At 41.9% G+C, this 109,756-nt stretch overlaps 1 protein-coding gene and 1 pseudogene across 1 annotated transcript; one reads left to right on the top strand and one right to left on the bottom strand.

Moving 5' to 3' along the window:
* Positions 1-9,546: 9,546 nt before the first annotated feature.
* LOC127193302 (sperm-associated antigen 6) lies at positions 9,547-77,411 on the top strand. The gene is made up of 11 exons (XM_051150595.1): positions 9,547-9,591; positions 9,671-9,766; positions 34,496-34,662; positions 40,464-40,647; positions 46,377-46,582; positions 47,918-48,091; positions 49,493-49,645; positions 51,764-51,955; positions 58,988-59,104; positions 63,014-63,159; positions 76,951-77,411. Exons 1-11 carry the CDS (start codon positions 9,567-9,569, stop codon positions 77,018-77,020), a joined length of 1,530 nt encoding a protein of 509 aa, XP_051006552.1. The 5' UTR covers positions 9,547-9,566; the 3' UTR covers positions 77,021-77,411.
* Positions 39,423-39,764, bottom strand: LOC127193303 (60S ribosomal protein L36-like; annotated as a pseudogene).
* Positions 77,412-109,756: the final 32,345 nt, after the last annotated feature.

Here is a 109,756-nt window from a genome sequence, read left to right as displayed (position 1 = left end):
TGATCTATAAAAGCCAAAATGTTCACCAACTGGTGAATTCATAATAAAAATGATGTACATTTTTGTAATAAAATATCATTCAGCTGTTTAAAAAATGAAAATCTCAGGTAAACGGAGCCATAAACACTCATCCTGAGTGAGATAAAGCAGACCCTAAGAGACAAACATGGCATCTTTTTTTCTTATATGTGAATGTGAGTCCTTTAACCTTAGATGTGTGTGCTTCATTTAATGTAGCCTTTAATCCCAGCACTTGGGAGGCAGAGGCAGGTGGATTTCTGTGAGTTCAAGACCAGCCTGATCTACAGAGCAAGTCCAGAACAGCCACAGCTACACAGAGAAACCCTGTCTAAAAAAAAAAAAAAAAAAAAAGCCATAGAGTTTAGGTAGATAGTAAGGTACCAAAGGGGAGGGGGCTAAAAAAAAAAAAATGAGTGTATTAATTAGCCTAATTAGTCACCCACAATATATGCATGTGTAACAAAGCCACACTATATAACAAAATATGTCAACTAAAAAGAATTTTAAGGGCTGGAGAGATGGTTCAGTGGTTAAGAGCACTTTCTGCTCTCCCAGAGGTCCGGAGTTCAATGCCCAGCAACCACGTGGTGGCTCACAAACATCTATGATGGGATCTGGTGCCCTCTTCTGTCATGTGGGTGTACATGCAGATAGATCATTCGTACGTTAAATAAACAAAAAAAATATTTTTAAAAAGAATTTTAAAATAAAATAACAAAGAAATAAAGAATTTTAAAAGTAAATTAACAGCTACTTTTTCAATAGAAAGGTGTTCCCTTTATCACTACACACACACAGTCCTGACACAGGCAGGACTCCTGTCCTCAGGCCTGAGTCTGAGACTCACCATTGGCAAAAATGAGGTCTGAAGACTAGGAATATCTGTGTCCCTGACCAGGGTCTCCTCCAAGGGTGCCCTGACAGCCTGTGGGATGCGCCCAGCCCCACCTTCCCTCCAGTTACAGAACAGACCACCTGGCCTGCTCAGTCCCATAAAAATTTGAGATGAGAACTGCTGCTTTATTGAAATAGCCTTGAGCCAAATTCCTCCTTAATCGTCCCCTGGACACCTGGTTGTGGTGTTTACACTTTAAGAAGCGCCTGCTCTCTCTCCCTGGGGCCTGCAGTTTCAGCTCCCAAGGCAGCTGCAAGCGCTTCCCCATGGCGAGTAAAGTTGCTTACTGGTTCACTTTGACCTCAGTGATCTTACCCTCATTATTTGTGTGAACCCAGACCCAAAAGAGTTTACACTTCCTCATTGCTGTTCATCACTGAAGGAAGATGTCAGGACAGGACCTCAAACAGGGCAGGATCCTGGAGGCAGAGGCCGTGGAGGGGTGCTGCATACTGGCTTGCTCAGCCACCTTTCATACAGAACCCAGGGCTGCTAGGCCAGGGATGGCCCCACCCACCATGGGCTGGGCCTCCCCCACTGATCACTAACTGGGAAAAAGCCTTGCAGCTGGACCACCCGAAGGCATTTTCTCCACGCCTCCTCTCTAATGACCTTGACTCTGGCTTGTGTCAAAGTTGACGCACAAAACCAGCCATTTCAGCTGACATGATTGATTGATGAAATAAATGGAAGGAGCTGTAATATGTAAATGCACTCTCTAGAGTGTTCTGTGGGAGCTTGGAAGACAGTGTTGCGAGTACCGCAGAAAGTGGAGGCCTGTGAAGTTCTGAGGGAAATTTGGGGAGTCCCTTAAGGACTCTATCAGGGCTGTTTATGTGATATTTTGAATTAAGAACTACTAAAGTGAAAACTCTGCTTTCCTGGGACAATCAATACTGGTCAGTTGGGGCTGAAAATCGGCTGTGATTCAGAAGAGAGCAGCATTAATGAGGCAGAGTCTTCAGGGAAGCGTTGCCTCGTGGTCAGCACAGAGGAGCTGTGCTCCACACAGGGCCAAAGCTGTACCTCATGCGGAAGGCAAGCCTGGTGCTGTGTAAGCTTCCCAGGTCGTGCTGGTTGTGAGGCATGCGGGAGTCATGGAGAGGGGCCGAGTCTTGGCACCACGAGACACAGGGAGCGCCCATTGATAAGCATGCAGCCTAGGCTGAAACAAGCGTTGGAAGGGAAGTTGGTCCTTAGCAACACATCGCAGGGTCAGAGTCCCTAAAGATGGCCCAGGAGACTGCAGTGTTGTGGAGATGCCGGTGCCGTGGCGTCACCACCAAGAACAGCTGTAGCGTGGAGCTAGCCTGCCTCTGAGGTGTGCGTCATGTGCTCAGCAAGCGCTGTGGGGAAGTCCCAGAGGCCTGACACTGAGCTTTGTGCTGTTTGACTTTGCTTTTGCTTTGATTGTGACAGTGCCTGGTTCTACCCTCTTGGAATAAGAAAATATTTAACTTATTTTTGCGTTTTACAGGAGCCCACACTTTAAGAAGCTTCAGAATTTTGCAGATAATTGGAATTACAGAAAGACTTTGGATATTTTTAAAGAGACTGAACTTTTAAAGTGTTGAAATTTTTAAGGACCGTGGGAGCCTTGAAAATTGGAATATTTGATAGTGTGATGTTGATATTAATATGAAATCATAGGGACAAAAAAAGAGGAAAGGTTATGGCTTGACACTGATGTGTTTGTGTGTCAAATTGACAAAAGTTCGGTTGCCCTTGCTAGTTTCATGTCAACTTGACACGAATGAACAAGAGTCATTTGGGAATAGGGAACCTCAATTGAAAATAAATAAATAAATACCCTGCCTGTGGGCAAGCCTACGCTGCACCTCCTTGATTGATGGCTGATGTAGGATGGCCAAGTCACCGTGGATGGTACCACCGTGTAATGAGCATGTCAGAGCAATGTCAACTGCTCAGTGTAGAAAACCATAATAAGTGTGTTATGAAGTGATAAGGACAGCTGTAGCCAGGTGAGCTAGTAAACATGAGTGACGTATAGTAATAGATAAGCAGACCTGAGTGTGTGATGTGATAAAGAGTAAACAAACTCGGTGAAAAGTATATAAACCGCGGTCGAAAGCCATTCAGTATCTCGCTTCCACCATGGCCGCATAAATCCCGACTGCCCGGAACGAGATCCACTGAACAGACCGAGACTCTGCCCAAATACCCAAACACGAATGACGGCTCAAGCTCCTAGCACCCTACTGCTGTAACCAGAAGTCGCAGCTCTGGACCTGTCGTCGCTGACACGACTCTCCATCAGGTCGTATAACCCTGATTAAGAATGTTAGATGCTACTCCTATTAGAATTAAGATAGTTATGAATGCTTGAGTATAAGATAGAATAGTATGGAATGGTATTATTATATGATTTTGGCCATTTGTGTTTTTGGACTGATTTGGTGTTGTTTTTGTGTAGTGGGGACTGATATTCTTGAACCCGTTTATGTTAATAAACTTAGTAACTGCAAAACCACTGATCAGTCTCAGATTGAGTTCATTCGGGATCCTGAGTGCGAAGTACTCAGTGCTCGCGACACACCGCTAGCCAGTGGGCCTGGGCGCTGAGCAGGACTCGAGGAAAGTCACCGGGCATGACTTCCTACCTTGAGCTCCTGTTCTAACTACTCTGGATGATGGATTGCAAAGTGTGGGCTGAAGTATCTCCTCAAAAGTTGTGTTTGATCGTAGTTTGTTTTTTGTTTTTGTTTTTTGTTTTAATCACAGCCTAATTAAGACAGAACCCAACCACATACATGGAGCCACTGTGTCACCACCCAAGATGTGGAAAGCAGCTGGCAGGAAATACCAGGCAAAGGAGTCAAAGGAGGAGGTAGTGACAGACCATAAAGTTCAGTCATCTGAGAAAGCACAAAAGATCCCTGGATGCAGGAGCCTGTAAACAAAGCTGAGAGGGACAGTGTGCCCTGAGATGTCACAGAATCTAAATTAGGCCATATAGAGGAGAGGGCTTGGAACCTGTCACTTCCCCCAGTGCCAGGAGCCCTGGCTGTAATTAGTGTGTAGCAATTTCCTCTAAACTGAAATAGTGCATGCAAGAGGGAAGGCTTCTTAAGACTTAGGAAAGGGCTGGTGAGAAGGCTGTGTTTAAGAACACTTTGCTCTTGCAGAGAACCACAGCTTGGTTCCCAACGTCCACATAACGTTACACAGCCATCTGTAACTCCAGTTTGTGGGGATTTACTGCCCCTTCTGGCTTCCTGGGACATTAGGCACATTTCATACATACAGACGAGATGCTCCCACACATAAAATAAACATAAATAAACCTTTGTTTTGTTGTTTTGGTTTTTCCTAGACAGGTTTCTCTGTGTAGCCTTGGCTGTCCTAGAACTCACAAAGATGCACTTGCCTCTGCCTCCCCAAGTGCTGGAATTAAAGCACATCCCTACCACTGGCCAGCAATAAACTTTTTTTTTTTTTTTTTTGGTTTTTCAAGACAGGGTTTCTCTGTGTAGCCTTGGCGATCCTGGACTCACTTTGTAGACCAGGCTGGCCTCGAACTCACAGCAATCCGCCTGCCTCTGCCTCCCCAGTGCTGGGATTAAAGGCGTGTGCCACCACACCCGGCTGAGTTTGTAATCTTAAGAGGTCCCTTTACTTTTCTTTTTTCAAACTGAAGTTGGAGAGTTAAAGAATGTTACATTTTAGCCTTGAACAGTAAAACTATCTTCTGAGCAGGGAGGGCACAAGTTCTTCCTATATGCTGCCCCCTAGCTTGAATCCCGCACAGAGCAGGCAAGCATCGTCTGGAAAATTGGAAGAGCCAGACAATGCTTACTCTGACCAGAGAATGGCTCTGCTGACAGGTAGGACCCAGAGCCTGTGTCTGTACAGCACGAGGACTTCCATCGTCTCCTGTGCTGTGCCTGGAGACTGGGGGCTGACACGAAGCAGAAGATTGCCACCTTTCCCTCAGGGTGGCCATTTTTCTTTTATTCAGAAACTAGCAACCGTTGTCAGATACTAAATATTCAAGTTGGAAGGGCCAGCCTGAGGGCAGATGGCACTTTGCCTGGTTAGCTCTAGTCTGTGTTGGACCTATCACCAATCAAAGCAAAACCAAACCAAACCTCTGAACAAATAGTGAGTTCCTGTCAGTCACCCAAGGGGACGAAGGGAGTACCAGGCCACATTTAGATGATCACAGTGTATCTTTTTTTTTCTTTTTTTTTATTTAACAATAAGAAATAAGGCAATAAGATAATAAGATGCCAAGCAGCATATATTAGAATATATGAGGTTTATTAAATGAGCATGAGGGAGAAGGATAGGGGGAAGGGTACCCCAGAGAGAAAGAGAGGAAATAGAAATAGAGGAAAAGAGAGAAGGAGTGAGTTGGGGGGGGGGGCAAGGTAGGTCTGTCCTTTTTTTTAAAAATTAATTTATTCTTGTTACATCTCAATGTTTATCCCATCCCTTGTATCCTCCCATTCTTCCCTCCCTCCCATTTTCCCCTTATTCCCCCTCCCCTATGACTGTGACTGAGGGGGATTACCTCCCCCTGTATATGCTCATAGGGTATCAAGTCTCTTCTTGGCAACCCTGCTGTCCTTCCTCTGAGTGCCACCAGGTCTCCCCCTCCAGGGGACATAGTCAAATGTGAGGCACCAGAGTACGTGAGAAAGTCATATCCTACTCTCCACGCAACTGTGGAGAATGTTCTGAGGTCTGTCCTTTTATATGGCCCTGGGCAGGGCCACGCCCCTGCGGCAGGTAGGCAATGACATCACAGATAGGTGCACTGAAGCAGAATCCTAACAGTATTAGACAGGGTTCTCTAGAGTAACAGAACTTATAGAATGAATATCTCTCTCTCTCTCTCTCTCTCTCTCTCTCTCTTTCTCTCTCTCTCTCTTTCTCTCTCTCTTTCTCTCTCTCTCTCTCTCTCCTCTCAGAGGGCACATAAGTGCTAGAGCCCCAAGAAGCAGGGTCAGTAGTTATTTCTCATCCAGGTCCATTGGTTGCAGTTTGTTAGTAGTCTTAGTCAAAGAAGAAACAAAAGGAAAGAAATTAGATTCAGGGATTTTCCTAATTCCTCTCTCCCCTCTCTCCCTGTTTCTCTTACATCTAGTAGCAGGGGCTGAAACTGCAGTATAAAGGGTAGGGGAAAAGGTCACCCACACAATGACATGGTCAGGATCTGAAATGTAAGACCATTTGCATACCATTTGAGCTCTCTAGCCACAAGTAGACTGTATTATGTTTGTGGTATTAGAATTCTGCCTCCCCCCACAAATGGCAGGGATGGCAGTTTAGAAGAACAGCTTATTTAAAGACAAAAATGAAATTATAGGAGCTCTTTGGCTTCTTCTTCTTCTTCTTCTTCTTCTTCTTCTTCTTCTTCTTCTTCTTCTTCTTCTTCTTGTTCTTCTTCTTCCTCCTCCTCCTCCTCTTCCCTCCTCTTCTTCTTCCTCTTCCTCCTTGTTTTTCTCCAAGACAGGGTTTCTTTGTGTAATAGCCTTGGCTGTCCTGGAACTCGCTTTGTAGGCCAGGCTGGCTTCGAACTCACAGAGATTGGCCTGCATCTGATTAAAGGCCCGCACCACCACGCCCACCCAAGGACCTTTTAGATCTAAGTGGATTTATTTTTCTCATAATGCAACAAGAAACTGAAAATAAAACTATAAAGACTCATTTGCAATTTTAACTCTTTACTTCTACGTCTTAAAATGGGGCCATTTTATTTTAAATGACCTGGTGGGGGAATGTAGAGGTCATTGTGAAACCTTTTCCTTAGCAAATGTACAGTGCAATAGGCGTCTGAACTGCAGAGTTGAAAGATGAGGACAATTTTAGAGGGGGAGAGGAGGGACGGGGGTGGGCGGGGTTAACACTGCGTCCTCTCCAAATCTAGCCCCTAACTACCCTGGAGCACCATCAAAAATCAGCACTTCAAGAGAGCTCAGATATGGGCGCGATTTCAAAAATTAGTGTAGAGGATTCCAAAGATGAGAACCAGATAAACAGGCGCACTCCCTCTGCTGGATGAGGCAGCTGGGGGTTTCCTGTCTTGCCGCCACTCTGCGGCAGTGGGCGCTGTCTGCTCGCTTCACGTCTGCTGGGGCTGTAGTTTCAGACACAGATTACTGAGATATTTGGTACAGTTTCCAAAAAGGAAGCTAGAAACCAAGCATCGGTAGACTAAGTGTAGTGCATAAACTTTGTTAAAAGAAACTGGAGACTTTCTCAGTTAAGAATTGTTCTGCTTAGCTGGGCGTGGTAACAATCGGGAGGCAGGGGCAGGGCCAGGGGCAGGGGCAGGGGCAGGGACAGGGGTGGGGCAGGGGCAGGAGCAGGGGCAGGGGCAGGGGCAGGAGCAGGGGCAGGGGCAGGGGCAGGAGCAGGAGTAGGGGCAGGAGCAGGGGCAGGACCAGGGCAGGGGCAGGGGCAGGGACAGGGGCAAGGGCAGGGGCTGGAGCAGGGGCAGGGGCAGGGGCAGGGGCAGGAGCAGGGGCAGGAGCAGGGGCAGGAGCAGGGGCAGGGGTAGGGGCAGGAACAGGGGCAGGGGCAGGAGCAGGGGCAGGGGCAGGAGCAGGGGCAGAGGCAGGGGCAGGGGCAGGGACAGGGGCAGGAGCAGGGGCAGGAGCAGGGATAGGGGCAGGAGCAGGGGTAGGACAGGGGCAGGGGCAGGGGCAGGAGCAGGGGCAGGAGCAGGGACAGGGGCAGGGGCAGGAGCAGGGGCAGAGGCAGGAGCAGGGGCAGGGGCAGGGACAGGGGCAGGAGCAGGGGCAGGAGCAGGGATAGGGGCAGGGGCAGGGGCAGGAGCAGGGGCAGGGGCAGGGACAGGGAGCAGGAGCAGGGGCAGTGGCAGGGACAGGAGCAGGAGCAGGGGCGGGGGCAGGGGCAGGGACAGGAGCAGGGGCAGGGGCAGGGACAGGAGCAGGGGCAGGGGCAGGGACAGGGGCAGGGGCAGGGACAAGGGCAGGGACAGGAGCAGGGGCAGGGGCAGGGACAAGGGCAGGGGCAGGGACAAGGGCAGGGGCAGGGACAGGAGCAGGGGTAGGGGCAGGGGCAGGGCAGGGACAGGAGCAGGGGCAGGGACAGGGGCAGGAGCAGGGCAGCGGCAGGAGCAGGAGCAGGGGCAGGGGCAGGGGCAGGGGTAGGGGCAGGAGCAGGGACAGGGGCAGGGCCAGGAGCAGGGGCAGGAGCAGGGACAGGGACAGGAGCAGGGGCAGGGTAGGGACAGGGGCAGGAGCAGGGGTAGGGGCAGGAGCAGGAGCAGGGGCAGGGGCAGGGACAGGAGCAGGGGCAGGGACAGAGCAGGGACAGGGGCAGGAGCAGGGGCAGGGGCAGAGGTGTGGGCAGGGACAGGAGCAGGGGCAGGAGCAGGGGCAGGGGCAGAGGTGTGGGCAGGGGCAGGGACAGGAGCAGGGGCAGGGGCAGGGACAGGAGCAGGAGCAGGGGCAGGGACAGGGGCAGGGGCAGGGGCAGGGACAGGAGCAGGGGCAGGGGCAGGGGCAGGGGCAGGGCAGGAGCAGGGGCAGGGACAGGGGCAGGAGCAGGGGCAGGGACAGGGGCAGGAGCAAGGGTAGGGGTAGGGGCAGGGGCAGGGGCAGGGGCAGAGTCAGGCCCACCTCTGTGAGTTCAGAGCCAGCCTGACCTACGTAATCAACTGTATAGGGCATCCAGGACTATACTGTGGAGATACTGTCTCAACCACCCCCTCCCCAGTTGTTCTACTGTATGAGAATGCCAACAACATCAAACAACCCTTCTGTTTAAACATTTAACTTGATATATATCTGGAATTAGATATCATTCCTACAGGACGTTTAAGACACTGGTATGAGAGAATACTGTATATAACTTAAAATTTGTTATGTTTTTAAAAATCGTTACATTTTGTACATGTATGAAACTTTCAAAACATATTTTTTTTTAAATGGTAAGAAAAAGAAAATGGGTTTCTTTGAGCTCAAGATATATTCTCCCACCCTATTTTTGAAATGTCACTCAGCCACAAAATGAAGCTCGACTTTAAAACAAAATGTCCCATGGAATGCAGATAACAAAATTGTTATTAAGAATAACAAAATTGTTATTAAGAATAACCCTGGACTGCAGCATAGTAATTACATTATTAGCTCGTCTGCTTTCCCCACGAAATCTCTTGGACCGCTTAGTTGGCTGTCTTAAGTTTAATTAGGCATACAGTTGTTGTGAGCCTTCGGAGATCCAATAAGTAAAAAATGTCATGTGTATCAGGGATACACCAGAAAGAAAATACTGTATCGATCTGATTATCCTTCTTGATGCTTATGTTTGGTTGGTCTTGACAGCCCAGCTACAGTTTACTTCTGAAACTCCAGCGCCCGCAACTACAGGCGCCACATTAGCCACAATGGATCGGGGTGTAGAGGACCGTGTCCTCCCGACAGTCGCGCGCCCGAAAGACACCCCAACTCCCCCAGGTTGGTGTGACGATGTGTGCAGGTGGTACTGTATACTCGCCTTCAGCAACCTGGCTGTGACGTCACGACCCCCGCTGGCGGTTGCATCCGGTTTTGGTCGGTTGCCCTGGAGACGGATACACAGAGGAACGGATCCTAGTGCAGTCCCAGGGGTGGCGGACGTTCCTGGTATCTGCTCCTGTCCCAGAGAGTGCGGCGCCATGAGCCAGCGGCAGGTGCTGCAAGGTACGGCCGGGCCGGGCGGGCGCCCGGGAGGGCTGGCGCTGCGGGCCGCAGGGCGCCTCCATCGGGTCTCTCTCCTCAGTGTTCGAGCAGTACCAGAAAGCGCGGACTCAGTTTGTGCAGATGGTGGCGGAACTGGCGACCAGACCCCAAAACATCGAGACGCTGCAGAATGCAGGTGAGTCTCCTGCACTCTGCACTCCACGCGTTGCCTGCCTGCCTCAGCACATTCCCTGCTGGCTCGGACTGCCGCTTTGGCTTCTCCTAGCACGCGGGGCCCCTAATTTCCCACGCCCACAGACCACCCACCCTCCCCTAATTCACCCTGATCTCTTATCCCCTGGGCCCTGGCCTCTCAGTCCCTGCCTGCTCTCCTCCCCTGTACCTCTGCCCCTCAGCCGCTGTCCTCCCGGGTTCCTTCCCTGCTGAGGTTTTTTGTTTGTTACTGTTTTTGTTATTTTGTTTGCCTGGGGAACCAGAGGAGACTTCTCCAAGTTCCTCCTGTACAATCTCCAGTACCCTCAGGGGCTCTTTAGTGGGTGAGGCCAAGAGGGTGAAAGGGTTTGGTGTCTATTTCCATTTTTACCGAAATCAGGCAGGTTGTCAGGATGATTCGAAGCAGTTTGAATTGCCAGGAAGTCGTTTTGCATAGATGTTACTCTGCGTAATCAGATCCATTTTATCCAGGAGCTGTGCACGGGTGGTGTGTGTGTGTGTGTGTGTGTGTGTGTGTGTGTGTGTGTGTGTGTGTGTGTGTGTGTGTGTGTGTGTGTGTGTGTGTGTGTGTGTGTGTGACTGGCTGTTAGCAAACCCACAGCCCGCAGGATTACAGGCATCTGCCACCATGCCCTGCTTTTGTGGGGTGCTGAGGATCCAAACCAGGGTCCTAAAGCTTGCTTAGCAAGCACCCTACTCACCAAGCCATCTTCTCTCTCGATGCCCTTTGACCGTCTTAGGCTTCCTTACAATAGGGAAATTCAAGACAAGTTTCGTAGTACTTAGGGAAAACGGAATGTTACGCTTTAGATTGTAAGTAGGTAAAGACCTGGTTTTGTAAAATCCTTTTGATGCTTTAAATCCATCCCTTAGAGTGAGAAAGCGGGACATGATGTAGAGAGAGGGAGAGAGGGAGAAGGAAGAGAGGGAAGAGGGAAGGAGGAGGAGGAGGGAGGACAGAACTGGAGGGGGAAGGAAAGAGGGAAAGGGGTGTGAGCAGAGGGGGAGGCAGGAGGAAGCGCCCAGATCAATCATGAGCTAGGAAACCCGACGTCGTTATCACTATTTTGTCTAAAAAGCCTTCAGTTTGTAGGATATATGTGGCTGTCCTAGAACTCTCTCTGCAGACCAGGCTGACCTCAAACTCACAGAGATCCTCCTGCCTCTGCCTCCTGACTGCTGGGATTAAAGGTGTGCACCACCACCACCAGCATATTATAGGATAACTTTAAAACTAATGTACGTACCCTGTACCTTTTTGATAAGTTGCTTTGTCCTTTGGATTTTAATGTTTGTTTTCTTTTTAAAAATTTATTTTTATTCCTCTGGCATACATTACTTCCTGATATGGGAAGCATTTAGAATTGAGAAAGAAATTTTTACCTTTAATTTTAAAGTTAATCTTTACCTTCCTCCAGTAACATATTTCAAAAGTTTATTGCTACTACAATTGTAATGCTTATAGTGACAGAAATTTATTAATTTAATTCATTTCCCAAGTCATATTGTCTTCTGTGTATTTCATTCTGTGTAATTTTGTCCCATGATTACTCACCATCCTTATACTCAGGACACTTAGGTCAGTGTACGGGACACTTGCACTGTCCTCTTATAACCCCACCTACCTCCTAGCAAGCACTAAACTGGTGCCCGTCGCTAAGGTGCCATCATTAAAGGATTGACTGTTTTGGGCCTGGAGAGATGGCTCGTACTTCTCCTCCTGAGAATTGGAGCTTGGTTTCCAGCACTCAGATCAAAGTGGCCACAAACCTCCTATAACTCGAGCTCCAGGGATCCAACGCCTTGAGCTTTTTTTTTTTTTTTTTTTCTTCAAGACAGGGTTTCTCTGTGTAGCCTTGGCTGTCCTGGACTCACTTTGTAGACCAGGCTGGCCTCGAACTCACAGCGATCCGCCTGCCTCTGCCTCCCGAGTGCTGGGATTAAGGCGTGCGCCACCACGCCCGGCTCACCTCGAGCTTCTATGGGCACCTGTACTCATCACACACATGTACACGCGCACGTGCGCGGACACACATACACACACACACACACACACATATCACACGGAGTTAAAAAACTTAAAAAATTTATTTTGTGTTGCTGGTGTTTTATGCAGATGCATTTTCTTTGTTCTTGGTGTGTTTGTGTATACGTATTCACAATACTCAAAGTGTCCATAGTACAAGTGTCTAGTTTATTAGTTATTTTTTACTTTTTATTTATTTTTTATTTTTTTGGTTTTCTCCATGTAGCCCTGGCTATCCTGGACTTGCTTTGTAGACCAGCCTGGCCTTGAACTCACAGCGATCCTTCTGCCTCTGACTCCCAAGTGCTGGGATTAAAGGTGTGCGCCACCATGCCGGGCCTACTTTTTACATTTTAATTACATCACTTTCCCTGATCATCTCCTCCCATTTCTGTCTCCCCTGCCTCCTAAATTCATGTCTGCTCTTACTTAACCATTGTTGCTACATATACATATAAACACATAAACACAACCCGATGAGTGTCTGCTTCTAGGCCTGGTGGCTTGGAATTGGGTCACCAATCAGGGGACTCATCCCTGGGGAAGACTAATTCTTTCTCTCTTAGCAGTTGTTAATTGCTCATAGCTTTTCATCTAGGGATGGGAGGGACCCCAAGAGATCTTACCCATCTTAAGTTGGATGTCAACTGCTGTTGGATTGTTCAAGTCTTGTCTCGGCAGCCGTGTTGCTGAGACTTCATGAGTGTATCTTTCCTGTCATGGCTAGATGGCACATCCTCACAGCAGCTCTCTTCATCCTCTGGCTCTGGCGTCTTCCCACCCTCCAAAGCTTTGAGCCTTAGGTGTAGGAGCTGTGCTGTAGATGCATCAGTTGGGTCTGGGCACCCCCACGGTCAGTTGCTCTCTGCATTTTGACAGTTGTGGCTTTCCGTAATGAGCATCTACTGCAAAAAGACGCTTCTTTGATGGGGCATGGATGAGCTTTATACTTATCTGTGGGTGTAAGGATAAGAATTTAGAGTGTAGTTAGGGAGGATATGAACTTAGGAAAGGCGGTAGGTTCTCTTCTAGATCCATGACGTCATTAGCCCGGGGCAGTCACAATTTCTCCCCTGTTAAGTGGGCTTTGAGTTCAAGTAGACAGCTGTTGGTTACCAGCAAGAAATGGCTGCCACCATTGCACCTTTAGAAATATCTTGCTGTGCTGGTGTTGCTGTGGTTCACAGGTATCGCAGCTGGGTCAGACCTTTGCATGTTTTCCTCCCTCAGCAGCCTGCACAGCACCTTCAGCTCTTCCCCCATGGAGGAGGCTTTCAGGTCGGTTCCAGCTCAGATCTCTGAGTTCTGTGTCCCAAGTGCATGCTGTCTTCAGAAATAGGTATTTACCCTCAACTCCTGAAAGGCAACCCAGGAAATAACAGTAGCCTGTATTGCTGTCTTATGTGTGCTGAGGATAGGACCCAAACAGCAACTAGAGTTCTTGTTAGTCTATAGCTCTTGAGGGGAGGATTATCACTGCAAGTGGTATAACTGCCTTATATTACACACACACACACACACACACACACACACACACACACAGACACACACAGACACACACACACACACACAGACACACAGACAGACACACACACACAGACACACATACACACAGACACACACACACAGACACACACACACACACACACACACACACACAGACACACACACGCACAGCAGTGATTCCCTGATTCCCTGTGCCTTTTTAAGGCATCCTTAGTCATTTACCCTTCCTCGACTGTAATGACCTCACTTTGCAGCCGCGGATGACTTTAGAAATCTGATTACAGCCGGGCGTGGTGGCGCATGCCTTTAATCCCAGCACTTGGGAGGCAGAGGCAGGTGGATCGCTGTGAGTTCGAGGCCAGCCTGGTCTACAAAGTGAGTCCAGGATGGCCAAGGCTACACAGAGAAACCCTGTCTCGAAAAACCAAAAAAAAAAAAAAAAAAAAAGAAAAAAGAAATCTGATTACAGGTGTGTCTCACCACCTCTCACTCTCAACATACATTAAAAAATAGCTGAAGACACTTTAAAAACTAGGTTTTCCCATAGCTGCTTTAAAGCTACCAGTGAAGACATGAGTTATCATGTCACAATATTTATAGGAAGAAATGTCTATTTACTCTTTAGGCATTTATTAACATCTCATGTAAAGCTAGATGATGGGAATAAAATCCTAGTAAAAAAGCTCCTGCTTTATTCTATTTCATAAGTTTATATTCACCTTTTCTTTTTTTTTCTTTATTTTTTTTTTTTAAGATTTATTTATTTCATTTATTGCATATGAGTGCTTTATCAGATTACATTATAGATGGTTGTGAACCACCATGTGGTTGCTGGGAATTGAACTCAGGACCTCTGGAAGAGCAGGCAGCGCTCTTAACCACTGAGCCATCTCTCCAGCCCAATTTTTTTCTTTATTTTTATATTCACCTTTTCTTTGCTGCCATGAAGCTCATGTTCAGAACTTAACTGCACTGTAAATCCAGCCTGTATTTCTGATACAGTTATCATCAGCCCCCCTCCTCAACTCCTGACTATTTGTTGCTATATATAACATATATTTACATATATGCATATTTACTATATATGACATACATTTATGTGTGCTGAGGGTTGAACCCAGGACCTCTATTATTTTAAGCATGTCCTATGTCTTACATACATGCCTCTTAAACTAGACAATCTTTAACTTGTACATATAATTGATTTTGTGTGATGTTGGATATTGAATTTAAGCCTGAGCCATGCTAACCAAGTACTCTACCCATGAGCTGCTTCCTAACCTCAGACGGATTTTTGAATTAACTGTCTTACAAATATTTCTTCTTCAAGTGTTACCCATAAAGCCTCTTGCAGAAGGCTAGCCTTTCTGTCCCTGTTACTCACTAGGTGGTCTCTTTCGCAATATTCTACTTTCTGCTTACAGGCGACTGCAGTAGGGATGCGTTACAGAAGGGAAGACACATTAGTGCAAATAGGCGAGGCATGGCCAGTTGTGGGCTTCCTAGGAGATCTTCAAATTAAAACAGTATTGTCTGTGTGGGATGTTTTATGTGAGGGAACAGTGGTCTCTGCCGTATCTTCTCACCCCTTCACACCCAGCAATCACAAACCGGACATGGCGGTCCCTGGAGGGTTAGATTATATTTGGACATCGTGGCATGGATGTCAGGCATGGCCAAAGATGGCTAACTGGGTATCCAGGAGATTATGAGTCAGTGTAAAATGGCCGAATGCTGGATGTCTGGGAAACCCAACCGTAAGGAGTGTTGTAATTTTGTGTAGTTATTTCTTGGCTCTGCTTCCTTAACGATTCTACTTTATTAGGAATTTATTAAATATATGCACTTCCCTTACAACCTGACTACCCTAAATAGGAGGGAACGGAGATTAAGGAGAACAAGAATGGAACCTTCTGGGTATCAGTTCTGAGGGGTGAATCCCCTGGCGTAATTGTCAGGAGTCCAGCAGATCATCTACCAGACAGAAGAAACCGCGTGTCTGTGGACCGAACCCGAAGGAATCCACCGAGCTCGCCCCCACCGCGAAATCCTCCAATTCCCGCGTTGTGGGCAGGAACCTCTGCTCTCTCACTCCGATCCCCCCCCCATGTCCTTCTCCTTCTCTCCCGCTCGCTCCTCCCGGCTTCCTCCTCCTAAGCAACAAATCCTTTCTGCAGTTCAATAACCCCCCCCCCCCCCCCCCCCCCCCCCCCCCCCCGCACAGAGTCGCTGGAGCCTGTCCTCTGTCTTGGGCTGAAACTTCCTCTCTCTCTGAGACTATTTAAGATCTTTTATCAGTTTGTCTTTAATCCCAGCACTCGAGAGGCAGAGGCAGGTGGATCGCTGTGAGTTCGAGGCCAGCCTGGTCTACAAAGCGAATCCAGGACAGCCAGGGCTACACAGAGAGAACCTGTCTAAAAAAAAAAAAAAAAACAAGATCTTTATCAGTTTGTAGAGACAAGGTCTCAGTGGGGTCTAGCCACCCAAGACTGCTTTCACCTTGGGCCCAGCCTGCGTTCTCTTTACAATTATTCCTTGTAAAATGTGGTAAATATGGCCTTGTGGCCTGTCTATCTGTAGTTCTGTGGGTGTCTACTCCACTGTGGTCTATATCCTGTTCTCTGTCTGTGTGCGCTTTTGGCCATCTTGATGAAGGCCATGGGTGTTGGCACTTGCCTGGGTACCTGCTGCCATCTGCCTGCCTAGGGGTCTGTGCAGTAAATAAAGTTTGATTCATGCATCTGTGGACCCTTGCAGTTCCTCCAACGTCCCAGCATGCCATGGCCTTTCTCATTTCCTGGTGCTGGAACTGAAGCCTCATGGGAATCCACTCATACCTGAATTAATATTAAAGTACTAATCAAAACTCAGAGGGTAGGAAAGCTAACGAGAATACATTTAAAAGGAGAAAACAAACAATTCTTGCTCATAACAGGACTTTGGTTTATTTGACACTACTGTTGAATTCTGTGTGAAAACTATTTGTCTTGTGATTCTTTCTGACTGAGTAAAGTACAAGGCTTTGTGTTATAAGAGACATAACATCTTAGATCATAATTGACTTTATAATCATGACAGTGGAAATTGCTTCCCGGGAAATAAGGCGAGTAGATATGTTAGACCAAAATGTTTGCTTGTGAGCTTTGACAAGTCCCTTCCAGCTGAATACTCTCCAGACCTTTCCCTCTTCATGCCACCCATTTTCCCCCAGGGGACAGCTTCCTAAGAGCCCTTGATCTCAACTTAAATGTCCCTTTGGCTGCAAGCTCCTCCGTGACAACCCCGCCCCAGCCTGCTTTGCTGCAATGTGAGCAGAGAGGCCCCTCCCCCACCCGCTTCTAGTTGTATACATTACAATGTATTGACTCGTCCTTCAAAACCCTTTGGAAGTTCTTTGAGGACATTTTTTCCAGTACCTTGCATATTTATATTTTATGTATTTTATATATTTCTTGAGAAAGCTGAGTGTGATGGTGTACACCTGTAATCACAGCCCTTGGGAGGCAGGGCCAGGCGAATCACCATTTTGAAGCTATCCTGAGCTACATAGCATGAATTTGTCTAACAAAACAAAACACACAATAACAATTAAAATACCAAGAAAAAACAAACAAAAATAAATCTTCCTATGGTAATTATAAAACATATGGCAAATGGCAGCCAGGTTCTAAATATTTGCTCATTATCATGGAATATATTAATGAGTTATTCATTAATAATAAATGTACTGATGAAAACTTAGTAGACTGGTTCCTTTGACACCAATTTGTTGGTATTTACTGAGAATTTGGTAGTTTTTATTTTGTCTCAACTAATGTTCTAGCACTTTAGGAATTTTATCTATTACTACAACTTTATGTGAAATATTAGTGTTCACCACCATTTTACCTATGAGGAAACCAAAGCTCACATGTTAGGCAGTGTTGTCCAGGCTTCATACTGGGAAGTGGCAGAGGCCAGATTTGAACACTCAGTCTCCTTTTGGATTTAGCCCTTTCCCCTGTTGTCTCTCAACTAGGCAATCAGGTAGAAGGCAGGACCAGAGAGCCCATTTCTAAAGCCTGACATTCCTGTCATATTTTTTTTTAAAGATTTATTTATTTATTTATTATGTATACAGTGCTCTGCCCGCATGCACACCTTCAGGCCAGAAGAGAGCATCACATCACATTACATTATAGATGGTTGTGAGCCACCATGTGGTTGCTGGGGACCGAACCCGGGACCTTTGGAAGAGCAGGTGGCGCTGTTACCCACTGAGCCATCTCTCCAGCCCTCCTGTCATATTTTTATTGTGCCCTAAACAGAGATCTTGAGTCAGATGGCAAAACTACAGCCAAAAGTGGATCCTTTGTTTAGTGACTGTGTAGTCACATGTAAATATCACTTGGTCAAGAATGGACTGATCTGTAGCAGTAGCAGGTTTATAGTAAATGGGCACATTTTAAAATAAAATGTGTTGCCGGGCGTGGTGGCGCACGCCTTTAATCCCAGCACTCGGGAGGCAGACGCAGGCGGATCGCTGTGAGTTCGAGGCCAGCCTGGTCTACAAAGTGAGTCCAGGATGGCCAAGGCTACACAAGAGAAACCCTGTCTCGAAAAACCAAAAAAAAAAAAAAAAAAAAAAATGTTTTAGGATTTGAATTTTTAAAGCTTTTAAAACATAAAGTAAATATTGAATGCATTTTATAAGTCAAAGTAAAGATTAATTTTGAATTGAAAAATTGAAAGAAAAAACTGGTCAAAAATCAGTTTAAATCCAAAACCAAACAGAAATCAAAGGAAATCAAAGGACACTATTCAGAGAGCATAAAGACAACTGACAGGGTAAGGAAAATACATGAAAACACAGAACTGATAAAAGATTAATATCTATAATTAAAATGCAAAGAATCCCTGAATCTCAACAAAAATTATCTAATTAAAAAATTGGCAAACAACTTGAACAGATTCTCTAAGGAAAACATATAGATCTTCATGTGGAGCGAGACTCAGCAGACAGGAAATGCAAATTAAATCCATTTGAGTGATGTCTTCCTATGGTCCAAGCTGTTCAGGAGACTGGGGCAGCCTTGTTGGTCCAGGGTGAGCCTAGGCTACAAAGGGAGACTGTTTGTGATGGCTGATCTTGGCTGTCAACTCTGTTGCCTCTGTAACCTGTGAAGGCTTTGGTGTGTCTGTGAGGATATTTTCAGGATAACAGATGGAGAGAGCACCTCACAGTGGGTGGCACCATCCCCGGGGCGTGGGAAGAGAAGGAAGTGCTCTTACCTGGCTGCCTTCACACCTGCTCTGCTGCTACTGCTGCTGCTGCTGCTGTCAGAGCCCAAATTCGTCTCACTTCTAACATCAACTGGAGGCCAGTGACTCTTCCAGAATCTTTGTTGTTGTTGTTGTGTTTTGTTATTTTGAAACAGGGTCTTCCTGTCTCTGCCTCCCGAGTGCTGAGATTAAAGGCATGCACCACCAAACCAGGCCTCTTCCAGAATCTTCTAAGCCTTCAGCAGAAGATGGGGACTGCTGAGACATCTAGATTCTTATACTGGGTAGCTATTAGATTTGCAGACCCTTGGGCATTCAGACAACTGAAGCTTCTAGCATATGAGCCAATCTCATAAATCCCCTTTATAATACATATTCGTTCAATTTGTTCCGTTCTTCTAGAGACCTGGCTAACATACCCTTTGTTATTCATTTACTTAGTACATGTGTGTGATATGTATGATTGTGTATTTGTATGCATATGTGTGTGTTGGCCCAAAATTGACATGGGTTGATCACTCTTAAAACGTTTTAACTTAGCCAGGTGTGGTGGTACATGCCTTTAATCCCAGCATCCAGGAGGATCTCTGTGAGTTCGAGGCCAGCCTGGTCTACAAAGAGAGTCTAGGCCAGTCAAGGCTGTTACACAGAGAAATCCTGTCTTGAAAAACCTACAAAAAAGTTTTATGATTATTTTGTGGGAATGTGGGGGTGTGTATGAAGTGGTGTGTGTGTGTGTGTGTGTGTGTGTGTGTGTGTGTGTGTGTGCGCACTTGCCGCAGTGTGAGTGTGCCATAGCATACATGTAGAGATCAGAGGACACCTTTTAAGAGTTGTCAATTGCTGTGGCAGGCCCCAACAGCTGTTTTTGGAGGAATGTAAGAAACTTTGAACTAAAAAAGAAGTTGAACTCAGACTCAATGGGCCATCCTAATAGGATCTTGGGAGATCCTAGGACTGAGAACAACATGGGCCAAGAGGTGTCCTAGGGGAACAATATTAGCAACTAGGCTAGAGGTCATTCTTGTGGTATTTTGGCAAGAATATGGCTGCTTTTTGCCTTTTGACCTAAGAATCTGAGACTCTTAGTAGTGGGGGACATGGAGACTAAAGAGGACACCCTCCAACTAGACAAGACTCTTAGTGGAGGAAGGGGAATACTAACCTACACACACACACACACACACACACACACACACACACACAGAGTCAACCCTAAATTTACCATGCTTACAAGATGTTCAGGGATAAAGATAGAACAGAGATGGAGGGAATGTCCAAACCAATGCCTGGCCCAACCTGAGACCTGCCCCATGGGAGAGAGCTAACCTCTGACACTATTAATGCTACTCTGCTATGCTTGCAGACACGAGTCTAGCATAGCTTCCCTCTGAGATGCTCTACCCAGCAGTGGTTTGAAAAAGATGGTGAGACTCACAACCAAACATTGGGTGAAGTGTAGGAAGTCTTGTAGAAAAGTGGGGGGGGGGGGGTGTATGGAAGGAACCGGAAGTGACAAGACTCCATAAGAAGACCAACAGAGCCAACTTTCCAGGGACCAGAGGGCCTTGCCTTGCAGAGACTAAAGTACCAAAGACCTTGCATGGGCTGGGACTAGGCCCTCCACACAGATGTAGCTGATGCGCAATTCAGGCTTCATGTGGGTCCCCTAGTAAAGGGGGTGGGGGCTGTCTCTGACATTGACTCTGTTGCCTACTTTTTGATCACTCTCCCCTGGCAGGGCTGCCTCTCCAGGCTACAGAGGAAGGGGACATGTTCAGTCCTGATGCAATTTGATGAGCTGGGGTGGGTAGATGGGGCCTCCCCTATTCTGAGGAACAGGAGAGGGGGGAAGAGGGAGGGAGGGTAGGACCAGGAGGAGAGGAAGAAAGGGGCTACAGTGGAGGATGTAAAGTGAATAAAGAAATTAGTTAAAAAACAACAACAACAACAAAAACAATCTGCCTAAGCCTAAATTGAAGAGTTTTGGACTTACTTTTTTGGCAGAAGATTTTTCTGTTGTTGTTTTATTTTGTTTTTCAAGACAAAGTTTCTCTGTGTAACAGCTCTAGCTGTCCTGGAACTTGCTCTGTAGACCAGGCTGGCCTGGAACTCACAAAGATCCACCTTCCTCTGCCTCCCAAGTGCTGGGATTAAAGGAAAACCTTCCAAGTAGAACAGAGTAGAACAAGCATAGGTCAGAATATTGGGATGATAGATAAGCCAAACAAAATAAGTAAGGAGTATGAAAAAAATTAAAAAACCCCAGAATGTAAGATACAGGAAATATGGGGCACCATGAAAAAACCCAAACCTTTGAATTATAGACACAGATGAGGGAGTGGAATCCTGAGTGAATGGATTAGAGCAAATCACAGAGGAAAACTGGCTCAAATTCAGGAAGGCCACACCACACAGCTATAAGGAGCACAGAGAATACCAAATAGACAAGACCAGAAAGCTCTCCATGGCATATCACAGTTAAAACACTAAGAGCACATCACAAAGAAAGTGTTGAAAGCTGCTGGAGAAACACACAAGTCACGCGTAAAAGAAAACCCATGAGAATAACAGCTGATTTCTTAGAAACTTTGCAAGTCAGAAGAGCCTGGAGCAACGCATCCCAAGTCCTAAAAGACTATGATGGCCAATCTAGGCTAATATACTCCCGCCCCCATGACAGATGTGTGGTCATTGAAGGAGAAAGAAAAAAACCCTCTCTACTATATAAACAGCCTACATCCAAGAAATCAAACCTGAAGAAAACACAAGAAGCATTATTTCAGGCTGAAGAGAGTAGTGAGCATAGAAGAGACCAGGGAAAGAAACACGAAGCCGTATTTATTAAAGCACAAGGTAACATGGACACCAACACAACAGCGAACACATTGACAGCAGCTAGCACATTTCAGTAATATCTCTAAGTGTCGGTGGCCTCAACTCTCCAATCCAAGACACAAGCTGAACAGATCAAGAGATAAAAATCTATCCACTTTAGCTTTAAAGACTGCACTGCCTTAGCGTAGAATGATAGAGTACTCCTAATGTCTGGCAAAATAGACTCCAAACTAAAACTAATTAGAAGAGATATAGAGGGTCACTTCATTCTATTCAAAGGAACAGTCAACCAATAAAACACTAATATCCTAAATATATATGCCTCCAATATAATAAAAATGCACTACTGGATTTAAAGACACAGATGGACATCCATCCATTAATAGTAGATACTTTGAATATGCTACTTTCTCCAATAGACGGGCCATATGGACAAACAAAACAAAACCAACAAAACAAAATGAAAAACAGAAACATCGGAATTAGTTGACTTTATACATCAAATGGTCTCAACAGATGTCGACAAACACCAATGAATACACATTATACTCAGCAGCACATGGAAGCTTTCGTTTTGTTTTGTTTTTGTTTTTCAAGACAGGGTTTCTCTGTGTAGCCTTGGCTGTCCTGGACTTGCTTTGTAGACCAGGCTGGCCTTGAACTCACAGCGATCCACCTGCCTCTGCCTCCCGAGTGCTGGGATTAAAGGTGTGCACCATCACCACCCCGCTGCACATGGAAGCTTTTAAAAACAGACCCTGTCCTTAGACATAAAATAAATCTTTAAAATTGAAAAAGGTTGAAGTTACTCCTTGTATCCTATCTGATACCAATGCAATAAAACTTAAAGTTGACAGCAAACAAGTCTAGTAAATGCACAAACTCATGCAGATTGAACAACTCATTACTGCATGATGACTGGGTCAAAGAAATCAAGAAAAATATAAATTTGCTGCCATTAAATGAAAATGAAACGAACATGACACAGTAAAACCTCTGGAACACATTGGAAGCGTAAGGAGCTCTATAGCTCTTAGTGCTTGCATCAAAAAATCAGGAAGTTACCCAGATCTAGCCAATGGTCAGAACATTCTCCACAGTTGAGTGTAGAGTGGGATATGACTTTCTCACGTACTCTGGTGCCTCACATTTGACCATGTCCCCTGGAGGGGGAGACCTGGTGGCACTCAGAGGAAAGATAGCAGGTTACCAAGAAGAGACTTGATACCCTATGAACATATACAGGGGGAGGTAATCCCCCTCAGGAACAGTCATAGGGGAGGGGAATAAGGGGAAAATGGGAGGGAGGGAAGAATGGGAGGATACAAGGGATGGGATAACAATTGAGATGTAATAATAATAAATTAAAAAAAATTTTTAAAAAAGAGGAAAAAAATCAGGAAGAACACAAATAAATGATGCCTATACTCCATTAAGCTGGAAAAGCTAAAAGAAATGGCTTAATTTCTAGATTCAGTCAAATTACCAAAATTAAACCAAGAAGTCAACAACCTCATCAGATCTATAACAAATGAGGTCAAAACAGTAATAAACCTTCCAGCTAAATTCACTTCCAGGGCATACTATACTCAAACTTATGGGGCACAAGAAAAGCAGTGCAAAGAGAAAAAAGTTCCTAACACTAAGTGCCTTCATAAGGAAATTGGAGAGATCACATACTAGAAACTTTAAACCTCTGAAAAAGAAAAACTTTAAAGTTATGAAGAAAAAGAGAAAAATACTAGAAAATGCTAAGAAACCTCATGTTCATGGGATACAGAATTAGTATTGTGAAAATGACCATTTTGTCAAACACTATTTACAGAGTCAATGGCATCCCAGTTAAAATCCTCATTTCATTCTTTCAAGAAATTAAAAAGAAATCTTGAAACTTTCATGGAACCACAAAAACTCCTGAAAGCTGAAACAATCCAGAGCAAAAAGAACAGTTCTAGAAGACTTACCATTCCTGAGCTTAAGATATGTTATAGACACATAGTAATAAAAACATTGTAGCGGTACAAAAATAGACACATAGACCAATGGAACAAAGTTGAAGTTCCGAACAATATTTGAGAAAGATGCTAAAAACTGAAGCTCAGAAAAGCGTCTCCAACAAATGATGGGAAAGTGCGTGTCCACGTGCAGAAGGATGAAATCAGACCTGTATCTTTCACTTGCACAACAATTATCTCCAAATGGGCCGAAGAGACAGTAAAACATGAAAGACTGAAGATGCTAGAAGAAAACACGGCTACAGGTGTAGGGAAGGATTTCCCGAGTAGATCTCCACTTGTCTGAGGACTAAGGACTGACAAGTGAGCTCATAAAATAAAAATGCTTCTGCACGGCTAAAGTGACAGTCAACCAACGGAAGGGAAAGCCCTGGAAATGGGAGCATCTTCTTTCGTCACTCACACATCTGGCAGATGTGAATATGTAAAGAACTAAAAAAACAAAGAATCAAGAAAGAATGACCCCTTTGAAAACTGGGCCTGAGACATGAACAGAAAGTTGTCAAAAAGAAGAAAATAATCGCTAAGAAATGTCTTTAAATTTACTCACCAATCCCAGCAATTAGGGAAATGAAAATGATTTTTATAAAAATCATTTCACCCTAGCCAGAATGGCAAAGGTAGACAAAGCAACCAAACTGCCCTTGGGGTTGCATACTGGTGCAGCCACTTTTGGAATCAATGTAGAGAATTCTCAAAAATCTAAAAATCTACTATATGACCCAGGTATACCACTTGCAAATGCCCAGAGGACTCCACATCCTGCCCTACAGACACTTCCTTAGTCATGGTCACTGTTGTTCCACTCATAGTAGCTGGCAAATAGAAACATGCTAGGTGTCCTTCAACATATGAAGAAGAACACACGGCACATTATACACACCATGGGATGCTATAAAGAACACACGGCACATTATACACACCATGGGATGCTATAAAGAACACACGGCACATTATACACACCGTGGGATGCTATAAAGAACACACAGCGCATTATACACACCATGGGATGCTATTCAGCTATACAGGAAAGTGAAATGGGACCATTGCCAGCAAGGAGGGGTTGTGGGCCAATAGGGGAATAGCAGAGTATAAGTGATATGACGCTGAAAATGGGAAAAGAAGGGAGTCGTTCAGGAGGAAGAGGAAGGTAAACACAGAAGGAAGGAAAAATAATAAGGCTGTCTGAAAAAGTCAGTCTATTAACTTTTATCAAAAACCTCCTATAGTAATATAATTCTACACACACACACACACACACACACACACACACACACACACACACACACACACACACATAGTTTAAATGAACTTTACTCTTTTAGGCTGACGGTGCTCCTGCCCAGAGCTGAATACCACCTAACAAACCCCAGTGCCAGACATAAGAAGCTGTGCTTTGACTTGTTGCTCAGGGCGTCCCAAGGGACTCCGGAAGCATACAACCTATAGCTTTCGTCCTTGGTTGCTCCCTTGGTGGAAGGCGAGTCTTTACTGCTGACAGCACCATGTGCTTCAGATACAGGGTCCAGAGGCCTCATGCTGGAACTGACCTGATTGACTCATTCCTGAGGACTAGCGTTCATGGTACCCGAAGGTGACACGCAAACTTCCAAAGGGGGGAGGCCACCAACACTACTACCCAGCTGTGATTCCTATGAACCACACCAATGGCAGGGTAACCCGAAGATGCCACAGTCACACCCATACCTTGTCAGTAACCAAGCGCTCTCAAATTGGACTTAAGTCCTGTTCAATGAGAGCGAAACCATTCCTGGTACTGGAAATCTAGCCAACGCTGTAGTGCTAGTGGAGCCATGGGTATCGGAGGAGAACCTGCGAACACGGCTAAACCAGCACTCCCCTACCGACAACTGATAAGTGTAGTCCTTGCTTCTCTTTAAGGAAACTTCTTTTTCCAACAGCCAGAAAAACAAAACCAGATAAATCCACATGCCTATGGATGCCTGATTTTTTATAAAGCCAGAAATACGCACTAGAGAAAAGATAACATCTTCAGCAAATGGTGCTGCTCGAATGGAATGGCGGCATGTAGGAGAATGCAAATAGATCCATGCTTATCATCCTGCACAAATGGGTCAAAGGCCTCAACCTAAGGCCAGATGCATTTACCCTGGTGGAAGAGAGAGTGAAGAATAGTCTTGAACGCATCGTCACAGTTTTAGAAAAGTCTTTCTGAGCAGGACAAGATAGCACAGGCACACTAAGAACAACAAATAATAAATAGAACCTCACGAAACAGAAATCTTTTGTAAGGCAAAAGACACCATCATTTGAGCAAAGTGTCTGCCTACAAAACAAGAAAAAAAGAAAAGAAAAAATCCCTTTGCCCATTTACGTCTGATAGTGAGTCTCTACTCTAGGATATATAAGAACCAGAAACCCCGAATATCAAGAAACAATTAAATTAAAAATATGGCACACGCCTTTAATCCCAGCACTCAGGAGGCAGAGGCAGGTGGATTGCTGTGAGTTCGAGGCCAGCCTGGTCTACAAAGTGAGTCCAGGACAGCCAAGGCTACACAGAGAAACCTTGTCTAGAAAAACAAAAACAAAAACAAACAAAAAAAGTCTACAGAATTAAACAGAGTTCTCAAAATATGAAATACAAATGGCTGAGGAAACTTAAAACATATTCAACATCCTTACTAACCAGGAAAATGCAAACTAAAACCGCTTTTGAGGTTTCATTCTTATCCCAGCCCGAATGGCCAAGATGCAGAGTGACAGAGAGCGCGTGCTGTTGAGGGTGCAGGGGAGGGGAATGCCTGCTCACTGCCGCTGGAGTGCCTACGGCCCCGTGGAAACGAGTATGGAGAGTCCTCAAAAAGAAAATACATCTACCACGAAATCCAGTGACCCAAAGGAATATCTATGGAGGTATTTGGTCATCCATGTCCAATTCTTATACATAATATCCAGAAAGTGGAAAAAGCCAAGATGTTCCTCAGCTCATGAATGGATAAGAAAATATAGTCTAAAAAGATGCTTAAAATGATGAAATCATGAAATTCCCAGGTAAATGGATGGAGCTAGAAAAAAAAATCCTGAGTGAGGTTACTTCGACCTCAAAAGACAAATATTGCATGTTTTCTGTGATACAGGCGTTAGCTTTTAAGCATTGCCTATGTTTGTTTCAATTTGAATAATCACATAGTTTGGGTAGCTAGTAAGGCACTGAGGGGAGGGGAGAGAGGGATCTTACAAGGAAGAGGAATAGAATATAGTGTTATAAAGAGAAAAATGAAAGTGTATCACAGGAGAATTAAATTGGGAGGGGATATGGGAGTGGAGGGTAAGGGATGGAATGTGGGAGGGACAGCTAACATCACAGCGCTATTGAAACACCATATGAAGACCCACTGTTGTAGAACCTTCTAAAACAAACATATGTATACATATACGAGAGACATTTAAGTGGAGTCAGCATACAATGGTGGAGACAAAGTCCCAACTAGATATTCTATTGTTTGTACAAGTCAAACCTTCAGCACCAGGAATGGGTTTCATATTGTTGAGTCGCTGGCCCAAAGTGGCCCAATGGAAATCCCAAACACCACAGGCTACAGCCGAGGCCATTCTTCCCTCTCCACAAACCCATGGAAAGGTCCTATTGCTGAAGATGACGCTTAGATTTCTCAGTGAAAATGGAGAATTTCAGCTGATGCCTAACAAGTTGCTTCCCCTCTACTGACTAGTGCTTATGTTGATGGAAGGTACTTTGCACATTACCAAAAGAGAACAGTAGCTAACAATTTCACCCAGCTACAAAACCTGGGGTGTGCAACAACGACCTGCCTGTGAGATGTGCTGCTGTAATAATGGCATGAATTTTCTGAGATTAGCCAACTATTTTGTGATTGGATTTAAGGCATGTTTCACGGAATGGAGCTCATGCATGACACCACTAAAGTGGCCAATAACATGAAACTAGTTTTTTTTTCTTCCTTTGAGAAGGGGATTGTGTTAAATCTATAGATACAGAATATTAAGTTGGGTTATTAGGAAGGTGAAGAGGATGTGGGAGGAAAGAATATGATCAAAATATATCATATGAAAAAACTTCTAGGAAAAAAAATAAAAAAAATACACTATATCTTCTCCAATACCTCTTATTGAATGATTTATAAATAATTAAATGGTTGTTGTATTGTGGGTCCTCAATTCTATTCCACTGGTTAATGAGTTCATTTTTGTGGCAAATAGCATCTCATTTTATTATAATAGCTCTGCAATATAACTTGAAATCTAAGATGTTGATACCTCTTGCAGGTTTTTTTTTTTCCTTTTTGTTTGGCTATTCTTGATTGTACTCAGTCATTGAGGCTTGCCTCTGAGGTTTTGTTTGATTTCTTACATTTTTTTCCCAGTTTAATCTTAGTTTGGGATTTCTTTCTTTCTTTTTAAAATGATCTTGTGTTTATTTTCTTTCAGTTTGTTTATATGTTTGATTACATTGATGGATTTCCATATATTGAACCACACCTGCATGCCTGAGATGAAGCCATGAAGTCATGGTGGATGAGATTTTTGAGGTGTTCTTAGATTTGGTTTGTATTTTAGTGAATACTTTTGCATCAATGTTCATAAGGGAGATTGGCCTGAAACTCTCTTTCTTTGTTGGGTATTTGTGTGGCTCAGGTATTAAAGTTATTGTGGCTTTATAGAATGAGTTTGGTAGTGTTCCTTCTCTTTCTATTTTGTGGAATAATTTGAGGAGTATTAGTTCTTTGAAGGTCTGGTAGAATTCTGTGCTGAATTCATCTGACTCTGGTTTTTTTTTTCGGTTGAGAGACTTTTGATGACTGCTTCTATTTCCTTAGGAGATATAAGGTTATTTAATTTGTTTGCCTGATATTGATTCAGCTTTGGTAAGTGGAATTTATAAAGAAAATTGTCCATTTCACTTATATTTTCCATTTTTGTGGCATATAGGCTTTTGAAGTAAGGGTTTTTTGCGTTTCCTCGGTATCCGTTGTTATGTCTCCCTTTTCATTTCTCATTTTGTTGATTTGGATACTCTCCTTTTGCCTTTTGGTTGTTTGGCTAAGGGTTTGTCTATCTTGTTGATATTCTCAGAGAAGCAGCTTTTCGTTTTGTTGATTCTTTGAATTGTTTTCTTTGTTTCTAAGTTATTGATTTCAGTCCTGAGTTTGATTATTTCCAGCCATCTACTCCTCTTGGGTGTGTCTGATTCTTTCTTTTTTTCTAGGGCTTTCAGGTGTTTCATTAGTTGCTTGTATGAGATGTGTCCAATTTCTTTCTGAAGGCACTTAGTGTCATGAACTTTCCTCTTAGCACTGCTTTCATTATGTCCCAAAGCATATGGATATGATGTACTTTCATTTTCATTGAATTCTAGCAAGCCTTTCATTTCTTTCTTTATTTCATCCCTGACTCAGTTGTCATTGAGTAGAAAATTGTTTAGTTTTTTTTTTTTTTTTTTTTTTTTTTGGTGTGAGTGTGTGTAGAATTTTTGTTAATTCCATTGTTGAAGTTTAGCTTTAGACTGGGGTGGTCTGATAAGATGCAGGGGATTATTTCAATGTTTTTCTATCTGTTGAGGCTTGCTTTGTGACTGATTATATGGTAAAATTTGGAGAACGTTTTGTATGTTGCTGAAAAGAGGGTATATTATTTTGTGTTTGGGTGAGAAGTTCTGTGAGTATCTGTTAGATCCATTTGACTAATTACCTCTGTTAGCTTATTTCTCTATTTAGTTTCTGCTTGGATGATGTGTCCGTTAGTGAGAGTGGAGTGTTGAGGTCTCCCACTATTAAACTGTTGGGATTGACATGTGATTTAAGCTTTAAAAGTGCTTCTTTTATGAATTTGGTTGTCCTTGTATTTGGGGCAGAAATATTCAGGATGTCCTCTTGGTGGATTTTTTCCTTTGATGAGAATGAAGTGTCTTTCCCTATCTTTCTTGATTAATTTTAATTGAAAGTCTATTTTATTAGATATTAGAATGGCTACTCCAGCTAGCTTCTTGGGTCCCTTTTCTTGGAAAATATTTTTCTAGCCCTTTATTCTCAGATAATGTCTATCTTTGTTGCTGAGGTGTGTTTCTGGAACACACAGGGTGTTGGGTCTTGTTTCTGCAGCCATTCTGTTAGTCTGTGTCTTTTTATTGAGGAGTTGAGGCCATTGACCTTGAGAGATATTAGTGGCCAATGATTGTTGGATCCTTTTATTGCAGAGTTGGTGGTAATCACGTGTGGCTGTGCCCATTTTAGTTTTGTTGTTGTGAGATTATCTACATCCTGTGATTTCTTGGGTGTAGTTGACCTCACTGTGTTTGGGTTTTCCTTCTAGTATCTTTGTAGGGCTGAGTTGGTGCATAAATATTGTTTAAATTTGGTTTTGTCATGGAATATCTTGTTTTCTCCATCTATGATGATTGAATGTTTTGTTAGATATCGTAGTCTGGGTTGGCATCTGTGGTCTCTTAGTGTCTGCATGACCTCAGCCCAGGCCCTATTGGCTTTCACGGTCTCTGCTGAGACTCAGGTGTGATTCTGATGGGTCTGCCTTTACATATTACTTGGTCTTTTCCCCTTGCTGCTTTTAATATCCTTCCTTTGTTCTTCAGATTTAGTGTTTTGATTATTGTGTGGCAGGGGGAATTTCTTTTCTGGTCTAGTCTATTTGCTGTTCTGTAGGCCTCTTGTATGTTCAAGGGCACCTCTTTCTTTAGGTTGGGGAAAATTTCTTGAACATACTTTTTGGTCCTTGGAACCTGGAATCATCTTTTTCATCTATATCTCTAATCCTGAGGCTATATTGTTTCATGCTGCCCTTGATTTCTGGGATGCTTTGTGTCACAAACTCTACTGCCCCTGAGATTCTCTCCTCCAGCTGTTGAATTCTGTCGATGACGCTTACCTGTTTGAATCCTGATCTCCTCTCTAAGTTTCCCATTTCCTAGATTTTCTCTGTTTGTGTTTTCTTAATTGATTCTAACTCCATTTTCTTTTTAAAAGATTTACTAATTTATTATTCATACAGTATCTGCCTGCACGTGTGCCTGCAGGCCAGAAGAGGGCACCAGAATTTATTATTGATGGTTGTGAGCCACCATGTGGTTGCTGGGAATTGAACTCAGGACTTTCGGAAGAATAGATAGTGCTCTTAACTTCAGAGCCATCTCTCCAGCCCTCTAATTCCATTTTCATATCTTGAGCAGCTTTACTCATTTCCTTCACCTGTTTGATTGTGGTTTCCTGTTTCTCCTTAATGGCCTCTATTCGTTCGTTTGTATTTTTCTATAATTCTTGGATCTATTCATTTACTCTTTATAATTCTCAAATAACTGTAAAAGCATAACTTTAAGGTCATTTTCCCTGAGATTCAGCTGCATTAGAGTGTCCGTTGTTCTCTGGGATTTCTGGTGGAGCCATGCTCTTCTGCTTTGTGTTGCTTGTGTTCTTACCCTTTCCTTTAGCCATCTGCTGAGGGGGCTGGGGTTTTCTAAGCTGGCAGTGGAGGGGGTGAGCTCCTTTGGAAGGCAGCTTCTTTGTTCACTGGCTTGGCAGACACCGTCCTCCTGGAGCTAGATTCGAGTGAGCTCTGCCACCTAGGATCCGGGATTCAGCAGGGCTCCTCTGACTACGTGGTCTCCTCAGAGGGATCAGGCACAGAGTAGAACAGTGGCTTGGGGGCCAGGACGCATCATTGGTTTTGTTGTGCCTGTGTGGATCCTCTGTTGCCCAGGAGCCTACACTCGCTCCAGTATTTGGAGGAGTGCAGGGTTCTCTAAGGGGCTGTCTGTCCACCTGTGATGGAGGCAGGGGACTGGTGCTCCTGGCTGTTCCCTCTGCTCCTTTGCTCTCTAGACACAATACACACCTGGCACTGCCATCTTGGAATCTCCTATTTGGTGTTCTTCATGCGCTAGGACATCTCTTCCATTATGGAAGCTTTCTTCAATGACTTTGTTGAAAATATTTTCTGCGCCTTTGATTTGGATCTCATCTCCTTATTATCTGTAGATTTGGTCTTTTATAGTGTCCTAAAGTTCCTGCATGTTCTGTTCTTTGTTTTTGTTGGATTTAACATTTTCTTTGACTGAATAACCTAATTTTTCTTCCTGGTTGTCGAGCCCTGATTTTCTTTCTTGCACTTGATCCAATCTATTGGTGAGGCTTTCCTCTGAATTTTTAAAATTTGAATTCTGAAATTTTTCATTTCTCTTAATTAAATTCTATTTTCTTATTTTTGAGTTATTTTCATTATATATTCAATTGTTTGTATTTTTGTTTGTTTGTTTGTTTCAAGATAGGGTTTCTATGGGTAGACCTGGCTATCCTGGAACTCACTCTGTAGACCAGGATGGCCTTAAACTCAGAGATTCTTCTGTCTCTGCCCCCAGAGAGCTGCGATTAAAAGGTGTTCACCACCACTACCCAGAGATCTTTATTTAGGCATTTATTCATATTCTCTCTGAGTTCCTGTATCATGTTTATTGCCATTTTGAAATCATTGTCTTGTACACCATCTAAGTCATCTTTCTTGGGGACATTACTATGGGAGTACTAATTTTTGGTGGAGACTTATTGTTTTGGTTATTTTATTTGTGTATTTTTTTTATGGGACCTAGGCATTTTGGGTTAGGTCATTGGGAGTGTTTATTGGTATGGAAATCTTGCTTCTGATTTTTTTTTTTTTTTTTTTTTTTTTTGTAGACAGAGTTTTTCTGTGTAATAGCCATGGGTATTGAGGAGGTTGCTCTGTAGACCAGGCTAGCCTCAAACTCATTGAGATTTACCTGCCCTTGCCTCCTCAGTGCTGGGGTTAAAGGTGTGCACTACCACCACCTGGTCCTGTTTCCAGCTTTTATTTTATTTTTAATTAAAATTTTTTTAAAATTTTCTTTTGTTTCCAGCTTTTAAGGTGGTTAACCACTGTACGGGACTTAAGATTCAGTCTTTTAGCAATTCAGTGTTGATGTTTGAATGAGTAATCAGAAGTATTTTCTGCTCATCTTGGGACAAGTATGGTTTCTAAGCTCAGGACCATTTCTTCTGTAAAGTAAGATGATTTTCACAGTCTGTCTTATGGAGTCTGGAGGGAGGTGATCAGGAGAGCTGTTGCTTGTGGAGTTCTAATGTGAGCCTCGGATTCCACCAGAAGAGGAGGTGTAGGAGAAAGCCACCAGGCAGGCAGGGACCATGGTCCTCAGTCAGGTTGTGGGGATGGGCAAATGGTTGAAGTTACCAGTGTGGTTCAGGTGTCCCTTCCTAAAGAGGGGTGGTGTTTGGCAAGTCATCAACACTCAAAGAAGGAATCCTAAGCCCCATACAGCTGGCCAGCCACCTTGAACGTTGGAAACAGAGTCTGAAACACCTGTTCAACAAATCAGAGGGAAGATTTCCATACCAATAAACACTACCAGTGACCTAACTCCAAATGCCTAGGTCCCATAAAAATACACAAATTTGGTATCGGAGGGTTGTTGGTGGGAATCTAGGTTCTTTTCCTATAGATGGAATGGATGGGTTTAGCAATGTGATTCTGGGGTTCTTCTTGAAACAGGGGTGTGAAGAGGTAGGTACAGGAAGTCAGGTGTGGGACACATGGCCCTCAGGCAGGGGTGGGGTGGTTGGGGTAGCTTGTGTTGGTCTGGAGTCCCTCGCTGTAGAGGGGTGGTCCTTCAGTCAAAGGGGTGGGAGAAGTTTATGGAGCAGGTCTATGGTTTGTGTATGGAGAGAGGGACAGGTGAGCGAAGAAGTCATGCGTGTACTTGGAATGAGTGGGCATGGTTGGAGGATGGCACCTAGGCTTCCCGACCATTGATGAGGGAAGAAGGAGAGGGAATTTGGCAGAGATAAATGAGGCTAATAAGCATGAAGTTGGACATCCTATCTGTTGGGGGAATTCTGGAAGGTTCTGGAAGGAACAAAGACAGCAAGAGATAGACATCTGTTTATGGTGGCTGTATTAATTACTTTTGTATCACTGTGATAAAACAGCCAACTTAGAGGAGAAAGAATTTCTTTGGGCTTGTGGTTCCTGAGGGACAGGAGTCTGTCACAGGGAGAGAGAGGAAGGACAGCAAGCAGCCAGCATGATGGCGGTCACTGGGCTTCACATTTTAAACTACAAACCAGAGGCAGAGAGAAGGAACTGGAAGTGGTGAAGGGGTTCTCACTCCTCACACCTGCCTCCAGTGGTGTGCTTCCCCCAGTAAGGCCACACCTTCTGCACCACTTTACATGGTGCCATCAACTGGGAACTGGGTACACGAGCCTCTGAGGACACGCTCCTCTGGGGACACGCTCCTCTGGGGACATGCTCCTCTGGGCACACGCTCCTCTGGGGACACGCTCCTCTGGGGACACGCTCCTCTGGGGACACGCTCCTCTGGGGACACACTCCTCTGGAGACATGCTCCTCTGGGGACACGCTCCTCTGGGGATACGCTCCTCTGGGGACACGCTCCTCTGGGGACACGCTCCTGTAGATCACCGCGGTGGCACACGCTGTAGGGTGTGCTGAAGATGTGGCAGCAGGCGGACCAGGAACTCACTGATATATTTAAAAGAGTTTGCATGGATTTATATCTTGTCCAACTTAATACCAGTTACATATCTCTGTATTTGGCAGGGTCCTCTTTTGCAATGTAGGCCAGTGTTGAACTTGTAATTACTCTACCTCTGCAGCCCAAATGCTGAGATTACAGGCATGCACTAGGGTATCCGGCTTTTAATTATCTGGTTTTGCTGATTTTTTTTTTACCCTTATATTTTTGTGTGCATATGCCAAATCACATGTTTTTAAAATGTTTTATTTTACGTGTCTGTTTTGCTTGCATGTATGTGTATCATGTGTATGCCTGGTTTCTGAGGAGGCCTGAAGAGGGTGTCAGGGCCCCTGGAACGGAGGTCACAGACAGTGGTTGTTGGGAGCTGCGTGCAGGTCCCCTGCTAGAGCAGCAAGGGCTCTTAATCACTGAGCCACCTCTCCAGGCCCCATGTTCTGTTCTAATAAGAATTTTGATGATTTCTGTTTTTCATATTTAACTCAGGCGTAATGTCTTTACTGAGGCCGCTTCTTCTGGACGTGGTCCCGACAATTCAGCAGACGGCTGCCCTGGCTCTGGGCCGACTGGCCAATTACAATGATGACTTAGCAGAAGCAGTTGTGAAGGGCGACATTCTTCCACAGCTTGTTTATTCACTGGCAGAACAAAATGTAAGAAAAATTTCCAAAATGATTTATGTACTGTTGGTTTTAGATACAAATATGACAAGCTTGGCACGGTTGTGGGTTTGAAGGAATTATAATGATTAGATGCTTTTCATTTGGACTTGGTAGCAGCCTCTTTCCATTTTTGTTAATATATGGAAATTGTTAATATATAATTGTTAATATATAAAAAGAGTTCTTGTGAGTCATACATAAAGAACTGTGTGTCCATGGGAGCTTTTGAGGGAAGAGTATACAGCTCCCAGGCAAAGAAACAGTTTCATTTTGCAAGTTTCATATGAAGGAGGTTAGTGGAAAGAATAATTCTTTTTTTGTTTTGTTTTGTTTTGTTTTTGAGACAGGGTCTCTCTGTGTAGCCTTGACTGTCCTGGACTCACTTTGTAGACCAGGCTGGCCTCGAACTCACAGCGATCCGCCTGCCTCTGGAAAGAATAATTCTTAAAGAGACAGAATGCCTTTAATGAAACGTTTGATAAATAATATTTTTTAATTAGTTAGACAAGCATTTCCAGTCATTTAAATGTACCCTCTGATACTTTCCCAAAGAAAATCTATAAACAGTCAACAAGCTGTAAAAAGAAGCTCAATAACATTAGCAATTAAAAGCTATAAATCTAAACCCGAATGAGATAATACCTCATATCTACTAGGATGGCCATAATAAAAATAATAGAAAATAAAAGAAGTGTTAGTGATGATGAGAAAAAATTGAAACCCTCATGTGCTATTGGTAGGCATATAAGATGGACAGTTTCTATGACAAGCAATTTGGAAAAGTGCAATAATATCGGTATATTTACCATCTGATTAATCACTAATGTCAGGTGCTCACAACTACCTGTAATGCCGGCTCCAGGGAATCTGATGACTCTGTCCTCCATAGGCAGACACACACACACACACACACACACACACACACACCCCACGTGTTCAGACAGGCAGACACACACATACACACACACACACACACATCCATCACATGTTCAGACATACACAAAAAGAACTAAAAAAAGCCAACAACCACTCAAATCTTTAAAAAGAAGAAAGCATTAAAAAAAAAAAAAAGCCAAGTGAAAGGTGTCAGACACCAAATGCTTATGTTATATAATCCCATTTATACAAAATGTCCAGAACACGCAGGTTCACAGAGACAGGAGCAGGTGGGTGGGTTCTGGGCAGGGAGAAGACGGAGACTAGGAAATGACCACTTGACTGCTCAGTCTTAAAGTTTCTGATAGGAACGAAGGTGACTGTGGCGACATGAATATGAGCACTGGTTTGTACATTTTGACATGAAAAAGAATTGTATGACGTATTTTATTAGAGTAAGAATCATAATTGTGCAAATATCGTTTTCTGTATAGATTTGAGACCCATTTGCTAATGTCTCTTGCAAAGACTCAAACATTTTTGTTTTCCTGTTCATGTCTCAGACTTTCCCCATCCAGGCTTCTTGCTCTCATTGGATGGTAGGCTCTGTGGTTTTGAATTCCATTTTAAAGGTTTCAGAATTTTTTTTGAATATGAGTTAATATCTACTAACTATAAAGAGAGAAGTAGTTCTAGGCAGAAAAGTGAGGCGTAGTAAGAGTGCACATCACATCTTTATCTCCCAGCCCGCCTCCTTTCTTGGGAAACCTCACCTTCCTTTTTTTTTGAGGTACAAAGTCTGTGGCTTTGTTTCATTAAAAAAAAAAAAAAAAAAAAGAATTTGTGTTCATTCTTTTTTCTTTTCTTTTTTTATTTAAAATGTTTTACTTGATTAAATTTCACACTGTCAGTTTTGAAGGAAAGCCTCCTCTGTGTCTGCTTCCCAGCATCCTCTCTGCCCTTTGCCCTTCCACCTGACTGCATGGCCTGCCTTCCACATTCATGATACTTGCGCCTGATTGGTCTCACCCCCTTTCTTTTTTCATATCCCATAAGCACAGTTTCTTCAGTGTACACATACATATAAACATTGTAAGCCAGGATCTGCAAGTGAGGCAGAATGTGTGGATTTTCTACATCTTTAAAATATTATTATTAATTCTTTACAAATATAACACAGTGTACTTTGATCACATTCGCCCCTTCCCACATCTCCTCCCATATCCAACCTCTCTACTTCAGCTTCCTAAAAAAACTGTGAGTTTTCTTTAACTTATTCTTCATCAATCCGGTTTGTGTTGCCAACTTCTCTCGGGAGCGGGGCGTGCTCTGGAACATGGCTGGCCATCCAAGTGTCACCTAGAGGAAAACTGATTCTCCTCCTGCCAGCAGCCATCGCATGCCAGTGCTCCTCAGCCGGCCTTTCACTGGGACTTGGTTCTCACTTTCCTTCCTCTCTGCTGAAATTATTGTCGGCCTTGGGCTCGCAAAGGTGTTGTGCACACATGCTTTCACAATCCCCGTGAGTTCACAAGAGCAGCTGCCTCGTGTCTGGAAAACAGATTCCCTGATATTATCTACAACCCCTGGCTCTTGGGCCCTTTCCTTTCCTCCACTTCGTCCATGAAGAACTGTACTACTGGGCGTGGGGTATGATATGTGCATCCTATTTGGAGTTGAACACTCTATAGTCTCCCACTCTCTGCATTGACCAGCTCAGGGTCTCTGTGTTGTCGTTTAAAGAAGAAGTTTCTTTGGTAAGAGCTGAGAGATGCACTGATCTACATATACAGCAGTAAGTTCTTAGGCGTCATTTTAATATGTCCATTCAGCAGAAGCCAGAGTAGCCTGTTAAGCAAAAATTTGTGGTCAAAAGAATAGAGTGCCTGACTTGTGTAGAGACCTAACCTTCGAGCTGGGCCTGCTCAGCCATCTGCAGAGAGCTGCCACTAAGAAGGTTGGCTGCGTTAAGCTGTGCTAAAGTGATAGGCAGAGTAGTTTATTCCTTGTGTTGGGGCCTGACCAGAGGCTCATGGAGAGACACTGTGGTACCAACAGTTGCATTCACAACATTATTACAACAATTTATTGCTACTTTACAGAGAGCGTCACGTCACATGAGTTTCCCAGGTCCTGCCGTCTCAAGTATTCACTCCCATTAGGTGCTGGCTCTAGTGTTGGGGGTACATGGCTAGGCAAAGTAACTCCTCTAAAAACTGGTAAACATCTCATGTAAAACACTTGCCAGGATTAAAAAAAAAAAAAAGCCCCTCCCTGGAGGTCTGGCATTACTTTCTTAGTTCAGTATATAAAATGCAGTGTCCTTATCACTCAAGAGCAGAGACCCCTCTGGCTTCACATGGCCATGGTTGCATTAGGCATCCGGGAAAGTGTTTTAGCACAGATCTGTACATACCTGAAAGCAGAGAAGATCCCATATGTAGACAGCAGTAGTTTAGGTGTCAAGCCGATATCCACTTATTACTAATTATATATTAGAAGCATGGAATGAAATAACACTTTTACATTGTGTAAAGTGATGCCCCTACAGAGGGTGGGCTCTATATGCCTTTAAGAACTACCCCTCTTGCCGATGTCTGATCATTTATCAGACCAAGGGCAAATATAAACATTAAAAACAAACAAACCTACTTAATTAACTATGGTAATTGACTTTTGAAGATTTAAACTTAAGGCTTTTATTAATGTAAGATTTAGAACAGTTTTAATTTTGACCTCAGGAAGACTCTCCTGTTAGGTAACAGGATGCCTAGAAGTACCTCAGAAATAATCTCAAAATGTCAATTGAGTTTGTCCATGTAAGCATGAAGGTTTACATCCTGGTGGTACTGTGAATGAAACAAAACTGTGGCTTCACCGAGGAAGAACTTTCTGGAAGGCTCTAATTTTCATTATGTTCTGTAGACAAGATAGTTTGATTCAACAGATTCCCAGGATGTGCCAAACATAAAGTTAGGTGAAAATTTCCAAATAATCTCATTTTTACTGATTGCATTTTTTGGTTTAATTCATTTTTGGCCTCTAAGGGAATTTGAGAAACATGCAATTATGTTTGTATTCCATGGCCACTGTATTACCCAGCAGAGATCTTAAAAAACAAAACAAAACTTTTTTGATTATAATTTACTCTGATTTTCCTTTTAAATAAATCCCAAGCCTGTTTTTAAAAATTTTATATTCTTTTGTTTTGCACAAAAATACCAAGTTTTAAAAAGTTTTAGTAATCATGAATATAAAGAAATCTGAGTGGGTTGGGTTTTCAGTGCCTAAAAGGCCTGAAATGAGAAAAAACAAAACAAAACAAAACAAAACAAAGCACCTCTACTTTTTGATGTAAAGGATCAGATAAAATTTCTTTCTTTAAAAAAAAAAAAAAAAAAGTTGATTATGTAGGAAGTGCTCTGCCTGCATATGCACTCCCAGCCAGAAGAGGGCATCAGATCATATCATAGATGGTTGTGAGCCACTATGTGGCTGCTGGGAATTGAACTCAGGACCTCTGGAAAAGCAGTCAGTGCTCTTAACCACTGAGCCGTCTCTCCGGCCCCCCAAGATAAAATTTCTTATTTGGTTAATACTGTGAGCACATCACTGAATTGGTGTTTAATTTGACCAGGCAATCATCTATTAAGTATACCTGATCGTAATGAGCTTTATTTGTTTTTAGTTACTTGCTTTGGGCTTAACTTTGACAGCATATATAGAAGGCTAAATAAATCTGGTGTTTGTAAGTGAATTACATGTGTAGTTAGCATGACTACAAGCATAGTTTTGAGCAAATTAAAGAATCTGATCATTTATAAGGTGCCTGACAATTTGTATAGCTAAAAAAAAAATTTTTTTTAACTGTGCACAAACGTTTATTGAGGGAGGGGGCGTCAGTCCTTCTTGTCCTCGGCCTTCCTCATGGCTGCCAGCACGCTGCTAAGCTCCTCCCGCTTCCTCTTGGCCCGGATGTGTGTACCCACCCGCTTCTTGATGAACTTGAGCGCGTGCTTGTCCTTGGACACCTTGAGCAGCTCCATGGCGCAACGCTCATAGGGCGCGAAGCCTCACACCTCCCTGATCATGTCCCGCACGAACTTGGTGTGCTTGGTGAGGCGCCCGCGGCGCCGGCTGTGCCTCGGCTTGCTGACGTTCTTAGTCACTTTGTGGCCCTTGTTGAGGTCCACGGCCTTGGGGTAGTGCAGGGCCATGGTTGCTGCTCTCCGATGGCGGCCGCGACAGGAAGAACGAAGCCGCTCAGAACCGCTGAATTATTTTTAACAGTTTGCAAGTTAGTAGCTTTTACAAGACTAGGATTTTATAGTTTTATCCCTGTAAATAGTCATATATTCTTAACTTTCTCTTGGTAATGCAACTGCACTTCTGTGCCTGAAAAATATATTTCTGAAAGGGCCAAATAACTTATATTCTACTGTTTAGCTTATTTCTTTTTCACCTTATCTGGTGACTGCTCAGAACACCTCGAAACCTGACTTCTATTTCAGAGTAACTTGGAATACCAGAAAAATTAACTGTGGTCATGAAAGTCCTGCTATGCTTAGAGACTGAAGGCAGATAAAGGAAATGCATTGTTGACAGAGTACGGTGACACACTGTCCCCATGAGCCCAACAATACTTTTCAGTGTCATAAATTCTCATTACTTCGTGAAATTATGGAAAGCATTGTGCTTACATTTTATTTTTACAATTTCAAAATGCACACTTAAGGGTAAGATATTTGAAAATGTAAATTTAAACACACCTTAATTTCAGTGTACCAAAGAGGAGCCATGGGGGAATTTCAAAGAACCAAAGTGATTTTCCAGGCTAAATTTTTTTCTTTTGTATTCTAGATCGCTGAGTTTTCCTGAAGGTAATTTTTAAGCTGTTTCTTTCTTTCCCTTGGTAGCGTTTCTACAAGAAAGCGGCTGCCTTCGTGCTGAGAGCAGTTGGCAAACACTCCCCTCAGCTGGCCCAGGCCATAGTTGACTGTGGGGCTCTGGACACACTGGTGATTTGCTTGGAGGACTTTGACCCCGGAGTCAAGGAGGCCGCAGCCTGGGCCCTTGGATATATTGCAAGACATAATACAGGTAACGGAAATGACTTGGAAATAGGGCAACTCTGGATCTATCAGTCCAGGGCCAACTGAACCACTCAGTAAGATTGTGTCTTAAAACCAAAGTAAATAAAACCAACCAAAACAAATATCCCAAATTAACCAATCAAATAAAAATATCCTTGAAACTTTTCTTAAATTAACAAATGTATCTTGGATTGTCACCCCATGAGAACTTGTTGGGTCTTTGTTATAAGTTAGGGTTAAATTGATAAAATTATATATATATTGATACTATGTGTAAGCTTTCATATGGAAAGAAGTTATAATGAACAGTGTGTTTGTATTACAGTTAGTAGTTGCTTCTTCAAAACTTCTAGATTTTTCTCATTGTGTTTATGTATAAAATAGCAGCTACTGTGTACTGAATAATTATGAGCCTGGCTCTGTGCCTGTCATTTCACATGCTGTTGTCTCATTTCGATTGCAGCTACTTTGTTTAGGTGCTTGTCTCCCTACTAAACAGTGTAACTTAGAGAGGGTGCCTGAAGCTATGTGGATTGCAACACCAGAATTTGGGTTTAATTCTGACTTTGAAGACCATGTTAACTACTTGACCATATGACTCCAATATCTACTTCCTGACAATACTGATGACAACCCATAAAACTAGCAACAGTGCCGGGCATGGTGGTGCACGCCTATAATCCCAGCCCTTAGGGAGGCAGAGGCAGGTGGATCTCTGTGAGTTTGAGGCCAGCCTGGTCTACAAAGTGAGTCCAGGACAGCCCAGACTACAAGAGAAACCTATCTCAAAACAAACAAACAAACAAACACTAGCAACACCATTAGAGGCAGAAAAGAAATAGAGCATAAGAAAATTGAGCTGAGAAGCAATATCATTGTCATGCTTAGAAGGATTCAAAATTATTGCATAGCATAGTATCTAGAGTTTGGTTTCCTCCATAAGTTCACGTAAGCCAGTTGTCTAATACTCAATGGGAAAATAAGTAGTACTTTTTTCTTCAAAATTAGCATATGCTAATGATATGCAACAATAGGCTTTGTTATGACATTGTCTCTCTCCATCCATCTCTCTCTCTCTCTCTCTCTCTCCTTTCTTTCTGTAGTTTGAGCTTTCTCACCCTGCACTCTCCAACCTCTACTACCCTCTCTGGTCTGCTTCCCGCTAATCATTTTCCTTTCCCCAGCTCGTCCTCCATCTTCATTAGGGTGACTATTGCTGTGAGGAAACATCATGACAGAAGCACCCTGAGGAGGAAAAAGAGCTTATTCGACTTATATTTCTACATCACAGAGTTCATCGTCAAAGGAAGTCAGGACAGGAACTCAAGCCTGGCAGGAACCTGGAGGCAGGAACCTGGAGGCAGAGGCCACGGAGGGGTGCTGCTGACTGGCTTTTCCCTCGTGGCTTGCACAGCCTGCTTTCTTACAGAACTCAGAATCACCAGTCCAGGGAATGGTCCCACCACATCAATCTCTCTCATCAATCACTAATGAAGAAAGTGCCCTATAGGCTTGCCTGAAGCCTGGTCTTATGGAGACATTCTCTTAAGTGTGTTTCTTCCTCTCAGATGACTTTGGATTGTGTCAAGTTGACATAAAACTATCCAGTACATCCTTTGACTTTTATGTCTTTTTATTTTATTTTATTTTATTTTATTTACCCAGCGAGCTTCACTGGGGTTGAGAATTTGATACATGACTGAGCAGTATTGCATTATTTCTATCCGCCCTCTCTCTCCAAGTCTTCTTGTGTTCCCACTCTCACTTCCTCTCAAATTCACCACCTTGTTTATAAATATTGCTTATGTATGTGTGTGTCTATATATCTGTACACTTATATCTCCTACTGAGTGCACTTAGTATGGCCTGATGTGCATACGTTTAGGCGACTACTTAGGGCTGGGAACTTGTCCTTGAAAACAGCTGCTGGTGACTTTTCATCTAGGGGTTAGGGCCTTGTGAAGCTGTCCTCTCTCCCTGTGGACGTGTCAACTGATGTGACCTTTACACGTCGTACTGAGAGTTCATGGGTGCACATCCCTGTCCTGTCTAGAAGATACTGTCTTGTAGCCACCATCTGCGTCTCAGCTCTTAAAATCCCCACTCATTGGCCATGTTCCCGAGCCCGAGGTGTGTTGTTAACAGATGTCCCACATGTGGCTGAGTGCTGCATGGTCACTTGCTCTCAGCATTTTCACCACCTGTGGATCTCTCTAATAGTCTCAGTCCCAAAAGGAGCTTCTTTGATGAGGGGTGATCGCTGCACTGACCTATGGGTATAAAGACAAACATTTAGAAGACAGGTGGACACTATATTAATTTAGAACATGAGCTAGCAGGTCCTTGTTTGGGGTCTGCCTTCATTCGTGGGTTACTGGCTAGGTTTACAGTAACAGGCATGTGCTTCCAATGTCCTCATTCCAAACTCCCTGTTCTCTTTCAAATTCATGGCCTCTTTTTACATAATTATTGTTTTTTTTTTTCTGAGACAGGGTTTCCCTGTGTAGCCTTGGCTGTCCTGGAGTCACTTTGTAGACCAGGCGGGCCTTGAACTCACAGCCTGCCTCTGCCTCCTGAGTGCTGGGATTTACATAATTATTGTTACCTATATTTATGTATACCCATATATGTCCATAAAACATAAAAATGTCCCGCCTAGTCTGTATAATGTTATTTGTGAGTGTGTTTTCGGATGACCACCAGTTGGTGTGCTCTTCCCTGGGAAAGACTGTTTCTTCTGACGTCAGCATTCCTTAGGGTCCCATACTTCTTTGTGTAGGGTCGAGTCCTCATGAATTTCCCCCTCCACTTTAGCATGTCTGTTGCTTTCCTTAGATTTGGGAAATTTTCTTCTATGATTTTGTTAAGGATATTCTCTGTGGCTTCCACCTGGGTTTCTTCTTCTTCCTATGTACCCTTCATTTGTAGATTTGTTCTTTTCATTAGTGTCCTAGACTTCCTGGCTGTTTTGTGTCTAGATTTTTAGAGATTTAACATTTCCTTTGATTGTCTTATCCGTTTATTCTACCTTGATTTAAAGACCTGACTTCATGTCATTGAGTCTGTTGGTGAGGTTTCCCTCTGGTCTTTTTATTTGACTTCCTGAGTTTTTTTTTTTTTTTTTAAATTTCAGTATGGCTTGACTTTGGTGATTCTATTTCTTTGTTAAAGTCTATTTCTGTATTTTGAATTATTCTTATTATTTAATTAAAATGTATTTTCACAGTCTTTGTTGAAGCATTTATTCATATACTCTTTAGGGTCTTTGAGCATATTCATAATTGCTATTTTGAATTTTTTGTTTTGTGCTTCAGCTAAAAGGACTTTTTTTAAGTCAAGGAATATCACAGTTGGGTCCTGATTTTTGGAGATGTCATATTGTCTTGGTTGTATCCTCCCAGATACCCCGACCCGTCCTTCCACATCCACCAACTTTATATCATATCTCTTCACATATCCACTAAATCCAATTTCTGCTGCTCATATATTCCTGTATGTGTGATCTTTAGCTGGAGCATGGTCAATTCACGAGGAAATACACTCTACAAGACAGCCAGCTCTGCCTGTCCGAACGGCTGTCACTTGCCAAGAGAGTTCCTTGGCTAGGGCTGGGACTTCTTGTCTGCCTCCCCATCCATGCTGGGATGTGGTCTGGCTGAGGCTGCACAGGTCGTGTATATACAGATTGTCATAATTGCTGGGAGTCCATGTATGCAGATACCCCTGCTGTGTAAAGGACAGGACGTGTGGGAGTATAAAGAGAAGTAGTTGTTTTACAAAAGATGATTGTGTTTTTGCTAATGTATGTATGTCTGCATGTATGTCTGCATGTATTTATTTTATGTATTTAGTTATTTATGGAATGGAGCTCAGAGCCTCAGTCATGCTTAGCACGTGCTCTACACTGAACTTCATCTCCGGCCTTAACTGTATTTTAAAGACTTGTTTACTCTTATAAAACATGTATGATGGGACACTACTCAGCTGTTAAAAACAAGGAATTCCCAAAATTTGTGGACAAATGGATTGAGCTAGAAATGCTCATAATGAGTGAGTTAAGCCAGAAGCAGAAAGAGTCAAATGGTATATACTCACTTATATCTGCACTATATCTGCCCAAGGGGCATGTCCTACTGAAAGTCTTCACTTACCAGGAAACTGGGACAGAGTGGAGGACATCCTATTGGGACTCTAGGTGAGAGAAGCATGGGAGAATAGCAAAGTAGAAGGATCCAGAGGGTCCTAGAAACCTACAAGAAGAACATTATGATAGGCAGATTTGGGCCCAGGGGTCCCGCTCAAACTATGGCACCAGCCAAGGACAATACAGGCAGTAAACTTTAAACCCCTACCCAGATCTAGCCAATGGACAGGATATTCTCCACAGTTGAGTGGAGAGTGTGATATGACTTTCTCATGTACTCTGGTGCCTCATATTTGACCATGTCCCCTGGAGGGGGAGACCTGGTGGCACTCAGAGGAAGGATAGCAGGTTGCTAAGAAGAGACTTGATACCCTATGAGCATTTACAGGGGGAGGTAATTCCTCTCAGGATCAGTCATAGGGGAGGGGAGTAAGGGGAAAATGGGAGGGAGGGAGGAATGGGAGGATACAATGGATGGGATAACAATTGAGATGTAATATGAATAAATTAATAAAAAATATATAAATATGTATGAGATTGGAAACATGTGAGTTAGGTGAATGCGGACTATCTTCATGACACAAATGTAAGTTAGGCACATTGCATGCCATTACACACATATTAGGAAGATATTAATTTAAGTCAAATTAATTTTTTGTTGAATTTAACCTTTTTAGTATTTTTAAAAAAGAATTTCACACAAGTCTGTATTTTTATCATTCCCACCTACTTCCCCCACATCTTCTAGCACATACTCACAATTCCCCTCAAAATAATGGCATTTTACAATTATTATTGTTTTACACACACACACACACACACACACACACACACACACACACACACACACACGCACACCAGGACAACCATTGTTGAGGTTTCAGATGTCCAGGATTTCCTTGTTTTTAATAGCTGAGTAGTATTCCATAGTGTAAATGTACCATGGTTTCTTTATCCATTTTTCTAGTTAGGGACATTTAGGCTGTTTTCAGGTTCTGGCTATTATAAATAAGGCTGCTATGAACATGGTTGAGCATATGTCCTTGTGTGCTGGAGCACGTTCTGGGTATATTCCAAGGAGTGGAATAGCTGGGTCTGAGATAGAGCCAAATAGTGATTTCCAAAGTGATTGTACAAATTTGCATTCCCACCAGTAATGAAGGAGTGTTCCCCTTTCTCCACATCCTCGCCAGCATGTGCTGTCACTTGAGTTTTTGATCTTAGCCATTCCGAGAGATGTAAGGTGTAATCTCGGAGTATTTTGATTTGCATTTCTGAGACAGAGCCTCTTGTAGCCCAGGCTAGCCTGAAACTTACTATGCACCTGAGTCTGGCCCTGAACTCCTGATCTCCTTGCCTCACCTTTTTAAGAGACATGTGCCACCATGCCCAGCGGTCAATAACTAACAGAAGATATGAATATCATATAAATGAATTATACCCATCATGCTTGGCATTCTCTTCACTTCCTTCAGGTGGATATGGTGTGTGGGAGATCACTTCCTCCATCCCCTGTGTTAGTCACCGTGAAAGAGAGCTTGCTCAAGAGCCAGTCACCCACCCTCACTCACTAACTTCTCTTGGACCTACAGAATTATCTCAAGCTGTGGTGGATGCAGGAGCAATTCCTCTTTTAGTTCTGTGCATCCAGGAGCCAGAAATTGCTTTGAAAAGGATCGCTGCCTCAGCCCTCAGTGATATCTCAAAGCACTCTCCAGAGTTAGCGCAGACGGTGGTGGACGCAGGAGCTATTGCCCACTTGGCCCAGATGATCCTCAACCCTGATGCAAAACTGAAGGTAAAATAAAAAGACGCGAAGAGGCAGATAAGCCGGTGCTTTTATAGTCTAAGAAAATGGGAACACGCACAAGTCATATACAGTAAAAGAATTAGTACATGTAATTGAAAACATACAAATATATTATGCAGTTTGTCTTCTAATATGTGAAAATAATGCTATTAGGATGATACAGTTAAGATATGACTGGGAAAACTGTTTCATTTGCTCTTCTGCTATGATAAAAACACCAGGAGGCCATCACTGAGGGAAGCCGGGGCAGGAGCTCCAGGCAGGGACCTGGAGGCAGGCACTGAGGCAGAGGCCACAGAGGATGCCGTTCACCGGCCTGCGGTCCTGCCTCGCTTCTTTCTTTCACAGCTCAGGTCTGTCTGCCGAGTGATGGCACTGCCCACACTGAGTTGAAGCCTCCTACATCAAGTAGCAGCTAAGCCACTGCCCCCAGATGTGTCCATAGGCCAATACAATCTGTTAAATTCTTCATTTGATGTTCCCTCTTCCCAGGTGACTGTAGGGTTATGCCGAGTTGAGAACTGAAGCTAACTACAACGTTCCATACCCGTCAACTTTGACATACAAACACATCACTTTAAATGACAACCTTTTCTTTCTTGTTTGTCCCCAAGACCTAACATTAACGTCATAATATAAAATACAGTACAATCTCAAAAGTCCCTTAGGCTTTATAAACTCCAGCACTGTAAAACCTCACTGTCTCTTTAAAAATCCAAAGTCTCTTATTAACTGTGGGCTCATGTAAAAAATATATTACATACTCTTTTTATTCCAAGATGGAAAAACCAGGGTACATCAGATCAAAGTAAAACCAGTGCCCAACAGTATAGCTCAGTGGCTGATATCTGGGACTCACGCACGATATCTGGTCCCCGAAGGCCCCTCTCTACCTCTGCCATCTGTAGCACACACAGCCGGCCTGGTAGGCTTAGGCCAGCTTCACTCCATGCCTGCTGCTCACCTTTGTCGCTCCAATATGGTAGCGTCTCCACTGTAACTGAGTCTGTACTGTCATCAATGAATGGCTTCCCATGGTCTCTTCAGTACCTCTGACCTGCCACCTGGTGCCACGCCTCAGCTTTGCCCAAAGACCCCTGCAGCCCCAGGGATTCCTCTGTAACTGAGGCTGGGTCTTCACCAGGAGCCTGGCCTGGTTGCTGCCACACAGCTCCAAGCCTTAGCTGGTCTCCATAATTTCTTTATGCCTTCACAACCAACACTGCACGGGACTAGCAGAAATCTTTTAAAACTATATCTGAATTATGGGGGGGGGGGGACTGTTGGATTCGGTATAACTTTTGTTTCATTTTTGCTTGACAGCGGCAGGTCCTTTCAGCTCTCAGTCAGATTGCAAAACATTCTGTGGACCTGGCAGAGATGGTCGTTGAAGCAGAGATTTTCCCTGTTGTACTTACCTGCCTGAAGGACAAAGATGAATACGTGAAGAAAAATGCTTGTACTTTAATTAGAGAGATCGCTAAACATACACCGGAGGTAAAAAAAACAAAAACCAACTGAACAGCTTGCTTCAAGGTGCACTTGCTCTTAGTTTTAGTGAACACCAGTATTCCTGGCCTTTGCCCACTAGATAGCTCTATTACCTCTCTCCCAAGTGGTAACAACCAAAAAGTAACTTTGTACATTGCTAAACAAATGTTCTGTAGGGTGTAAAATCCCCTTCAGCTGAGAACTGCTGAATTTTATTAATCTAGCTGGAGTTTAACATCCAGTTTCTAGTCATTTACAGCTTTCTATTTCTAGTTGTAAGGAATGTGGAACTCTGCCATGTTCAACATTTTGTGTCATCTAGGAGCAGTGAGATGATATGTTATGTTTCTGGGTCGGTTCAGAATATAAAGATGCCCTGGCCAAGTATCAGTTGATTTACATACGGGAAAAAAAACCCCATGAAGCAAGCCTGTGTTGATTCTGAAGTTTTATCCTTTTTTTGTGTGTGCATGCTTTGCTTAGCCAGTTTTAACTTTATCATATATTAGTCCCCATGTTTCATATATCTTTATTTGTATGGATTTTTTTTGTGATTGAAGTACAATCAGCTTAGCAGTCATTGCCAGCAAAGAGGCAAGTAGATTAGACTATTCTGAATGTCCGAGCTTTCAGTGATTAATATAAGCTGAGTAATTAGTTAGTTATGAGATCGCTCTGCACTTAGTGTCTTGATGAAGGATTCTAACATCCATGACAGGAGGGATAAAGCTTCTGACACTGATGTGAAGGAAACTGAACTACAGAATAAGGTTCCTCTATCTCTCAACCGCAAGACTTGCATATCTCTTTGGAAGGTACAATAGTTTCTCTAAGTCACAGCTCAATTTTATCAGTTGTTTTTTATTTTATTTTATTTTTTCTTTTCTATTCTTTTTTATTTTTCTTTTTAAAAAATATTTTATTAATTTATTCCTATTACATCTCAATGGTAATCTCATCCCTTGTACCCTCCCATTCTTCCCTCCCTCCCATTCCCCCTTTACTCCCCTCCCCTATGGCTGTGACTGAGGGGGACTTCCTCCCCCTGTATATGCTCATAGGGTATCAAATCTCTTCTTGGTAGCCTGCTATCCTTCCTCTGAGTGCCACCAGGCCTCCCCATCCAGGGGACATGGTCAAATATGGGGCACCAGCGTTCCTGTGAAAGTCAGATCCCACTCTACATTCAACTGTGGAGAATGTCTTGTCCACTGGATAGATCTGGGTAGGGGTTCGAAGTTTACTGCACGTATTGTCCTTGGCTGGTGCCATAGTTGGAGCAGGATATTTTTCTTTTTATTTAATTATATTTTTTTCAGTTGTTTTTTTAAGTCCTAAATAAAGTGTGGTCAAGCTGTATTTAAAGATCATCTTATGTAATCTGGGCTTTTGTTCTCTCTCCCTCAGCTTTCACAGCTGATTGTTAATGCAGGAGGCGTGGCTGCTGTGATTGACTGCATTGGGTCCTGCAAAGGGAACATCCGGTTGCCTGGCATCATGATGCTGGGTTACGTAGCTGCTCATTCTGAGAACCTGGCCATGGCGGTGATCATCTCCAAGGTGTGTGGTTGTTCCACACCTCATGATGCACTAGACTGTTGTAAGGTAGAACCGTAAGGTGATGTTCGCCATCAGAAGAGAAAATATAACTCAACAGAGCAAAAAACAAAGTTACCCATTTTTTTTTTAGTTGTTTTACTGTTGAATTCAGTGCTTGTTGGCATGTTTCCTAGAGTGAACTAGAAAATTGGCTAAGATCACAGAAAAAATTGTTTTATTCAGTGTTTGCTACCAATGATTATTACCGCCTTTAAGTATTACAGTTATATGGAATTTATCTGTTAAGTATATGTATATATTAAACAACTAATTTGCATATTTACAAACATGCCAAGCACACTGTGGTTACAAAAGGTCATAACTGGGTTGTGACCCACGCCATTAATCCTGGCCCTACGGAGCTGAGCAAATCTCATGAATTCCAGTCAGTGGGTATTCATAGTAGACTCTGTCTCAACAATATGAAACCAAACCAAACCAAACCAAACCAAATAAACACATTACAAATGATTTGACCACTAGTCACTTTCTCTGCTCTCAATGGTCTCTATATTCTTCCATTTCCTGTCACGTAGATATGGACACATCTCTCACAAATGGGTTTCTTTCCTCAGGCTGAAGTTGGACGTGTGTACAAACAGCAGATAGCAAGGGTGTGCTCTTGTTTCATTGCTCTGGCGAGATTAAAAATTTTTTATTTGGGTTTATATCAATCTATTTTTGAATAAACTCATTATGTAGTGCAGGTTGGGACCACAGTAGGTGCTCACAGAATGTGTTGGTCCAGACCTATTGATCTCCTGAAGAATGCTTCTGAGGCAGTGTGCTCACAGAGAGCCTCCAGCACAGATGACCTACTGCTGGTCCCCACACAGGACATGAGAGCTTTGCCATTCCTGCCAGTCAGAACGAAGAGCAGCCTGGGATTGTTATCTTCTGCCTGCTCCGCGGGATGCTCTGCCCTTTGATCCCGCCCTTCTGTGTTTGTACTTCTGTTATCGCAGGCTGTGACAGTGACTAGGGCAGTGGTGGTCCTTTTATAAGAGTTGCTGTAAGGATGTCACCAGGGAAAGGACGATGGAAGTTTGGTGGCTGATCACTTCCTGGGCACGCAGCTCAGGCAGCATGGAAGCTTCCCTCCTTTGTGGTGGGTGGCTGTGGTTGCCAGTCCTTCCTTTGGTTTCTCAGTTTCCTGGAGATGGAAGTGGTGTGCTTGGGGTGCTGTGGTTAGTGATGTTTTTATGGTCCTGTTAACATTCGTGCTTAGGAGACAAAATGGAAGCACATACTTCTGGTGTTAGCTGAAGGATTCATTCCTACGTAGGCATCCAGTCACATTAGGATGAGCAAAGCTGGACTTAAGTTGACCAAAATTAATAAAGAAAGAAAGATATTAGTGGGATATATTCCACTTGCTCATATTATTTCAATTTTAGTCTACCATAATAATCTTGTTCTCAGATTTACTGTAATTGGTAAAAATTAAATTTGTGTGTGTGTGTGTGTGTGTGTATTGATGAAGATTGAACCCAGGGTTCCACATATGCCAGGCAAAGACTCTTGGTTCTACCCTCAGTCCTTGGTTAACTTTTTTTGTTTGTTTTCTTGACACAGGGCTTCTCTGTGCAGCTCTGACAACCCTGGAACTCACTGTGTAGACCAGGCTGGTCTTGGACCCAGAGTTTTGCCTGCCTCTGTCTCCTGAGTGCTGGGACTAAAGGTGTGCACCACCATACCTGGCTCCTTGGTTAACTTTTTAAAACAGGGAAAATAAAAGTTTTATGATCCTAATCAGTTTTATTTGGTCACAGTAGCAATTGGTATTGTGTGGTGTGTGGCATCTGCTGTTCCTTTGACCATCCCTCCATTAGTGGAGTAAAAGCTAATAAGGATATAAAGATAGTTAGGTTATCTCATTACAGATGCTTAATGCAGTTTGGATCTAATTTGTTTGTTGACTTGGTCAGTGGTATTCCTTGTGATGTGCCCATTTCTTGAACCATGTAGGAGAAAGGAACAAAGGCCAAAATGTCTTCTTTCGATGTCGGAGAGGCAAGGAAGATTCATGCCGTCTGCTCTGGCTTTCCGTGTAACACTTGCTCTTTGGGTCTCCCACAGGGTGTGCCCCAGTTGTCAATTTGCCTGTCAGAAGAACCGGAAGACCACATTAAAGCTGCTGCTGCCTGGGCCTTAGGGCAGCTGGGAAGACACACTCCAGAGCATGCCAGGGCTGTGGCCGTCACGAACACTCTGCCAGTTCTGCTTTCTTTGTACATGTCACCGGAGAGCTCTGAGGACCTGCAGGTGAAAGTGAGTGCTGGCCTTTATGGTTTGGGAGGATTTGTTAGATAGGACTAGTTTTTTTTTTTTTTAAATATGTGATATAAAGTCTTTTACTTTTTGATGGGCATTATTTTTCTAAACCAAGAAATATAAATGAAAATTAAATTTAAGTATATAAACTTAGACACTAAAGGTAGAATAAGAAGGGTAAAAAGTTTAGTCATCTTTGGCTACCTAGTGATTCCAAAGTCAACTTGAGCTATGTAAGACCCTGTCTTGAAAATAAAGATAGAAAATAATCAGAAAAATTAAGATAACTTTTCTTAGCCAGGCATGGTGGTGCATGCCTTTAGTTCCAGCACTTGGGAGGCAGAGGCAGGCAGATTTCTGTGAGTTTGAGGCCAGCTTGGTCTACAATGAAAGTCCAAGAGAGCCAGGGCTCTGTGTAACAGAGAAACCCTGTCTTAAAAAACTAAAAGAAAAAAACCAATAATTTAGGCATGTGTTTTAAAAAACATTCTCTCCAGATATCAAATTGTTTATAAAAATCAATGTTGTTTTATAAATTCTACATTTCTGTTGATGAAGAATTATTTTCATGATAGTTTTATTAAAGTTATTTGTGTGTGTGTGTGGTGTGTGTGTGTATGTGTGTGCGCACGTGCACCTGCTTGTGCATGCACACACCATGGCATATATACAGAAGCCAGAGAACAGCATGTGGGGTTCATTCTCTCCTTCCGCCGTGTGGGTCCCTGCAGATTGAATCTGTGTTTTCAGACTTGGCAGCAAGTACCTCGACTCACTGAGTCATCTTGTCATCCCTGACTCTCCTTTCTAATATGTTTTAGTTTATCAAATGTGGTTTATTTAACCGAAATTGAGTATTTGCTTCCAGCCGCTTCTCTAGATACTAAACCGAGAAATGAGCAGTTTCCAGTCCCTGATCTTAACAATGTCAAATCAGACTTTAGTTCACCCCAACATCTTTCACTGTAGGAACGCCATCATTCTTTTTCCCCGTTCTCTAAAGTCTCTTGAATTATATTAACTGTTGTTTTACAGATTTAGAACGTAGTTTGGTCAATTCTGCTTGATTTGATAGTACCTCACTGGGGAAAGCTGTATCTGAAAACATCAGGTGTTGTCTTGTGGTATTTTCATTTATCATTCTGTAGCAGCTTTCAGACTATAAGGCCATGTGGATGTTCATTTTGACCCAAAGTCATGTCACCATTTTAGTAAGGTTTTTATTGCTTTGATAAAGTAATGTGACCAAAACCAATTCAGGGTGGAAAGGATTTATTTGACTACTATATTCTGGATTTCAGCCCATTGAAGGAAAGAGTTCAAGGCATAAGCTTAGAGGCAGGAACTGAAGTAGAAGCCATGATAGAACCCTCATTCCTGGCTTGCCCTTCGTGGCTTTCTTATACAACTTAGGTCCATCTGCCTAGGGTTGGCATCATCCACAGCGGGCCGGGCCCTCCGACTTCAGTCATTAATCAAGAAAATGCCTGATGGATTTACCAATCAGCCGGGGCCATTTTCCTTAATCAAGATTCCTTCTTCCCAAAAGACTTTTACTTGTGTTAAGTTGACATGAAAAGAACCAACCAATCTCTTTCTATAAACAGTCCCTAATCCCTAATTGGTTCCAGTCTCGGAAAGCCAGAGAGCAGCCATCAATTAGCATTTCTTCCATTCTGTCACTATCTATCTGCTCCTGTCTTATTCCAAACTCTTCAATAAAAACTAAGGTATTTTATCTGATAAGCTTACCGTTATTTGTTATGAAAATATTTGTCTGCTTTTTATTTGTTTTGATTTAGAGGAATCCATATTAAATGTTTTATCTTAGTACCTATTGTATACTATTTCTAGAATATTTAATATTAATACCTATTGTGTTAGTTATTTCATTTTTAGAAGTTTTACTGAGATAAAATTCATATACCATCCATTTTAGTCATTTAAAGTCCGTAATTAAAATAGTATTCAATATAGTGACAAAATGCAAAAGTATCACCAAAGATTAATGTTTAAACCTCTGTATTTCAATCAATAGACAAAGAGAGCTTAGGTAAAGAGGAAGGATCTGGGGACACACAAGGAGGTAGCAGATTCCATGAGTGGACTAGGGGTGGATACAGGAGAAGGGTAATCATGTTGAGGGGAGATGGGGCAGAGGGAGAGACAGCTGGAAGTAGGGGGCACTTGGGAGGTGGTGTGGAAACCTAATGTAGTGGACTCTTCCTGGAATCTATGAAGGCGACTCTAATGAGGACTCCTAGTAACAGAGTCCCCGCTGGCCATCTCTTACAGCCAGCTGAGGCTGCCAGCGGTGGGACTAGGTTACATTCAATTGAGTTGTTGGCCAAGGAATCCCATACGAGTCCCTAAACAACCTAGGCTGCTGTTAAGACAATGACGGCTCTCCACAAATTTATAGCAGGGTCCTGTTGTTGAGAAAACACCCACACAACTCATTGAACTTGGAGAAGTGGAGCAGGTGCCTGCATGGAGCCCTCATCCCTATGTCCCTCTGCTGTGGGAAGTTACTTTGCAGGCCACCGAACGAGAAATGTGGACACCAAACCAGCCACAAAACCCTTTACTTCCAATCTGTCCTGCCTACAAAATATGCCAGGGCAGTGGTGGCCCAGAACTTGTGGGAGCAGTCATTGCTTGGGTAACCAAGAGCCAGAGACTAGGTAGCCCAGAGAGCTAGCGTCAAACCAAGCAGTACTAGTCTAAAAACATCTGTAAGATGATTTCTAATGAGATTCAGTGCCTTATCCAGTCGCTGCCAGACAGGCTTTCTCCTGCCGCAGACGGGAACAGACGTGAGATGCGCAGCTACACAGTACACAAAGAGCCAATCTGTACTGGAGAGCTCCAGACAGCTCCTCTCTGAGCTCAGGGACCCCCTTGGAAGAGGAGGCAGAAAGACTGCAAGGGCGAGAGGGGACAGAGGATGCTAGGAGAACACAGGCACACAGTTTCAAAAACCACACACTGCTACGGGTAAAGTTATAGCTGAACCTCAGCACAACAGTGGTAGACAGCTCAGTGCCCAACACTGATCAACTGACAGGCCATCTGGGCAAAATACAAACAAGATATTGAAGACATGCACAACAAGCGTTTGCATAAATGTTTGCGGTAGTAAGTTCTCCTCTACAGTCTGTGACCTCACTAGCCCCGGGGAGCCGGCTAGCTTCTCGGCACTAGGCACACTTCCTCTCCTCTTTAGCTGCCCTTAGGTCCAACTAGACAGTTATTATTTACTGCCAAGATATTAGTGCCACTCTTGCGCCTTTAGAGATATTTCATCACGTGGCTACTGGTGTGGTTCCCAGGCATCACAGCTGGGTAAGATGACTGGTTCCTTCCCTCCACTGGCGACTTGTAGAGTACCTCTTGGTATTATGAAAGCTGTACCTCATGAGGGAGCGTGTCATGGCAGATTCATCTCTAGCACTCCACGTTCTGTCTGAGCATTGTGTGGTAGAGACTTGTGTTCAGTCCCTGGGAGGCAACCAAGAGCAACAGCAATAGCCTATATTGGTTTGGTAGTCTCTTGGACTCCCCTGCCCAACAAAGTGGAGGGAATTCTCATGGTTATATCTGGTGCTGGTTTTTTGTTGTTGTTGTTGTTGTTGTTGTTGTTAGGTAGTCTATGGCTTGATGGGGAGGCCTGGTGGCACTCAGAGGAAGGATAGCAGGCTACCAAAAAGAGACTTGATACCCTATGAGCATATACAGGGGGAGAAGGTCCCTCTCAGTCACAGTCATAGGGGAGGGGAGTAGGGGGAAAGCGGGAGGGAGGGAGGAATGGGACGATACATGGGATGGGATAACCATTGAGATGTAATATGAATAAATTAATAAAATATTAAAAAATTTAAAAGTTCTCCAATAGCATATATATATATGTATGTAATTCCTTCTGGCTTTTCAAACATTTTTAGTTCTATTTTCTCTCCTCTCTCCCTGTCCCAATTAAGTCTCTCCTACTTGTCACTTTATGTCATTGGTACCCCGTTAGTCCCCCCTCTAATGCTCTTACAGCCCCCACCACATGCTTGAGGTTTACTTTCCGAGTTTCTGTGGTTACTCCAGGGGACACACCGACCTATGAAGATCTGGGGCAAGAATGTGGATGAGCGAGAACCTGCAGTGCTCATTTTTCTGGGACTGGGCATCTCAATAATATTATATTAATAAAAATACTAATTTTCTAGTTCTTTTTAAGTTTCTTTTGAGTCAGAGTTTCTCTGTGAGGCCTTGGCTGTCTTGGACTCGCTTTTGTAAACCAGGCTGGCCTCAAAATTACAGCGATCCACCTGCCTCTGCCTCCCCGACAGCTGGGATGAAGCTAGGTACCACACCTAGCTTAATTTTCTATTTCTACCCATTTTCCTGACATTTTAATTTTTCTCTATAGCTGAGTTGTGTTGCATTGTGTATACCTACCACATTTACATTATTTATTCGTTTGTCACTTGAAGGGTATTCATATTGCTTTCGTTTCCTAGCTACTGTGAATTGAGCAGCAATGAACATGGCTGAGCAAGGATCTGTGGAGTAGGATGTCAGATCCTTTGGACATATGCCAAGGAGTGGTTTAGCCGAGCCATAGGGCAGATTTAGTTTTAGCTTTTTGAGAATTCTCCACACTGGTTATCAGAGTTGCTGTGCAAAGTTTGTAATCCCATCAATAGTGGATGAAGGTTCCCTTTTTGCCATATCCACTCCAGGATTGGTTGTTGTTTGTTTGTTGGTCTTTGCTATTCTGAGTAGGGTAAGATGAACTCTGAGTGTTATTTTGATTTGCATTTCCCTAAATGATTAAAAAATGATGAATAGTTTCAAAAATATTTTTCAGTTGTTTTATTTCTTTTTTTGAGAACTCTCTGTTCAGGCCTTCTGAACCATCAGAGTCCTATATTCCAAGTGTCCAGTGTCTTCAGCAATAGGGGCTCACCCTTAACCCCTGAGAGGCAAGCAAGGTCTACATCAGTTGTCCATATTGTCTTGGAAGTCACTTAGACTACTTCATCAACCATGGAGAGGAAGTGTGTGTGTGTGTGTGTGTGTGTGTGTGTGTGTGTGTGTGTGTGTGTGTGTACATTGTGCATAGTTTTGGGGAACTATAAAATACGAATTTTTGGCTTTATCAAATAGCCTTGGTTTTGTTGGTCCCTTGTCCCTCCTCTTTCTACTGACCTCACTCCCTTCTCCCCAGTTGAAGATGTCTCACTGTTTTAGCCATTTCCTGCTTCATCTCACCTGTACCCTGCTATTCCCTTCTCAGTCACCCCTCTCTGCTGCCATGGCCGCTATACACTTTCCTGGTTTCTGTGTTACATGCTGGTTTCATGCTATATGCTCATAGCTGAAGATCCGGAACTAGGAACCTCTGGTGAGAGAGAACATACAGATTTTTCTTTCTAGGGTGTCTGCTACTTCACTCAATGTAATTTTTTAGGCCTGACTGTTTATCTGAAAATTTCCATGATTTCATTTTTCTTTACCGCTGAGTAGCATTCCATTGCATATATGTACTGCAATTCTTGCTCAGCAAATTTCATAGCTGCCCTATACTGGAAATGGAATCAACCTAGATGTCCTTCAACAGATGAATGAATTTTCATTTTTAATCTATTCAGTCCACCAGTGTCTTTTGATTGTACAGTTATGGTCATGGTCATTAATATTTACAGTTATAATTGAAGGTTATGCCTTGATTATAGTCACTTGTTGGTTTTTGCTGTTGCTGTCTTTGTTTTTCAGTAGTACGTCTCATTTTAGTAACTGTAGCCTACCTTCTTTCCTCAGCCCCTTGGCTGTGCTTATTTCTCTTTACATTTAAAACATTGCTTCCAGTATTTTGTTTAGGGTTGATCTTCTGGACATGAATTCTGCTAGAGTGTTTGGATCACAGATACATTTTCTTTTTCTTTCAACTATGGCAAACAGCTTTGCTGGGTATGGTAGTTCATATTGGCAGTCCTGTTGTTTTAGAGCTGGGTGTGTATTGCTCTAGTCTCTTCTGGAGGGCAGAGATATACAAGTTATATTTTCAAGAAAAAGGTTGTATTCAAAATGTGAAAGGAGCTTTTAACGGTCTACTCAGTGAGACAATAGGCCAAAACATGATGGCACACGTCACCACGGATAGGCAGATATCCAATCAGCACACACAGTGACATTCAGTGTCACTGGCCACTAGAGAAACCATCCAGTAACTCCACTCCTATGTCTCTACCCAAAGAAATTAAAATATTTTTCTACACCAGCACTTTATATATATTTTGATAGCAGCAATATTCATAGTAGCAAAAATGGAAACAGTTGTTCTTCCATCATCTGGAAGAAGAAAATGTGTTAAACACGTATGTTGGAATTCTAGTATATAATGAAAAGAAACAATATAGTATAGAACATGGTAAAGTACACGGGAAATTTACACATATGATGATTTAATCCACATGAATTACCCAGAAAAATATTTATAGAGACAGAAAGTAGGTTAGTAGATGCCTGGAGATAGGGAAAAGTTTAGATTTTTTCCCCCAAAACCTACTTTATTTAGGGTTCTTAAATGCATTTACCTCCCTTCTCACACACCTACAAGAGGTAGAGGAGAAAGAAGGTTAATTGGAAGGGGAGGTTGTGGACTTGTTCAGAAGTGGCTCCTCCGGGGACTCCGCTCTTCATTGTCAGGACACCAGCAGGCCCGTCAAATAGCAAACACCAAACAGCAACACAAATCAATAGCGTCAGCACAATCCAGCAGAAAACACAAGGCTCTGCTGAATTGGCACATGTCAGCAGAAGTGGCCAGAATTCACTTAATGTTTTAAGGTTTAGCATGAAGATTAATGTCAAAGAATTCTATGATAAAAGCCAGTCAAAATAGTTTTTATACAACTACTTTAAAAAAATGTAACAACTGCAGGTTAGATCAGCAAACTGGTTTCATTTTCAAATCTAGGAATATAGGCTATCTATTAAACTTTCATATGCATTTTTTGCTTTGTATTTCAACAGAGTAAAAAAGCCATAAAGAATATCCTTCAAAAATGCACCTACCTGCCAGCCCTTGAGCCATTCCTGTATGATGCGCCTCCCAATATCCTGAAGCATGTCGTTGGCCAGTTCAGTAAGGTAAGGAACGGAAAGCCGTCTGTCGGCATTTTGCTCTCCCTGTTCTCTTCGTAAGATGGACTGTGGGCTTTAGTATTTAATTCTCACCCCCACCAATATGCATTAACACAGATGCATAGGTGAAAACCCGTAGACAGCTAGAATTCTTCCTCCTTTTCCACGTTTTCCATACAGCGTCCCGGCTGCTTTTTAAAAATTATTCTCATAAAGCATCACAATTGGTCTGGCGAGATGGCTCAGTCCTCTCCACTCAAGCCTGGCAGCCTGACTGGCATCCTTTGGAACCATGGTGGAAGGATGGAACCTGAGAGCCTGTTCTATGGCTTCCACATGTGTTTCCTGACCCACACATGTCCGTGTTCACACACAGTAAAAAAAAAAAAAGTTGTTGATGATGATAAGTTCAAAGAGGCGATTTTCCCCAACACTGCTACTTTAAATTGATAAGTATCTTTTCATCTTTCCCAGTGTCCTTTAATCTTAGACACCTAGGACCACAACAAAGATCTTTATTTAAAAAAAAAAAAAAAAAAGGAAAGAAAAAGAAAAACTTGAGCCCCTGTACTATTTCTCAGAAACTCTATGTACTTTACTACAGATTCTGTCATTTAGCCATATTCATTTGTTTTAAAAATGTTTCAATTCAAACTTACTTTATGTATGTGAGCATTTGTTCACATGTATGTCTGTGCACCGCGTGAAGGTCAGCAGAGGGTACAGCTTACATGAACTGGAGTTGTAGGTGATTGTGGGTCACCGTGTGGGTTCTGGGAATGGAGGCCAGGTCCTCTGAAACAGCCAGTGCTCTTACCTGCTGGGCCATGCCTCTGGATCGGCATAGTCACAGCTTTATGAAAAAAATTAACAAATGTGACTGTCATATTTTGTAGATGATTGCAAGTTCACAGTAAGTAAATGACAGTGAGATAGACACGTTCAGCTGAGAAACGTGGCTACCAGCTGACAAAGGACGACCCTGTGATGGCCATAGTTGGTCAGACACAGTGTTTGGCTCCTGAGAACTAATGAGATGGGCTCTATGTCTTTGATGGAGAAAAAGAGTCCACATAAGTCACCAGCCACAGTGGGTTGTTTTGTTTTTAGAAACAGGATTCCTTGCGTAGTCTTGGCTGTCCTGGATTCACTTTGTAGACCAGGCTGGCCTTGAACTCACAGAGATCCACCTATCTCTGCCTTCTGAGTGCTGGGATCACAGACATGCACCAGCATGTCTGGTGCCACAGTGGTTTTGTGTGGGATTATTGTTATTGGTTTTTGCTTGGCATGGTGCCCAGGGTTTTATGCATGCTAGACAAATGCTTTGCAACTGGAGTGTAACCCCAGCTATATTCTAATTCTTTGTCCAAGTCTTGACCCTTAAAAACCTTAGTCTGGCTAGTTGTAAGGTGGGAATAATAAGTGCTTTTTGTTGTCAATATTAAATGAGATCGTGTATACTAAGAATTTATTTTAGTTCAAGACACATTAAGTAACTTAAAAAAACAGAAATAACCAAATATTATTTTAAATAAATAAAATATTCAGACTCATTATGCTGGTACACACCTTTAACTCCAGCACTTGGGAAGCAGAAGCCTGCCGATTTCTGTGAGTTCAGGCCCAGCCTGGTCTACATAGCAAGTTCCAGGCTAGCCTGACCTACATAGTGAGACCCTGTCTCAAGCAAACAAAAAATTAAAAAAATAAAAATAAAAAAGAAACAAAGATTTCGAGTGGTCGGGGCATTTGCCACTTGGGGCTAATTAATAGAAGAGGACATACTCATTTGAATAGTCTTATGGAGCCACAGCAAGGAGACTGCTGTTTGCATGCTGTTCTGCAACTGACTGGAACCTGTCCTGATCCCTCTGTCCCCACTTCCTAAGTGCCCACCACTGCACCCGGCTTGTCAGCCTAAGTTTTAAAGCAGACTCTGGGGTTTGTTCCTCTGAAAGCCTCGACTTCTCTGCTTAGCTGACCTTTAGGCATCGTTGCTATTGGAAACAAGGTTTCCCTGGACGAAGCCCCCTCTGACTAAGGCTCTGTGTAACAAACGCCCTGCACTCTGCTTTCCTGAGTTCAGGAAAGGGACGGAACGTTCTTTTTTCCTCTTGGCGATGTGACAATCCCAGTAACCACACAGCGCAAATGGAATATTACATTGTTAAATGAAGAAAGCTGATCTGTTTTTCACTTCCATGTTTTCAGCACTACATAAGAAGTGGCTGACCTGGTCACCCCTTGAATGAGCAGTAAGGGCTGAGGGGGCCACCCTCAGAGAGCTGCTCTATGGCAGCTCTGCTCACACTTCCATGTTTTAGTCAGTGATGGAGATACGCCGCTCTTGCCCAGCTGGCACTAACATAAAAACTCACCTCCAATGGTGAAGGTTCATACTGAGCAGAGAAAAGTCACTTTTGTGTTACAGAGAGAGAGACGGAGGATGGGAGGTAGGGAGGGAGGGAGAGAGACAGAGACAGAGAGAGACAGAGACAGAGAGAGACAGAGACAGAGGGAGAGACAGACAGAGACAGAGACAGAGGGAGAGACAGAGAGAGACACACACACAGAGACCGAGAGAGACAGAGGGAGAAACAGAGACAGAGAGACAAGGGAGAGACAGAAAGACACACACACACACACACACACACACACACACACAGAGAGAGAGAGAGAGGAGAGACAGAGACAGAGACAGAGAGACAGAGTTCAGTATTACAATGTTTTTAATTTTCAAATACAGCTTTTATATGGAGTACGTGAAGATGTGAACTTTGAAATTCTACACAAGGCCAATATACAGCTTCCTTCAGACCTCTTTTCCCTTATGGAAAAAAAAATGTGTTTTTTGCAGTTCAGGGACTGAACCCAGGGCCTTATGCTCGCTAAGCAAGAGCACCACCACTGACCGCCCCTACTCAGCTCAGATTAATATTTTAAAAAGTAAAATTCATTTGCAGAGCAGAGAGAAACAAAGTCAGATGGGCAGGGGAATAGGGAGGCTCCGGCAGGAGCGAGGGAAAGGAAAAATTGTCAAAATATATTATATGAAAGTATTAGACAGAAAAGAGAAAAATTAGTAGAATACATGGAAGTTGGACCACCAAAGTCAAGTGAAAGATGCTATGTCATTTATATATGTGTCTTTGAGGATGTTTGCTCCCAGTAGATGCTACAGTTTCTTAAAGGTTCCTCTCCGTGTCCCCCGACCCTTCTCTCTCAGTCTGGGGATCAAACCTAGGAACTTGTTCTGCCACTGGTCTCTACCTCTTAGACCTTGAATTTTTTTAAAATTGGGAGTCACTGTGTAGCCTCAGCTAGCCTCAAATTCCTAGTCATCCCGGCCTGTGCTCCTCTGGCTTGTGTGCAGAGATTACGTGTCTCTGCTACTAGACACAGCAAGTATTTTCTTAAAGGTTAGGCACACAAACACTGCGTAGGACTTAATCAGGCAGGTGGGGAGGTGTCTGTGTGGCGAAGAGGCATTCTGGAGAGACGAGACAGGTGCCACAGCATTTGCCCTCTTAGCTCCTGAGCCACGGCTTCAGCTGATGATTGCCTGGCAAGGAGCCTGGCGAGGTATTCAGGGCACGGGTACAAGGGACCCTTTCTGCCGTCCTAAGGAGCTTGGCTTTCATTTCCTTGAGGGTGGTGAGACTTCGGAGGGCTTAGACTTCATGTGTGAGGGGATAACATTCCCTTTGCTCATGTTCAGTGCCTTAGTCCATTTCTACAACATAAAAAGTTAATATACTTTTCAAAAGAGGGTAGTTTACTTCCAATTACCGGCAAGTTTGGCGTACTATGTTCTAGATACACTGAGAACAGACCCTCTACCAAGTTATTTTCAGCAGTAGAACTCTTACTTGGGAAAGAAGAGGTGATTGGTTTGTTCACTTTCCCTTCAAGGTTCTGCCGCATGACAGCAAAGCCCGGCGGCTTTTCGTGACGAGTGGCGGCCTTAAAAAGGTCCAGGAGATAAAGGCAGAGCCGGGCTCTCTCCTGCAGGAATACATCAACAGCATCAACAACTGCTACCCAGAGGAGATAGTGAGGTGAGAGGGTGGACTGAGGCGTGCACCGTCACAGTGCTCCCAGTCTTCAAACACAGCCTTATGTGGCGTACACAAACATGCGGACATTGAGATGCTACGCGAGGCCAATATACAGCTTTCTTCTAACCTCTTTTCCCTTATGAAAATTATATATATATATATCAGTTCCCAGGGCCTTATGCTTGCTAGGCAAGAGCACATATAGAAACAGAAGAATATCATTAAGGGTAGTTTTATTGCTATGTTTCTTTAGCTGAATAATAGTATTTGCTTTTCCCCAAGGAGCCATGAACTAGCTAGTCTCAGGTTCTTGGCCCCCTTTGGTGTCATCTATGGGTTTTATCTCATGGAGTGGGCCTTGAATCTAATCAGAAAGTGATTGGTCACTCCCATAACATATTGCACCAGTATATCTTACAGGCATCTCTTGTTGTAGGTAGCAGAGTTTGTAGCTGAATGATATTGATGATTGCCTTTCTTCTCTGGTACTGTGCAGAGTACCTTCCAGTACCAGGAATGCTAGCCAGTAAGGGCGAATATCCTAGTTAGCAGATCAATTTCTCTATGTTTGGTGACATATGTTCAGCATTGTCTTCAGCAATAGGACCTTATCATTGGGCTATGGAGGGCAACCAGTAGCCTTGGTAATAGCCTGTGAGGTTTTGGGGGTATCTATGCCCCTACTTTTCCACAAGACTCGGGACTTCATCCAATGTTTGGCACTCAGGTTAAGAAATCAGCTCATTTCTGGCACTGGAGACTTTTTTTGGTGTCATAAAATGTCTAATTGGAGCATTGTCTTCACTATTATTTGGTAACTCTATTTAAATTTCTCTTATATATGTATATATTTTAGGAAGCTTCTACAAAGATAAGTTTTCACATGGGTTTTCAAATGACCCTTAGTATTAGTTGTCCCTCACTACACTCAATCTTCTTATCTTTCTTTTCTCTAGCTTTTCCTATTTAACCCTCCTTTCTTGGGAGATCCTTTCCTCCTCTCTAGTACTTGTGGGGATCTGAATGAAAGTGGCCCCCATAGGGTCCCATGGAGTGGAATAATTAGGAGATAGGACTTTGCTAGTGTAGGTGTGCCCTTGTTAAAGGAAGTGTGTCACTGGTTTGGAATGCTCAAGCCAGGCCCACTGTCTCTCTTCCTGCTGCCTGCCAATTCAGATGTGGAACTCTTGCTCCTCCTTCAGTGCCATGTCTGTAAACCAGGCCCATTGAAATGTTTTCCTTTGTAAGAGTTATTGTGGTCATGGTGTATCTTCACAGCGATAGAAACCCTAACTAAAACAGTCCTTAATAGGTACTTAGCCTCTATGGTTATATGGATTGTAGCACATCCATTAACAGCTCACACGCTAACATCCACATAAGAAAAAAAATCCCATAAAATATTTGTCTTTTGAAGTCTGAGTTATCTCACTCAGGGAGTTTGTATTCTATTCATTTACCTGCAAATTCATTTTTTCAAAATAATTTTTTATTAATTGTTATATCTCAATGGTTATCTCATTCCTTGTATCCTCCCATTCTTCTCTCCCTCCCATTTTCCCCTTACTCCCCTCCATTATGACTGTTCCTGAGGGGGATTTCCTCCTTCTGTATATGCTCATAGGGTATCAAGTCTCTTCTTGGTAGCCTGCTATCCTTCCTGTGAGTGCTACCAGGTCTCCCACTCCAGGGGACATGGTCAAATGTGAGGCACCAGAGTATTGTGAAAATCATACCCCACTCTCCACTCAACTGTGGAGAATGTCCTGTCCATTGGCTAGATCTGGGTAGGGGTTTGAAGTTTACGGCCTGTATTGTCCTTGGCTGGTGCCATAGTTTGAGCGGGACCCCTGGGCCCAAATCTGCCTATCATAATGTTCTTCTTGTAGATTTCTAGGACCCTCTGAATCCTTCTACTTTGCTATTCTCCCATGCTTCTCTCATTTAGAGTTCCAATAGGATGTCTTCCCCTCTGTCCCAGTTTCCTGGTAAGTGAAGACTTTCATGGGACATGCTCCTTGGGCTAGTATGCGGATATAAGTGAGTATATACCATTTGACTCTTTCTGCTTCTGGGTTAACTCACTCATTATGATCATTTCTAGCTCAATCCATTTGTCCACAAATTTCGAGAATTCCTTGTTTTTAATAGCTGAGTAGTATTCCATAGTGTAAGTGTACCACAGTTTCTTTATCCATTCTTCTACTGAGGGACACTTAGGTTGTTTCCATGATCTGGCTATTATGAATAAGGCTGCTATGAACAGGGTTGAGCAAAGTTTCTTGTTGTGTGCTGGAGCATCTTCTGGGTATATTCCAAGGAGTGGAATAGCTTGGTCTTGCGGAAGCCCTATTCCCAATTTTCCGAGATAGCACGAGATAGATTTCCAAAGTGGCTGTACTAGTTTGCATTCCCACCAGCAATGAAGGAGTGTTCCTCTCTCTCCACATCCTCGCCAGCATGTGGTGTTGCTTGAATTTTTGATCTTAACCATTCTGATGGGTGTAAGATGGAATCTCAGAGTTGTTTTGATTTTCATTTCCCTGATGACTAAGGAGGTTGAGCACTTCTTTAAGTGTTTCTCAGCCATTCGATATTCCTCTGTTGATAATTCTCTGTTTAGTTCCAAACCCCATTTCTCAATTGGGTTATTTGGTTTGGTGGCGTTTAATTTCCTGAGTTCTTTATATATTTTGGATATTAGACCTTTGTCAGATGTAGAGTTGGTGAAGATCTTTTCCCAGTCTGTAGGTTGTCACTTTGTTCTCTTGACAGTGTCTCCTGCTTTACAGAAGCTTCTCAGCTTTATGAGGTCCCATTTATTAATTGTTGACCTTAACGCCTGGGCTGTTGGTGTTCTGTTCAGGAAGTTGTCTCCTGTGCCAATATGTTCCAGGCTCTTCCCCACTTTTTCTTCTATCTGACTTAGTGTCTCTGGTTTTATGTTGAGGTCTTTGATCCACTTGGATTTAAGTTTTGTGCAAGGTGACAAATATGAGTCCAGTTGCATTTTTTTTTTACACATAGACATCCAGTTAGACCAGCACCATTTGTTGAAGATGCTATCCTTTTTCCATTGAATGGATTTGGCTTCTTTGTCAAAAATCAAGTGGCCATATGTGTGTGGATTCATTTCTCGGTCTTCGATTCGATTCCACTGATCAACCAGCCTGTTGCTGTGCCAGTACCATGCTGTTTTAATTACTATTGCTTTATAGTACAGTTTGAGATCAGGTATGGAGATTCCTCCAGAGCACCTTTTATTGCACAAGATTGTTTTAGGTATTCTGGGTTTTTTGTTTTTCCATATGAAGTTCAGAATTGAACTTTCAATATTCTTAAAAAATTATGTAGATATTTTGAAAGGGATTGCATTGAATCTGTAGATTGCTTTTGGTAGAATGGCCATTTTTAGTATGTTAATTCTCCTGATCCATGAGCAAGGAAGATCATCCCATCTTCTCATGTCATCTTCAATCTCTTTCTTCAGGGTTTTGAAATTTTTTTCAAACAAGTCCTTCACTTGCTTAGTTAGAGTAACTCCTAAATATTTTATATTGCTTATGGCTAATGTGAAGGGTGTGGCTTTCCTAATTTCTTCCTCTGCAAGCTTGTCATTTTTGTATAGGAAGGCTACAGACATTTTTGAGTTAATTTTGAATCAAGCCAATTTGCTAAAGGTGTTTATCAGCTGTAGGAGTTCTCTGGTAGAATTTTGAGGGTCACTTATGTACACTATCATATCATCTGCAAATAGGGATAATTTGATTTCCTCCTTTCCCACTTGGATACCCTTGATCTCCTTTTGTTGTCTTATTGCTCTGGCTAGAGCTTCGAGTACTATATTGAAGAGATATGGAGAGAGTGGGCAGCCTTGCCTTGTTCCCGATTTTAGAGGAATTTCCTTGAGTATCTCACCATTTACTTTGATTTTGGCTATTGGCTTGCTGTATATAGCCTTTATTATGTTGAGGAAAGTGCCTTGTATCCCTTCTCTCTCTAAAACTTTAATCATGAATGGGTGTTGGATTTTATCAAATGCTTTCTCTGCATGTAAGGAGCTGATCATGTGGTTTTTTTATTTTCAGTTTGTTTATATGGTAGATTACATTGATGGATTTCCATATATTAAACCATCCCTGCATGCCTGGAATGAAGCCTACTTGGTCATGGTGAATGATATCTTTGATGTGTTCTTGTATTCGTTTTGCAAGTATTTTATTTAGTAATTTTGCATCGATGTTCATAGGAGAAATTGGTCTGAAATTCTCTATCTTTGTTGGATCTTTGTGAGGTTTAGGTATCAATGTGACTATGGCCTCATAGAATGAATTTGGTAATGTTCCATCCATTTCTATCTTTTGGAGTAGCTTGAAGACTATCGGTATTAGCTCACTCTTGAAGGTCTGGTAGAATTCTGCACTGAAACCATCTGACCCTGGGCTTTTTTTGGTTGGGAGACTATCAATGATTGCTTCTATTTCTATAGGGGAAATGGGACTACTTAGCTTGATTATCTGTTCTTCACTCAATTTTGGCAAGTGAAATTGATCAAGAAAATCATCCATTTCCCTTAGATTTTCAAATTTTGTGGCATATATGCCTTCGAAGTAGGATCTTATGATTCTTTGTATTTCTTTAGTGTCTATTGTTATGTCTCCCTTTTCATTTCTTCTTTAAAAATTTTTTTATTAATTCATTCTTGTTACATCTCCCTTTTCATTTCTTATTTTGTTGATTTCGATACTGTCTCTCTGCCTTTTAGTTAGTTTGGCTAATGGTTTGTCTATCTTGTTGATTTTCTCAAAGAACCAGCTCTTGGTTTTGTTGATTCTTTGGACTGTTTTATTAGTTTCTAAATTGTTAATTTCAGCCCTGAGTTTGATTATTTCCAGACGTCTACTGTTTTTGGGTGTTTCTGCTTCTTTTTTTCTAGGGCTTCCAGTTGTGTCGTTAAGATGCTTATGTGCAATGTTTCCAATTTCTTTTTAAAGGCACTCAGTGCTATGAATTTTCCTCTTAGCACTGCTTTCAATGTATCCCACAAATTTGGGTATGTTGTTCCTTCATTATCATTGAATTTCAGGAACTCCTTGATTTCTTTCTTTATTTCTTTCCTGACCCAGGTGTCATTTAGCAGAGAGCTGTTTAGTTTCCACGTACGTGTAGGCTTTTTGTTATTTCTGTTGTTGTTGAATTGCAGCCTAAGACCATGGTGATCTGATAGGATACAAGGTATTATTTCAATCCTCTTGTATCTGTTGAGGCTTGCTTTGTGACCTATGATGTGATCTATTTTGGAGAAGGTTCCATGGAGTGCAGAGAAGAAGGTATATTTTTCTTGTTTGGGTGAAAGGTTCTATAGATATCTGTTAGATCCATTTGACCCATAGCATTGGTTAATGTTGTTATTTCTCGGCTTAGTTCTGTTTCAATGACCTATCCTTCAGTGAGAGTGGGATGTTGAAGTCTCCCACTATTATTGTGTGGGTATCGATGTGTGGTTTAAGCTTTTTAAGCAGATCTTTTACAAATGTGGGTGCCTTTGTATTGGGAGCATAGATGTTCAGAATTGTGATGTCGTCTTGGTTGACTTTACCTTTGATGAGTATGAAGTGTCCTTCCTCATTCCTTTTGATTAATTTTGATTGAAAGTCTATTTTGTTTGATACTAAAATGGCTACACCTGCTTGCTTCTTGTGACCATTTGCTTGGAATATTTTTTTCAACCTTTTACCCTGAGGTAATACCTATCGTTATGGGTGAGATGTGTTTCTTGAACGCAGAAGAATGTTGGATCTTGTTTATGCACCCATTCAGTTAGTCTGTGTCTTTATTAGAGAATTGAGACCATTGATGTTGAGAGATATTAATGACCAGTGACTGTTAAGAGTCTTAATTTTGATGTTTGTTCCAGTCGAGCGTTTGTGTAGTTGTGTTTTTGCCATGGTATAGTTATCTATTTCCTGAGTAGTTTTGGTTGTAGCTTGATCCTTTGGGATAGAGTTTTCCTTCTAGTGGCTTCTATAAAGCTGGATTTGTGGATAGGTACTGTTTTAATTTGTTTTTGTCATGGAATAATTTGTTTTCTCCATCAATGGTTATTGATAGTTTTGCTGGATAAAGTAGTCTGGCCTGGCATCTGTGGTCTCTTAGGGTTTGCAGGATCTCTGTCCAGGCCGTTCTGGCTTTTATGGTCTCTGCTGAGAAGTCGGGTGTAATTCTGATAGGTTTGCCATTAAATGTTATTTGGCCCTTTTCCCTTGCAGCTTTCAATATTTTTTCTTTGTTCTGTATGTTTTGTGTTTTGATTACTATGTGATGGGCAGTGTTTCTTTTCTGGTCAATTCTATTTGGTACTCTGTAGGTCTCTTGTATGTTTATAGGCATCTCTTTCTTTAGATTGGGGAAATTTTCTTGAATGATTTTGTTGAGAATAGTTTCTGGGCCTTGGAGTCTGATATCTTCTCTTTCTTCAATGCCTATTGTCCTCCGATTTCTTCTTTTCATGATGTCCTTAATTTCTTGGATGTTTTGTGTCAGGAGCTTTCCAGATTTGGCATTTTCTTTAATGGTTGCTTCAAGATCTGTGATTGTATCTTCTAGACCTGAGATTCGTTCTTCCATCTCTTGGATTCTGTTAGAAAAGCTTGCCTCTGTGTTGCTCGCCTTCTTCTCTGAGGTCTCACGTTCTTGTTTTTCTTCTGTGTGTTTATCATTGAATCCATTTCATCTTCAGATCTTGAATTGATTTTTTTTTATTTCTTTCATCTGATTGTATATTCCTGAGTTTCTTTCATTGCCTCTTCATAGGCCTTCAGAGCTTGAACCATTTTATTGATTTCTTTCATCTGGTTGTTTGTATTTTCCTGAAAAATTTTCAGGTCCACTCTATGGGCTTCTTTCATGTCTCTCGCCTGTTTGGCTGCGTCTTCCTGCATTTGGTTATGAATTTTATCTGTTTCCTGCATTATCATTCTCATTACTAAGGATTTGAGGTCATTTTCTTGTATTTCCATTGTATTTGAGTTCTCTGGGTTGTTTTCTTTGGGATAGCTGGAAACTGGAGACGCCATATTGTTTTGTTTTGTTTTGTTTTTTTTTGCGTATGCTTTTACGCTGTCCTTTAGACATCTTTCCATCTCTGTTTTTGTTGGTTAACTTCCAGAGTTGTGTGGAGGGAGTCTGATGATAGATTCACTTGTTTTCTCACAATTTCCCTAGGCTGGAAGCTCTGATGCTTCACTGGTGTGGATGGCAGGAGGCTGGCCTGGTCATTTTGGACTCTTACAGCTAGTGATCCTCAGCTCCCCTGTACTCTGGGTCTCTGAATGAGCGTTGGGTCAGGCCAAAGTGTCCACAACCTTCAGGGCCTGAGATTCATCTGGGTCTCTGAATGAGCGTTGGGTCAGGCCAAAGTGTCCACCGCCTTCTGGGTCCCCTGCTAAGTCCAACCAGGGACACTGGGTCCAAACCACGCACCGAGCTCAGCTAGATTCTCAGGGCCTGAACCATCTGCTGAGCTCAGCTAGGGACTCTGGACCCAATCCGCACCCTGACCTACCGTAGGGACTCTGGGCCCAACATGCACGCAGAGTCCAGCCAGCGTTTCTAGGCTGGGACTGCATGCCAAGCTCAGCTAGGGGCTTTGGGCCCAAAGCGTGTGCCATGGTCAGTTATAGTCTCAGGGCCCGAACCTTCTGCCAAGCTCAGCCAGGAATTCTGGACGCAAACTGTGCACCAGGTCCAACCAGAGTCTCAGAGGTGGGACTGGGCCAAAAGCTCAGCTAGAATCTCTGGGCCCAACCTGTCCGCCAAGCACAGTTAGGGACTCTGGCCCCAAACTGCACGTTGAGCTCTGCCATAGTCTCATGGGCAGAATTGTGCACAGAGCTCAGCCAAGGACTCTGGACCCACACTGCATGCTGAATTCAGCCCGGGACTCCGGGCCTAAACTGCCCGGAGAGTCCAACCAGAGTCTGAGGGCCATGACTGTGCGCAAAGCTCAGCTAGAGTCTCTGGGCCCAAGCTTCCCAGCAAGTCCAGCTAGGGACTCTGGGCCGAATCTGCATGCTGACCTCAGCCTGCATCACAGCAGCAGAATTGTGTGCTGAGCTGAGCTAGTGTCTCCGTGGCAGAACTGTGCACTGAGCTGAGCTTGGGACTCAGGGGCTGAACTGTCCGCTGAGTCCAGTTTGGGTCTCAGGGCACCGTACGACACAAATCCTGTCCAGAGTCCCCTCTCACAAAGCAACTCCCACCGGCCACCACACCAATCGACTCTGCCGGAGGGCTCTGAGCTGCAAACCTCAGCCTCCGCCGTTGCTGCCGCCGCTGCTGCTCCAATCCAAGAAAATTCGTGCTCCTCCTGTGTGCAGGGGCATGCAGGTCCTCTGCACCCTGGTCCCTTCCAACCATGGAGCACTCCTGCTGTAATGGTGTGGGGACCTCGGTGCTCCTGGTTCAGAATTTTGTGCAATTCCCTGAATTGTTTCCTGGAGCTTCTAAACACAGTCCACACTGCTCACCACCATCTTGGATCTCCTCCATAATTTCATTTTTAAAGCAGCTGAATAACCAGAGATGTATCTCTGGGAGCAAGCCAAGTTGACTGTGGCGTATGACCTTTGTGAAATATATTTGTGTTTGGTTTTCAGAATTTATTTTTGCTGTATTTTATTATCCTCACCAGTTTTGTTTATGGAATGTACTCCTTCAGTTTTGAGTTTTGGGGATAATTTCAAAAGTATTGATTATAAATCTTCTTTGAAAGTCTGGTAGAACTCTACTGTTAATGCATTTTGGCCTGAGATATATGTGGTTGGAAAGATTTTTATTACCTCCTTATATTTGCTACAGATCTGTTTAAATTGCTGATCTTTTCTTGATTTGAACTTGCTGGTTTGGATGAATTTACAAATTATGCATATTATTTCAGATTTAATAGTTTAATGGCACATGAGTCTTTGAAGTGTTCCCTTACAATACTCTGAATTTCTTTGGTGTCTGTTGTTTGGTGTCCCTGTTTTGTTTTGACAAAGCAGCAAATTAAATTATGGTGATGCAAATTACCATATTTTCCAGTGTAAAAGATAACTGTGTGTGTAAGACAACCCCCAACTTTTTCAGTTAAAATATAGAGTTTTAGAATGTACTTGCCATACAGGACTACCCTCTTCCAACACACTCCCTGTGTAGCAGACTTGGGCATATGTCTATTTGCAGGCAGAGCACAGACAGCCAGGCATTAAAAAGTTAAAAAGTCATACTATATGCCTGAAAATATGGTAAAAGAACCACAATTTAAAGTTATTAATTAAGCTTGTTCTTTGACATTTTTGTTCATGTATAAAATGCATTCTTATGATTCTTACATTTTTCCCTTTGGCAAGTCCCCCTCCTCCCTACAAATCTTTTCCTTACATTTATGTCTTTTTATTTTGTTTTATGATATAATGAGTTATATGGGATTTTCTTTAAAAATATAGGTAGGTCTTATTAGAGGGGAGGAGCCTGGGCTTTAGAAGAAACTAAGCTTTAAGTCTGGCCACCAGGTAGGATTTGAACTCCTTCGTCCTATCTCTGCCCACAGTTGGGGACAGGTGAGAATGATAAAAAATAGGCAACTGAGTCCATGTCAGAGACAGCCCTCACTCCCCTTACTAAGAGATCCACATGAAACCTGAGCTGCCCATCTGCCAAATCTGTGTATTGGGTCTGTCCTGGTCCATTTATGGTCGATGGTTGGTGCTTCAGTCTCTGCAAGCCATTCTGGGCCCTGGTTAGTGGCCCTCTTGGCCCTCCTGTTGAGCCCCTGGCACCTCTTGGTCTTCCTGTAGAGGTCCTAGCACCTCCAGGTCCTTCTGTCTATGCCCCTACTTTACCACAAGACTCTGTGCTTCATCCAATGTTTGGCATTCAGCACATTTTTATTAACTGTAATAATCTATAAATTTATTAAATTCTTGTCCTGGCAAGATTTTAGTCAACTTGACACAAATTAGAGTTATCTAGGAGAAGGAAAATGCCTCCATCAGATTGCCTATAAGTCTCCGGACCATTTTCTTGATTAATGGCTAATGTGGGAGGGTTCAGTGCACTGGGGATGTTGACATCCCTGGCCCTGTGGTACTAGATGGCATAAGAAAGCAGGATGACGAACAGGCCAATGGGAACAAGCCGTAACTGTTTCTCTGTGATCTCTGCTTCAATTCTTGCCTTGAGTTCCTGCCCTGACTTCCCTCAGTGATAGAATGTGACCTAAGAGTTGTAAGCGAAAATAAATGCTTTCCTCCACAAGTTGCTTTTAGTCATGATGTTTTATTATAGCAATAGAAACTTTGCCTGAGACAGTAACATAAGAATATAATATACTCGATAGTAACCAAAAGGCTAAAAAACAATACAACAATATAATAATATCCAACATTCTACATGGGCTAGGATAAAGTTAATATACTTATACTCTGAGAGGCCATTTGGTAGGTTAGGATAACAATGATTGATAAGAAAAGGGAAATAATCCTTTGAGATTTACTTTGGTTCTTTGTTAAGAAATATGGCTAAAATTCTCAGGTTATATGTCAAAGAGACATGGGTTCCCACCTCAGTTTCATTTACTTCTGTATGACCTTAGGATAATATTTATCCCTTTCAGCAACAGTATCTGCATCTGTAAGTTTATTTCCTATATCATATCATTAGAGTTAAATTAGAATAGTGCACAGCCACAGTGCTTGCTTTAGTAAAAATTCAGTTTCTTAAGCTGAGTGTGGTGGCACATGCCTGTAATCCCAGCACTTGGGAGGTAGAGGCAGGTGGATCACTGTGAGTTTGAGGCCAGCCTGGTCTACAAAGCGAGTCCAGGACAGCCAAGGCTACACACGGAAACCCTGCCCCGAAAAACCAACGAACCAACCAAAACCCCAAACCAAGCCAAATCAAACCAAAACAAAGAAGTCAGTTTCTTAACTATTTCTTATCCCTTTTTCAGGCACCTCCATCATCTTTTTTTTTTTTTACTTTGAGTTTATTATTAGATAAAGTGTATTTAAAGAAAATTATAGTATTGGAGAAACGATGTAGCATTTCTTGGCTACTCATTTTCATTGTTAAAAAGTACATAACAAGCAAAATTTATGTTTCATGTTTATAAATATAAAAAGAATAAAATAAGATTATTCTCGTGAGATTTAAATTGCCTTTAGTTGCTGATATAGAATTCCATTTTATGCTGAGAAGATAGTTTTTAATTCCTTAGTATCAGATACATTGGGGAGAATGGGGGCTTTCTGGTGGTTGGTAGGCAACTTGGTATATTAATTTATGAGTCAGCATTTTAAGATTCATATATGGTCTGTATGAACTTATAAGGAGCTGAGAATGCGATGCATGTCTCCGCTGATAAGGGTTAGCAAGAGAGTCTGAGTATATTTTATTCTTTGGAAAGCATGGGATCTATAAGGCCTCTGAGGTCTTGGGAGAGGAAGAATAGCAGCAGGAAGTAGCACACACACACACCTGGTCAACGGGAAGTAGCATACACACACACACACACACACACACACACACACACCTGGTCAACGGGAAGTAGCACACACATACACCTGGTCAACAGGAAGTAGCACACACATACACCTGGTCAACAGGAAGTAGCACACACACACACACCTGGTCAACGGGAAGTAGCATACACACACACACACACACACCTGGTCAACGGGAAGTAGCACACACATACACCTGGTCAACAGGAAGTAGCACACACACACACCTGGTCAACGGGAAGTAGCATACACACACACACACACACAGACCTGGTCAACGGGAAGTAGCACACACACACACCTGGTCAACGGGAAGTAGCATACACACACACACACACACACACACACACACACACACCTGGTCAACGGGAAGTAGCACACACACACACACACCTGGTCAACAGGAAGTAGCACACACACACACCTGGTCAACGGGAAGTAGCATACACACACACCTGGTCAACAGGAAGTAGCACACACACACATCTGGTCAACGGGAAGTAGCATACACACACACCTGGTCAACAGGAAGTAGCACACACATAAACCTGGTCAACAAGTCTAAGGAAATGTTTGTTGGGTTAGTTGACTTAGTGGAGACTTTTATTTTGCATTACTGTCTAATAGAATATAATATGAGTCGCATGCATAATTTCAATGTTTTGGTAGCCATGTTTAAGAAAGCAAAATAGAACAGAATAAATAAATTTTAATGATTATTTGTTAACTCTAATATCCAAATATAATTTCAATTTGTATCAATATAAAATTGTTAATTAGTTACTTTATATTTTTATGATATTTTGTTATTTATTTTAAGATGCAATATTGGAAAATTTGACCTGAATTTATATTATGAAATTTACAGTTTAAAAAAGTGACTCATAAGTTATTGTAAGACCCACAATTGGGCTGTGTTTCAAGAGTGAGAGAGTTTGGAGCACTCAGCTGTATTTGGGATGTCTTCACGAAACCTTTCCCCTCAGGCCTCAGGAATGTATAAGGAAGAAGAGGAGGAAAGATTGTTAGAACCAAATAAAAAATGATGGCTAACTCTAAGGAGTTCATGTCTACCAGACACAACTAGGACTGACACACATTGGAGCTGACAGAGACCATGGCAGCACGCAGGGAATCCGCACAGCTTCCAGCCAGCTGGGGTCTGGCTGAGAGGGGGAGCTGGACATGGGCTCCTCCTACTCACAATGAAAATGCTATCTTCAACTGACACTCCCTTTCAAAGGAAAAATTAGTGTTTTCCAAAGGAATCTCATTTGGCTTATTATATACTAGGATACATGCCAAATATTATTTGATATGTTTTTATGTTCATTTCCATGATAGATAAAATGATCCTACAATGTATTTCTAATGTTTAATATTTTATACTAATCTTATTTAAAATGTCCAATTTAGAAATATATTCATATCATTCTGTATGTGTACCCAAGAACCAATAAAGGTGACACACTCTGGTTTATATTGTAATAATTTTTATTAAAAGTATAAAATCTACTAGTTATTCCTTTAAAGTAACATTATGGAGCTGGGGAGCTGACTCAGCAGTTGAGAGCACTGGCTGCTTTTCATGAGGACCTGTGCTCAATTCTTAACGCTCATGTGGTGGCTCACAACCATTTGTAACTCCAGTGCCAGGAGATCTGATGCTCTCTTCAGGCCTCTGAAAACACAAACCTTGAAGGTGGTGTTCATATAAATAAGCAGGTAAAATACACATACACATAAAATTAAAAGAAAAAAGTAACATTATTCACTTGATTAAAAACAGTGCCCATGGATTAAAGGTTTTGCTTAGAAAACATCTCAGTTGTTATTTTTTTATAAATGATATTTATCTCATTTTATGTGCATTGGTGTTTGCCTGCATGTATGTCTGTGTGAAAGTGTTGGATCCTGGAGTTACAGACAATTGTAAGCTGCCATGTGCATGCTGGGAATTGAACTCCAGTCTTCTGGAAGAGCAGTCAGTGCTCTTAACCACTGAACCATCTCTCCAGCTCTGTTGTACATATTTCTTAAGTGTTTTTTTCCTTTTCAAGCACAGCATTGTGAGTTGGTATTCTTCATAGTTTCTGACTATGTGTAAAACATTACTAGAAGAGTGTAATTGCTAAGAACATATATGATGCTTTGCTTATATCATTTCAATAAACTCTTGTGTAGAATTGTTTGAGTCCACATTTGAAAAAAATGTTCCTGTCTAATAGCAAATTTTTGTTTTTAGGTACTATTCACCTGGATACTCGGATACACTTCTACAGAGGGTGGACAGCTACCAGCCAGTTACTAACTGAACAAAGCATATTTTTTTATTTTCCTGTGTCCCAAGAAAGTATGAATAATGATTGTTAAAGTTCTTTGAAAGTATATTCTAGTTTTATTCAGTGTGAAATACCTTTAGATAATGTTTTCTAAATGTATGTAATGGTTTAAGAATTAGTAGCTGGAATGTATGAAGGATTAGTCACAGTCATTTGCAAGCATAGGAGTTCCTCTAAAGATAAGTTTAAAGGCCTTTAAAGGGTTTATAAACTTTGTACTGTCCTGATGAAAACCAAATACAAACAGGACCCACACAGACTCCACCAATGCTGTTTAGCAGCACTTAAGCTATTTTGGCCATTTCCTTATAAGCATTGGCAAGGACAACTTGCCTTTCAAGTTCCACAGAAGCATCTGGAAGGAAAAGAGTTGAAAGATGAATTTGATGACCCGGCATCTAACCCTGGTAAGAGGTTCTGATGCTGAACACAACAAACCAATGCAGAAGCCAATAGCCTGTTAGGGCTTTAAGGAATTTGTGCATGGTCTCCGCATCCTCGCTGGTTTTGAAGCTCTTTCCCTTTACTCTACCTCAAGGGTCCCGAGCATTGCATTATGGTATCTGGGCTCTCTGTTCTTGAGATGGTTCTTATTCATGATCTGCACTCAAGGACATGACAGGGAACTTCTTCCTCCACTGTTCCCTTGTCCCAGGTTCACTTTACCAAACTTCAAGGAGTCATGTTTTCAGACATTTAATTAATGTGAGTGGACTACATCAGACTCAGGCCTTATATACATTTTATATTAGATGTAATAATGGGGTAAGAAAAGGTCTCAATAAAACGTTACAAACAGCATTAGAACTGTCCTTTTGTGTTTTGTATAATTTATTTTTTACATATACATTTATATTATTACACATATCTATGATAAACTACTTACGGCAAGACGAACCATGAAACAATCAGGAATTAGAATCACGAAGCAATCAGGACTTCCTTTTGTGTTTTATATCTAGTGATTTTTCTGGCATTGGGACCTTGTCTTTGGACTTAGTCTTTGATTGCTAGTATGTGTGTGTCTTTGGGCCAAGAGGGAGCTTCCTTAAGGAGGTTTTACCCAGAGGTCAGCAAGTCAGCCTAGGCAGCCTCGGGCCACATTGGAACCAGTCTCAAAAACCTAGTTTCTAGCTTCCTTCTTGTACTCTCTAGCCTTTGATTTTTCATTAAAAGAAGTATTCGTTTAGTCTGAACATTTTTCTGGACTCATCTCTGTCACCAATATTTTTCAACAATGCACATCTTTGTGGAAACTTTTAAAATTTCTTTATGACCAGCGTTCTACAATCTATTTTTTACTTATGTCAAATTAGAATTGCTGTCATTGCCTAGGTAAAGTAATGTGCCATTTTTCTTTTGAGGTTCCCCAACAACGCATGACCACTGCCCTCTTAGGGACCCATACAGCATGTAAGGGGTCAAGGATTTTTATGACCTACTTGAAGACTTTTCCTCCTGAATCGATTAGACACCATTCTTTATATAAAGCTTCATATATATATATATGGGTGGTGACAATGGCTATTTAGAGTCCATGTGTATATTGATACCTGTCCCTGCTGCTGGTTGGAGACCCGTGGTCAGAACCAAGTTCTGCTGTTTGTGCTGAGCGTCACTTCGGCAGAGATTTCAGCTCAGTGGTAGAATCTAGGTCATCATGAAGTATCCCCAAAGGCATTTTCCTTCTTTCATAAAATTATCAGGGGTGAAATACTCATGGCAGAGTCCTTGAGGGCTGGTCTGTTAAGTCTAGTCATGTGGGAAGAGCCTTATGCATAGCTTTAGTGTAGTCATGATCTGGATTCCCTGGTCTAACACGCGGTAGGATTTCCAGGGTGTGTGTCCACACTTCTTAAATAACTATGTGGGTTTCTCACATGGCCTTTATTCCCTGATATCTGACCATCTGGGCATTAGTCAGCCAGTGTTTACCATTAATACCTTAATGTCAATACTGAGAGTGACATTTGGACTGTTAGTTCATATACCAGAGTCAGTTTGTCAGCTTCTGGCACTAAAGGGGCCATGGTCATGCACATCCATAGGCAGGGTGGCTAGCCTTGGGCAATGAAATAGTTTCTAGGAGAGATGTGTCATTGCATCAGGACCTCCTCTGCTATGTCAGTATGCTTATGCACACACAAGAAGGACTCAGATTTATACGAGTCCCAGGCCAGGAGCATCAGTGAGGACCTGCTTTATTTCAAAGACCTTTTATACTCACTTCCATAACAAAGTTCTCTTGCTCTTCCGTCTGTAGACTCATAAAGGGGTTTCACTAAGTCAGAAGAAATCAGAGACCTAGAGTCTACAGAAACATGAGGCTCTGAGGAGTGATTGTTAGGTTGACAGACATGTGCCAGGATCCATGCATGCAGAAAGGGCCTATGGCAAGCCAGTGAGCATCCTGAGGCACTCCACCATTGTTTGAAAGGCTGAACAAAGTGTGAGCTCTGGCTGAGGCATGACCCCAGGGACTTTGTCTCCATGTTTCTTGCTGCTGCTGACATGCCTTTTCACGCTTGTCATTGCTGTATCTCTAATGCATCTGGCGTGTCATAAAGAATCCTCACTGCCTGTGCTCTGGTGTAATTGCTTCACTCTATTGGGCAGATTTCCTGCAGAATCAATATGTAGATAATGTTATAATTCCTGATAATGATTTTATATAAATCTCTTATCTGATTCAAGTAATTCTAAGCTCCCCAACCCTGCAGAATAGCGAAGTTTTGCATAAGGAGTCCATGAACGTTCACACGTCAATAGCACATAAACTGCAACAAGGAGGAGAGCAGGATCAAGACAAATTTATTATCTAAGGTAAATATTTGCTCTAGATTGGAAATGAAGTCATGGGCTTTGGTATGCACCATGATAGACAGCCATGAACAGAAAATAAATTAATTAATTGTGGACTGAAGGACCGATAGAAATATTATTCTGAACTTATAATGAGCTCATGGAACTAAGAGATAGCTGGAAAGGGTCTAATTAAGTGTGAACCTTAGTGGAAAGACATATAAACAATAATCCTGCTGTAACCCCTTGGGCCCCGTTAAACTTAAGCCTTATTACATGAAAAATTGTTGCTCTGAGCTCTCAATGAGCCCATGGGATGATGACATAGATAATAAATGTTTACTTAGATATGAGGCTTACTGAAAAAATATAAATCAACAGTTCTGTTGTGTAATGAATATTGTTTTAATTGCTTTTATGGCCATGAGATAATTTTTCTTCTGACACAGAAGACTTTGCTTTAGAGGATATGAAAGGCACCAAGAAATAATAAACACTATGGTTGATAGAGCTTTGCTTTATGTGCCATATACCAAATATGTTTGTCTTAATGTACGTATGTATGTATGTATGTATGTATATATATATGTATGTATGTATGTATGTATGTATGTGTGTATGTATATTGTTGGTTGAAGTTAGACATTTGCTCTATTCATCATCCACCAAAAATGTTTGTATGATTGTCTGTACATATGTACATCGTTGCTTGGAGCTGTAGCTTCTGCTTAGTCCAACATCCAACAAATATGTGTCTGCCTGATTGTATGTGTGTGTGTGTGTGTATATATATATGTGAGAAAATAAATAGTGTGTGTTAGAGCCTATGTGCAAGAGCCTCACTCAATCCACCAACCAGATGTGTGTATGTGTTTATGAATATATGTATGTGTGCATACGTATGAAACTGTTAGAGCTTGTTTGTCAGGGCTTTGTTTATATGTACGTATGTAGGTATGTAAGATGGTTTGAGCTTTGCTCCATCCAGACATTGTGTAAATAAGTTTGCATGTCTGTATGTTTGTCTCTCTGTTTGCATGCATGCATGTATGTGTATGTGTGAGATGTTGGAGCCTGCTTTGTTTCATCCTTTGAATGTTGTTTTTCCTTTTTCATTTTCTTTCTTGATGGTTCATAAGGAGTTAATGAGCTCCAGATTCCTCGTCTGCTGTCTCAGAGTAAAAGCTTGGAGTCTTTCGGAGTCTTTCACAGGCTTAGGTAATTAAGTTCCTTTTCTTTAAAAAAAAAATTTAAAAATTCATTATAATTTATTCAGTTTATATCCCGATTGTTATTCTTTCGCTTGTATCTTTCTGTTCTCATCCTCCTCCCTTTTCCTCCCTAGTCCCCTCTCATAGGCCTCTGACGGAAGGGGACCTCTTCCTCCACCATCTGACCACAGCCTATCAGGTCTCACCTGGATATCCTGCTTCCCCTTTCCCTGTGTGCCCGCAGGGCCTCCTTGCCAAGGCGAAGTGATCTTCCTGGGTCCAGATCCCCTGGACTTGATGGTCTCCTTGTGGGTCCTGAACCCTCCAGGTCCTTCCATTTCCTCAACTCTTTCACACAGCTCACAGCGCTTCTCTCACAGTCCAATAGCCAGTCTCTGTATCAGTCCAGATGCCCTGCTGGATGGAGTATCTCAGAGGACATCTATGTTGGGCTAATATCCTTTTCTTTACCACCTGCGGCTAATCCAGAGGAGGCCCCAAAAAGCCAGAAAGCTAACAGCTCTGTCAGTCTAAAAGTTAAAAGAGCTTAAAACTATAAACAATGGCTGGCCCCAAGAAGCCAGGAGCAACCAGATCTTTGATTTCTTTCTTCCAAATGCTATGTCCTGCCTCAATTTCCCCTGCATTAAAAACTGGTCTTGTACAGTAATGGGATTGAGAATACATCTTGTTTCCTCACTGGGACAAGTTCCTGCTATTCATGGGATAGGTGAAGCCAATGTGTTTGACTTTCTTGACAGTGGGCCTTTTTTCTTGAAACCTCCTACAAAAGGGTGAGGATCTGTCATGCTCTTCCTCAGACTCCTCCTGTGTCCATCCATCCAGTGACAGGTTATCCATACACTGCCATGTTGGGTCACTGGGGGAGGTTTTTAAACCAGAGTGTGAAAATGTTGGAGAAAATTTGAATCTCCAAGACATTCTGGTTCAGTTCAATTGGCCTTTGTTATCATTTTCAAGGTTTTCCCTCTGTAAGGCAAAAGTTGGTTGACTCTGAAAGACATGGTGGATACAGTAAAAGGTGTCCTTAAGATCCAGACATCTGAAGAAGGAAGAAATCTAGGAGAGGTAGGGGTTAGGGCCAGTTTGTTTTAGGGTAATGGTAGCCTGGCTCACTAATTATGTATCTGTTCCTGGATTCTGAACTGGCAGAAGAGGTACGTTCTTGGACAACTAGCATGGTTGGAGGATTTCATAATTTAAACACCATTCCAAGTGCTCTAGACCCCAGTTGTACCTTGCAAAGGATGAAATATGGTTTTAATGAATTACTTGTTCTCTGGCTTCAGGTCTCTTACTACTGGGGCTTATGTTCTAGGTCAATCTAGGAGGATCGTCTTCAACTCATACTCTGGCAATCCTGAAGTGTAGGTCCCTGCTGTGGTCTCTTATCGAGACTGTAGAGATACCATTCTTCTTGTGGGGGGCATGACAGTCATGAGTTTTGATTCTTTATTCCCTAAGATCATGGCTGCTTGGCCATAGGAGTTGAAAGTTACCTGTGCCTGCAGCTGTCCCAGTAGGTCTTGATTCACTAAGGCCACAGGATAGCTGAGGAGGTGTAGAAATTTAATGATTTTATGGCTGCTTAAATTACCTTTGGCTTCCATAATAGTGGCTTTTCTCTGTGAGAGGGTCCAAGGGTTGAGTAACCACACACTGTTCTACTCTGGAACTACCATGAAGTCAATGGCTTTGTCCCTACAGCTACTTGGACCGAAGGTTCCTGGGAACCTAACAGAATGGAGCTAATTCTATTCTAGTTTTCTTCATAATTTTCTGTGGCAGCCAGAGCACACAAGCTCCATCCCAATGTTGTCTCTGGGTGAGGCAAGTTTTTTATTTATTGATTCCTTCTCTGGGCTTTTGCTTCAGCCTGGTGGGGCACTTTTCTAGGAGTTTCTACCATCCCACCAGGACAGCAGCAAACATCCAACTTTTCAGCTGATGAAGACTTTCATTGTAACCTCTAAGAGCTGACTGGCATTCCTTCTAGCAAAACTTTCTAATTTATGTAATTTGTATTGGATGTATCCTTGGGCATGACTGACAAAGACTGCACTCATCATTTTCTATTCTTGATTGCTTCTGGGTCAAAGGAATAATAATAACAAGGGTGGATGCTTCACCCAGCCTCTGAAGATTTGACTAGGGCTTTCTTCAGGTCCCTGAAGCAGCTCTGAGGGTTTGCTAATGTTCATGGTGCTCTGCCTCCTTCCTTCATGCTGGTTTCATGAGCCTCTTGGTAATACCCAAGCATTTGAAGTCCTTGCGGTCATTAGGGTTCCACTGGAGATCTTCATTAGGGAACTGACTCTAGATGTAAGTCTGGGCATTTACTGTCCCTGTTGGCATGTTTCTGCAACAATTTCAAAGTGGCCTGAGTTAAGTCTGTGGTGTCATTAATTGCTAAACAGAGTCAGGAGAAGCTGGTAGAAGTCAAACCAAATGGACTTTTGGGTCTGGATGATGGATTACAATTAGATCAATGATGGACTGAGGTTTCTTAGTGAATGAGGGAATGTTTTTTCTAGTTCAGAAAATCAGTGGCTTTGGGAAAAAAGGCATCAGAAATATACTGTCCTCCTTTCAGTCTTATTCATAATAGAGGGACCTATGAGCTTCCCTCAGTGTAATATGCAAGACAGCTCAGCACCACGGGGTTGGGTCTGCAAGTAGGGTACTTTTGATGCTTTGTCTATGGAATGTATGGATTTGAGATTAGAGGCTCTGGAGTGGCTAAGGTCAGGGTCATCTTGGGTGACTTTATGGGTGTGGACAGCATCTGATGTGGTGCTGTTTATGGAAGATGCAGAGAGTGTGGGTAGCAGATGAGGATAAAGTGAAACATAAAAACCCATTTCCAGTGACACACCTCTTCCAACAAAACCACACCTCCTAATCCTTCCCAAACAATCCCACTAACTGGGGCCCAAGTATTCAAATATCGGGGCCACTGAGGACCATTCCCAGTCCAAACACCATGATGCTTCTTCTGCAACTAAATTTGCTGTTTAGGAAATGTTAAAATTTTTTTGAATTTCTTATTCTTTATTTTATTAAAATTGGTTTTTATGCAATATATTCTAATTACAGTTTCCCGTCTCTCTACTCTAGTTCTTCCCCTCTCTCCTTTCATTTGGATCTACAACCTTACTGTCTTTCATTAGAAAACAAACAGGTATCTAAGGGATAATAATAAAATATAAGAAGATAAAACAAAAACAAACAAATTGGAACAGGTCAAAAATAAAACAAAAACAAGCAAAAGAGCCCAAGAAAGGGTGCAAAAAACAGATCCAGATGCCAAGATCCACTCTTTCACACACTCAGGAATCCCATAAAGAGCACAAAAACATAAGCTACACTATATATACAAAGAAGCTTTCGGGTAAACAAGATAAAATAAGTTGAGAAATACCCCTGACACATTATAAAATAAGGAACCTCAAAAGATGCAGTTCAGTTCATTTTCTGTTGGACATCTACTTCTGGTCATGTGGCCTACTCTTAAGAATGGTTTGCTTTGGTCTCTGTTCCCCCCCCCCCCTCTCTCTCCTCCTTCCTTCTCCACCCATGCCCATGTAATCAACTTCTCCATATCATAAAAAAAAAAAAGTTTGTTTCCCCAGTGAGACTCACTTGGAAAAACAAAAATTTCATTTGAAAGTGCTTATCAATTGGAGATAGCTTCTGGTTTAGAGATGTGTATGTGTTTGTCCACTTTTCCTTTTATCTCTAGGGCACCATCTGGTGCAGACCCATGTAGGCTCTATGTACGCTGCCACAGTCTCTGTGAGTTAATATGTACATCAGCCCTGCTGTGCTTAGAAGGTCTGATTCCTTGGTGTCCTCCATCTCCTCTGGATCTTACACTCTTTCTACCTCTTCTCCAAAAGGGTTCTCTGAACCCTGAAGGGAAGTGCTTGATGGAGACATCCTATTTAGGCCTGAGTGTTCCAATGTCTTTCACTCTCTGCTGTAGGTCTTTGTATTTGTTCCCATTTGCTGCAGGAGGAAGCTTCTCTGATGATGGATGACCAAGGTACTGATTTATGACTATAGCACAGTGTCATTAGGAGTCATTTTATTGTTATTTTCCCTTAGTATAATAGTAGCATTTGCTTTTACCCTATGTCCTTGGGCTATCTAGCTTTAGTTTCTTGGCCATTCAAGCTGTGTCAGTTGTAAGTTCCATCTTGTGAAGTAGGCATTAAATCAGATATTGATTGGTTATTTCCAGAAGCTTTATCCCATCATTTCACTAGGATATCTTGCATTGGACACTTGTGTAGATTGAAGAGTTTGTGCTGGGTTTGGTGTCTATGGTTTTCCTTTGGTAACATGCAGAGTACCTTCTCGTACCAAGAACACTAGCCTGTTTGTTCTAGCCCATGAAGATCTGTGTTGGCACAAGCTCAACTTCTACATGTTCAGTGAATTGTGTAGCTGTTTTGTTCATCAATGGGGCCTTTCTGTCTGTTTATGGGGAGCAGCCTATAGTCTTGACAACAGCCTGAACTGATTGGAGGTTCTCACGTAATGCCCTTTGCAAACATCTCAATTAGACGTAACTCAATCCCAGTACTGGAAACTTTATTTGGTGACGAGAGATGGCCAGTTGGGGCTCTGTATCCTTTGTGACTTGGTGATTTCCCTTATGTCACCTTTATACATGTATACATTTTAGGAATATATATCTACTGTATTAGGTTTCCATAACATTCTTCAAATGGCCCATAATTCAAGATGTTACTTCCTGTACTTCCTATGTTCTCCCTATCCTTGCTAATTTTTAATTATTCTGTTTTTTTAGAGATTAAAATAATCAGGTTAGAGTCTTTCATATAACTATTGCATTTACAGGTTGGTTCAAAGCCTCTCTTATCAACGAGGGTCAGGGAGCATCATGGAAGAGAGAAGTAATATAAGAGCTGGACCACAGGGAGGACTACGTGATATCACCCACTCATTACACACACAAACCTAGCAGTTATGGACACCTGCATAAGACCTATACAAGATTGCGCCAGTCAAAATTACAGCAGAGGTGATCACCAAGTCAACCTCTTACTGAGGAGCTGTTGGTAGATAATTTCTGGGAGAGGGAGACTCATTTTTTCTAAGGAGATGTTCACAGGTGGCTTCCTATGATCCAATGAATGGCCTCAAATACATGCCCATATAAACTTAGTGAGTTATAATGAAAAAGTATGAAGTTACATGAGCATTTTTGCAGGAGGGGTATGAAGTATGTTGGAAGGGATAAATAGGGGGTAAATATGATCATATTTCAGTGGATACAATATAAAGTTCTCAGAAATTTATAATTAATGCCAGTTGTGGTGACACACACCTTTAATTCAGTACTTAGGAGGCAGAGGCAGGCGGATCTCTGAACTCCAGGAGAGCCTGGCCTGTAGAGTGAGCTCTAGGATGGCTAGGGCTACACAAAAAACCTTGTATTCCCCCCCCAAAATTAGAATTAAAGTAAAAATAATATATGAAGTTAAGAAATGAGCATGTGGGGTGGTGTAGGAGAGAGTAGGAGGGGGAAAGAATTGATATCATATTTAATTGTATACATGTTTGAAATTCTCAAAAATTAAAAAAATTAAAGCCCCTAGAGTCATAGGAGTCACCTTGTTTTGTAGATCATTGAGTTTTCACTTCAGTTTTTTTCTTTTATCTCAGTGGACTTAGCCTAGTGTCTTTTCTCAGTGAGTAAAATTCAATGTAAAATGTTGAGTTTCTTTAATGCCTGATGTACTTTCTGTAGTCAATTTTCAGATAAACGTCATACAGAGAATGTTAAGATCATAAGGGGTTTATCATACATAATACTTGTACAGTAAAAAGCCTTTACTTTTCCATGTACACCATTTATAGCAACCCATTAGTGTTAAAATTTATACTAAATCAGAGGTTCTCAACCCGTGGGTCATGATCCTTTTGGGGATTGCAGATCAGATGTCCTGCATATCAGATATTTACATTATGACTTATAGCAGTAGAAAATTACAGTTATGAAGTAGCAAGAGAATTTTATGTTTGAGGAACTGTATTAAAGAGTAGCAACATTAGGAAGGTTGAGAAACACTGTACTAAAATATGAAAAGCATATATTACTAATTGAGTGTTCGTTCCAAATGTTTTGAATGTATAGAAGTTGAAGTGTTTGTGATCGATTGTAACTTACATTGACTTCACCATTTTCCAAATTTCTGTGGCATGCACAGTATCAAGAATCCAAATATGATTGTCTTATTCTCATATGCTCCTGGTGCTAGCCAGGCTTGCAGTGAGCACATTTTAGTTAGACCTAGCAGCAGGTTGGGCTGGAAGTTAGGACATCTGGACACCTAGCTGAGTTAGACTGATTCAACTTTCAGACCATGGTCAGGTCTTCTTACTACTTCCCTGCTATATCCCAGTGTAATGTTGAAGGAAACAGACTGAAAGCCACACAAATGCCTCAAAATTACTCTACCCTGAGTTAGTAGCCTTAGGCTAGTTACTAAAACACCCTTTCATAAAATCCTGAACATTAATTAAACGAGGCTTGAAGAGTCCAGGGGTTGGCAGGTAATTAAGTAGTGCTACCAGAAGTCTATATGGTATTTTTGTAAATTGAAAAGGTCCCGATAACCCAAAATACTTTACTAATACCTTCAAAATTATTGTAATACTCTCATTTTGTTATAACAGAACACTTTATTGCCATCCACTGAATTTTTTTTTGTAAATACGTAAATATATTATGTGTACTATTTAAGCCATGCCACTACAAAAGTGTTGGTGAACTTGTGCATGGAGTGAGCAAATGTTCATGTAAGTGCTTGATAGAGTTCATTTTCTGTTCTTCTTTTCACTGCCGTAAATGGTATTTAGATAAGCATCCCAGATGTTGCTACTGTACGAAGAAATTCATTTACAAAAATCAAAGTTAATCTTAGTAAAAAGAGCCAGAATTTTGTTCCAAAAATCTTTGAAATATTTGTGCCCACTCTTTTCCTCATTTCCTCACCAAAATTATGTTTTACCATAAACCAACAACTTAAATTAGCAGAAAAACAAAGCCAACATTTTTTGATTTATATATATGCCAATATTTTTAATTTATATTTGGATATAAAACCAAATTAGAGTACATATTTTATGTATTAAAAAGCTAAATTTGTTTTATAAGAACATATATAGTCTTTTCATTATGATTTTAAAGATTGGACCAAAATAGTATGCTGATAGTATATAACCATTGCAAGATTTCAGGTCTCTACCAGAAAGCAATTCTGATATGCTCCATTTAAATTTGTCTCAGAACATGGACTGGGATGTAACAATTGATTCACTTTCTAACAAAGTAGCCTTACTTTAATTATGATTGTAGTAACCTTTTATATACAAAAGAAAAAAAAATTGCATCGCTTTCATTCCTAGCACTACAAGGGAGTTTATAGATGGCAAGGACCCCAGGCTCTGGGGCGGCTTCTTGAAACATGGAAGAAGCAATACCTTAAAGTGACAAATGCAGGAAAGCCACAGTTACCAAAGTGGATGCAGAGGGCATCAAAGAGTCCACAAGGTGGACATGCTGATGTGTGTACACTATGTAGGCATGGAAAACTCATCATCTAGCTGAGTCCTGAGGAGACCCATGAGAACATGGTGGTAATTGATGCATTAAGAAAGTAATAGTCACTGGCACTGTAAGTGGAGGGGACAAAACAGGGTTCCTTGTCAGAAGAAAGATTATAGTGTCCTCAAATAGGAGGCCCAGTACTTACCTACCAGAAGCAAGGTGGGTGAAATTGTTGCAGTTAAGTTATAAAGCTGGCATGGAATCCAATGGCTTAATCCACATAGACATGAAAACCAATTAACAGGACATAATATTTCTAGAGGAAAAATAAGAACAGTCTATAAGAGTATCAGGGTGTAACTTGAAATAACTCAAGAACGCCCTAGCACAAAGTCTCTCACTAGACAAGTTTTCAGTGTGGAGTCACTTCTTAATATGTACTCTGCAGTGATTTTCCAACCACTTCAGAGTATTGTTCCAACCATTCCATCAGACAACGCAGCTGCTCTGGAGTGGAAATAGAAGCATCCTCTGTGGCACAGAGAGACCTTCAGTGGAAAGGAAGCCAGAGAAGGTTACAGGGATCTCAACAGAAGATTCACAGCACAGACTCCTAGGATTTTTTGGAGCAAGATCCATGCCTCCTTTAGAAAACACATATTCAAAAGAAGTTATTGTAGACTAGCAGTACATGACTGGATGGAATTCATCAATTTTACCAGGAATTTTGAATAGTGAGTTGGTTTTGACGTGACAGATGGCAGCCCATAAGAGAATTCAGTGAACTCCCTTTTCTGAGGGATAGTGCTTGCTTACCAAGAGGCTCAGTGATCTGTTTTTATTTGGATTACATAAGAGACTCTAGCATAATTTTGTAAATATATGCTGTCACTTAATTTCTTTCCAGTTGACTTCTATTTGCAAGAAGTTTGGAAGAAAGGCATTTAAACAGAGATAGGTTGGATCTGGGTTGTGCTCTGGAAGAATTGTGGTGTTGCTGAGGGGAATGGTGGGACAGAGCAAGGAGAGTGAGGGGAGATGTAGTGAGAATTTTGTTTTCTTTAAAGACCCAGTTATGCTGTGTACATATGCTTTTGTTTTAATCCCAGGTGTGGGGTATGAGGCTGTGTCAGAGTTGTCCAAAGCAGCTAACTGTAATGTGACTCATGCTCTGGCAGGAGCATTGTTAGTGCCAGTGCAGATAGTTTAATTCTGGGAACTCTTTAAAGGGTATAAATGGGAGAGCCTTGAGAGGGCCTGTGGCAGGTGCTGCTCCCTTGCTGCTGCTGGCTTGTCCTGCTGCTGCATTTACTGCTGCTTTTACTATTTATGGATTGCTGGTTTGTTGGTTTGTTGATTCTGAGGATGAAGATTGGACTTGCTTCAAGGAACTGTATGTACCTAACCAGCAAGAAGCAGTCTAAAATGATCTCAACTCTTCCATTCCCCACTAACTTGTCCCTTATTCTTTGTGTTGGGGTACTGAAAGGGATTGAGGTGGAGATATATTTATCTACTATACACATTAGATAAACAAAAATGCCAACAATGGTGCCCAGACATGGCTAGGCATATTGGGAAACTTGGTTTCTAATGCCATGGAGGGGATGGCAGGGTAGGAAGGAATGAACACACTGTTTAATGATGCCATCAAAAGCTTTATTGCAGCTGCTGACACTGAGTTCTCTCCTGCTTTGTTCCCAAGGGGGATTTTGAATGGCTGAACAATTGGAAAAGTTGCAAGTAGATAGAGAGATGTCAGAGAAACAAAAAATAGATGAAATAGTAAAACCAGAAGGATCACTCTAGTCTCTCATTTTGAAAGGATTACAGATTGGCTATAAAACTAAGAGTTCATGAATGGAGGATGAATCATTTGGAAAGCAAAAAGGGCCAGAAAAAGGAGAACAAAAGGGCTCAGATCTGATGATGGAGAGCGGGAGCTTCCTGCAGGATTAAAGAGGGAAACAGACTGGACTGGAAGGAAGATTTCAGGCCTGCCCTGTGACATGCACTTTCTATTTCAAGTCCTCATAGCCCCTGAGTGGGGCAGGGAGCTGGGAGGACCAGGGGGTCATACAAGGTGACAGGGTTAAAGAGAAACAGTCTGTTTCAAGAGAAAGGATTACTCTTGAGCCAAGTGCACCACCACAGGAGCGGCCTGGGATTTGTAGTAACTGTTGGCTTTTCCAGTAACTGTGCAACACCTGCCTGCTAATGGTGATGATTGTTAATATGATGAGAGAACATGGCATTCAATAGGAATGATAGATCTGAGGCATTTTAAAGAGGCCTTTGGTTCATATAGAATGCATTCTCCTTTTGTTAAACAAATATTAAGTAACTGAGCTACCTGAAATACAATTTTTCCCAAGACTGAGAAGCTTTGATAACAGCTGTGCTAAGTGAATCAGCAGTTATAATGGTTAATGGGTGGAAAAAGGAAGCCTCGAATATAGAACAATGAAATAGAGGAAGGAGAATAAATATTATTAAATATTAATTGCTTGAAGAAGGATGGTATCATGTGGTGAATTGGGCCATTTACAAAGAAATTGTAAGGTTAAACACCTCAGAGCTAAAAATGGCAGGTGTGTTAATTCTGAGGAATATAGTATGACTATAGTACTGTCAGGGAAGAAAACAGTGTCTGGTGTCAATGGAATGCTTAGGCTTTCTGGGGCTTGAAGACAATATGGTAAAGGGTGCAGCATTGGACTAATAAGTGCAGGTCCAGGAGGGATGTAGGAGGTAACCTCTTGCCATTATAAAATGAACTGAGGGGCCTGGCAGCTCTAGGCCCTGCATCAAAATGTATGAGACATTTTCCACAGGTTATCCAGAAGGTAACAAGCAGGCAGAGAAACCACAAAGTATTTCTCATCTCATTCATGCTACTGAAAGCAGTGGGTCTTCAGATCTGACCACAGATAAACCTCTTGTCCTATCCCCCCAAATTCAACATTACAAAATAACCACTGGTGTTTATGGTCCTTTGCCTTCAGGGACAGTAGGGATGATCTTGGGAAGAAATGGATTGACTTCTCAAGGCTTTATTGTGCATCCAAGTATTATATATGGGAATTGCAAGGAAGAAATAAAAATTATGGCATATGTAAAAAAAAAAAAGATGCAAATTAGAGAGATCCAGAGGGTGGCACTGATCACATACTATGTCTGATCAACAAGATAGCAGTGACTGCACAGTGACCAATGGACCAAACTGTGGGCTCCAAAACACTAGTGCTTATATTCCCCAGGTGAGAGGAAACCCTAAGGTGTGGGACACAATGGATCTGATCCCAGGTCACCCAGATAATACATGGGAAAATTCCTGGGTCCATGCATGTGCATGTCCATGCATGTTCCCTAGCATCTAGCCACATTCCCGTGTGCAGCACACTGTACTCAGTGTCTCAGACCAAACTGCAGGCCCTAAACACCACTGTCTGGATTTCCTAGATGAGAGGAGACATCATGGTGTGGGACACAAGTGGATCTTACCTCAGGTCAACCTGCTAATCCACAGAAAAGTTCCTAGGTCCCTGAAGGTGTAGGGTCTCAACCTATAGCCACTCTCCTAAGCATTGGTTGCTCTTAACAGCCAGTGAAGGGCATTAGAAACTACCACCCAACACCAGAGACAGTCATATGGCTAGAGGCCAGTGTAAAAACACAAACAACAAAAGCCAAAGCAATATGGCATACCCAGAACCCAGTCATCCCAAGGCAATCAACCTTGGAAACTCTAACACAACTGAAACTCAAGAAATGGCCCCAAATCTATGCTTATGAAGATGATATGGAGGAAACTAAGAAAATCAATAAAGGAATACAAGAAGATACAGTCAAACAGATTGAGGCCTTTGGAGAGGTCGTTAGAGAGGCCTGCAGGGAAATGAATAAATCACTTTAAGAAATTCAGGAAAATGCAAACAATCAGGTGAAGGAAATAAATTAAACAGTTTAAGATCTGAAGATGGACATGGAAACAATAAAAAAAAGCACAAAATGAGGAAATCCTAGAGAGAACTTAGAGAAGAAAACAGTTACTACAGAAGTAAGCATTGGCAACAGAACATAAGAGATGGAGGAAAGAATCTCAGGTGTAGAAGATAAAATGGAAGAGTTTGATGCAACCATAAAAAATGTTAAAACTAAAAAAATTCCCATCACAAAACATCCAATAAATCAAGGACACCATGAAAAGGTGAAACCTCAGAATAATAGGAATAGAGGAAAGAGAAGATTCCTGGCTTAAGGGCTCAGAAAACATTTTCAACAAAATCACAGAAGAAAATCTCAATTTAAAGAAAGAGATGCATATAAACATACAAGAGGCCTACAGAACATCAAATATATTAGACCAGAAAAGAAAATACTCCCACCACATATTAACCAAAACACTAAATATATAGAAAAAAGAAAAAAATATTAAAAGCTGCAAGGAAAAAAGGCCAAGTAGCATGTAATGGCAAACCTATCAGGATTACATTTGAATTTTAAACAGAGACCAAAATAGCCAGAAAGGCCTGAGCAGACAGGCATCTTGCAAACCCTTAGAGACAGTCCAGACTACAATACTCATCAAAGCTTTCAATCACCATAGATGGAAAAAATAACATATTCCAGGACCAAAACAAATTTAAATAGTATCTAGCCCAAAACCCAGGCCTACAGAAGGTACTAGAAGGAAACCTCCAACCCAAGGAGGCTAACTAAGCCCAGGAAAACACAGAAAATAAATAACTTCACTATAGCAAAAACCAAAATTATACCAACACACTAATACACAACAACATCAAAATAAAAGGATTTAACAGTCCCTGGTAATTAATCTCTCTCAACATCAATGGACTCATTTCTCCAATAAAAAGACAAAGACAAACAGAACGGATGTATAAACAGGACCCAACACTCTGCTGCATACAAGAAACACACCTTAGGCACAAAGAGTAAAGGGTTAGAAGGTTTCCCAAGCAAATGGACCCAAGAAGGAAGCTGGAGCAGCCATTCTAATGTCTAATAAAATAGACATTCAACTGAAATTAACCAAAGAGATGGGGACGGACACTTCATACTTATCAAAGTAAAACTGAACCCAGATGACATCTATGCCCCAAATACAAGTGTACCCACATTTGTAAAAGAAACATTAGCTATGCTTAAACCACACATTGATCCCCACATTAATAGTGGGAGACTTCAACACCCCACTTTGGCCAAAGGGCAAGTCAATGAAATAGAAACTAAACCAAGAAATAATGACACTAACAAAGATCATGAATCAAATGGACCTAACAAACATCCACAGAACTTTTCACTCAAACACAAAAGATTATACCTTCTTCTGAGCACCTCATGGGATTTTCTCCAAAACTGACCATATAGTAAGTCACAAATCAAGCCTCAATGGATATAAGAAGATTGAAATAATACCTTGTATTCTATCAGGCCACTGGACCTCAACAGCAGCAGAAATAACAAAAAGCCTACACACACATGGAAACTGAACAAGTCTCTGCTCAATAATAACTGGGTCAGGAGAGAAATAATTAAGGACTTCCTAAAATTCAATGAAAGTGAAGGTACAACATACTCAAATTTATGGACACATTGAAAGCAGTGCTAAGAGGAAAGTTCATAGCACTAAATGCCTTCATAAAGAGATTGGAAACATCTCATGTAGGCAACTTAACAGCACACTTGAAAGCCTTAGAAAAAAAGAAGCAGACCCACTGAAGAGAAGTAGATGGCTGGAAATCATCAAACTCAGGGTTAAAATCAATAGGTTAAAAACAAAGAGAACAATTCCAAGATTCAACGAAACCAAGATCTGTTTCTTTGAGGAAATCAACAAAATAGACAAATTAACTAAAAGTCAGAGAGACACTATCCAAATCAACAAAATCATAAATGAAAAGGGAGACACAACAACAGACACTGAGGAAATCCAAAGAATCATTAGATCTCACTTCAAAATTCTGCACACCACAAAATTTGAAAATCTAAGTGAAGTGGATGGTTTTCTTGATATATTCCATTTCCCAAAGTAGAATCAAGATCAGGTAAACAAATTAAATAGTTCTATATCCCCCAAGGAAATAAAAGCAGCCATCAAAAATCTTACTACAACAACAACAACAACAACAGCAACAGCAGCAGCAGCAGCAGCAGCAGCAGAAGCAGCAAAGCCTAGGGTCAGATGGTTTCAGCACAGAATTCTACCAGACCTTCGAAGAAAAGCTAATGCCAATACACTTCAAACTATTCCACAAAATAGAAATGGAAGTAACATTACCAAACTCATTCTATGATGCCACAGTCGCCTTGTTACCTAAACTACACAAAGACCCAACAAAGAAAGAAAATTTCAAATCAATTTATCTTGTGTAAATATATGCAAAAACACTCGATAAAATACTTACAAACTGAATCCAAGAACACATAAAAATTATCATTCACCATGACCAAGTAGGCTTCATCCCAGACATAAGGGGTGGTTCAATATGCAGAAATCCATCAGTGTAATGCACCATATAAACAAATTGAAAGAAAAAAACCCACATTATCATCTCCTTAGATGCTGAAAAAGCATTTAACAAAATCCAACACCCATTCATGTTTAAAGTCTTCGAGAGATCAGGGATATAAGGCATATACCTAAAGAGAATAAAGGCTAGATTCAGCAAGCAGATAGCCAAGATCAAATTAAATTGAGAGAAACTCACAGCAATTTTACTAATATCAGGGAATAGACCAGGCTGCCTACTCTCTCCATATCTCTTCAGTATACTACTTCAATTTCTAGCTAAAGCAATAAGACAACAAATGGAGATCAAGGGGATCCACATTCAGAAAGGAAGAAGTCAAAGTATTGATATTTGCAGATGATATGACAGTATGTATAAGTCACCCCAAAATTCCACCAGAGAACTCATACAGCTGATAAACACCTTCAGTAGTGTGTCTGGATACAAGATTAATTTAAAAAAATCAGTAGCCCTCCTGCATACAAATGACAAACAGACTGAGAAAGAAATTAAGGAAACCACATCCTTCACAATAGCCAGAGGGGTTAGCCAAGAGGATACAAGTGAGGGGGTAACAATTGGGATGCAATGTGAATAAATTATAAAAAATAAAAATTAAATTAAAAAGGTGCAAATTAACACAGGGGATATAATTGCTCAGCTGTTACTGTTTCCCTACATGAAGGGCAAAGAAGGTAGTAGAACAGGGGGGTTTTAGAGTACTGGAAAATGACCGTTCTGGAAAACTGTGGTTAGTGATCACAGACCCAAATTAAAATTGCAAATTAATGGTATTGAAGTAGGAGCTTTGGTGGATATAGGAGCTGATGATACTGTCATTTCCCCCAAATCCTGGAATTCAGAATGTCTACTTAAGAAGGTTTATACACAGTTTATAAGAGTTGGTAAATTATCTCAAATAAGTCAAAGTGTAAATGGGTTAAATGTGTGGGACAAGCAGGGCAGACGGACATTGAGACCCTATGTGACTGACATGCCCATACATTTATAAGGAGGGGATATTTTGCAATATTCCTGAAAGCCAAGAGACAGTTCACAATGAAATAAACAGGGAAATAGTAGATGCACTTTGGGAAGGTATTGATATGTATCATCAAAAACAGTTACAAGCTGGGCATGGGGGCACACATCTGTAATCCTAGCACTCGGGGAGGCAGAGCCAGGCAAGTCTCTGTGAGTGTGAGGCCAGCCTGCTACCAAGGGGGTCCAAGGCTACACAGAGAAACTCTGTCTCAAAATGCTGTGTCCTCCCTGCCCCCAATCACAAGCAGTGTCCATCGTCCAAACACAGGACATCACAGTAACTGAGTTTCCAAATTTATAAGTGGGCCATTGCTGAAACTCAGTTACTGTGTAGGTAAAGCAATGGCCCTTAACTAAGAAAAACTGCAGGCACTTGAGCAGCGGGTATGAAAGCATCTGGAGACTCATCTGATAGAGTCGACTAGCCCATGAAATTTCCCTCTGTTATTATAAAAAATAAATCAGGAAAATGAAGACTGTTAAGAGATTTAAGAGTGGTAAATAGAATAATTGAACCAATGGGTCCTTTACTGTCTAGAATTCCTTTATGTTCTTTGTCATCTAAGTCATGGCCTACAATAGTAATTGATTGAAAATATTGCTTTTTCACAACCCTTTTGCATGATAGGGAAAAGTTTACTCCCTCATTACCTACTTGTAATAATAGTGGTGTAATAAAGATATATCATTGCTAAGTTCTTCCATAGGAAATGTTAAACAGTCCAACTTTATGTGTGACAACCACTAGAAATAGTTCAGAGGCAATTTCCTCAATCTATTATTTATCATTATATGGATGATATTTTGTTGGCTGATTATGATGCAGGCACTTTAGAGAAAATGTTTAAGGAAACACAAAGAATTCTGCCATGCTGGGGTTACAGATTGCTCCTGAAAAAAAAAAAAAAAAAAAAGCACAGAGAAGAGATTCTATTAACTATCCAACCACAAAAGGTACATATCTGCAGAGATCACTTGTAAACTGATACATATGTGTATCGAATTGATCCTAGACTTGATTGTATTTTGGTTATTTTGCCTTTAACTCATCCTTGTATTAGGCTCATTATACAAAGGAAAGATAGTATTATGGAATAGACTTTTTAAAAGCACATAATCACAGTAAAAAATTAAAAACATAGGTAGAAAATGTTTCTGAATTATTCATAAAAGACAGAATGAGACTACATCAATTGCCAGGAACACACACAACCAAAATTGTTAATAATGCTGAGGCTTGTCATTATTGGCAATCAGTGAAAACTGGCAAAGAGCCTGTAGTAACTGCTTAGAAGAAATTAATAACAAATATTCAAAAAGCAAACTTATACAGCTTATAAAAAGAACTAATTGGATTCTTCCATGGATTATAAAGGATTATAAAGGATTGCCTGAAACACCTACATTCTTTTTTAAAATACATTTTATTAATTTATTCATTTTACATCTCAATTGTTATCCCATTCCTTGTATCCTCCCAATCCTCCCTCCCTCCTGCTTTCCCCCTACTCGCCTCCCCTATGACTGTGACTGAGGGGGACCTCCTCTTCTTGGTAGCCTGCTGTCCTTCCTCTGAGTGCCACCAGGCCTCCTCATCCAGGGACATGGTTAAATATGGGGCACCAGAGCTCGTGTGAAAGTCAGTCCCCAAACCTCACTCAACTATGGAGAATGTCCTGTCCTTTGGCTAGATCTGGGTAGGGGCTGGTGTCATAGTTTGAGCAGGACCTCTGGGCCCAGATCTGCCCTTCATAATGTTCTACTTGTAGGTTTCTAGGACCCTATGGATCCCTCTACTTTGCTATTCTCCCATGCTTCTCTCATCTAGAGTCCCAATAGGATGTCCTCCCCTCTGTCCCAGTTTCCTGGTAAGTGAAGGCTTTCGTAGGACATGCCCCTTGGGCTAGTATGCAGATATAAGTGAGTATATACCATTTGACTCTTTCTGCTTCTGGGCTAACTCACTCATTTTGATCATTTCTAGTTCAATCCATGTGTCCACAAATTTAATGTACCACAGTTTCTTTATCCATTCCTCTACTGAGGAACACTTAGGCTGTTTCCATGTTCTGGCTATTATGAATAAGGCCGCTATGAACATGGTTGAGCACATGTCCTTGTTGTGTGCAGGAGCATCTTCTGGGTATATTCCAAGGAGTTGAGTAGCTGAGCCTTGAGGAAGCCTTATTCCCAGTTTTCTGAGATAGCGCCAGATAGATTTCCAAAGTGGTTGTACTAGTTTGCATTTCCACCAGCAAGGAAGGAGTGTTCCTTTTTCTCCACAAACTCACCAGCATGTGGCGTCACTTGAATTTTTTATCTTAGCCATTCTGATGGGTATAAGATGGAATCTCAGAATTGTTTTGATTTGCATTTCCCTGATGATTAAAGCTGTTGAACATTTCTTTAAGTGTTTCTCAGCCATTTGATATTCCTCTGTTGAGAATTCTCTGTTTGGTTCTGAGCCCCATTATTCAATTGAGTTATTTGGTTTGGTGGTGTTTAATTTCTTGAGTTCTTTATGTATTTTGGATATTAGACCTTTGTCAGATGTAGGGTTGGTGAAGATCTTTTCCCAATCTGTAGGCTGTCACTTTGTTCTTTTGACAGTGTCTCCTGCCTTACAGAAGCTTCTCAGCTTCATGAGGTCCCATTTATTAATTGTTGACTTTAAGGCCTGGGCTGTTGGTGTTCTGTTCAGGAAGTTGTGTCCTGTGCCAATGTGTTTCAGGCTCATCCCTATTTTTTCTTCTAACCAGTTTAGTGTTTCGGGTTTATGTTGAGGTCTTTGATCCACTTGGACTTGAGTTTTGTGCATGGTGACAAATATGGGTCTAATTGCATTTTTTTATACATAGACTTCCAGTTAGACCAGAACCATTTGTTGAAGATGCTATCCTTTTTTCCACTGAATAGATGTGGCTTCTTTGTCAAAAATCAAATGTCCATATGTGTGTGGGTTCATTTCTGGGTCTTTGATTTGATTCCACTGATCAACCAGCCTATTGCTCTGCCAGTACCATGCTGCTTTAATTACTGTTGCTTTATAGTACAGCTTGAGATCAGGCATGGAGATTCCTCCAGAGGATCTTTTATTGTACAAGACTGTTTTGGCTATTCTGGAACACCTACATTCTATACTGAAGCAAATAAGTTGGAAATGTCAGGCTATAAGTAAGACAAAATAATCAAAATGATCCAAAGCCCATATATGCCATTTAAAAAATAGTTGTATGCAATCCTTATGGTATAATTAGATTTTTTTCCCTAAATCTATTAATGTAATTACTGACTCTAATATGCAGAAAGAGTTGTTTTGTATATAGAAACTGCTGGATTCATTCCTGATAATTCAGAACTTTGTTATTTGTGAAACTGCAACAGGCAATCATCAATAGAAACTATTCATTATATACCAGCCATATTCAGTTTCATACAGGTTCGCCAGGTCCATTGGCACAGGAAAATGAGGAAATTGATCTGTTATTAATAGAATGTGTTAGAAGCCTCAGGTTTTTAAGAAAAACCATGTTAATGGTAAAGGTTTAAAGAGAAAATTTTCTATCACTTGGCAAAAAGCCAAAGAAATTATAAGAAAATGTCCTACTTGTTCTCTGTATAACCAAACTCCATTATCTACCAAAAGTAACCCTAGGGTTTCCAAAAGATATGAAATATGGCAGGTGGATATATTTCATTATACAGAGTTTGGAAAAACTAAAGTATGCACAATTTTCCATTGATAAATATTAGGGGTTTTAATGGGCAACTGCTTTGAGTTCTGAAAAAAACTAATTTTGTAATTATACATTTATTGGAAATAATAACAATCGTAGGGATATCTGCAGAAATTAAGACTGATAATGCTCCCACATATGTCTCCAGCAAGATGAAGCAATTCTTTGCATATTATAATATAAAGCAGATTATAGGTATACCACACAACCCAACAGGACAAGTATTTGTAAGATGATCTAATCATATTTTAAAAGAAATGCTTATTAAACAAAAAGGAAGAGTAAAGGCCCTCAGGGACAGACTAAGTACTGCTTTATTAAAAATAGCTCAAATTTTAAATGTTAATGAAAAAGGAACAACAGTAGCTGACAGACACTGTGTTATAGAAAAACTGTTGAGTCCTGCTCAAACTATGGCACCAGCCAAGGACAATACATGTAGTAAACTTCGAACCCCTACCCAGATCTACCCAATAGACAGGACACTCTCCACAGTTGAGTGGAGAGTGGGGTCTGACTTTCACATGAACTCTGGTGCCCCATATTTGACCACGTCCCCTGGATGGGGAGGCCTGGTGGCACTCAGAGGAAGGATAGCAGGTTACCAAGAAGAGACTTGATACCCTATGAGCATATAAAAGGGAAGGAAATCCCCCTCAGTCACAGTCATAGGGGAGGGGAGTAAGGGGAAAATGGGAGGGAGGGAGGAATGAGAGGATACAAGGGATGGGATAACCATTGAGATGTATATGAATAAATTAATAAAATATATTTAAAAAAGAAAAACTGTTGAATTAGATCAATCTATATACTACAACGATGTGTTGACATCAGAATGCAAGCCTGCAATAGTTTTGCGATGGGGACATGATCTTGATTATGTTTCTACAGGGAATGAAGAAGTATGGCCACCATAAGTACTTGTAAAGATTAGATTTCACCAGGGAAGCCCTGCTGCCAGCCGAGTCAGAAATGTCTTTGCAAAGCCGACGAGTCTTTTTTGGCTACCTGGTTCTCATGACTTACCACTGCACATCATCCGTTCATATATCATGGATGGAGATTTATTTTACAATTCAAATGGACTTGTAAAGCTGATAGATGCCTTTCACCTGCTCAAACATAGAGCAGAAAAGCATGTTCAGCTGATTTGTGCACACTGTATATTCTATGCATGAGTTAATGCAGAAATGTTCTGGTGAATTTTACACAACGGAGTACCACTCAGCTATTAAAAACAAAGAAATCTTGAAAATTTCAGGCAAATGGATGGAGCTAGAACTGATCACCCTGAGAGAGGTAACCAGACCCAGAAAGACACACATGGTATATACTCACTTATAAATGGATATTAGCCATATAATACAGGATAACCACACTACAATCCACAGGCCTAAAGAAGCTAAATAACAAGGAAGACCCTAGAGAGGATGCTTAATTCTCATTCAGAAGGGGAAATAGAACAGACACTGGAAGTGCTTGAAGAGAGGGAACAGGACAGGAGCCTGCCATAGATGTCCTCTGAAAGACTTCACCCAGCAGGGGATTGATGAAGATGCTGAGACTCACAGCCAAACTTTGGGGCAGAGCGCAGGGAGTTTTATGCAAGAGTTGGGAGATAGAAGGACCTGAAGAGGACAGGAGTGCCACAAGGAGAACAACAGAGACAGCAAATCTGGGCCCAGGGAGACCCCAGGGAGACCTACAGAGACTGATGTACCAGCCAAGGACCATGCATGGAGAGGACCTAGATCCCTCTGCTCAGATGTAGTTGATAGGCAGCACAGCCTCCACATGAGTCCCATAATATGGGGAGTAGGGGCTACTTCTGACATGGACTCTGGTGCTCGTTTGTTGATCACTTCCTCCTGGCTGGGCGGCCTTGCCAGGCCACAGAGAAAAAGGATACAGGGAGTCCAAATGAGACTAGGTAGGCTGTGGTAAGATGATGGGGGGGAGGGCTAGGGGAAGGGGGAGAGGGTACGAGAAAGGGAGAGAGGTTGGGCCAGGAGGCCACAAGGGAGTGGCTGCGATTGGGATGTAAAGTGAACAAATTAAATGTTTAAATTTTTTAAATGTAAAAAAATGAAAAGGTTCCATGCGACTGCACACAGGCCAGTCTCATGGAGGTATGTTCCTCAATTAAGGTTCCTGCTTCTCAAATGACCCTGGCTTGTGTGAAGTTCACAAGTCTAATGTGGGGCAATGGTAGATCTTCCTGAATCACGACAGAATTTTAACTGGCTTGTTCTCATGCTAGTCTTCAGTCTTGTGTGGTTAAACTCAGCTGTGTGAGTTGATGTGTACAACAGCTATGCCTTGTCCTCATCTCCTGTGACACTCTTCACTGTCTCTCTCCCAGCACTCTGACCTGTGGACGGGTGAGCTTGATACAGACTACTCATCCTTTGCCAAGTGCTCAGTCATGGCTTGCGTGTGACCATTTGTGATTCCGAATTAACTATCTACTACAAAAGAGAAAATTAACTGACAAAGTTGGTAGAAACAGAAGTCTATCAGGTAAGAATAGATATTTAACCTGTAATCCCAGCACTCAGGCAGGCAGATCTCTTTGAGTTCAAGGCCAGTTTGAACCCTAGGTCAAGAGGGAGAGCAAGAAGATTCCAAGATGGGGCCGACCAATAAGCCACGTATCTGATCTACTCCGTGGATACCAGAGACATAAGTGGAGCAACAGATTGCTGAACTTTGAGAACTGTAGGTGAGTGGGGTCCCAAAGGCTGCAGACCAAACAGGGGGCCTACCCTCCTGGGACAAGCAACATCCCGGAGGTACTAAACGCACTCCCCGAACTCTGGAACGGAATCCACATGCAAACTGCAGCCTGTATATAAAGCACAGACTCGCTGTTTGGGGAGGGGATTTTCCGGAGTCTCCAGCCAGAGGAGTCTCAGTGAAGAGGGTGAATCTGCCCTAGGTCCTCCTTCCACACCACCCCAAACTGCGGAGGTCACCCGCGTAGGCGGAGTGGAAACACAGGCGGAGGGACCCAACAGAGACAGCTAAAGCGGGACTGCAGCTCACTGGCCATCTGGGGCCCAACCTAACACCAATCACAGCGGATTGAGCCTGCAAACAGAGGCAGTGAGAAATCAGCTTGGACTGCTTCCACAGACCTATTGGGAGACATGGGTCTTGCCTAGAGCGATAGCGGAACATCATAGCCCTGCGGGAAGACCTGGTTCCGCGGGCTTCTGCCAGAGCTCCACAACCCTATTGTTCCTACCCAGCCACAAGGCTCTGGCCCTGCACTCCCCGAACAAGAAAGCCTAGCTGGGGCTCCTGGCCCGAGCAAGGCAGGCACTCCCACATCATCGGGAGACGAGACGTGGATGGGTCGTGTTTGCAGTGTCTAATTGCTGACCTAGAGCATTAGTGGAGCGACATAGCCCGGCAGGAAGATCTGGTTCTGTGGGCGGCCGCCAGAGCTCTGCAACCCTAGTCTCACTAACCTCCCAGCTGCAAGGCTCTGGTCCTGCACTTCCCAAATGAGAGAGCCTAGCTGGGGCTCCTGGCCCCAACAAGGCAGGTACTCTCACATTATAGGGAGACGAAACATGGGTTTTGCTTGCAGTGTCTAATTGCTGACCAAGAGCAACCTTGGTCCCTCCAGGAATATAGTTCTGGGAGAGGTTGGACACCACTACAGGGTATAGAGACAGAGCTAAAAGACAGTTGCACCCCCAGATGATCTGAACTACCTGGGGTGTTGACTACAAAGCCACAGGAAGGATAGGCAGCTGGGATCAACTTACACAACCAGAACGTTTGTGTGCAGACCTTATTCTAGGTCCCAAAACTGCCGATCTGAATTACAGCAGTAAAGTCCAAACAGATATCTACTCTGGCTGACTCAGCCTGGAGCCAACGGTGCAGAGGAAAATCACCAGGAGTGAAACCGAATCACCTACCTGTTCCACAGAAATACTCCCTGATCCCCACAGGCAAGAGCACCTGACCTATAATCAGTCATCAATTAACCACTCTCAACCAGCGAAGGTCACTACAAAATACCTTCCAACATCAGAGCCATCAAAATGACAAGAGGACAGCAAAAGAACACTAACAAAACCCAAAACAGTTTGGCATCTCCGGATCCCAACATTCCCAATGAAAACAACCCAGAGAACCTAACAGCAATGGATAGGCAAGAAAAGGACCTCAAGTCCTTAGTAAAGAAGATGATAATGGAAGAAACAAATAAAATCTGTAAACAAATGCAGGAGGAGGCAAACAAGAGGGCTGAAGAGTTAAAAGAGTCATATAAAGAGGCACTTGAAGAATTTCAGAAAAATGTAAATAACCAGATGATGGAAATCATTAAAACAGTCCAAGACATGAAGATAAAAATGGAAGCTATGATACAGGAACACACAGAAGAAAAACGTGATCAAGAGGCATCAGAGAAGAAAGCAAGCATCTCAGAGGTGGCCTTATCTAACAGATTGCAAGAAATGGAAGAACGAATATCGGGACTTGAAGATACAATCGCAGAACTGGAAACAACCATTCAGGGAAATGATAAATCTGAAAAGTTCCTGACACAGAGCATTCAACAATTAAAAGACAACATGAAAAGATGAAACTTGAGAATAATAGGGATAGAGGAAAGAGAAGATAGCCGACTCTACAGCCCAGAACATATCTTTAATCGAATAATGGAAGAAAATTTCCCCAATTTGAAGAAGGAGATGCATACGAGCATACAAGAGGCCTACAGAACACCAAATAGAATAGACCTGAAAAGAAAATCTTCCCGCCACATAATAATAACAACACAAAATATACAGAACAAGGAAAAAATATTGAAAGTGGCAAGAGAAAAAGGCCGAGTAACATCTGAAGGCAAACCTATCAGAATTACTCCTGACTTCTCAGCAGAGACTATGAAAGCCAGAAGGGCCTGGACAGAGGTGCTGCAAACCCTAAGAGAACACAGATATCAGGCAAGACTACTATATCCAGCAAAATTATCAATAACCATTGATGGAGAAGACAAGTTATTTCATGACAAAAACAAATTCAAACAGTACCTAGCCACAAATCCGGCTTTACAGAAGTTATTAGAAGGAAAACTCAACCCCAGCTGGTCAAACTACAACCAAAAGTACATAGGAAATAGGTAACTATACCATTGCAAAATCACAACCTCACAAAATCTCGACTGTTACAAATACCAAAAATGAAGGGACTTACCAATCACTGGTCATTAATATCTCTCAACGTCAGTGGTCTCAATTCTCCAATAAAAAGACACAGACTAATGGAGTGGATGCATAAACATGACCCAACATTCTTCTGCATTCAAGAAACACACCTCAACCACAAGGACAGACATTGCCTCAGAGTAAAAGGTTGGGGAAAAATATTCCAAGCAAATGGTCACAAGAAACAAGCTGGGGTAGGCATTCTAATATCTAATAAAATAGACTTTCAACCAAAATTAATCAAAAGAGATGAGGATGGACACTTCATACTCATCAAAGGTAAAGTCAACCAAGAAGACATCACAATTTTGAACATCTATGCTCCGAATACAAGGGCTCCCACATTTGTAAAAGAGTTATTAACAAAGCTTGCCCCACTCATTGATAACCACACATTAATAGTGGGAGACTTCAACACCCCTCTTTCACTCAAGGATAGGTCTTTGATTCAAAAACTAAGCTGGGAAATAACCTCATTAACCAATGTCATGAATCAAATAGATCTAACAGATATCTACAGAACTTTCCATCCAAGTGCAAAGGATTATACCTTTTTCTCAGGACCCCATGGAACGTTCTCTAAAATTGATCACATAGTTGGTCATGAAGCAAACCTCAACAGATACAAGAAGATTGAAATAATACCTTGTATCTTATCAGATCACCATGGTCTAAGACTGGACTTCAATAACAACAGAAATAACAAAAAGCATACTAAGTCGTGGAAACTAAACAACTTTCTACTTAATGACACATGGGTCATGGAAGAAATAAGGGAAGAAATAAAAGATTTCCTGAAATTCAATGAAAATGATGGAACAACATACCCAAATTTGTGGGACACATTGAAAGCAGTGCTAAGAGGAAAATTCATAGCACTAAGTGCCTTTAAAAAGAAAAAGGAATCATCCCACATAAACAACCTAACAACACATCTGGAAGCTCTAGAAAAAAAAGAAGCAGAAACACCCAAGAGGAGTAGACGCCTAGAAACAATCAAACTCAGGGCTGAAATCAATAAATTAGAAACAAAGAGAACAATCCAAAAAATCAACAAAACCAAGAGCTGGTTCTTTGAGAAAATTAACAAGATAGACAAACTGCTAGCCAATCTAACTAAAAGACAGAGAAACACTATCCAAATTAACAAAATCAGAAATGAAAAGGGAGAATAACAACAGACACTGAAGAAATACAAAGAATCGTAAGAACCTACTTTAAAGGCATTTATGCCACAAAATTCGAAAATTTAAGGGAAATGGACAAATTTCTTGACCGATTCCATTTGCCAAAATTGAACCAAGACCAGATAAACAAATTAAATAGCCCTATTTTGCCTATAGAAATAGAAGCAACCATTGATAGTCTCCCAACCAAAAAAAGCCCAGGGCCAGATGGTTTCAGCGCAGAATTCTACCAGTCCTTCAAAGAGGAGCTAATACCGATACTATTCAAGCTATTCTGAAAGATAGAAATGGATGGAATATTACTAAATTCCTTCTATGAGGCCACAGTCATATTGATACCGAAACCTCACAAAGACCCAACAAAAAAAGAGAATTCCAGACCAATTTCTCTTATGAACGTTGATGCAAAAATACTCAACAAAATTCTCACAAAGCGAATACAACAGCATATCAAAGACATCATTCACCATGACCAGGTAGGATTCATTCCAGGCATGCAGGGATGGTTTAACATACAGAAATCCATGAATGTAATCAATCATATAAACAAACTGAAAGAGAAAAACCACATGATCATCTCTTTAGATGCAGAAAAAGCATTTGACAAAATCCAACACCTATTTATGTTTAAAGTTCTGGAGAGATCGGGAATACAAGGCACTTATCTAAACATAATAAAGGCTATATACAGCAAACCAACAGCCAACATTAAATTAAATGGAGATATACTCAAGAAAATCCCTTTAAAATTGGGAACCAGACAAGGCTACCCTCTGTCCCCTTATCTCTTCAATATAGTTCTTGAAGTTCTAGCCAGAGCAATAAGGCATCAAAAGGAGATCAAGGGGGATCCAAATGGGAAAGGAAGAAGTCAAATTATCCCTATTTGCAGATGATATGATAGTGTATATAAGTGACCCACAAAATTCCGCCAGAGAACTCCTACAGCTGATAAACACCTTCAGCAAGTTGGCAGGATACAAAATAAACTCAAAAAAGTCAGTAGCTTTCCTGTATACAAATGACAAACAGGCAGAGGAAGAAATTAGAAAAACTACTCCCTTCACAATAGCCACAAACAATATAAAATATCTAGGAGTAACTCTAACCAAGGAAGTGAAGGACTTATTTGAAAAAAACTTCAAACCTCTGAAGAAAGAGATTGAAGATGATATCAGAAGATGGAGAGATTTGTCTTGTTTGTGGATCGGGAGAATCAACATAGTAAAAATGGCCATCTTACCAAAAGCAATTTACAGATTCAATGCAATCCCTATCAAAATACCCACAAAATATTTTGAAGATATTGAAAGATCAATTCTCAAATTCATATGGAGAAATAAAAAACCCAGAATAGCAAAAACAATTCTATACAAAAAAAATCCTCCGGAGGAATCTCCATACCTGATCTCAAGCTGTACTACATAGCAACCATAATTAAAACAGCATGGTACTGGCAAAGCATTAGGCCGGTGGATCAATGGAATCGAATTGAAGACCCAGAGATGAATCCACACACATTTGTTCACTTGATTTTTGACAAAGAAGCCAAATCTATTCAATGGAAAAAGGATAGCATCTTCAACAAATGGTGCTGGTCTAACTGGATGTCTAAATGTAGAAAAATGCAATTAGACCCTTATTTGTCACCATGCACAAAACTCAAGTTCAAGTGGATTAAAGACCTCAACTTAAAACCAGAGGCATTAATTCAGTTAGAGGAAAAAGTGGGGAGGAGCCTGGGAAACATAGGCACAGGAAACAACTTCCTGAACAGTACATCAACAGCCCAGACCTTAATGTCAACAATTAATAAATGGGACCTCATGAGGCTGAGAAGCTTTTGTAAGGCAGGAGACACTGTCAGTAGAACTAAGTGACAGCCTACAGACTGGGAAAAGATCTTCACCAACCCTTCATCTGACAAAGGTTTAATATCCAAAATATATAAAGAACTCAAGAAATTAAACACCACAAAACCAAACAAGCCAATTGCGAAATGGGGCTTGGAACTTAACAGAGAATTCTCAACAGAGGAATATCAAATGGCCGAGAAACACTTAAAGAAATGCTCGTCCTCATTAGTCATCAGAGAAATGCAAATCAAAACGACATTGAGATTCCATCTTTTACCCATCAGAATGGCTAAGATCAAAAACTCAAATGACACCACATGTTGGCGAGGATGTGGGGAGAGAGGAATACTCCTTCATTGCTGGTGGGAATGCAAACTAGTACAACCACTTTGGAAAGCTATCTGGCGCTTTCTCAGAAAAATGGGAATAGAGCTTCCTCAAGACCCAGCTATCCCACTCCTTGGAATATACCCAGAAAATGCCCTATCACACAACAGGGACATATGCTCAACCATGTTCATAGCTGCTTTATACATAATAGCCAGAACATGGAAACAGCCTAAGTGTCCCTCAGTAGAAGAATGGACTAAGAAACTGTGGTACATTTACACTATGGAATACTACTCAGCTATTAAAAACAAGGAATTCCCGAAATTTGTGGACAAACGGATTGATCTAGAAATGATCATAATGAGTGAGTTCACCCAGAAGCAAAAAGAGACAAACAGTATATACTCACTTATATCAAAACACTAGTCCAAGGGATACGTACCATGAAAAACTTTACTTACCAAGAAAGTGGGTCAGAGGAGAGGACATCCTATTGAGACTTTAGGCAAGAGTAGCATGGAAGAATAGGGAAATAGTAGGACCCACAGGGTCCTGGAAACCTACAAGAAGAACTTTATGACAGGCAGATCTGGGTCCTGGGGTCCTCCTCAAACTAAGGCACCAGCCAAGGAGAATATAGGCATTAAACTTTGAACCCCTACCAAGACCTAGCCAACAAACATGATATTCTCCACCGTTGAGTGGAGAGTGAGATCTGACTCTCACAGGAACTCTGGTGCCCCTTTTCTGACCACGTTCCCTGGATGGGGAGGCCTGGCAGCACTCAGAGGAAGGATAGCAAGTTACCAAGAAGAGACTTGATATTCTAAGAGCATATATAGGGGGAGGAGGTCTCCCTTAATCACAGACATAGGGGAGGGGAGAAGGGGGGATGTGGGAGGGAGGGAAGAATGGGAGGAAACAGGGGAAGGGCTAACAATCGAGATGTAATATGAATAAAATAATAAAATGAAAAAAAAGGAGGGAGAGCAAGAAACCAACCAGCAGGGATTAAATAGAAAGGGGGGACTTTGAGAGAAGAGAAGAGTATTTAGGAAAGCAAAGAGGAAGGAGCTCTTTAGCCCTTCAGCTCTTTTTTGGCTTTTAGCTTTTGGCCTTTTTCTCCTGGGCCTCCAGCTGAGCTTGCAAGAGTTTGGCCTTGGGCTTTTGGTTTTTGG

The sequence above is a fragment of the Acomys russatus genome, chromosome 8 (genome assembly GCF_903995435.1).
Source record: "Acomys russatus chromosome 8, mAcoRus1.1, whole genome shotgun sequence".
Classification (NCBI taxonomy): Eukaryota; Metazoa; Chordata; class Mammalia; order Rodentia; family Muridae; genus Acomys; species Acomys russatus.
The sequence above is the reverse complement of the archived record's forward strand: the minus strand, read 5'-3'. Positions and strand labels throughout refer to the sequence as shown.

Excerpts from the sequence above, each read along its gene's own strand:
- LOC127193302 (XM_051150595.1), top strand. The coding sequence starts at position 9,567 with ATGAGCCAGCGGCAGGTGCTGCAAG. Across the intron at positions 9,592-9,670 it reads CCAGCGGCAGGTGCTGCAAG|TGTTCGAGCAGTACCAGAAA; the intron begins GTACGGCCGGGC and ends CTCTCTCCTCAG. Across the intron at positions 63,160-76,950 it reads TACCCAGAGGAGATAGTGAG|GTACTATTCACCTGGATACT; the intron begins GTGAGAGGGTGG and ends TTTTGTTTTTAG.